Source organism: Leptodactylus fuscus, chromosome 6 (genome assembly GCF_031893055.1).
Source record: "Leptodactylus fuscus isolate aLepFus1 chromosome 6, aLepFus1.hap2, whole genome shotgun sequence".
NCBI classification, from domain to species: domain Eukaryota; kingdom Metazoa; phylum Chordata; class Amphibia; order Anura; family Leptodactylidae; genus Leptodactylus; species Leptodactylus fuscus.
Window position 1 is genome coordinate 143,526,447 of NC_134270.1, and position 144,179 is coordinate 143,670,625.

At 43.1% G+C, this 144,179-nt stretch overlaps 3 protein-coding genes across 3 annotated transcripts; 1 reads left to right on the plus strand and 2 right to left on the minus strand.

Annotated features, from left to right (window-relative positions):
• Window positions 1-3,046: 3,046 nt before the first annotated feature.
• LOC142208754 (protein-glutamine gamma-glutamyltransferase 5-like) lies at window positions 3,047-38,681 on the minus strand. The gene is made up of 13 exons (XM_075277445.1): window positions 38,634-38,681; window positions 31,830-32,009; window positions 26,801-27,040; window positions 23,682-23,800; window positions 15,506-15,634; window positions 15,235-15,412; window positions 14,106-14,244; window positions 11,813-11,916; window positions 11,493-11,732; window positions 11,106-11,396; window positions 8,635-8,795; window positions 3,952-4,088; window positions 3,047-3,411 (listed from the first exon to the last, which is right to left on the minus strand). Exons 1-13 carry the CDS (start codon window positions 38,641-38,643, stop codon window positions 3,261-3,263), a joined length of 2,079 nt encoding a protein of 692 aa, XP_075133546.1. The 5' UTR covers window positions 38,644-38,681; the 3' UTR covers window positions 3,047-3,260.
• Window positions 38,682-58,539: 19,858 nt separating this feature from the next.
• LOC142209144 (bactericidal permeability-increasing protein-like) lies at window positions 58,540-94,224 on the minus strand. Its single transcript, XM_075278081.1, has 16 exons — window positions 94,125-94,224; window positions 93,930-94,038; window positions 93,678-93,806; window positions 92,375-92,530; window positions 92,068-92,131; window positions 89,991-90,051; window positions 80,488-80,579; window positions 78,823-78,999; window positions 76,994-77,047; window positions 75,461-75,628; window positions 73,823-73,893; window positions 70,815-70,857; window positions 66,840-66,903; window positions 66,679-66,755; window positions 58,757-58,826; window positions 58,540-58,634 (listed from the first exon to the last, which is right to left on the minus strand). The coding sequence occupies exons 1-16, from the start codon at window positions 94,222-94,224 to the stop codon at window positions 58,540-58,542; spliced, it is 1,530 nt and encodes a 509-aa protein (XP_075134182.1).
• A 22,541-nt stretch (window positions 94,225-116,765) lies between these two features.
• Window positions 116,766-130,603, plus strand: LOC142209735 (BPI fold-containing family C protein-like). Its single transcript, XM_075278776.1, has 15 exons — window positions 116,766-116,874; window positions 117,397-117,508; window positions 118,082-118,210; window positions 118,292-118,447; window positions 119,492-119,555; window positions 121,330-121,390; window positions 121,898-121,989; window positions 123,946-124,125; window positions 124,210-124,257; window positions 124,873-125,043; window positions 125,119-125,204; window positions 126,417-126,459; window positions 127,921-127,984; window positions 128,073-128,140; window positions 130,528-130,603. Exons 1-15 carry the CDS (start codon window positions 116,766-116,768, stop codon window positions 130,558-130,560), a joined length of 1,416 nt encoding a protein of 471 aa, XP_075134877.1. The 3' UTR covers window positions 130,561-130,603.
• Window positions 130,604-144,179: the final 13,576 nt, after the last annotated feature.

Below are 144,179 nucleotides of genomic sequence, written 5' to 3' on the forward strand. Positions count from 1 at the left end.
CAAGGTGATGCAAGAGAGCCCAGGAGAGGTGAGGGGAGATGAGTATAAGCTTCTGTTGGGCATTCAAATATTATGCTCTGGGGTCTGAATTATTATTGCATGTCCTTTCTGGACCAAAAAACAAAACTTGGTGTTGAACCTTCTGAATATTTGTGAATTACATCTCACAAGGTTTGCTGATCTTGAGTCCTGTGATAGAGTAAAACCCACAACTGCATTGTTACTCCAGGTAGTTTAAAAGGGGACCTGAGTTTTTGATGGGATTTACCAATTGTGCATAGTCTACTTGGAGACATCACTGTGTTGATGTCTGAGCCTTCAAGTGTTGAATTATCATTTTTTGTTCTGGAAATAATCTCCCCATTTTTCTTGCACCTTGATCTGCAGTTCACTCAGAGAATAGGGGCAGCTACATAGTGTGGATCTCTACCAGCACTTCCCATGAGGCTCAGAAGTCTGCACATGTCATCATCTCATAGTCTATATCATGGGTCCTCAAACTTTTTAAACAGTGGGCCGGAGGCAGAGCAGGTCGCACAGACATCGGGAGCGGTGCCCTCCAATAAGTAAAGTGAAGTGCGCTCCATGGCCTGGCCCGAGCTCCCCAGGAGCTTCATTATAAATGCACGCCTGCTGGCGTTGTCGGCGGGGCCAGACCGAAGTGCTTGGCGGGCCGCATGTGGCCCACGGGCCGCAGTTTGAGGACCACTGGTCTATATGTTAAAAATTTTCTTAATAGCTATGGGACTATTTGGGCTTAGATATGCAATATATATTATTAAATAATGCCTGTAGTCATACACAAGCATAATCTTTTCACAAGCACCTTTCTCCTCTCATCCCTATGCCAAGTTAGAAGAGCTATCTAATGTGCATGTCTTTTTCCTGCTTCGTCTCAGTAACAGCTCTCTCCTCTGATATCTCACTCTGTCTAGTAAAGAGTCGCTGTGCTTATGAGTATCTACAGAGGGCAGTGCACGGAGCTGAGAGCAGAGAAGTGCCTTTGCAGAGATTGTGCTTGAGAAGGAGCCGAAGGGCCCCCCCCCCCACTTATTTCTTACATTCCCGTCTTGTTAGCCTCTGCTGCTAAGGACGTAATTTACTTAGTAACAGGTAGTGGACAGCAGATTTAAAACATAAGTGATCCCTAGTGGCAGGACTTTCAAAACAGTTTTTAGGGTTTTAAACATCAGATTTTTTTAACGAAAGTTATTTGCAATTATGTTCAGGATGAAGTATTCTATGTATTGAGCATAGTATGTACCCCAAGAATAGCGATTTATACAAAATTAAATATTAATTGTACCATAGAAAGGTACCGGGCGGGCACTGCATGCAGGTCTGTTGGAGTATATGTGACTAGGAGTTGAACCTCCATTATGAACGTAAATTACTGACATACTTTGTGACTTAATATTACAACAACATATAGTAATGGCAGGTTAGTGGTTGTTGTCAAGAATTTCCTGAAGACAAAAGGGATTAAAGAAGGACTGAGAACATCCTCTGTCTCTACTTCCTATATATGTTATTTACACTACTTACATACTTGCATTAAAGCTACGTCATCAGGTAAACATCAGCAACTTCAATTATACTTGGTGACTATGAGGGGAACAGCAACATATCTTCTGTTCGTCAACTAAAGACTTAGACACAGATAAGTCTGTTATAGCACAATCTTGTCCACCACCTCCCTGTGTTGAGACTTTTGTTCCGGTCAAATTGGAAAACAGGCCAGGCCAGAGGTGGAATAAGATAAAAAAAAAGAATGGGATACTCACTTGCCCCTGCTCCTCCTATGTGACTTCAGGTCCCCCGTTTCATTACCTGCTTGCACTGGCTGTTCAGGAAAAGAGGCAGCTCAGGTGACTGCTGTAGCCAATCACTGGCCATAGGGGTCCCATGTAAGGTACCAGTGATGTATTTGCAATCAAATCCCCAGTACTCTGCATGGGACCCCTAAGACCAGCGACTGGCAGTCACCTGAGTTGCCTCGCTTCCAAATTATCCTGCACATCTAGCACAAGATGGAAACGAGAATGTGGCGCCATAATGGAGGCCTGGCGGTAGGTGATTTTATTCTGGCCCTCTCTGGCTTTTCTAGTTCAAGTGTGTCAAGTTAAACTTTGCTCAATATGTAGTTGAGTAAGAATCTAGTAAATGTAACGCCGCATCATATTTAAAGAAACACTCCCATTAGCTTAGTGATATGCTGTATGATACCCAATATACCCATTATACACTGTCTACCAATAAGTATTTGGACACCTGTGGTCCGAGTGGCACGAGCGGCAATTACAGCCTCAACCCTCCGGGGCTTTCCACAAGTCCTTATATGACATCTAGTGGTATTTTATTCCATTCAGCTTGGAGAAGACACGTAAGTTCTTTCACCGATTTTGGACGACTGCTGCACCCCTTAGTTCAGCGATCCAACACATCCCAGAGGTGCTCGATAGGGTTCAAGTCTGGACTCTGGGTGTGATAAAACAAAAAGTTCAAATGATATTTTATAAATTTTAACCTGATTGTCACTGTACCAAGCCATGATAGACCTCGCTACATGACAGCTGGCGTTGTCATCCTGGAAGTAACATTGGTCTGACCCACAGAACCGCCAAAATGTAGGAAGTACACTGTTATCTAAAATACAGTAGTGCAATAGGCGTCGGCGTTGAGTTTACCATGCACTAGGACCAAGGGTCCCACTCCATACCAGAAGAAGCACCCACAGACCATAACTCCACCTCCGCAGAAAGGGGGCCTGGAAGGTTCATGTTACACCTCTGTGTATAGCCACTCTGATGCTGGTTTCTACTATGGTAAACAGCTGGTAAACAACCCGCACCCCTTCCTCACCTGAAGTACAGTATTTCCAGTGATTTTGTTATAGTCATGGGGAAAGGGAAAGATTGAGCAAAACACAGACATGGCAAGCAAGGCAGGAAAAACACACATGAAGATCATTAATGAGTTGGAAAACCCCTTTAACTGGACATTCCCAACCAAGAGTACCGGTAATGGAAGACACAAAACGTGCCAATACTGCCTAAACATCATTTATTTTTTTGGCATGGCAAATATCGATTCCAGTAATATAATTTACATTCAGTTACATAAAAAAGTGCTTGTATAAATATAAGGAAGAACAATACATATAAGGCAGGAATTCTATAGAGAATGTGCGCTCCATCGCTGAATGGCGTCGCCAGGCTTTCTTGGGAAGCAGATGTAGTTATGTCTTGGACATCGCTTGCTTATATCCATGGGACTTCGATAATTGCACTTCCCTTGATGTATTTTATTTTGTCGCTGGAAAAGTTGACTTCCAGCTGGAGTTTCCCCTTCTTAAACGGTACACAGAAGATCCTTATAAAGCCAACCCGACCAGGAAATATCTGATCCATTCTGAATAGGGAAGACGTAAGAAACAAAGATAAAGTATGGTTCATTGAGCATATGAGGCCTTATTCACATGTCTGTTTTTCATGTACGTGTTCATTGCATATTTTTTCATGGACAGAATATGGACACATTGTAGTGAATCCGGTTCTTCAACTTGGAGCCAGAAGGAATTTTTACCCACGAAAATGGGGCAATTGGCATGAGCCTCATGGGGTATTTTGCCTTCACCTGGATAAACACTGTGGGGATTGTAGGGTTATAGGTTGGACTTGATGGACTGATGTCTTCATCCAACCTCATCTACTGTGTAACTAAGTAACTTTTTTAAAGGATAGAAAAATACAACAATACTATCAAGCTTTGACTGAAAACTGTCAAAAAGTAGCTAATTATTGGAGTTCAATATTATAGGACATACTGCATAATGTCTTGGATCTACTATACAAAAGGCTGAGGACCTCTGTTGTATTTTATAGAAATTTGGAGTCCATTTTTGGGGAACTATATCAAAATTAACCATTCTGCTGAGAGGATAACACTTACTGTGCTCTGACGGGGCCACCAGGGAAGAGACCGGTGCCTTCTGCAGTCATCACACAGTTGCTCAGGACCTCGTTGAGAGGGTTGGAGAAAGATAAAATAACACTAAGAGGTTGATTGAGCCGTGGCATACCATGCACCTAAAGTGATAAAACAAAAAGTTCAAATGATATTTTATAAATTTTAATATTTTTAACTTGCATTTAGTTTTTCAAGACCATATAAGGCTAAGTTCACCTTTCTGTTGGTTAAGGCCAATGCACTTTACCCCTTCCCACCACAGTCATTTTTTGATTTTTGTTTTTGACTCCTCATATTCAAAAAGCCATAAGTTTTATTTTCCTGTTTTCATGTTCACTGTACAGGAAAAATATTTTTATAAGTTTGAAGACCAGGCTGTTTCTGACCCAGGGATACCTAATGTGCATGTATTTCACTTTATTTACTAACTTTTATATGTGTTCTAGGGAAAGGGTGAGTGACTAAGACATTAGGAGTGTTAAAGGGATCCTATCATTCAGGTGGTATTTTTTGTTCCTAACACGTCAGAATAGCCTTAAGAAAGGCTATTCATCTCCTACCTTTCGATGTCTTCGCTGCACCACCGTTCCGTAGAAATACCGTTTTTTGCCGGTATGCAGCACTGGGGGGCGGGCCCTAGTGCTCAAACAGTCCCAAATGCTGCCAGACAACTCTCCAGCACCGCCTCTGTCTTCTTCAGGAACGTCCTCTTCCTGCGTCTTCATCCGGCGCAGGCGGTGAAACTTGTAGGCCTTGGGCAGAGCAGACTGCGCATGCCCCCAAGCCACAAGAAAATGGCCACTTACTGTGGAATGGTGGCACGGAGAAGACATCTAAAGGTAGGAGAAGAATAGCCTTTCTTAAGGCTATTCCAACGTGTTAGGGACAAAAAATTCCTTCTGAATGATAGGATCCCTTTAATGCCTTGAGAGATTGCGGTCTTTGCCGCCAAGCAACATGGGGTGTACTGAGTGTCATGATATCAATGCATTGTCACACCCGGAAGGCCAGAAGAGGCCAGAATTCAAACTGAAATTTTAGAAAATATACAGCCACCACATTTAAATACTCAACATCCATCATACTACGGCGAAAGTTGGGAAAGGGTTAAATGGCAGTGGACTGACAGATGCAGATTAGAGATGAGCGAACCCGTCTGGATCAAAATAGATTTGACCCAAATTTTCCAAAATTTGGGGGTTTTGTCATCCACAAACTGGAATTGGAATTTCCTTACCACTTTTAGGCCTCCTCGCGACATGAACGCTCTCTCTGGGTCCTCTTTTGGACTCTTGCACCCTCTAAGGTGACATCTTGCACCCCTGTGATTGGGCTTCAGCAGTCACATGAGGCATTACATGCCCCATGTGAACACTGAGGTCCAATAAAAGACCTCAGTGGTGACCCTAGGGTGCATGATGTTATCAATGGAGCCTGGAAGAGGCCAGAAGAGGACCCAGAGAAATCCCTAAAGTATGGTATCTAGACATGACCAGTCAAGAGAGAAGGTAAGGAAAGACATCTCTGTATGGACATTTAAAGCAACATCATGTATGAAAAGCAGACCATATGATTTATGTTGCGGTATAATTTTGCTGGCCTGGTAACATTGTTTAATGTCTAATTGAGTTATGTGGCAATGAAATTTAAGAAGATAATCTGATGAACTTCATTATAAGATTCCAGCTTGTCTAGACACTTTTTAGCATGAAGGATTAAGGATCCTCCTTGTATTGCATCAGCAGAGGTTCTGCAGGTTAGTGACTGGCAGGAGGTATAAGCCAGGTCACTATAGAAGTTACGGCAGGTCTTTACGTCATGGGCGAGCGAGACTCTTAATTACTGGTATTATTTACATTTATTAACACGGTTGATTCGCCACATAATGTTCTTATGTGCGTGTCTGAATGAGGACATATTTGTATCAAATTATTCATGGTGTAATGACATTCCTTACTTTGGGTAAAAATAACTACATATGGTATTTGTTATATACGTAGCCAAGACCGAGGAAAATGCAAGGAATGTTCAGCATCTGTGTCCCTACTGTAACACTTCTGGTCCCAGTACTCTGGCAGCTCATTGGTAGAGATGGGTGAACCTATCAAGTTTCATTTGGTGGCAACACAGTGGTTGGCATTGCAGCCTTGCAGTGCTGGAGTCCTGGGTTTGAATCCCGCCAGGGAACAACATCTGCAAGGAGTTTGTATGTCCTCCCCGTGTTTGTGTGGATTTCCTCCCATTCTACAAAGATACTGATAGGAATAAAAAAATGTACATTGTGATCTCTATATAGGGCTCACAATCTACAAAGAAAAAAGATTTGTTTAGTTTCAGGCTCAGATCGAACAAGTTATAGGAACAGAAGTGAAATTATTATACTTTGGGGTCTCTTCAGTTGTCATGATGCTCGGCGTGCCCATGTGGCTACTGTGGTCCACTACAAGCCTCAGCGGTGTTCCTGGTTACATGACATCACCAAGGAGACTGAAAGCCCTGGACACCAAAAGGGGCCAAAAAAGTTAACAAAAGGTGAGTATGAATGTTTTTTTTTATTTTTTTTCACCTCCCCTGGGCCGCCACCTATTATACTATGGGTTATGAATAGAGATGAGCGAACAGTAAAATGTTCGAGATTCGATATTTGTTCCGAGTAGCCCCTCAATGTTCGATGACTCGAATCGAATATCGAACCCTATTATAGTCTATGGGAGGGGAAATGCTCATTTCAGGGGTAGGCAACGTTCGATCAAATTATACTTACCAAGTCCACGAGTGAGGGTCGGGCTGGATCCTCTGAGAAGTCTTCTCCGTGCAGCGTCCCTGCGGCATCTTCCGGCTCTTCATTCACTCTGCCAGGCATCGGGCCTGGGCAGAGCCGACTGCGCATGCCTGCACTACAAGCCCCGATGCCTGGCAGAGTGAATGAAGAGCCGGAAGACGCCGCGGGGAAGCTGCACGGAGAAGACTTCTAAAGGTAGGAGAAGAACCAGCGTTGATTGTCCGACTGTATAGCATTTGGCCAATCAATGCTGGTTCTGCATCGAACTTTTACATTCGAACAGTGAGTGGTACTCGATCGAGTACGAGTATTTCGAATACCCTAGTATTCAATCAAATACCTACTTGATCGAGTACTACTCGCTCATCTCTAGTTTAGAAGAGACCCCAGACCATAATGCGCCAGTCTTTTTTTTGTGCATTTTTTTTTGTTTCCTAAAAAATGAACAAATTGGAATAGTTGGGTCGAACCCAACAGAACGAGTCGGTTAGCCCATCTCTAATCACATCTAGATAGATTGAATGTGGTGACTTTGTGACCCTAGAATATAATAATCTACTACAATACATGTCGCAGCCATTTTAGATCATCCAAGACAAATCCCCAATTCAGGGGTATAACTTGAGGGGGTGTAGAGGGTGCAGTTGCACTGGGGCCCAGAAGCCTTATGGGGCCCATAGGCACTGGCATCAGTATTGAGATTACAGCTTCCATCTGGCCCATAAGCCAAGGAGACCCCCAGATCCCCCTAACCACACTAAGGTGGAGTAAACTCCTTAGCTCCAGTAACCATCACTATCAAGAATTCTCTGTAGATATGAGGTAGGGGGCCCCAGACAAAAGATTGTACTGGGGCCCACAAGACTTTAGTTACGACACTACCTCAAGTGATTGGTTTTGTTAAAAACCAAAGAAGCTGGGGCATTTGGGTCAATCCGGCTCATGACAAAGTAGTTCGCCCATCTGTACTCATTGGTATGAAATATCAGAGGGCATTTTCTCATTTCTGGTCAGAAAATTGAAGCGAATCTACCTCCTCCTCCAAGGATGCTCTGTAACATGGTGCTGACTGTTGAGTATGCTTGGGGGAGGTAATAGACTCCCTTTAAGTTTAGCAAAAAAAGTAGGGGCTCAATGGTTTTGTTCTTTCTGAATGTAGGTTGTGATGGTGTAAACAGACGCCTAAACATGTTATGGGTCAACTTCTTTAACTTCATGGATGGGTGACAATATCTTTTTCTTCTTGCATATAAAAACTGGTGGACCGTTTTGGGTTTTTTTGGCAAGTTTGTTGCAGTAATTTTTGCGACTTCCCCATTCATAAGAATTGTATTTGCAGAAATCCAGACACAGACTGCTCAACCTGCCCTATTAACTTGTATGGAAAGCAGTAGCAAACAAATCTGCCATGTGAATGTGCCCTTAGGGCTAGTTCACACAGCGGAAACCTTCTCCGCCATGTGATTTCTCCGCACAACTAGCCACAACGGGACGCCGATGCCGATGAATGGGCCTAATCAGGAGTGAGTCTCGTGCCACGGACACGACGACTGACTCAGCCTTGGAGTCCGCGGGAAAATAGGGCATGTTGTTTCTTTTTCCCTCTAGCTGGAAAAAAATCGCTAGCGGGGAAAAAAAAGCGAGCGGCTCGTCTGGAAATGAATGGGAGCCTTTTTTGCAAGTGGATTTTGAGGCGGATTCCATGTCAAAATCCACCTGCAAAAAACTCTGTGTGAACAAACCGCGAGTCTGAGTTCACCTTGACTGTAACATATATTTTTTTTTTCAACCACAAAACAAAAAAAATTAATGTTAAAAATGCACCAAAACCAATATGTCATCCATTTTCCATGCATGTAAATGTACCGTATATCAAGACTTACTTGTATATCTATAGCAGGAACCTCAAATATGATGTTTTTAGATGCTAATCTCAGTTTCTTGCTCTTTAGATCTGAGGCCAGTGCGGTGACTCGGATGTTATTACCGGGACGCACAAATCTCTGATAATGGAAAGGATGAAGCTGGAAACTTGTCTCAAGATCTAGAATAGAACATGATACAGGTCATTCTAAATACCACATCTGCATGTAATATCAGTGTTCCTTAATCCTTCTATGTTGCGCTATAATATTGCAGTACAGTATATGCGGCATATGGGCCCATGAAATAATAGTTACAATTGTTATAAATTTGTCCTCAAATTGTCCAGTCACACAGGCCCAGGTTTACTACTAGGGTTACAACTAGAGATTAGCGGAAATGTGGCTCATTTTAGGCATCTCTTGGCACATCAAAAAAAAGGGGCATCGCTTAAATGCGTCACGATGCGCCAAAATTGTGTTGTAAGATTCTGGCTCTATGTATGTTATCTAAAAGGTCCCAATGAAAAATATCTGCCCAGCGGCTCAGTGGTTAGCAGTGTATCCTTGTAGTGCTGGGATCAAATCCTACAGAGGGCAACATCTGCAAGGGGTTTGTATGTTCTCCTCATGTTTACATAGGTTTCCTCTCACATGCCAAAAATATACTGATAGGTGAGCTAGCTTCCTATAAAGCATCCACCCATTGGGGATGAGCGCCAGTGCAGCCGCCATTAACTTCACCATGTCCCTTGAGTGAGAAAAGGACATTATAAAATGTAGGAGCCGTTGGAGTGACCCCTATGCCGGGGGAAGGGGGCAACCTTAAGCCCCAGCTGTTGTAAAAGTGCAATTCCCAGCATGCTCTGCTGCTCTTGTAACTCTCATGGAAGTGAATGGGAGATATAATTTCACACAGTCGCATAACTGGGTAGCCGCTGCCACAGGGCCCGGGACAAAAGGGGGCCCGGAGGGGCCCTAATGTTTTTGTTTGTTTTTTTTTAATAGGCTGTTACCTGCTGTAGTTACCCCAGCAGGTAAGGGGCCCTATTTGCTTACCAATCCCCGCTACTAATCATGACCACCTGCGCTTCCCCTTCTGCAGATGTGGCCGTTAGCAGGAGCGGGGATCAATATGTGAGGCCGTGGGCCTGCAAACCCCACAAACAGTGCTATAATTATATTTAGGGGTCTTTTCAGACCTTCAAGCACAACGATCAGAGGCCTAAGGAGGGGAGGAAACATAAAAAAACAGTTACGTGACCTCACATTATGCGTCGCAACACAGGCCTGGTCCACGTGACATCTGTACCAACATTGAGGATGGCTGAAATCAGCGGGACGTGCACCAAAGCCAAGGAGAGGTAAGTAACAGTGATTTTAATGTTTGCATTCTTCTCAATCTCCGATCATTATACTTTGGGGTCTGAAAACACCCCCAGAGTATAATAATTGTTCATGGGTGGTCCACAAGGGGGTACAATACTGTGTTCAGGGGCCACTATGGGGCATTATACTGTGTGCAGGGGCCACTATGAGGCATAATAGTGTGTGCAGGGGCCACTATGGGGCATAATAGTGTGTGCAGGGGCCACTATGGGGCATAATATTGTGTTCAGGGGCCACTAAGGGGCATAATAGTGTGTGCAGGGGCCACTAAGGGGCATAATACTGTGTGCAGGGTATATAGTGTGTGCAGGAATGCAATTTCTTTGGAAACGGGGGAGGGAAGTCGGTCAGGGTTGGGAGGGGGGTGCTATGTCAATTGTTTGCCTTGGGGCCCAGCCATTCCTAGTTACACCATCAGAGCAGCTGGGGTGCTGAAGGTTGCTGACCCCTGCCCTATAGCTATGCCCCTATATTATGTCCAGATGAATGCTAGCATACAGTAATATACTGTGCAATATTTATGTTTACCGCAAAAGGAAAAAATAAAAGTAGAAATAAATCTAGAAAATACTTAAAACAGCGGCATGAGCCAGCTCACACTTAATTTTAAGGACACAGATAAAACCATCTATTAGCTGAAACTGTAAGGAATAAGTGAGAAGAAGCTTTTATTGCTGCACTGACAGGTTACAGTCCAATCTGCAAAGCTCAGAGTCATACTTACTAATGGTTTGAGCAGCGAGAAGGTTGAAGGTCTGTGAGCGCCCTCTGCTGTCTCAGCCTATGTCTGCTCATGTTAAACCGTATCTAAACTTTCAGACAACTTTTGATTTTCTGGCAGTATTTGAGTCATTAATAAATTTTGTAATAGACTTTATTCATAAATTTCATATGACACCAAAAGCAATTTTTTATGTGTTATAATGCCAAGACCTAACTGTTTGAAGTGACCAATGTTAGGAGCTGCATGCTCTAGGAAACAGCTGATCAGCAGGAGCCCCAGGTGTTGGACCCCCACTGACCTCCTACTGCTGACCTATTTAGAAGGGTTATTCACTGAAAGGTCCGACCTCCCCACTATACAAACTTCAGTATTTTCTTACCTTTGCCTGGACTAACATCAACCTCATAATTTTCAGTCCAGAATTGCTCCAAAGCTTTTCCATTATACATCATCTCTTGAGCACTAACAGATATCGAAAACCTTTTTGGTTCAAAGCCTCTATTATGAATACGATATAGAAGAATGATGGTCTGTCCAATGAGAGGGGATTGCGCCAACTTCAAGGAAGCGTTAAAGTCCAGCGCCACAATGGAATCTCTTCCCATGAATGGCTTCTTAAATTTCATTTTGGATACAGCCTTGTCATACACTGCCCTCTCCTGGGCGGATCCTTCAAGGTATAAAGGGAGAAAGTTCTAAAGTCAAGACCAGCCATCACCGGACTAGAAGAAGTATCATATTTTCTATCCTTAAGAGTTATAGTTACCGTCTGCATACTTGTACTGGTACGTTATATCTTCTCTGGTGTTACTGCCAACACCTTTCGTACTTATACATTTGCCTATGGTTAGGGGATCCACTTGCTCTTTCTCTGCCCCACCTTCTCGTAGAATCCAGTGAACGACATCACCATTCACCTCCGTGAACACAAATGCAACATCATAATTTATGTCGACATCTCCTTCCTTGACTGCTTTCACGGGGGCTGGACCACAGCAAAATGTCCCTAGAAGAAGACACATGTCACGTCTATACATAACACAATGTAAGTTCAGAGTGTTTGAAGTCTTGATGTTCTTCACATACCTCCACTGATCTCTTGTGGGGTTGGATCCAGAACCTGCCAGCCATCATAACCCGAAGGGAGGTCTTTCCTTGCCATCCAACCTTCACTCCAGACATGAAAATTCCTACATGGTTTTAAGACATTGGGCTGTAATAAATATGGCTGATCAAAAAGTACATGGACACATGAGACTGATCAGATCAGATCATCCTATGTAACAATGAAACCAAATTCTCCCCTTCCGACATTGAAGAGAATTCTATTTTGCTTCCATCATTATGAAGATCCATTTCAAATATTGACTATGATATAGTTTGTCTAGAATCTTGTGTAGACATCAAAAGGGTAGAACTAAGGACGTAGTTATAGGGGGCGCAGTAGCCGCCCCCAACCTTGATGACTCCACTATTATAAAAAGCAAATGGCAGGCAGGGGGTTGTGTCACAAGTTATGCATCGAGGCTCAGAAGCTACAGCTGTCCATCAACTTACCCAATTGCTTATTTTCCCTGTCATTCTAGATCACTAATGGACATGTCTTTTAATAAAGTTCTATATTAATTTTAAGGCTCCTTCAACCAGGAACCAAGTTTATATTCTCGATTTCCAAAGACAAGGTTGGCATGGCTTTGGTGTACTCAAAATAGCTGCTATGTCCCAGATAGTCAAAACATGATGGTCTTAAATTCAGGAGTATCTAGAATACATTACATGGATTATTATTCTAGTTACCCACATAGCTGTACATACAGTAGATGCTGGTTGAACATATGCATATATATATATATATATATATATATATATATATATACTGTAATTCTCTGGTATCTGCCATTTTGTAATGCAGAGTAAATTGAAGGTATCATTACTGGTTAATCCATCGTATTTCATGGGTTAGGAATGAGATTTCCATATCTCATTGGTAAAGGTGACTATTTACCTTCCAAGGGTGTAACTAGGATAGACTGGAGCACATAGAAAAATTTGAAATGGACCCTCTCCCCACGAATATCAACACTACAGGCCAAAATGACACCCTTTTGTGCATGAAGCTTAAAGGGATTCTACCATTAAAATCACATTTTTTGTCGCTCACACGTCGGAAAAGCCTTAAGAAAGGCTATTATTCTCCTACCTTTAGATGTCTTCTCTGTGCCGCTGATCACTAGAAATCCTGGTTTTCATCGGTATGCAAATGAGTTCTCTCGCAACTCTCCAATGACGCCTCCATCTTCTTCAGGAATGGCCTCTTCACGCGTCTTCTTCTGGCGATGGGGGTCAAACTTCTAGGCCTCGGGCCTCAGGCAGAGCTGACTGCGTATGCCCACAGGCCATAAGAAAATGGCCGCTTACTTACTGTGTAAGCGGCCATTTTTCTTGTGGCCGTGGGCATGCGCAGTCAGCTCTGCCCGAGGCCTAGAAGTTTGACCCCCAGCGCCGGAAGAAGACACACTGAGATGCCGTTCCTGAAGAAGATGGAGGCAGCACTGGAGAGTTCTCTCGCAGCATTGGGGACACCCCCAGTGCTGTTGGAGTGCTGGGGACCGCCCTCAATGCTGTGAGAGAACTCATTGGAATACCAACGAAAACGGGGATTTCTACCGAACGGAGAAGACATCTAAAGGTAGGAGAAGAATAGCCTTTCTTGAGGCTATTCCGACGTGTGAGTGACAAAAATTAGATTTTAATGGTAGGATCCCTTTAAATCTGATTCTGGGTACATCTTACGTTGCTGGTCTTCTTCTGTCCTCCATAACAGAAGTTCATACCTAACAATGGGAGAGACAGATTGGGCAAAACTGTCCCATAGAGGAGGGGGATAAAGCACACGCACAACTGTAGAGATTATTGCCCTGGTGTGATCTTTGAGCTTGGTGGCCTGGTGTGTGATGAGTTCTCTCCCCAATATCCTCTTCTCTTTGACCAGACAGTTCAAACTGTCTCAGTAAAGAAGTATATAGTGGAGGATGTTATACCTCCTTTCTTTTGTTTGCCATGCTAGGTGGTTGGGCAGAGGTATACCTGACAATGAGGGCAGAGGTATACCTTGAAACTTTTGAGCTCCAATTGCAAAATATGGTCCTATTTAACCTGTGCCATTTACAGAAGTGATGTGTTTTATGTGGCAGAGGAACCTTTGGGGCCCTTTCAAGATTCACTATACTGCACCCCCTCTTCCTAATCCTTCCTTGCCCTAACACCATCTGTATAGGGAATGTATTAATTGGCCAGCCAATGTCTAGTCTATGTATATCGACACCCTTAGTGTATGAATGTACTCAAAGTAGTCAGCATAGTCTTTTGTTATTCTCACCAGACGCTGTCTCCTTTTGGTGGTTCTAACTTCTTCCCGGTTTCGTCATAATACTCATCAACAGTCAGGCTCAGGTTGGTATCATGAGCAGATTCAAAATTTGTGATTACTCGAGAAGGAATTCCCAGAAATCTCAACACTGCAAAGGCAAGAAGAGTGAGATTAGAGAGAAAAACTAAAAAATAGTCAAACTTTAGGGGCCATACACAGTTCTGTAAGTTGACCAAACCTGGCAATTTCTTAAGTCCAACTCACTCATCTAAGGTGTAGGGGAATCTCCCAAATTTCCCATAATATGTGTTGAAGAAAGGAGTATCATGCCTACTCTCCTTCTGGTCTATACGAACAGCTACTGGCTGAAGGAGCATTCGGTTGTCAGCTATTGAAGGTTTATGGGCACACATCAATGTGTATGCGGTTGTCTGGACTATACCACTGATATTAGATTGGAAAAAAAGAATGATTAGGCATGTTGTATTTCAACATGTCCAATCTTTTCTTCCCAAGGGAGATAGATTACTGTATGAGGATCAGGGGATAATCATACACATTAGGGAGAGTGTGTGCCTGGTCTATAGTCTCTCACTCTACCAAATCAGTATCCCTGCACTATGCTGAGGATGTCCAAAAGACCGAAACAGCGCTGTCCATAGCTGGGAATCTGTTCCTTTTGGAATAGAAATACTAATTTGGCAATTAAATCTGCATCATGTTAGTAGGCTTATTAACTGAGTCATGCATGATGTTAAGGAGGCAGCCCTCTAGAGGGCAGCATACAGAGGCACTGTTCTCCTAATCACAGCCTGGAGAATAGACTTGCATATTTTTTTACACTGTATGAGGAGTCAGACAGCTACACACTACCCTCTCCTTATCGGAAACACATGCATTAATGGCCATGCCAAAACAGATGTCGCAGATAAATAAGGTACAGTATCCATTTGGAAGTATATATTCTATATTACAACAAGGTAATAGGTTCCCCTTTTGGTGGGCCAGGTCAAAGTTTCCATAATAGACCTAGGGTACCCTAGACGATAGAAAACAAAGTGGGCCACCTTTTGTGTGGTAAAGTCTTTAGTAATGTAGTATACATTCCCTTATACATCAGAATTTTTAGGCATTTTACCTGTACACATCACTCCAGCTAGAACCCAGCATTGTCCATATCGAACTGGTCTGCAACCACTGTTGTTCCAAAGTCTCAGAATAGTCACACTGCCATTCCATGTACTTGGGTTGGCACCATTGCTGAACCTCTCATCCCAGGAGGACTCTATCACTCCTCGATCATCATTAGAATTGATCTACAAATTACAATGATTAATAATAGAACATTATATGTTGCAATGACTTATAATGACAAACAATCTTTTGTTGGATGTAATGGCCTGGCTTACCATCGCGGAGATGACTCTACTGATGTACACAGGGTCTCCTCTCTTGGAACAGTCTAAGGATGGATTGTTCAGAAAATTTGGGTTCATGTCTAAAATTCTGAGGCAGATTTCACCTACTCCATCTTCAAACTATAACAAAAAAATACATTACTGTGAATATGGTTTTACTATAAAACAGGAAATATTCAGTAAGGTCTCTTGATGCATTACAAGAATGGCCTATCGATTATGAACTATTTTGGTGGAAAGATCCGTTAAATACATGTCTTGCCTCAAACATTCCTTAACATCTTGGATCTAGAGTCTAATGTTTATACTGAACTGTGGCTGCACCTGCTTGATGTCGTGAGCCAACAAGTCATCTGCATGAACAGATATTTTTGAAGAGAACACAGTTCCCTATATATCCATGTGGTGCTGCAAATATAATTTCTGATCTAGCACAAGCACTATGTGTGCAGTGACATAGTAAGTAACCCATGCATGATTAGCTGCAGTTACAGTATAAAACACCCATGACTCCCCCTAACATGTATACTACTATCTGTGAGTGATGTGTGCAGAACTTGCGGTGTATTTCTGAGGTGCAGCTTCACACTGTTCATAATGCACCACATAGGAACACACAGAGACTCCGCAGTGTAAGATAGGGAACATAAGTTCTTTGTTATTGATAGAGATGAGCGAACACTAAAATGTTCGAGGTTCGAAATTCGATTCGAACAGCCGCTCACTGTTCGAGTGTTCGAATGGGTTTCGAACCCCATTATAGTCTATGGGGAACATAAACTCGTTAAGGGGGAAACCCAAATTCGTGTCTGGAGGGTCACCAAGTCCACTATGACACCCCAGGAAATGATACCAACACCCTGGAATGACACTGGGACAGCAGGGGAAGCATGTCTGGGGGCATAAAAGTCACTTTATTTCATGGAAATCCCTGTCAGTTTGCGATTTTCGCAAGCTAACTTTTCCCCATAGAAATGCATTGGCCAGTGCTGATTGGCCAGAGTACGGAACTCGACCAATCAGCGCTGGCTCTGCTGGAGGAGGCGGAGTCTAAGATCGCTCCACACCAGTCTCCATTCAGGTCCGACCTTAGACTCCGCCTCCTCCGGCAGAGCCAGCGCTGATTGGCCGAAGGCTGGCCAATGCATTCCTATGCGAATGCAGAGACTTAGCAGTGCTGAGTCAGTTTTGCTCAACTACACATCTGATGCACACTCGGCACTGCTACATCAGATGTAGCAATCTGATGTAGCAGAGCCGAGGGTGCACTAGAACCCCTGTGCAAACTCAGTTCACGCTAATAGAATGCATTGGCCAGCGCTGATTGGCCAATGCATTCTATTAGCCCGATGAAGTAGAGCTGAATGTGTGTGCTAAGCACACTCATTCAGCACTGCTTCATCACGCCAATACAATGCATTAGCCAGTGCTGATTGGCCAGAGTACGGAATTCGGCCAATCAGCGCTGGCCAATGCATTCTATTAGCCCGATGAAGTAGAGCTGAATGTGTGTGCTAAGCACACACATTCAGCACTGCTTCATCGGGCTAATAGAATGCATTGGCCAGCGCTGATTGGCCGAATTCCGTACTCTGGCCAATCAGCACTGGCTAATGCATTGTATTGGCGTGTATTGGCTAAGCACACACATTCAGCACTGCTTCATCACGCCAATACAATGCATTAGCCAGTGCTGATTGGCCAGAGTACGGAATTCGGCCAATCAGCGCTGGCTCTGCTGGAGGAGGCGGAGTCTAAGATCGCTCCACACCAGTCTCCATTCAGGTCCGACCTTAGACTCCGCCTCCTCCAGCAGAGCCAGCGCTGATTGGTCGAGTTCCGTACTCTGGCCAATCAGCGCTGGCCAATGCATTCTATTAGCCCGATGAAGTAGAGCTGAATGTGTGTGCTTAGCACACACATTCAGCTCTACTTCATCAGGCTAATAGAATACATTGGCCAATCAGCGCTGGCCAATGCATTCTATTAGCTTGATGAAGCAGAGTGTGCACAAGGGTTCAAGCGCACCCTCGGCTCTGATGTAGCAGAGCTGAGGGTGCACAAGGGTTCAAGTGCACCCTCGGCTCTCCTACATCAGAGCCGAGGGTGCGCTTGAACCCTTGTGCAGCCTCGGCTCTGCTACATCAGAGCCGAGGGTGCGCTTGAACCCTTGTGCACACTCTGCTTCATCAAGCTAATAGAATGCATTGGCCAGCACTGATTGGCCAGAGTACGGAATTCGGCCAATCAGCGCTGGCCAATGCATCCCTATGGGAAAAAGTTTATCTCACAAAAATCACAATTACACACCCGATAGAGCCCCAAAAAGTTATTTTTAATAACATTCCCCCCTAAATAAAGGTTATCCCTAGCTATCCCTGCCTGTACAGCTATCCCTGTCTCATAGTCACAAAGTTCACATTCTCATATGACCCGGATTTGAAATCCACTATTCGTCTAAAATGGAGGTCACCTGATTTCGGCAGCCAATGACTTTTTCCAATTTTTTTCAATGCCCCCGGTGTCGTAGTTCCTGTCCCACCTCCCCTGCGCTGTTATTGGTGCAAAAAAGGCGCCAGGGAAGGTGGGAGGGGAATCGAATTTTGGCGCACTTTACCACGCGGTGTTCGATTCGATTCGAACATGGCGAACACCCTGATATCCGATCGAACATGTGTTCGATAGAACACTGTTCGCTCATCTCTAGTTATTGACCTATTACTTGCTTCCCTTCAATAGGACTTAGAACAAAGTCTAGTGATAAGGCTCTGCAACTTCTTTCACTGGAGACTGAGACTCTGTCTTCCTAATTACATCATGGAAGATACACTTGCACATTCTCAGTCAGTGCCCTCTATTGGTGTGCATATTTGAGGCACTGGCATCCTACTTATATCATGGAAGTCAGATTTGCATATTCTTCCCATGTTCCTTTGCAGTGGAGCACTCCATGGCTTAATAAGACTCCACACACCTATATGGTGGTCTCTCCCTATGGCGTGACGATATTCCCTTAACCCTGTCTAAGCCTCTCACCTCTGCCAGATCAGTCCTCTCTGCGCCAATCTGACGAGATGCAAATACATCGAAACAGCTGTCCTTGGCTGAGAAGACTGTATCTGATTAAATTCCAACATCATTACAAACAAAGGCCTCTGAGAAGGTCGACATGATGTTAAAGGGAGTGCCCTCTATTGGTTTGCTTGACTGAGACTCTGTCTTCCTAATTACATCATGGAAGACAGACTTGCACATTCTCAGTCAGCGCCCTCTATTGGTGTGCATACTTGAGGCACTGGCATCCTAATTACATCATGGAACTCAGATTTCCATGGAAATATATTGTGAGCCTATATAATTACACCCATTTGTTATTTTATTAATACAATTCTTTTAAATAAAACAATGTAGTTATAAGAAGGATATGATGGTGAATACTATTTTGTCAAGATAGGCTAAAATGCAATACCAGACCTAACCAGCACTCATAAAGTGGTGCTGTTTCCTGAAGAATGCATCCACATTTCCCCAATCCCATACATCCCAGAAGAAAGGCCAGGGCTACTAATAAAAGGCGTACATTTTTTTTCTACATGTCCCATTTACAAAAGTCTACATGACACCATGCTGTCATCCCAGAGGGAAGTTAGCCAAACGCCATCATTTATTACACTTATTCCTGTGATCTCTCAGACTTTTCCTGCCAAATATATTTGTTTGTGTTAATGACTGGCCCGCGGGGCGATAAATGAACATTATTATGTTAATGTAATCCCTGTGGTTACAGAGAGGTGCAGCGTGATAAAGTGACAGCTCCGCTCATCAGACCGAGGCTGAAAAACATGTTCATTGAAATCTTAAGTATTCTTTTGATAGATTTTGGGCTGCAATCCATGTTACATGGCGTTACTCAGCAGCAGAAATTTACGCAACTACATTTGACAGTTTTCTGGTGTGAGGTTGTGGTTATTTTACTTTTACACATTTACCGTTAGTTGTGCCAAAAATGGCCAAAATAACACCTGAAATTTACACCAGATTCTGCCAAGTTGATGAAAAACTTTGATATTTCTTAGCTACAACTGTGTCTGGCAAAGCTGATTGAGAACCCTATGTCCTCTATTAGGGCTAGTTCACACGTAAAAACCTCCTGGCTTATTTTGGTCCTGAAAAAAAACGCTTCCTAATTAGGAAGCTTTTTTTTGACATTGCCAAGCTTTTTTTGGAGCTTTTTTTTGTAAAAACCGCTTCCAAAAAAAGCCAGGCTGTTTTCCCCTCCCATATGAGTGAATGGGCTGAAAAAACCGCTAGCATTTTTTTTCCGCGCGGTTTTTTGCAAAAAAACGCTTCGCTTATTTTTTCAAAAAAACTGCGCGGAAAAAAAACGCGCGTTTTTTGCCTCCCATTCACTTCTATTGCTTTCTTCAGGCGGAAAACGCCTGAAGAAAGGTCGTGTCGCTTCTTTTTTCTGCTAGCTGAAAAATAACTAGCAGAAAAAAAAAAGCTAGTGGAAAAAAAAAGCTAGCGGAAAAAAAAGCTAGCTGTTCACATAGGGCTCCATTGTAAAGGGGCTGATTTTGAAGCGAAATCCGCTGTCAAAAAACTCCCCTTTGCCCACGTGTGAACTAGCCCTTACAGTTCCCATGGGGTACTTAGTGGCGACCTGAAGATATCTATTGTATGTTATTGGGGTACTAAGGCTATGGGGGTGCTATGGTTGTGGACTTTTTTTTTTTTTTTTTTTTTTTTTTTTAGGCGCCGCCCCCTGAGAGGCTGGCTGCCTTTGATGCAGTGCTCCAAGCTGGGAGCAAACTTTTTCTTTCCTTTTTCACTCTTTTTCTCTGTATCTTCAAGAATCCGGTAACCAAGCAATCTAGCACTATGAATTTAGCAACTATAAATCGAATGGAAGACCCTGTGGAGTTTTTTTGTTCCTTTTGTTTCCATTGTAAAGCATGGACTCAAGACCTGGTTCAGCTGGTTTCCACATGTGCCTGTTACCATCCCCCCAGCTAGGACAGCATGGCTCAACATGCGGCATGGAAGAGAAACCTACATGGAAATGCGGACTTCTTCGTTCAAGGAGATGATTTCTGGCGTCAATTGCTGATGTGTGAAGATGCTACAGCTGACTGGTATTTCTTTCTATTACTGTGGACACGTGGGACACTGTTACAACCTCGGAACCTACCATCACCCACCTACCCCAGGAGTTATGGAAGCTTGGCAAGAGAGCAGCACCATGTATACCTGGATGGTCTCTGACTTCCTTGGGGCAGTAGAACACTGTGGTAAGGAGGACGGCTTGTGATGAAGGACATTTGGGGCATTTTTTTGTGGTTAAAAGGACAATAGTGCTGATGCAAGATACCGAACTATCAGCTGTGAGCAGGAGATCTCACCACCTACCAAAGGAACTGCCACATGTTATCATGATAGCTGCATATGTCCCCCACCTCTGCAAAAATTTCTGCTTGTTATATCCACATGCTGTGACCCCCCTCCTCGTGTCCTACAACCAAGTCGGCTGTATTATTATTATTATTATTATTAACATCACTCCGCACAGAGAACTAAATGATCCTGCAGTGTGTCTGTGTTTCTTTCTTTTTTAGTTGCTATGATTCCTAGGATTTCTCTATCTGCCATGAGCTTCTATGTGTTTCTCTCTTGTTATATACTACTGTACCATCTATGAAACTGTATCACTGAAATTTCCCCATTGTGGGACTATTAAAGGAATATTTTATCTTATCTTATCAAGGATAGGACTATGATAAAATTCCATGTCTGAAACTTATAGAGATCCTGTGGCCGTCACTGTTATGGAACTCTATGGCTGCCAAATTCATAGAGGTCCTGGTACTGTTATTTGGGTCACAAAGCGGGCCCAGTATGGGTGTCCTGAACCTATTGCGATTATAGGGTCCCTTTGTCTGACTGTTACAGGGATCTGACTGACAACAATATAATCACTTTGTAGCTGTCATCTGTATGGGGTCCTGTGTTTGTCATCAGTATTGGCCCTTATGACTATCAATATATACTAGTATATCAATATTACACTGCCATTAGAGTACTTTATTTTCTACAAGTTATTGTTTTGTCTGTTAGAGACATGGGGTCCAGATCGCCAGATCACTTTTATGGGATCCTGGTGTCTGATACTAATATAAGGATCACTAGTCTGTCATTCTTAAGAGGATGTAAAAGTGTCATTTTGTGGCTGTTACCTGTATGGAGTCCTGAGGATGTCACTCTAATGCTAAGAAAATGCACCGTAAACACTTGTCCTTGGCACTCGGCACCAGGTTGGTATATACATAACAGGTTAAACTACTGTACTACAATAATAATGGCATGCCCAGGGAATCCACAAATACATAGACCATGAACAGCTGCAGCTTCTTGCCAATTCAGGATAAACAGTCAAACATTCCAACCAATCAAAGTCATTACCGTCCTTATTATTAACCTTATGGACGCTACAAAATTATAGATTATATAATAATGTATTAGAGCTGCCCAAAATGATAACTCCCCAATATTTGCTTTAACATTAGTCATAGATTTTCTTTTCACTCTTCCTTATGGTAAAGCCTGAATACTATATCTGGGTGTGAACAAGTGATTGAGTCTACAGGTGATGTTTGTAGTATTTGGGCTGAGCGTTCATATTGTCTACTTACAGTTAAACAATGAGAACAAGATGTTTTGGCTTAGCACCCAGTGTACGAGGCAGCATTTAGTCTCTGCGTACCTAGAGGCTTTCAAAAATCCCTTTGTAAAACTTTAAATTTCAAGCAAAATCCTATATATAGCAATATAATCCTTGACCTCTGGCTTTCCTCACTGACTATTCTTTTGGACTCCGATTTGGCACTGCATCGTTCGACTGTTTCTTGACCTTCGGCTAGCTGACCTCCTTTTGTTGTTCGTCTTGTCTGCGTTTTGTGTATCACATATGTAGGAAGGGATCATCTCCAAGTTGCCGCCTATTACGTAGGATAGGGCCAGGCAATAGGAAGGGACAGTGGGGGGGCTTCACCTTAGGGCTCACTGTCTCTTGTGCCCCACCCCAGGGTTTCCAGCAGCTACTGGGGAATTGCTGTCCTAGCAATTCCATAACAGTTTCACATTTATTTTCTCCTCTATACTTTGTGACCTCACATTCACCGTTAGTCCATTCGGACACCTGTGGGGGGCTTTATCTGTATCTTTTCTCTCCTCATAAATGTGAAACGTCAGGGTTTTTTGTTTCACTTGTAGGCTAGTTAATTTTCCGGCCGTGTCCGCGCCCACTCAGGTCGGTTAGTCGGGCTCACGGCTACTTCTAGTGTACAAGGCAGTGGATAGGAGTATCACACACTAGTTATTCCAAACTGTTCATACTTTTGTTTTTGTTTATTCTTTTGTGTTTCTCTTAAACTTGACTGAGAGGTTATTAGTCAGGGGCCAGTCCATGGTCAGAGATCCCCATAACACCCGGCTCCAGCGGTCGTTGTAGAGGGTGTGTGCGCCCACCGGATTTTTCCAGCATTGTGGGATATCCAAATCCCACTAACCACTCAGACATTTTAACAGCCTGTCCTCCAGGGGAGCTGTTTTTATCCAGGTAGTGGCAACCACTGCATCTGGCTATATAGCCTCACAACCCTATTGTCACACCCACAAAAGTGAAGTGTAAGGTACGTGTTCCCCAGAGGAGGAATCACACAACCAACCATACGAACATCAGTGTCACTTCCCAGTAAAGGAGGCGCGGAATCTTCTTTTGTTTCTTCCTCATAACATAATATATTGGAAAGGGTTAATTTAATGGTTCGATTTTTTTTTTTTTCCCAATTCGGTATTCTTAGTTTCCACTTAATTAGACGAGTCCCAGTTTTGCATCAGCATCCCGTCGCAGCTAGCCGCAAGGAACTTTGCATGGTGGAAACTATTTCCCACCGTGTGAACATACCCTTAGTCTTCTGGAGTATCAGGAAGATCATCTACTATCATTACTATCTTTTGATTACTTTGATATTTTGGGCTCAATTATGAGAATGTTTTATTCGATTCTCATTGCTTTTCTTTTGTCGTTTTGGCATAGTATTTCATAAAGTTACATTTACAATATTTATCAAGGCTCTACCCACCATATGTAATAATGTCTACACAATACCTGGCCAAAGTTCCATGGAGTGGTGACAACAAAGTCTTTGCTTCCCTGATACAATAAGCCATATTCATTCATCACATATTCTTGCCTCTGAGCTTCATCTTCCAGAAAGACGTCATCATCTGGGAAAATATATCATGATATGGTACAAATGTCTTTCTTTAAGTATATCAGAAACTAGTCATTGAATCTTACTAGTCATCAAACTAGCCCATGAAGGATTATCAATAGAATGGGGCTGACTTACTAATCCTATTACGTCGTTGCAATTGTCAACCTTGTTGATTCTTCTTATCCCATTTGTCAAAGTTGTCTATGACATTGCCTAGGGGGAATCACATGCTCATGTCTTTGAATCAGAAGAATTGGGAGGATTGTGAGGATTTTTTTCCATTTCACAATCGTGCATTGTCAATGTGCTACTCGTGTTTTTCAAGTAAGTTAGCACGCTGACCCATCTAATGGCCCCTCACATGCCTATTGTGAGAAGGTGACAGGTGAGACTGTGGAAGGTCGCTATATCTCCCCCAGATTCCTCACTTATGTGTAGTAAGCGAGGTTACAATTCAGGTAACACCTTAGCTGTGAGATGGCTCCTTCTGTTAACCTCTTCTTGTCCTACTAGGGAGGAGCCTTCTTGCACAAGTGGGAGCTGGGCCTCATTAAAGGCCTATAATAGGTTGGAAAGTTCTCACTTCTGAGCAGTTCCTGGGGAGAGAGAGGAGGAGCTGGGTTCTGTCTTAACATACTACAAACTGGTGAGAGTCCAGTCTGTTGCCTTTGTGGTCGCACCTTTACTTTGCTCTCTGATAACCATGTAGCTGAAGCAAGCCACATGTACAGTTAGGATATTCTCTGTATAGTTAGTAGCTCAGACAAGCAGGATTTCTTTTGTTTTGTCTGAAGTTAAGGCTTATTTTGTTTTGCTGTTTTTGCAAAATAAACGTATGGGGTAAAACCTGTTTGTACCTGAATTTTTATGCCTGTCTCTGACTGTCTGGGTCCGCTATTGCTACCACTGAGCCTATCCTCCCACACTATGTATTATCACAGGTCTGTGTTTGGGACCATGAGTCCAGGGCAAAACTTAGGACAGTTCCTATTCCTGTATGTTTTTCAACCCGGGCTCACTGAAACAAATGAATGAGTCTGTAGAAGTCATGGGCAGTATAGTGTGCCATCCATGCCATCCGTGCCGTTCAACCATGGACCCATCATATACGTACATGTGCGTGTTGCATGTTGCTTAATAGTATTTGCACTGTTAGCAGTATGTTGGCTGTCTCTTGTGGTGATGTTACCAAATCAAAGGTGAGGTATTAGGTATTAGTCAGCTTTGCTGTATAGACTGAGGCATAATGAGTCATCTCAATATCATTAAAGATAGGACAGGTAGGAAGGAGAGGAATGCTATACTCAGATAAGACTCTATGGCACTGTACTGGGGCAGGGGGGGAGGCCAAACTTCATCAATTTCTTATTGTTTTAATCTAAGGCATTTCATGGTCAATTGACTCCTGTTCTTTGCAGCTATTAAAAAGTGAGAGCCCCCCAATGCCCTATTGCTACAGAAATAGATCAAGGAGTTGTCTCTCTCAGGGATGCTTTAAAAACTAAAAATACCTATAACATGACAACTTTTTGCTTATTTTTTTAGTCTGAGTAATGAAGCTACAATGAAATACAAGAGACATTCCCTTTAAATGTGAGTTTTGTAGTAAATATCTATAAAATGAGGACAAGGTGATAACATAATATAACTCAGCAAACTGGAAAGTGTCCAAATCTTTTTTGCTTCTTTCACCACATGCCCTTTGTATGAGGCTTTAGTTTGGGTCGCAGCCAAGATTTTACATGATTTTGAAACTCTCGGATGCAGATATTGTGCCAAATATCACTGCATGACAGCTTATGAAGAAGAGGGACTTTGTCTGTGTTTGTATGAGACAGAGGAAGATTGATAAGAAAACTACCGTGGGATTCTTTCAATGCTTGTTTTCTATAAAGGAGATGCTGGCATATACATGTTACAGATCAGATTGCAGTTTATTTGCTTTGTTATTGAAATAAGACACATGCTGCAAATGGGCCTAGATGTCGGGGGGGGGGGGGGGGCTACAGATCACCCTCCACACACTAGGGCTGGAAAAACATATTTTTTCTTTCTAAATCCCTTTGATAGTTCGCGGTCTGTACAATGTAAATGTATCACCCCTGCCCTCTGGTGCACTGGAGTGAGAAAATGTATGATACACAGCCTTCCACTGTCAGAAAGGAGAAAAAGTATCCTTTTAATGACAAAAGTAGCATTTGTTCAAGAGCATATAGTCAAAGGGATTTTGTGGGGGAGGAGGTGGCACACAAGGGGGGGGGTGATTACTGGGGATGGGAATGATGGGAAGCTTGTGTGCAAAGGGATGTAGTGGACAAGTCTTCATTGTGGTCTGGTCTCCAATAGAGAAGGAACGGGAAATATAAATGGTGGTGAAATGTATGAAGAGGCTTAGGTGACAGTCATAAGGTGAAGGGGGACTCATAGGGGGACTCAAGCTGAGTTTTGCATAAGAGTCCTGATAATATTTTTAATGTGTAAAGTCTATTTAAGAGAATTGACTTATAATCATAACCAAGTATAGCTGTCTACATAAAGATACTATAAATCCTTGAAAGCATTATGGGAATACGGGCTAACAAGTTCCATGTAATAGTCACCTTAGTCACAATGAACTATGAATGCTGACTTTACTGAATATTACAACATTCCTTTATTTTCTCAATGTTTCTTTGTTGCATCTGTATTAGAGGTTATAGAGAAATAGGAGCTATCTGTGTGTTGTCAGACTGCGTGACACACTGTGAAATAGGTCAGGGGTACAGCAGTCTATTCTAAGGGTCACCTATCTGTATGGTCCTTTGATATATGTGAATCATGCTGATATAACCTATAGATGTGGGGCAACTATGAAGTCACCCATGTTCTTCTAATCTAATAACAAATTTGAGACTGACCATAAAACTATACTAAGAGTCAAAAAGATGGTCTAAAGGAAGGTACGAAGAGCCTGGACCTGGTCCTTGTAATGCTTGACCCTTGAAGTCATTGTTAGTATAAGTGTACATACCTGAGCACCAAGGATTGAAGAGTAGAATGAAGTCGCCCAAATAGTAGGATTTGGCGATCCCCCGGTAGGTGCCTTCTAGGGACAGACTGTATCGGCCAATAACGGCTTTTGCTGAGGTGCAGATAGCCAATGCTAAAGGATTGATAGATTCGCCTTCCACTTCAGCACTCCAGGCGTTGTTACGCAGCTTTGTTACTGGAAATTGTATCAGGGTCCCGGTTTGAGGAGATGGATATGGACCTGGAGGAAACCCAAAGGAAATGGTGGTTAATCAAGTATTGTGACAACATTACGTGTAGTACCAAAAATGCAACTTTGTGTTTCAATTGCGAATCACATTAAGGATCTGTGTTTTCAATGAAGCAATTGTTGCCTCTATCTAGTCCTGCACACACAGATGCGTGGTACGTGTAATAAGCAGCGTACATCAGGTCAACATAGTGAATTAGGCCAGTTTATCATAATAGGTGAAACCTCTAAATATGTTAAAGGGTTAAATAATGTTCAGGAGAAAAGCGTTTTTAATAATAATAATAAAAAAAAGTACAGGAACATGGGGGGGGGGGAATCTGTAATTAGTTAGGGGGGATAAGAAGCAATGTCATGAAATGTTATTTCACTAAGACAGTGGAAGGCAAGAACCAGAGGTTCAAGATGAAGTGGAAAAACTGCGCTCCCTGGTTGTTGATAGGTAGTGACACAAAGACCAATTGTCCACGTATGGATTTATTAAGAAAGAATACACCAAAAGTGTATTTTTGACATAGAGTACCCCGATATCGCCATAACATCCCCCTAATAGCGATATGGTTCCATCTCTAGAGGTCTCGACCCCTCAATATGTTATCTTGGAAGTGTATTTTACATCTATACCAATATGTTTTTATGACTATGCCTGAAGCTTAAGGCTGTATATTAAATGAGCTTCTGCTAAGGTATGTTCACCCAAGGGGGTCACAATACTTATGATGAAGGATTGAGTCTCTCCTATTTTTTAATCGGAAGTATTGCTTTGAGCTTGACTCACTATTTTTTAAACTGTAATTCTTCCTGCTATTGTTTATTTATTTCAATGCTATATGTTTTTTTTATTTTGAACTATATTATATGTTCAGTATTTCATACTTTTTTAGCTAACTAGGCAAGATGCATCCCTCTCCATGAGGTTTTACTTGTGTATATGTATGTATTCTCTTTTAGCTTTGTTCTTGCACTTGAAGAAGGACCCTTGAAGGTCCGAAACGCGTCGTGCTTTTGTTTCTTAATAAATCCATACGTGGACAATTGGTCTTTGTGTCACTACCTATCAACAACCAGGGAGCGCAGTTTTTCCACTTCATCTTGAACCTCTGGTTCTTGCCTTCCACTGTCTTCTCTCCGGAATTCCGGTACATCGTGGATTCTGCTGCCACTCTCACCTGGATTGTTTACCAACTTAAATCCACATTGGGGTTGTGATATCCCACAACCCTTCAGGTGAGAGGCCAAGTGGTCTAAATTAATATTAATGAATATTGTCTACCACCATTTTAACAGATCTGCTACGCTTAGAGCGCTCGGTGTCTTTTTCCTCTCTTCTTATTTCACTAAGAGAGTAGTTGAGGCGCGGAACAAACTTCCAGCAGATGTGGTTGGGAAATCTGGAGTAAGTGAATGTAAGCCTGGCTGGAATATACAGGTCTCTCCTAAGGCCCAGTTCACATCTGCGTTCGGCTTTCCATTTGGGAAGTCCACTTGGGGATCCACCTAACGGAAACCTATATGCAGTAAAAAGCAGTTACCTAAGGAAACCCACCACTTAATGGGGTCCATGTGGTTTCTGCACGAAACATGCAGAGAGAAAAGTCTATAGGGTCCGTGGGTTTCACAGGTAACTACTTTTTAATGCAACAGGTTTCCATTCAGGAAGTCCCCGAACAGAAACCCAAACACAGATGTGAATAGGGCCTAAGATAAAAGGGAAATAATATAAGGGCAGACTAGATGAACCATGAGGTCTTTTATCATCATATAGACAAACACTGTACTCGGCTATGTCCATCCGTTGTATGAATGGAGACTCTCTGCTCAAGTGAACAGGTGGGAATTTAGTGTTAATTATATTAAGCCTCCCCCCAATTGACTCGCCTCTCCCTCATCTCGGGTAAGATATCTGGGGATGAGGGCAATCTCCTGCATCACTTTCTCACGGCCGCAAGGACGGTTATACGGCGTCACTGGCGCAGCACTACAACCGCCTCGTTGATGGAATGGCTCCAGGAGTTCCTTCTCATCAGGAGGATGGAGGTTCTTGTCGCAGAGGATTCTTTTGCCCCCTTTTAGTTCAAGACCCTCTGGCGGCCATGGGTGGTGTTCCAGGAATTCTCAGAGTTTTCTAGGCTCTTTTCATAAGCCCTTCCTCCTGGCTTCCCTCCCACTGCCCTGGTGGTTTTCACCCCCTCCTCCCATCTCTTCCTTTGTTGTCTGTGTTCCCCTGGTGTCTTTTTGTTTCCCCCTTCTCTCTCCCCTCTCTTCCTTGTTTTCCCCTTGACATGCCCGTTTTTGGACCTGTACGTCCATCATTGCACTTGTTAATGACCTTGTTTACACTTTTCCTTGTGCTCGGTTTTGCATTTGTTTTGCTCCATTTAAAATTTTAATAAAACTTGATTACACCTAATTATATTAAGCCTCATTAGGAGATCAAAAGGGAAGTGCGGGGAACTAACGTCACTCTGCAAAAAAAACAAACCTTCAAGACGGATCTGTACATAGAAAAATAAAAATGTGTTGGGAGTTTAACCCTTTTCTTAACATCCGCCACATGTCTACAGTACAGATATCCACAGGTAATGTCCAAGTTCATAGAAAAATCTGAACAAGGTCATGTAACCTCTCAGATCTTCAACTGTAGAGGTTGAAAAGTTATTTTGAGGGAATGGGTTCCCTATAACAACCAAATGGTCCCCACGGATGAGAGTTCAGGAATCATTGCTATGGCAGCTCAGAGCAGGGGTGGACATAGACTGATGAGGGTCCTGTGCAAGAACAGTTATGGGCCCCTTGTTTTCCAATATCTCAGCAAAGAGAACCCACTTACGTCTCTCTAACAATCCAACAGTAATTGTTATCCATGTAGTCAGTGGCGTAACTACCGGGGTAGCGGCTGGCACAGGGCCCAGGACATTAGGGGTCCGGCGACACTCACTACTGCTGCGTTTTTTTCCTTTTCTTAATAGGCCATTATCGGCTGGAGTAACTCCAACCGGTAACAGGTCCTATTTACTTACCTACCTTGGCAGTGGCCGGGATCAGTAAGTGACGCTGCGGGCCCCACAAACATCATTAGTATACTCAGGGGGCTTTTCAGACCCCTGAGTATAATGATCAGAGGTCCAGGGGTTGTAAGGTAACATAAAAAAAACTTACCGCTTCAAGCCTATTTCTGAGACTCTCCCTGACGTCACATGACCGGGGGCCTGCGTCCGGGGTCATGTGACATCCTGGACGTCATTGAAGATGGCAGACACCACCGAGGACTGCTGCAAAGCCGAGGATAGGTAAGTAACATTGTTTTTTATGTTTGTATCCCACCCTTCGGTCTCCAGTTATTATACTTTGGGGTCTGAAAAGACAGCAGAATCTAATAATTGTTCATGGGTGTCCACAGTGGGGCATAATACTGTGTGTGCAGGGGCCACTATGGGGCATAATAGTGTGTGTAGGGGTCACTATGTGGCATAATAGTGTGTACAGGGGCCATTATGGGGCATAATAGAGAGCGCAGGAATGGGGGGGGGGAGTCGGTCAGGGTCTTTGGCAGGCGTTAGTCGGAGGGGAAGGGGCCCCATGTCAAAAGTTCACCACGGGGCCACACCGTTCCTAGTTATGCCACTGCATGTAGTTCAATAGCTTAGGCATTTACCCACAATCAAATGGATGATGATAGGGCCCCCTGACCTATTGGGCCCCTGTGCAGCTACATAGATTGCACCAATGCTATAGCTTGGAGCATTCTAAAATCTCCCTGTAATGTCAAGGCAACGTTCCTATTTAGCCCTGGCTTCTATGGGCAGCTTCACAGTAAGTTGAAAGACTGTCCTACTACAGTCATTCTTACAATGTCACACAACTTATGAACTTAGAGTAGGGGAGTAAATCCTACCCAAAAAGGGACAATAAAATATAACCTTTATTGGTAAAATTAAAACACCAAAAGGAACAAAAAAACAAACAATTCCCCATTTAAAAAGAAAGGGGATTAGGCTAGGGAATATAGGTACTATGTCTGTTTAAACACCTAGAAACCCCTGCTAATACAGGAAATCTAGACAAATAACTTCTTACATCGATTTCCTGTTAGTCTTTTCCAAATGCTGCACTGCTCCACTAAAGGCTCCGTTTATAGCCTATCTATTCATTGCACACAGCACTAAACATTCGTCTGTGTACACACTTGGCTAGAGCAGAGATCGCTGTTATCTTTCATTGTTTGCTCTACTCCTTTTTGTAGCCTTTGTTAATTAGTAGCCTACCAATTCGTGCTAATGCACACAGCACTAGTCATTGGTCTGTGTACACACTTGGCTAGAGCAAAAATCGCTGTTATCTTTCATTATTTGCTCTCCTCCTCTTTGCAGCCTTTGTTAATTAGTAGCCTATCTATTCGTGCACACAGCACTAGTCATTCGTCTGTGTACATACTTGGCTAAAGCAGAGATAGCTGTAATCTTTCATTAACAGCCACAGGATTTGTTAGCAGATAAACGAGTGAACCAGGTATTGTACCCTACCTAATCCCAATTGTAACACCTAGTCTGTCACCTGACGCGTTTCAATGTCCCCATTGCATGGGACACATCATCAGAGGTATATTTTCTAACATTTCTTTATAAAACTGGAGTGTCAATTGTCTGATAAATGTTAGCCCCCAGTCCCCGTCGGCATTGATGTCAGTGGGTAGGATTTACTCCCCTACTCTAAGTTCATATGTTCAAGCTGGGTACATAACAGATAAATCGACACATTTAGTGAATGTCACACAACTTACCTGTTTGGACTGTAAGCCGTAAGTTATCTAACTTCTCCTCATCTCCTCTGTTGTAAAAAAGCAATGCGATGCTAAAGGGTTGACCTCTACGAAGAAAGAGCTCCTTGCCCCGTATACTCTGAGTCCTGTGCTCTTGACCATTTTTGAGTGCATTGGCATCAATCCTTGAAATTTCTGGCGCTGTAATAAATAAGATGTATTAGCTGAACCTTAGGATGGAGACAATTGTAGAAATGAAGGTGTGCGACAAAGGAATTTGGTAAGTATATACATACAATAAGTATTTGGTAAGTATATACATACAATATGAAGAGCAGGTAAGAATGTTAATAGTCTAGAAAAAATGCTGCATGATACTATTATTACTTGACTACTGTTCACACTTAAAGTATATGTCTAGTTACATACAGCACAAGAATGCATGCGATGAAGGGCTCAACCGATGTGTCATCTTTATAATCTGCTTCTTTCCATACTTAGATACACATGTGTCCTTTCTTACCTTTGTTCTTAGCTCAAGATATTCAGAGTATCTTGGCATGACAAGCTAAGGGCCGCGTCATATCTGTGTTCGGCAAATCCATTTGAAATCCGTATTTGAAATCTTCAAAAATTGATTTTGAACTGTCTGGATTAAAACCCATTGATTTGAATAGGTTTTAAAAGTAATTTGCATGTATCAGTTTGTGCCATTTCCGTCTGGTTTCCACTTTTTTTGTGTGCACAGAAAACTAGAACTCGCAGGACTTTGTACGAAAAATTAGGATTCGAGATGGACAGCGACTGATCCGTTTTTTTTTTTAACATTGGAGTCTATGGAAAACGGATTACAAATGAATAGCAATCCGTTTGTTTCCGTTTCGTAATCTGTTTTTCCCTCTGTGTATGCTCAGAATGGAGAAAGGGGAAGAAAAACGGATACAAAGACACAAACGGTCAGTTTTTTTGAACTGATATCCATTGACTAAGGGCAGGTTCACATCTGTGCCCGGTCTCCACTTTGTGGGTTTCCGTCTTCTGCCTGAGAAACTGGACATGAGACAGAACCTGGCAGTCAGTGTCCGCCCGTCAGCGTCTTCTGGTCTCCGCGGTGAAAACGTTTTTTTGTTTTTTTTTAACCGGACACAAAGTCCTGCATGACCGACTTTGTGTCCGGTTAAAAAAAATGGTTTTGCCGCAGACAGGCACAAAGGAATGACTTTGAAAACTGATTGCCGGTTTCTGTCTCCTGTCCAGTTTCTCGGGCAGAAGACGGAAACCTGCAAAACGGAGATCGGGCGCTGGTGTGAACTCTCCCTCATCCATCTAAAAAAACAGATTTGGGTATCCGCTGTGTATCCATTTGGAATTGTTTTTTTACCAAACCGTTTTTCTCTTAAAATTGTTTGCAAGTGGACAGATACCAGACGCAGATGTGTACCCAGCCTAAGAGGGGGTTCATACTTGCACCTGTGCCCGCCCACCGGGTCTCAGTCCTAGTTCCCAGGAAAACTGCATAGGGACGGCTTCCCGACGGTCAGTTTTAAACCCATTAATTTGAATGGGTTTTTAAAGAAAACCGCCGGTGTCCATGTGAGGCCTCTCCGCGGGGAAACCGTTTTTGTTTTGTTTTTTTGCCCGGACACAAAGTTGGACAAGCAGGATGTTTTTAGTTCTCCAAGATGGCGGCAACAACCTCCCTGCTGGGTTCTGCCAAAAACTGTCTACAGGTACTGAGAAGAACTGATGGAAGGCAAAGGGCAAAGGTCACGCCAAATATGGATGAGATTTCCATTTCTCTTTTCTTCATTCGCTTCATTTTGTTCATCGACAGCAATAAACTATTAACCCTTCTATTTCTGAAAGCTTTCTTACTTTGCAGAAGCGTTTCCACTCTTCCATACCTGCCTAAAATTTAGCACAGCGCTGTATATGTAATGGCGGTTACACCTTAACGAACTTTATTAGTCTATTTATTGCTCTGTAAACATATTTGACCTTGTGAACCAGATCTCTAATGTTTTTTCAGGCAGCCCTGTTAAGCTATAACAACTTGACACGCTTTGTCCGTTGCGGGATCGATGTGTCTATTGTGCGCTATCCACACCTGACTTTGCCTTACTCATCTCCTGTCAATTACATTGAATATTTTATTTTTCTGGCCACACCTTAGAAATGCGGCTCAATGGCTGCAAAGTCAATCAGTACTTCAACGTAAATATGTTGTCAGTCATCACCCTGATATTTTGGTTTTCATTGGGTTTGTGATTCTTAAGTGTGAAATACTTGATGAATTCATTTGATATTTTTACTTTTTTATAAAGTTATGACATATATATTCATCCATGAGCGGAAAGGCTATTGCCACAATATACAGGATATCTTGTACGCTGAATATAGAACATTTAGGAGAAACACATCTCAGTGGACAACCGTTATCAAAAATGGGACCGCAATGGGTTTCATCTGACTCCCTACTACATTAGAGCTTTGGACAGTCTACTACTATACTGTTGCTCTACACATGGAGTCCATTTCTTTGCTTGGTGTAGAGGGCTGGAGATTAACTAAAATCCCAACGTACTATTTGTTGAATGGACTTTTAGAACAAGCACATCCCCAAGTGAGTGTTGATTTTAATTATATATCATATTTAATATCATATAACATAGTATTTATGTTATGCAGTTGGTTTACTCCACCTATTGATATTGCTCAGACATGGTAGAGTCCAAGTACAATAATAATAACCTGGGCCATCAATTTCTGACCTTGCAATTATCAAATATTCCTTCAGTTAGACTTGGCAGCTTAGGAATGACACATTAAGTACTGTATGTTTATCTATCAGTATACACCATATAGCATGCATACTGACCACCTCCCTAGAAGAACAAAATCTAATGCAATACAATTTTCACGTTAAGGTTACCATGCCCACCAGACAAACTCCTATAGTCCTTGTATCTTCTCCGCCTGTTAGAACTTTGAGATGCCGAGTTCTGCTTCACCATCCTATCCTGGCTTGAGGCGGGGTATTAATACTAGTTATTGTGGGGAGCTGGGCTCCATGTGTTTACTCCCCGAACTTGTCTCTGACTTTGCTGTTCTCCCGCTTATCGACATTAGGTTTGCTCTCCAGCTTTCTCTTTCTGATCTGGTTGTATTTTTACCTTCTGGATTTGGACTCATTGACGCATTCTTCTGATTTGGCCTCAGCTTGTTTATAACCCCCTTGGCCCACTATAGGGTTACTGGTCTAGTGCTCGCTCTCTCTCTCTCTCTCTCTCTCTCTCTCTCTCTACAGGTACACCTATTTTCTAGTACTAAGTTTTAACTTTGCAACTCAAGCAGCAAAGTCTAGCTTGGCTTGCAGTGGACTCTGGTGAATACAGTGGAGGAAACTCATGCTCTGTGAGCCAAAACCATATTTTATTATAGGTAACTGCTTACTTGCCAGAGCAGGTATTAATACCAGCCACAGCAGTGTTTTACTGGACAGGTGACAACTTCAATTTCTTTCATTTTCCATGTAAGGCAGCATTCACACTGAGTAACGCTGGCGTTTTTTGTGCTTATTTTGGCACGTAGCGCCGCGTAAACGCCGCATAAACGCCGCATTTGCGCCGCGCTATTTTGCGGTCGTGTTGTACGGTGCAAACGCGGCGTTTACGCGGCGCTACATGCCAAAATAAGCACAAAAAACGCCAGCGTTACTCAGTGTGAATGCTGCCTAAGTGGAACTTGGGTCCCTGAGTGGTTGTATTCATGGTTATGATCTCTTCACAAAATTTTTAGCTTCACAAAATAAACCTCCAAAGTAAAAAAGTATGGTTGCCCTTATATTTTTAGATCTGTGAATCAGCCATGTTATGCCATGAGAGTGATCAGATGCATAAACCACAAGGAATCATCTGGAGTATGCAGAAGAACCATCACCACTAGATCTATAGGAGCACCACTGACCACCAGAGGAATGACACTGACTATTCTCCTTACCCAGTGTCCAGATACTTAATATTCGACAGGCTACTGGGGAATGGGTGCAGAATGTGCTGCTGACCACTACCAGAATATTTCATACATTCCTCCAGTTCCACTGGTTACCAATGTCCAAAACTTAAAGAAGACCTTTTATGCCTTTCCCCAACTTCAGTTATCTGCATCCCCTAACAGGCCCCGCTCCACTGATTTCACGGACAGTCAGAATTTTTTTAGCCCCTATGGTGGGGAACTAAGAAAGTGGAGTGGCACCTATGGATGGATGGAAAGAGTTGGAGTTGGTTGAGGTAGTGAAATGTCCTCATTAAATCTTCTTGGTAGCAGATGTTTATTGACATTCCCATCATTGGAGTATGACTACTGTCACCTGTTTATACCTGTATTACCCATTAGGTATACAGTATCTTTCCCCCACCAGTTGTAATTATTTGCACCTCTTATTCCCAGGTATCACCAGAAGAACACAGATTTATGTCACCTAATATGGGCTTCCTATATACTCCACCTAGCGGGGTGGCGTCATCCAGTGCCTGAGCGCCATCATAAGAGTTAGACTTTCCCTGATCCTAAATGATGTATTTTTGACCTTTTATATGATTCATATTGCAAACATGATCAAAAGAAACGAAAGACATTGTTCATGGCCACGAGAACTATATATATCGCCAATGACTGGAGAACTTTATGACGGTGTTGTACCATAATAGTCATTGTCTACAGAGTTTGGTCCTCCCGATGTTCCTCTGTGGTCACATTAATTCAGATGATACATGCGCTGACTACATTGTAGACTATTGTGATGCTGTCACTGTCGCTGTAATTGATCATCTTTCTGCTGATGTTTACTATAATTTCCCTAGATACTATATTAGTAATACAGTAACTGCTGAGAAATACTTTATGCCGCTCCACCCTATAGCTCGGCTATTAGATTATAAGAACTAATCCTTTCTCTGCCAACGTGTTTTTTGTATGAAAATTGAATATGCATTTGCTAGACATGACTTTACTCTCTTAATACTCTTCGCTGCTGACGCTCTATTGTGTTATTCATTGTTACATATATATCTATTATATATTATATTTCTGCTTGCTATAAAACAAGCACTAAACCTTTTTGTCAAAGTTACAAGAGAACACTACCGTGGGATTCTTCCATTGCTTGTGTCCTATAAAGGAAATGCTGGCACATGTAGAGGTTTCAGAGTGTAGTTTATGGAAAACCTCTGATATTTGCTTTATCGAAGTAAGACACGCACTGACATTACTATAGGGGTCGCACCTGCAACCAAGCCTAGAAGCCAAGGGGGTCTACAGGTCACCCTCCATACACTAGGCTGGATAATCATCTCTCATCTCCTTTCTGATTCCTTTTGTTGGCTGGGAGTCTGTATAAAGTAAATTTATCACCCCTGCCCTCTGGTGCACTGGAGTGAAAAGATTTATGATACACGGCCTTCTACTTTCAGAAAGGAGAAAATTAACCCTTTCAAGGCAAAAAAAAAAATATAGTTGATCAGCAGCACACAGTCAAGGAGGGATTCTATCGAGGGAGGCTGTGCCCAAAAAAGGGTATGCTTACAATGTGGGGGGCACAGACGGGGATGGGAATTATAGGAAACTTGTGTGCCCGGACATGTTGCGAACAAGTCTTCATGGTGGTCTAGGCTTAGATAGACAAGGAAAGGGTAATGTAAGTGCTAAAAAATGTAAAGATCAGACATGACTGGGGAGGAAGTTGAGTGGAGGGGTCCAAGTTTAACTTTTACCCCATGGACCATGAGTCTTTTATTATGCTTACTTGTATAGCGCCATCATATTCCGCAGCGCTTTACAGATATATTGTCAGTCACTGTCCCATATAGGGCTCACAATCTACATTCCCTATCAGTATGTCTTTGGTGTGTGGGAGGAAACCCATGCAAACACGGGGAGAACATACAAACTCCTTGCAGATGTTGCCCTTGGCAGGGTTTTAACCTAGGACTCCAGCTTTGCAAGGCTGCAGTGCTAACCACTGAGCCACCGTGCTGCCCTAATTTAATCATGCACCGTGCTATAAGTAGTTTATAAAAGGAGTGTTGCATGGAAGCCAAATATGGCACTCCCACCTTTCCGGAGAACCAGGACGCCCTGATCGCAATGTGCAACTGCAGAAGGTCAGTCACAGTACAGCCTACAGTACATTGCCTCACATATGGTCCTTGAGTACAGCACTTAGGCACCAAGCCTAGAAAGAATCTAGTTAATCATTATATACAATAAGTGAATTTCCCCTATAGGCTGTAGAGGCAATTTACTACAATAATGTACAAACCTAGCAGAGTTTATCTTGACATGTAACATGTTAAATACACATTGCTGCAAATTTAAATTGACACCTAACACAATAAAAGCGATAGAAAAACTCAAGTTATGTTACACGTACATGGTGCAGTAATGGCATGTACCAATTTAATGCTGTATCGGCACCAATAAAGTCTGCTGCAACTGTGTATTTAACATGCTATGGGTCAAGTTAAATTGTTATATATATATATATATATATATATATATATATATATATATACTCATCTTAGAGTCCATATATGCGAAGTCTGAAATCATATAGGACTATACATATGAATGCAAGAAATACATCTATTCAAAGCAAATAGGAAACAATGCATAATACATGTCCAATTCACACACATATGGAATATATAAATAATAATACAAATTGCCCTAAGTAACTCTTACACTTTTATGAAGTTCTTCCATTCTAGGGTGAAATATTTATCCAGAACTATTTTCTACGAGACCAGATAATCTTAGAATACTTACGGTAAGCCATAGCGAGCAGCTCCTGCTGCCAGGTCTTTGCTTCTTGAGTTCTGTTCAGACTGAGATGGATTACCCAGAGATGAATCAGTCTTTTAACACTGCTGAACTTCTAACCCTGCCTCCTCCTGCCGTACTTGTCTCTGCCCAGATCCTCCTTAGTCTGAGTATCTAAATTATGGGAAGCTAACATCTAAACATGAATGGCATGGCACGTAGAAATGAGGGTATGGTTGGCAAAGCTGCCGAATGGAATAGAATATTCTGCACATTGGGTTCAGATAGGTGAGGGGTTCTCTTAGAAGGTTGGGAAAAATTCTGTTGTCAGACACCTCTGCCCGGTGCCGACTACTTTTTCTCCCAAACACTGTCCATTGTAGAAGAGTCAGAACACCCCCATATGGGCATGAATATAAGATAGTCAAAGATGCCCTGTTAAGGTCTGGTTCACATCTGCATTCGGTAATCCATTCAGGGAGTCCACATGGGGACCCCGAAAGGAATACTGAACGCATTGGCAAGCGGTGAGCTTATGAAAGCACATGGACCCCATAGACTATAATAAAGTAGATCATGAAGTATTTTTCTCTCTGCATATTCCATGCGGACACTGTGTGGAAAGCACATGGACCCCATTATAGTCTATGGGGTCCTTGTGCTTTCATAAACTCACCGCTTGCCAATGCGTTCAGTATTCCGTTTGAGGGGGTTTCCCCGAATGGATTACTGAACACAGATGTGAAACAGGCCTTAGATTGGTCGGCTTCAGCCAACATTTACCTAATTTGTATATCCATCTTAAGATGGTAAGAGGTTAACTTGTCTTTTCTCTTGCCTGTCTGTCCCTTATCTAAATGATTCCTTTTTCTATAAGAAAATTCTGGTTTTCCCATGAACATGACATATTTCAATTTGGAGACAATTATAAGTTAAACATTGTTACATGGCTGGAATTACGACAAGCCCCAGACCATAGAAAGTTCCTGCATTCATGGCCATATCCATCAGCAACCAAACTGGACTGTCACCCACCCCAAAAATATCCTTAAAACTGTGCAAATGTTTTAATTATTTCTATTTACAAAAACCTTTAACTTTTAATTGTCTACAAATTTTAATATGATTATGTTCATGGAAAAAAGAAACTTGAGCTAAATCCCACATTGCGGAAACGCAGCTTATTTAATTGCAGATTTTGCTGTGGTTTTTTGAGCCAAAGCCAGGAGTGGATTGAGCAGAAGGGAGAAGTATAAGAACTTCCCATATATTTCCCATTCCTTTTGTAGTGTTTCTTAGCTTTGGCTCTAAAAAACGCAGCAAAGTCTGCAACAAAAAAGCTGCGTTTCTGCAACGTGGAGCCTTGGTCTTAAGGAGTTCCCTATTCAGGACTAGAGTGGAGAATGGCTACAAAGAGGACATCAGAAGGATCAGGCAAATGTATGTATTACCCAGAAACCTAAAGCAATTGATTTGAATGGACACTGTGTAATGTGTAACTTTTCCTGTGGTGGCGCTGCAGAGCACTGAAAAGTCGGATATCTTTACAAGCGGACAGTGAAGGACGGGCACGGAGTGCAAAAGAACGCACCCAATCACCATTTAAATGAATGACAAGTGTCACGGACACAGCTAGTGTCCGCTCCTAATGTCCGTGCGAGATTTTGAACGGACACTAGGAGCGGACACTACCTGTTGGACACTGACGGTAGTGTGAACGCCCCCTAATCCTAAAAAAAAAAGCACAATTTTAGGGTGCAAATGTTTTTACAAAAAAACAACATGGCTGTTGCACATTACAATCTAATAGCACATTGGCATATGGGTCGCAGTGGATGCAGTGGTCACCGGGCCCCTAAGCCGGGGGGGCCCACAGATCATGCTCACCATTAAATCTGATTAAAATTATTTGATCTCCTATTTCATTCGATGGCTGACATCCTGTGCATTGTAAATGTATTACCCAGCCACCTCCGAATCACATCCATCCTCACCTGACCGTGCCATTCATTTACAGGGCCATTCCTTACTGGCAAGCTTCCAGCACCCCAAATGTATAGTACAGGGATCCCAGAGCTGGCGGTTTCCCTATAGGTATAATAGAAGCAGAAAGTCAGCGGATCAAACCTCTGCAAGTTTTCCGTGAAAAGCCGTGATGCATTAATGAATATTTTATATGCATTACATATAAAATACGTCTACAGTTTCCATATTGTCTTCTATAACGTATAAAGTCTGGGCTATGTGTGTAATGGTAGATTATGACTGATATGGGATTACATGAAGAGATTAACCTTGGTTGTTAAGGATTTCATTTGACGTGTTTTTATTGTAATTGCTTTGCATGTAATTATATTTCCTTCTTCTTACATAAGAACATCTTTCTTTTACGTGACGTCAAAAACCTTTCATTTTTGTTCAAAGTAAATTCAAATATGTTACACATCATTGTCCTGAGCTGAATTTACAATTTCAAAGGGCTTCAGAGCTGAAATCTCACAGCATTCCCTGCTGACTCCACTCAACTTTTCTTTGTAATAAGCCTTTATATCTAGCACTGTACTATAATCAGATGGAAAACTAATCGTCCATCTGCATTAGCTAAGGCCTGGTTCACATCTGCGTTTGTGGACCCCCGGAACAGAATACCAAATGCATTAAAAAGCGCTGAGCAATGAAAGCACATGGACGCCATACACTATAATGGGGTCTGTGTTTTTTCCACGTGGTGTCCGCACGAATTATGCAAAGAGAAAAGTAGTTCATGAAGTATTTTTCTCTCCGCATGATTCGTGTGGACACCGAGCGGAAAACACACGGACCCCATTATAGTCTATGGGCTCCATGTGCTTTCATTGATCACTGCTTTTTATTGCCTTCGGTATTACATTCTGGGAGACCCCAAATGGACTCCCTGAATGGAATACCGAACGCAGATGTGAACCAGGCCTAAAATGAAAGGGGGGAGGGGGAATATAACACAGGTTCGTAGAACTATGGATGGTGGATTTGGGGTCTTTTATAGGGATAACCAGATTCAACCCTAATTTTCCAAAGGTTTCAAGTTCAACCTGAACTTGAAACTTTTGGGGTTCATCATCCACGAAACACTATTATACTGTGAGTAGAGATGAGCGAGTAGTATTCGATCGAGTAGGTATTCGATCGAATACTACAGTGTTCGAAATACTCGTACTCGATCGAGTACCACTCGCTATTCGAATGTAAAAGTTCGATGCAGAACCAGCATTGATTGGCCGAATGCTATACAGTCGGCCAACCAACGCTGGTTCTTCTCCTACCTTTAGAAGTCTTCTCCGTGCAGCTTCCCCGCGGCGTCTTCCGGCTCTTCATTCACTCTGCCAGGTATCGGGCCTGGGCAGAGCAGACTGCGCATGTCCACTTGTAGTGCGGATATGCGCAGTCGGCTCTGCCCAGGCCCGATGCCTGACAGAGTGAATGAAGAGCCGAGAAGACGCCGCAGGGACGCTGCAAGGAGAAGACTGCTCAGAGGATCCAGCCCGACCCTCACTCGTGGACTTGGTAAGTATAATTTGATCGAACGTTACCTACCCCTGAAACAAGCATTTTCCCCCCATAGACTATAATAGGGTTCGATATTCAATTTGAGTAGTCGAATATTGAGGGGCTACTCGAAACGAATATCTAACCTCGAACATTTTACTGTTCACTCATTTCTAACTGTGAGGTTTCCTTAGACCTGGAGAATAATAAGTAGAGGTCCAGGGGAGGTGAAGAAAAATTATAGATACTTATACTCCCCTTTACTCACCTCTCCTTGGCATCTGATGATCCCCCAGCGTCCTCTTCTGGCCTCTAGCTGATGTCATTCAGATAAAAGTATCATGATGTTGTGTTGCCCCACGTGTCCACTGAGACCTAATCACAGGCCTTAGCGGTGACCCTAGGGCATGTGACATCAACTAGAGGCTGGAAGTGGATGACATGGGACTGTCGAATGCCACAAAGATGCCCAGGAACGGTGAGGTAAGATGAGTATAACTGTAGGTGCCTTTTGGGTCAGAATTTTTGTGCCTTTTTTGGTTATAAATTGGGCTTTATTTTTGTTTACTTTTTTTTGTGTTTTGTTTTGGGGGTTTTTATATCCAGGAAAAGAGAATGGTTGGCTGGGTGGTAACGTATGCTCCCTCTGACAGTATAGCTCTATGGACAGTACTGTCAGGAGGGGCTTTCCCAGCTAGACTGTCAGGAACACCCTTATGATGGTGAAGAGCTGTCGGTAATTGCACCAATGGCTCTTCCCCTTGGGGAACATAACAGGAAAGCCAACAGTGCGCTGAATTCAGCACAATGTCGGCTTTCTAGCAGTATACAAAACCGCATGTGCCCGAGGCCATGAAAGGTCCTCTTTAAATATTTTATTTTGTTAACAAAATTGCATGAGGGCTTATTTTTTGCGAGAGGAGCCGTAGCACGAGTCTGTTATAGATCAGTTATAGATCAGTTAAGGATGACTTTCCTCCTCCCTTTTCACTTGCACGTATCTCTTCCATTAATAATAACATTTTATATAGAGTATGATATAACAGTTCTGTCATTTTTACATTACAGTTTCCTGGTATATAACAATTTATAATTTTGAATATTAATAGGACAGGGGACATGTTAATACGGGGAATTATATGTACTGCTGACTGTTCCCGTCATGTATTTGCATGTGCTGTACCTACAATGAAGAAGACATCGCCACCTTCCTCCGCACATCACCGCCTTCCTGCTGCCAGTCTTAATAAGCGGGTAATTAGTACATTTATTGCTTTAATTATTTTTGTAATCCTTTTGTATGGAGAATACAATAACACATAAAGATAGAGATGATCATATCATAAGACGTGTTCATATTGCGAAACAACCACAATCATAACATTATAAAACGGTTTAAAACTATTAATAGTGCAATCCAGCCATATTATTATCTGAACAAAATATTATTTCCTCAGAGTAGAGCTCAAAAAGTTCTTACAACACCTAAATAGCTGCAAAACGATCGTACACTAGCTAGGGCAAAGAGTTTGCTGTCCAATCCCTGTATCTATAGAGCCTGGTCCTGGCTTATGGGCACCGCCACATTACTATGCAGACCTTAGGTGGCCTTTGGTAACTCTGGAGGATCTTATGCCCTTCTATGAGGCTATAGAAACCTGTGTAGGATGCAGGACAAGCTTCTCCAGATTAAGACAGGGATTATATAAAAGGGTATGGAAGATTAAAGAGAGTCTATCACCTTACATACATGTACATGTTCAACTCACACCGATGCATTACAGAGCTCATTGTAGTGATACAGTAATTTTTTATGTATGTCCTTTTTGTAAATTTTGAAATGAGGTAGTGGGTGCACCGGGGGCGGACCTTCAGCCCTGGGAGCACTGCCTTTTCTTCTTAGGGTCCATTCACATGGAGTAACGTGCCGCGTGATGTGGCACGTATACGGCGTGTGAGACTTTGCGCGCCGTAAAAGCTCCCATTGATTTCAATGGGAGCCTGGATTGTATATGCCACAAAATAACATGGTGTATACAATCCAAGCTCCCACTGAAATCATTGCGGCACGCGGCACGTTACTCCGTGTGAATGGACCCTTAAGGAGGATGGTTGATGGATGATGTCATATCAGTGGGAGTATTAGTTCAGACTGCACAGGGCGGTGTAGATAAGAGATGGTAGGGGTCTGAGAGGTAAGAGCATGGCTCCAGGAGCTGAAGGTCCACCGTTAGTGCACCAACTTCCATATATGCATAAGACGTCAAAATTGTTTTTTTCCAAAATAACAGAGGTATGATTTTTATCACTGTAATGTGCTCTGGTGAGACTTGAATATACTTGGGGGAGTGGAAAAAAAAATGTCATTCAACAGCTCAAAATTGGAAGAGAGGACTTCACTTACTTCTTATTCCTATCTTCTTCCTCAAGGGATTGGATGTGGGTGGTGGAAGGGATTTTGGGGGGATTTGATTTGATAAGATATGTTATTAGAGAGATTGATAATTTATATATTTTTTATAGGAAACTGTGTTTATGAATTATGTATTTACTATTTGTATAAATAAATCATTAAAGGGATCCTATCATACAAACCCTTTTTTTCGTGAGTAACACGTCGGAATAGCCTTAAGAAAGGCTATTTGTCTCCTAAATTTCGTTGTCTTCTTCACGCTGCCGTTCCGTAGGAATCCCGATTCTTGTTGGTATGCAAATGAGTTCTCTTGCAGCACTGGGGGCGGGCCCCAGCACTCAAACAGCACTGGGGGCCTCACCAACACTCCATCTTCGTCAGCAGCGTCCTTTTCATCCTCTTCTTCCGGTGGTGGCTTGTAACTTCTAGGCCTCGGGCAGACTATGCATGCCCACAGGCCATGAGAAAATGGCTGCTTGCACAGTATTGTAAGCAGTCATTTTCTCGTGGCCTGTGGGAATGCGCAGTCTGCTCTGCCTGAGGCCTAAAAGTCTGAAACCTGCCTGGAAGAAGAGGTTAAAGCGAAAGTTCCTGACGAAGATGGAGACGGCACTGGAGAGAGTTCTCTCGCAGCATTGGGGATGCCCTTAATGCTGTTGGGCGCTGGGGCCCGCCCCCAAGTGCTGCGAGACAACTCATTTGCATACTGACAAGCACCAGGATTCCTACGGAACGGCGGTGTGGTGAAGACAACAAAAGGTAGGAGAAGAATAGCCTGATGAAGATGGAGGCGGCACTGGAGAGAGTTCTCTCGCAGCATTGGGGATGCCCTTAATGCTGTTGAGCGCTGGGGCCCGCCCCCAAGTGCTGCGAGAGAACTCATTTGCATACCGACAAGCACCAGGATTCCTACGGAACGGCGGTGTGGAGAAGACAACAAAAGATAGGAGAAGAATAGCCTGATGAAGATGGAGGCGGCACTGGAGAGAGTTCTCTCACAGCATTGGGGATGCCCTTAGTGCTCTTGAGCTCTGGGGCCCGCCCCCAGTGCTGAGAGAGAGCTCATTTGCATACCGACAAGAACCGGGATTCCTACGGAATGGTGGCGTGGAGAAGACAACAAAAGGTAAGAGAAGAATAGCCTTTCTAAAAGCTGTTCCGACGTGTTACTCACAAAAAAAAGGGTTTGTATGATAGTGTCCCTTAAAAAAAAAAATTGGGGGGGTAACATGGTGGGTCAGTGGTTCGCACTGCAGTCTTGCAGCGCTGGAGTCCTGGGTTTGAATCCTGCCAGGAACAACATCTGTAAGGAGTTGATATGTTCTCCCTGTGTTTGTATGGATTTCCTCCGATAATACAAAGACATAATGATATCAAAACAAAAATGTACATTGTGATCTCTATATGGATATTTTTGCTTAAGAAGTTCTGTCACCATTGATTGTCCATCTGCTTTCACTCTCATGTAAAATACATAACAGAATTTTTCTTCCATCGTGTTTGTTTACTTTTGTAATGTAAAAAAGTCCTACATGAACAACTTTTCTTCCATCAGAAGAGAAAAACATTTTACAAGGAAAGCTTCAGTCATGTTTTTTTACATGAGAGCGAAATTAAATGAACACCAGATGGAGAGGGCTGTGGATGAGAGCAATGGACATTAATAACAGTAGTGTGAACCTACCCTTACACAGCAGACATTAATTGGTAGTGTCCATGATCAGAGTCTCCAATCATATTTAATGTCTCAGATGCTATGGCCATGACCACCAAATTTGAGAGCCTTCCTCCAGAGACCAATCACTCCCCTCGTAATGAGATTTCAGGAGCCCTTTGGTTTCTATAGCAGTTGGGAACCTTGTGAAGGGCCCTAGACTTGCCAGTGTAAAGTTCCTATTATACCAAAGGTTGTATATAGTAACACATTTTATCCAGGTAACACTTTGTGTGAGTTGTTGGGTCACCCAGACTGAGGCAGAGTCTGCTGAAGCACCAGGTTTTGCCTGTGGTTGCCTCCCAGCTTCACCTCCTAACAAAGAAAATAGACAAGTGCTGATATGTGGTGACCACAGGTGAAAACAGGTGCAGTGGCACATGCCACAACACCTGGGCACACCATCCAACTTGTCCGCATACATATTTAAAGGTTGCGGCAAGATTGTACCATGACATGAAAAAGGTATGTTCAATATGAGAGTAACGGCTCCTACAACTGGATAGAAATGGTTTAGAAGAGGTTTTGGTGTTGTAGACTCCTTCTAAGTTAGTTCTATAATTCTGCAAGACGGTGCAGAGGGTTGGGCAGCATTCCATGGATCTTAGAGAAGAGCCTAAAGCAAAATATTGCTTGACGGGTTGTCATAGAAATGACTGGGGCGTGAACCAAAGGCAAATTCCAGTGCCAAGGCTCACTAGTGAATTTGGCCGTAGTTTGAGAAGACACCCTACACCTACTATGACAATAGGTAGAAAAGATGTAGACTTCATGTCCTGCCAATAAGGAAGCAATTATCGCTCCAGTATTCTCACATTGAGTATGATGGCGCAATGACTGTTAGTTATAAGCCGAAATATCAATTATTCCATTACTAATACTACAGTCAGTGCATGTGATGCCTTATACCAGTAATCCCCAAACGTATTATCCCAGGGAAGCCCTAACGCCATTGCTTCCTCTAAGTACCTTAGCGTAGGGATGGTTGAAGCTCCTGGAATTCCTCCCCTTGACTCAAGAGGGAAATGTTTACGGATTTTCCAAGCAGGTGGCAATGAGTTTACCTTCCCTATTGTAAAAGGTCTTGTTGGTGTTTTGAGGAACCTCTGAAAGGGCTCAATGACTTCAGCGCTTCTGGGAACCTTGGTTGGATAATATTGCTTTATACTATAATCCTGTGTTTGGTTGTGGTAGCATTGGCTCCTTAGAAGAAATAATGGGCACCGGTGGGATAGGGGTCGCCCACAGTGGATTTCCCTATTCGGACATTGTATGCTATGTAGCATTCTATAACTGCATTCTGTAGCTGCATTGACAGGTTGACCCTCACAGATACCCACACACTCATTAATGCAACCAATTGTTGTATTTGGGTAAGTTTATAAATGAAAACATTATGGCTCTTGGAATCAGGGGAGAGAAAAATGGAAATCCAAAAATGAAAATTGGCTGTGGCATGAAGGGGTTAATACTGTACTCTGGGGCATAATGGCCTCTCTGTGGCATAATGGCTTTCTAATCCATAAGACAAGCTCCTATATTACATACTAGTGTAATTTGCTGTCACAGTAGCACAGTATATGAGGGCCGTCTACTACCAAGGACTCTCTGCCCACATGCCAGACTTCATATCTGCAGATGAGAAGAGGAAACTCTACATCCTACTGGGAGAAGAAGAGGCCACTGTGGAGATCGCTGCCCAATACGTGTCCAGCTGTCACCAAATAAGAGGAAGATGAGACTCCACGGACTGTTATATTTATCCCAATACACCCGCCCCACCCCACCCCACCCACACCTCCCCATATAGCAGTCACCAATGAAGAGGAAGATGAGACTCCACGGACTGTTATACCCCAAACCATCCGCCCCGCCCCACCTCCCCATATAGCGGTCACCAACTAAGAGGAAGACGAGACTCCATGGACTGTTATACCCCAATACAACCCCCCCACCCCCCCATACCCACCACTCACCCACCCGAATCCAACTCCCCCACACACACACACTTTACTAGCTTTGGCAATGCCAAATATCTATTCGGACGTGCCAATAAAGCTTTTTTGATTCGATCAGACTTGTATATAGGTCATACGTGGTATAATACTTGCAACACCTGCCACTTGCTACCCTCCTCCAGGGAAAGTTCCCTTGGTCCAGGGGTATACTATATATGCTGTATTTACTGCAGCTACATATGAGGCAGAATTTACAGGAGAGACACATGAGTTATCAGCAGCTACATGCCAGAGCCCCCATCTTGGAAAGGCTTACACAGTTTAGAGTGACAGCTAAAAATACAGACATGTATACTGACAATAGTGGGCAACCATTAACGGTGACAAATCATCAACAGTCAATTTTTCATGATCTAGTAGAAGTTAGTGGTGGCTGACTCGGCCAAGTGATTTTCAGCCATATCCGGGCATATCATGTCTACGTCTGACCATGTAAAAAAAAAAAAAAATGGAATTGGGTAGCATTGCCAAATGATCTTCTCTGTTCTGGTCTGATCCTGTAAGCCTCACATTGACTGTATTGTGGTCCAGCAGGGAAAGTCTAGTTGGCACGGTGGAAGTTGGCATTTGGGATGCCATAAGGAGGAAAGAAGCCCAAGCTTAACTCTTGCACCATTGCCTATGAGCTTTTAGTAATGTCTGTGTTTGGCATCATTCTGCATAGGAATAGGAACGGGATGGGATTAAGCCATTCCAGGGGCATATTTCTGACCCACCTATATTCGCCTCTCTGGACAAAGGAAAACATATAGTTTCATTAGTAAAAGGGCCTATGAGCAGGAGTCTAGCCCAAGCTGCTGTATTGCTATTGATGAAGTAGTCCTACAATGGATGGCATGGGCTTTGCAGGCAGTATTGGTCACTTCTGTCCTAGGACAATTGGGACAATAGCCTTATGAGCCAACACCAGTAAGACTGCCCCATTTGTATTGTGTTCTGGGTTGCTTTCTGTTCAACGCGTGCCCATGATTAGTGGACGTGCCAGGTATTGGATATTTACTACCTATTCTAAGAATAGATCATCAATATCCTATTTCTTCCCCTAAAAATCCCTTTAAGAAGTGATAGCAGATGCCTGGACTCATCTCCACCTCTGCAACAATATGAAACTTGTAGAGATAGAGAAGACGTGCAACTGTAGATAATGTTCCTTTGAGGATACCCCTGACAAGTCGCCAGTACCACGCCATGTTCCTTATGGAGCCTATTAAACAATGACTTAGGTAATTTACCTTCTAATATACCAGTAATTACTATCAATTTGTCATTCCAGTAATAAAAATGAAAGTTATTGGAGATCTCAGACAAAGAGTAAAACACCCATCTGATTCAGCCTAAGTGTTCCAGTCTGGGAGCCGAACCCGCTAGTAATGCCATTGTTCATACAGTCCGGTCTGGGCGTGACGTATTGAGACATTCCTCTTCGGCTCCTGCTCCGATCACACTGCTTGTTAATAAATGCATAGTCAGGATTCCATGCGTGTAAAAGCGTCTGACTGATGACACTGGAAACAGGAGTGCTAATTTTATTAATACGTGTTTGTCGTAACGAGGGAGGAAATGCTACGCTACCACGCTTGACACACCTTTAACAAGCCAATGCCAATGTCATAGAGGTTCGGGGACCCAGCCTTCTAAAGTGTCTCTGGGGTGGGGGTGTGAATCAGATATAAGTCACAAGTTTAAGGAATGGTTAGTCCAGGTAGCATATGTACTAAAGGGGAGACTTACTGTCATATTCTGTAATCCGACTGTATGCCTAGTAAGTCATTTCTATATACTGTGCAATTGTTTTAGGCAGGATGGAAAAAATGCTGGACAATAAGAATACTTTCAGAAATAGAAGTAACAGAATGAATGACAGCAAGCAGAGATCTAGAAAACCGTGAGGAATTGATACAGAAAGTATATTGGAAAATTGTATATCTTTCTATTGTACATTTGTTTGTCAATATTGGTCTGAAAGTGGCCAACCCCTTTAAGTTTTTTACTTTTGCAGGACTTTTTCCTCCGTTACAAAAGTAAGCAACATGACGTAATAAAGCTTTCATCATGTTGCTTACATTAGAATGAATGGGAACAGATACAGATGGAGTGGGTTTCATCTGTGCCCATCACGTCATGTATGTTACAGTCCATTACTCTAATCCTATGTCGGTCATAAATGGTAGTGTAGTCGTCCCCTACATAGTTTATTTTTGTTAAGAAAATAAAGTAAAGGAACAAAAAAGAAATCTAAATTACATCATTTTTGGTGTGACCGCACTTTGCCATCCATTTATTATACCGTGTACATTAAGGCTGAGGCCCCACTTTGCGGAAATGCAACTTATTTTGTTGCGTTTTTTTGAGGCAAAGTCAAGAATGGCTACAAAAGGAATGGGAAATATATAGGAAGTTCTTATAGTTCTCTCTTCTGCTTCATCCACTCTTGGCTTTGGCTCAAAAAACTGCAACAGAAAAAGCTGTGTTTCCGGAACGTGGGGCCCCAGTTTTTAAAGAGCCACCAGCTACAGAACTATGGATGGCAATGTCCAAAACCAAACCTCCAAACTTGTATCAGTTATAACAAATCCAATTCATTTTATTAAGTTTATATAGAAGGGTCAAAATTAGAATCACAAAGAAATCATAAGACATTGACAAAGTTACAAACAAGAAATACAAGGAGCGATTTGCCATGACACATGGTCACAAATTAAATTAAAATCCCAATCTGCCATTTGTCATCTATGCCAGTCACTTTTGATGTCGCCTTCCGTTGAGCCAATGGCAACAATTGAGTGTAATATGAATTGTCTGGATTCAGCTTAGGCTCAGTTCACATCTGTGTTCAGGCCACTCCATTCCCCTATCCACACGAAATATGTAGAGAGATAAGTCCTGCAAGCAGAATTTTTCTCTGTGTATTTTACGTGCGGAAACCGAGCTAAAACCACCCGGACCCCATTACAGTCTATGGGATCTGTGGATTTCCTTAGGTAACCGCTTTTTTATGCGGATAGGTTTTCATTTGGGTTGTTTCCAAGTGGACTCCGTGAACAGAAACCCAAACGGAGATGTGAACCAGGCCTTAGCTCAAGGGGTTTCAACATGAAAAGGCGACAGGCACAGATTGAATATATATAAGTGGATCGCTATTTTAAAAGCATTGATAGTTTGTACAGTAGATGTAATGACAGATTGGTATTTTCTCGTTATTTATAACATCTGTTGGCCATCCAGGTTTGATTGTAATATAAAATGTACATAGTTTGGGGTGGGGGGTCAGTTGCGGGTGCTCTTGGTATAATATATTTTTTTGTCTCTCTTAGTGATGTGCCAATGCTTTTTTTTAAGGCGAACTGAATAAACAACATCTATTGCCACCATAGTCATAGTGATGGATTTTGGAAGAGGTTGAAGGATTGGGATGGAGAAGTTGATTCCCGCGGTTTATTTTGATGCCCATGAATATTGGATTGGATTCCTGATTTTATACCTCTTATTCCTCTTCCAAGATGGCTGCTATGGCATAGTGTGCTTCACATGTATAAGTTGCCCTGATTTCGAATCATCCGGAGGCTCATCATAAATGGTGCCGATTGGTGCACTTTCATGTATATTTAACACAATTAATTGGATTTGGTAGAAATGATATGAGTCCGGTGGTTTGATTTTGGACATTGCCCTCCATACTTTTGTAGGTGTTGTTTATTATTATTTGTCTTCTCTGTTGTAGGTGTTTATTTTTTATGTTCGTACTCGGCAGGGAGGTTGTTGCCGCCATCTTGGAGAGCGAAGCACAGTTCTTCTGTGGATGTAGGCTTGCTCCAATCCTTCTGTCTCTTCATGTATCCCCAGACAGACTAGATGAAGTTGAGCCAACAAGAAAGAAATGGAACAACCCGATCCAGAATCAGGCCAAAGGACAGCGCTCACCCAAACAATTTCAGAAAGCCTTCTTTATTGAGATTCGGAAAGTATATATGGCACAACGCCTCTTTTTTATTTGAAAGCATTTTTACTTTGCAGCCTAAAACTTTGCCGAGTACCATAGGTCTTGGCTAAGATTTGCCGAGGACTGATCTATCCCATGGTACAGGATAGTAATCGCACATATGGCTAGAAGAATAAGGAATGCCAAAGGTGTCTACTGTACACAATTTGTCATCAGTCATAAATGTCTTATAAATGACTACATCATCCAAGATGGAACAGGAAAGCAGATAAATCAGGTCTATGATGAAACCTATAATAATTAGTAGAGCGTAATTACATTTCCGAGAATCCAATTTACATTTAGGTAATAGGCTTTTTATTTAAATGATGTTTACCCTTTAATTTCCATCAAGGCCAATTATACATTGTTTGGATATATCTCTTCTCCACCATATGGTGAACCAATCAATCAAGGAATCAATCAGTTTTTGCCAACGCCTAATAATCCGCAATGTTGGCATTCCTCAGATATGGTAGATTAACCATAACCGTACATAGCCATCATACCATGCCTCTATAGATCTATATTGTTTGTATAGAAAGTATGCAGCTATGACAAAGCAAACCCAAGAGGCCCACATCACTCTTATAGCGAAGGAAGGGAAGGACCCACTCCTCTGTAATAGCTACATACCCATCACCCTTTTGAACCTAGACCTGAAAATATGGGTGAAGTTATTGGCGCAGCGTCTACAACCCATAGTTCCCAAACTGGTAGATGGAGAAGTAAATGGGTTTTGTCAAAGGCAGAGAAGGGTCAGATGATACAGCACGCCTCTTACACAATATCGTGCTAGCGAAAGTCACAATTCCCCGTTACTCCTAGGTGCCGATGTTGAAAAATAATTTGACAGGGTTGATTGGATATTCCTGAGCCGTATTATCCATTTATTCCTATCCTCACACCCGATTAAAAGTAAACGCCACTCTCTCCCAGCCGTTGGACATTACAAATGGCACTAGGCAGAGATGTCCCTGGTCCACGACCCTTTTTGTCCTCACCCTGGAGACTTTACTGCAGGCTGTCCATCTAAACTCACAGCTCATAGGGTTCTAAGTGGGTAAACAATCTTTGTAATTGGTCATTTCTGCAGACGACATACTTTTCTTAGTTACAAATCCCTTCCTGCTGTAATGTCCCTTCTGTTACAGTACGGGGAGCTTTCCAATTACAAAGCTAATACATCCAAATTGGAAATCCTAAATGTTTAAATCTCACCTGAGAAGGCAGCTATTTTCCAAAAAGACTCCCCTTCATCTGGAAAATGGATTATGTTAAATATTTAGGGGTTTAACCTACCAGCAATCCAGACAATGTTTTCTCCCTGAACGACCAGCCTCTTCTACATGACCTCAGAGAACTCCTGAACTTGTAAGAACTATCCTACCTGTCCTGTCCGGGAAAAACTTCATCTAAACCTATATTGTCCCAAGATTACTTATATTATGCAAATGTAACCCATTCACCTCCCCGCTAACTTTTTCAAATCTGTCAGGAGTTTGTTTTTTACATACACATGGAAAACTAAACCCCCCAGACTTCTGTATAGCTTATTTATTAAAAGAGAGTCAATGGAGGAATAGCACAACCTGATCTATTGTCTTACTACAGAGCCATACACCTGAGAAATTGGCTTTCACTCACTAGGACCATCAGATGCCATATTATTAGCAGAGCAGCGTATTGACCCGACAACTAGACGGCTTATGTGACTCCCATCTCTACCAAGTATTCGTTCTTCAAGTTTTGATCCTCTCCTCAGGGGCTCCTGTGAAATCTGGAGCAAAAGTAGGAACATACTGTCACCGACACCCTCACCTGTATTACCAGCTGACCTCATACCTTTTGTTGCCAACCCAAAAACCAACATTTACTCAGACCTATGGAACAAAGTAAGGAACTTAGCACTGAGGGACGTCCTATGGAAAAGATATCCACTATCTAAAGATCAACCAGAGGAATTACTACTTGACACGACCTTCATTTTTTAACACTATGCACAATTTCATAAATGCGTCTTAGATCCAGGTGCCCTCAGACCCGTGCAAAGTCCCCTCACTGACTTTGAAAAAACCTTATCAATCTAATCTCTCAGAAAGTAAAATATTGTAAACAGCATCTCTGCCAGTCGCCTGAGCATCATATTCCAATATTTTTGCGGGCATGGGAGAGAGAGTTAGATCTTACACTGTCTGGAGATGATAGCAGATTTATATTAAAAAACTCCCATGTTTTTTCTTCTTGTTTCCGGCTTCAGGAGAATCATTATAAGACTAACTTGGTGGCCCAAGTCACCAGAATGGTGACACTCATAATTTAGCAAACTCTAATAGATGTTGGAGATGCCAGAAAGCCAAGGGTTCTTTGTCTCATATATGGTGGTTCTGTGAGAAATCCAGCCTTACTGGAGTTGGATCCAAGACAATATTCAGAAAGTGACTGACTGCCACATAGTTGTGATTCTCTTATTCTCTACGCTAGACTTCCGTCCATCGAGATCTGATTTGGCCACTAATCATTCCAAGGTCTTCAACAAGACGCCCCACCTATCCAAGAACAGATGGCCACAGTAAATCAGGTTATGAGATTTGAGGAGGTAATTACTTGGTCAAATAGAAACTATCACTCATTTCTGCAAACCTGGTCTCCCTGGCTCAAGTTAGATCAGGCCATCTCCTTATGGAATAGTGGTGGAGATAAGACGTCTCAGGTTCAGGTATATACACTCACCGGCCACTTTATTAGGTACACCATGCTAGTAACGGGTTGGACCTCCTTTTGCCTTCAGAACTGCCTCAATTCTTCGTGGCATAGATTTAACAAGGTGCTGGAAGCATTCCTCAGAGATTTTGGTCCATATTGACATGATGGCATCACACAGTTGCCGCAGATTTGTCGGCTGCACATCCATGATGCGAATCTCCCGTTCCACCACATCCCAAAGATGCTCTATTGGATTGAGATCTGGTGACTGTGGAGGCCATTGGAGTACAGTGAACTCATTGTCATGTTCAAGAAACCAGTCTGAGATGATTCCAGCTTTATGACATGGCGCATTATCCTGCTGAAAGTAGCCATCAGATGTTGGGTACATTGTGGTCATAAAGGGATGGACATGGTCAGCAACAATACTCAGGTAGGCTTTGGCGTTCCAACGATGCTCAATTGGTACCAAGGGGCCCAAAGAGTGCCAAGAAAATATTCCCCACACCATGACACCACCACCACCAGCCTGAACCGTTGATACAAGGCAGGATGGATCCATGCTTTCATGTTGTTGACGCCAAATTCTGACCCTACCATCCGAATGTCGCAGCAGAAATCGAGACTCATCAGACCAGGCAACGTTTTTCCAATCTTCAATTGTCCAATTTCGATGAGCTTGTGCAAATTGTAGCCTCAGTTTCCTGTTCTTAGCTGAAAGGAGTGGCACCCGGCGTGGTCTTCTGCTGCTGTAGCCCATCTGCCTCAAAGTTCGACGTACTGTGCGTTCAGAGATGCTCTTCTGGCTACCTTGGTTGTAACGGGTGGCTATTTGAGTCACTGTTGCCTTTCTATCAGCTCGAACCAGTCTGGCCATTCTCCTCTGACCTCTGGCATCAACAACGCATTTCCGCCCACAGAACTGCCGCTCACTGGATGTTTTTTCTTTTACGGACCATTCTCTGTAAACCCTAGAGATGGTTGTGCGTGAAAATCCCAGTAGATCAGCAGTTTCTGAAATACTCAGACCAGCCCTTCTGGCACCAACAACCATGCCACGTTCAAAGGCACTCAAATCACCTTTCTTCCCCATACTGATGCTCGGTTTGAACTGCAGGAGATTGTCTTGATCATGTCTACATGCCTAAATGCACTGAGTTGCCGCCATGTGATTGGCTGATTAGAAATTAAGTGTTAACGAGCAGTTGGACAGGTGTACCTAATAAAGTGGCCGGTGAATGTATTCTTGTGTGCATTAATCTGAATTCCTTTGATCACTCTTCATAGTCACATCACTTGTCAGAATTAAATGTTACTGGAAGGCGTCCTTCTGCTCCTTGTTGTTTACCAGACTTCCTTTACCTCCCCGCTCTCAATTCCCTAGTTACTATTGTAACTTTGTATTAATACTTCATGAATACTACTTTACTTATGATTGGTTTTTGTTACTCTATTCAAATGTAAGACCGTTTTCTGGTGTTCTTTCTGTATTGTGCATTGTGGAAAAAAAACCTCAAAAACTGAGAATTAAAAAAAAAGTAGGCAGCTGAGGTATTACACAAATGACTATGCAGTATGTGCATACTTTGTATAAATGACATATGTACTTCTGGTAAGATGTTATGTCATTATATTATAGGAAATTATATGCATTACGACTGGAGATGGTAAGAGACATTAGAAAAAAAACACGGTTTATATGATTTGGTGTTAAGATTTTGGTGACTTTCAGCCAATCCCATCTGAACCAATGATTTATGAAAAGAAAAAAAAAATTACTTATGCTTTAAAAAAAAAAAAAAAACTTTTATCTCTTCAAATGAATAGTACTGGTGACTACAAAAAACTTTGTAATCTATCTCATTAAAGAAATCTGTTTCCTTCTCCCCTTATCAGGACGTTCTCCTCCTCCTTATTTTCGCTAAGAATCTGTTTCAGTATCCATTTGTTTTATAAGACATTTAAGTGATTCACATCTTCCACCTTCTTGCACAGAAATTTTGAGTTTGTATCTTTGTATTTTATATGCTTTCTACAAATCTTTACATGTGTAATAGTGTAACACTTTGTAAACCTTTCATTACTCATTAAGGATAAGCGGCAATGTTAAACCTGGTGTATAGTCTGCAGTCTTATAGAGCAGGAGAAGATGAGTAGATGGATATATACCATAGTTTTGTGGGAAAAGATTCAGTATCAGTTGTACCTTTTGACTGACTCCCCTGCTCTTTCTATGCGAAGGAGTCAAGTGAGTGACAGTCTTTCCTGTATGAGCATGCATGCCGATATAGCTGTCAGTCACTGAGTAGTACGCTGACTCTTGAGTAGGGGTTTCAGACCAGACTTACAATTTATACTGAATATTTTCCACAAAACTATGGGATATAGCAATCTAGTAAGCTTCTCTTTCTCTATAACATGATGCTACTAGACTTGATAGCATGTACATGGCAACAGACTCCCTTTAACTCCATATTTCATACTATATCTTAACTGCAGTATTAGATCTACACAGAGGTGTAATTTGAGGGAGTGTAGAAGCCCCAGGGCCTAGGAGCCTTAGGGGGTCCATAAGCACTGGCATTAGTATTGAGATTGCAGCTTCTATCTGGCCATAAACCAAGGAGACCCACAGATCCCCCTAACCATACTAAGGGGGATTAAACTCTTTAGTACCCGTAAGCATCACTATCCAGAATTCTGTGTAGGAATGAGGTAGGGGCCCCAGACAAAAGATTGCACCAGGGCCCACAATACTTTAGTTATGCCAGTGGATCTACCATTACTTATTTACTATACTTATTTACTATGAAAATATCTTCCATTTAGCCACTTCCGGACCACCCATTGGGTTCTCACATCTGGAGAGTGGTTATCTAGTTCTAAATGTAGCAGCTCCAGGGCAAAAATCAGCCTCCCCATAAAAAAAGCAAAAATAATAAAAAAAATAAATAAAGCCTTATATATCACCAAAAAAGATGCAGAAATTAATTGAGTAACCCAAATGATAAAGATGTTATAGCCCTCAAAATCGTAGATACAAAAATCCAAAAAGGTGTCTAGTCCTGAACCTCAAATTGTCCTGGTATGGAAGTGGTTAAATAGGTTTTCTGGCCCCCAGATTTTTTTTTATTAAATAATACTGATGACTTATCCATAGAATAGCTCATAAGTATCTGATCAGCGGGGGTGTGACATCTTACACTGATCAGCTGATCTCGTGGTTGAGGCTAGAGCATAGGATGTGGCTGGAAACAGCTCTGTTCCTATTTAAGTAATAGGATCGGCAGTGCAGTCCCATCCACTTTATAGCAGTAGTGTTGGGGTACGGTATCTGTACACCTATTATTTTAATAGGAGCAGAGCTACTTCTGACCCCCTTCTTGTGCTGGGGGTGGTGTAGGACCCTCACTTATGGGCTATTGAGTCCTACCCTATGGACAGGTCCTCAGTGTTAAACAAAAACAGCAGCGGCCAGAAAAGTGAAAGTTATTGGGTGAAATAAAGTAAAACCACCAATTTGGTAGATATTTAGCAGATTCACTAAATATCACGCGCTACTTCAAAGCTTCTAGAAACATTTCCAGATATCCAAGGTTGAAAGCTTTTCCATTCTGTTGAAAAATCTCCTTCAATGTATTGAAAGTTGTGTCTACAAACAAACAATGCTTCACGAAATAAATTCATTCACATTGATTGAAATATGTTTATTGGAATTATACAGGCAGGTTACTATCCAGAAAGAATGTTGAAGAGGAACTCATCATGACCTACGTCCAGGAGGAATGGCCGTCAGTTCTCTCCATGGTATGTAGTACATGTCCATTGCCAACACTAGACAGCCCTGGAAAGAAACAGTGATTTGTGCGTTTGTAGTAGTTGAAAACCTGAACTATGGCCCAATTCACATCTGTGTTCAGATTTCCATTCAGGGAGTCCGCTTGGGGACACCATGAACAGAAATCTATACGCATAAAAAAAGGTTACCTAAGGAAACCTGTGTACCCCATAGACTATAATAGGGTCCATGTGGTTTCCGCACGAAACATGCGAAGAGAAAAGTCTTACAAGCAGCACTTATCTCTCTGCATGTTTTGTGCAGAAACCAAGTGGAAATCACATGGACCCCATTATTCAGCGGATTTCTCGAACGCAGATGTGAACCGGGCCTAAGGCACAGACAGATTTACTAATCCTGACTAATATTTACAAAAGCAAGAACGACTAGACATACACTACAATAGATTTATCACAGTGACTGATAGTGGATGATAACTCTGGTGCACCATTAGATTCTTGTCTAAGATTATACAAATACTTGTTTTACCTTGTCTCGGAATTTTTTGGCAATATTTTGGCGCTACTTTAGCCTCACCCCACTTTGCTGCTACACTTGACCCCTTGTCAGACAAGCCACAAAAACGTCTAAACCCCATAATAAATATGGTTTATGTTTGATGGGGCAGTTTAAGCCAGAATTATGAGTCCTCCTATGTCTGTCTTCCCAAGGTTTCAGCTGACCTCCCTTAATATAGAACTGTAAATGGTCAACCAAACCTAGTCATTGTATTAATGGGGACACTGTTGTGATCAGGGATGAATATCTAGGACCATAGGAATAGAATGGAAAGTCAGGAATGATCCCCCCCCCCCCACCTTGTAGGTAGCCTTAGTATTTGTATATTAGTATAGTATATACAGTCTACATCTACTACAAGGCAGAATTTTATATACATTCCTCAATATTGAAATTGCAACACCGAGAAGGACAAGTATTAAGGTTATACAAATGGAAGAAGAAGCTGAGTTCAGCAAGATCTGCAAATGATCTGCAAAACTGAGAGGGACACAATGCTTTAACTAAGAAACTTCGGTTCATCACTCCAGGAGATCGCTACATGCATAGATGTCAGCACTGCTATACTTTGGGCCTCCTGGTGGTTGACAGAACAAAGGCCAATTAGAATGACAGAAAATGGTGGCCAATGATGCATTCTGTAGGGTAAGTGAAATTGGACGTCACAACCCAAGCCTAGGGCAGCAATCTGTGTCTATAGAGACCATCAGAAGACTTTTGCATGACATTGGGTTAAGACATCCAACTACAGATGTTCTATTGACCTAATGCCACCGCTCTCCAAGGCTATCATGGTGCACAGAAAGGAGGCAATGAAGGTATATCCTCTTCAGCAAGGAGTCCTGCTTTTGTCACGAGTGCAGTGATATTTGGACATTGGTCTGGAGACCATGTGGGTAACACCATGAAAAGGCCTTCACAAGGGATCGTCACACTGGTCCAACACCCAGGATTATGGGGTGGGGTGACATAATATACAGTAACTGCCCCTTCTAGTCTTCCTTTCAGGTACACTTAAAGCTCAGCTTTATATGGATTTGGTCATGGAACCAGCAGTATAGCCATTTCTCCAAAGGAGGAGCCTTTTATCAACAGGACCAGGCCAGATCTCATGTTACTTGTGCTACAGTGAGCAACCTGAGTGGCCTAAATATGTTACGATGGCCTGAAGCATTTCCAGACAAGAAAAGGACAAACCTCTCAGGATTTAATTTCAGTTTCCAGTGACTTGGGTCCAAGATTAAACCATATTTGAAGAACACTCTCAGGGCTACTAGAAACCCATCCCTTTAAGTTCACCCAAGATGAATCTCCATTTGTTTGGTTAAAAAAAACCAAAAACAAACAACAGTTTGGAATATTTGGCTCTAACCCGGCCCAGTACTAGTTTTTTCACCGAGCTTTATCCCACACATCTGGGATGTCATTGATCAACAATTGCATAGGAGGCTTCCAGCAGATGATTTGCATGCCCAAGTGTATTCAGCATTGCATAACATTCTCAGACAACCATTAACCTCATTGATAGCATGCCAAGGCATGTAAGTGTGTGTATTTCGAGATGGTTTGAATATTTTGTCTCCATTTCTTTAGCATGCACTTTTGCATATCATTAACATGTCTAATGATCTTGGGATTTACAGAATTCCAGGAATTTTCCTTCTTTGTGTCGTTATTTCAGTGCTGAGCAGTTTAGTACATTAGTGATAATATTCTTAATAATATTCTCACTTGTCTAAAGTGATTTGAGGGTTAATACTTTATACCCATGGTGGTCCATAGTGGTAAAGGAATTTACCATGATAATAAGTGGTTCTCTAGGGCGGATATACTATAGATTAATACCAAATATCCCTGAAGGGCTGGGCTGGGTTAGAAATTAAAACCTAAAATTTCCAGTGGTCACAGATTCTGTAAGGGTAGGTTCACATAGGTCAGTTGCATCAGTATCAGTTTTTTTGTCCTTTAATCATTACAGCTAATGCCAAAACGGATGCGAAAATGCAAATTTCTACTAAAAATTAATCAGCTGGCATCAGTGTTTATCAACAGTTTTTACTATCACTTTTACCATAAGAGTTGTGTATGCCTTGTACATGGTGTAGAAGAGGGGTACATGGGGGTGCAGGATATGTCTGAGCAAAAGGGGAGAACTGAGAGGGTGCAGGTCGTGTGTGAGCAAGAGGGGTAATGTGGGCGTGCAGGCTATATGTGAACAAGAGGGTGCTGTGGGGATGCAAGCTGTGTTCAAGAGGGGGGAATGAGGGTGCAGGCTATGTGTAAGCAAGATGATAATGGGGGGAACCCCCATTCCACCACACATTTGCTCAATCACAGCCTGCACCACCCATTCCCCACTTTTGCTCATATGCAGCCTACACCCCCATTCCCTCCTCTCACTAATTCATGTTCTTCTCTCTGCTCTTTATCTTCCATGAGTCTCCATTCCAAGCAGCTTCCTCTTCCTGTGTAACACCACACTGTCCTGTACAATCCTAATAGCTCTGCACACTCAAGAGTCTCATCATATCCTAGTGGGATAAAGGACCTTTGATGATGTCATCAAAGGTTCTTGAGCCCACTAGGATTTAGCATGTACCAGCTCAACACAAGGTATCAGGGTTTGGGGACAGCGAGCAGTTTCTCCTTCCCACTGTCATCATGCAAGGACCAGGAGGCAGGGGTCCAGACAGCAGGCAGACCCAGCTTGGGTACAGTAGTGAAGCCAGCAATTGCAGTTGCAGTGAGCCCTAAGCTGAAGCCCCCAACTGACCCTTCCTATTGCCAGGCCCTATCCTACGAAATAGGCGGCAACCACGAAGACGAGTGCCTTCCTGGGTATGTGAGACACAAAATGCAGACAAGACGGACAACAACAAAGAGAGGTCAGCTAGCCAAGGGTCAGTAACAGTCGAGCGATGAAGTGCCAAATCGGAGTCCAAAGAATAGTCAGTGAGGAAAGCCAAAGGTCAAGGATAAGAATGCAAGCAAAAACAGGGACAGTAAGGAGAAAGTATGCAAGGCAATAGCAAGCACTGGTGTGAATGAGAGCCAAGGTTAAATGGGGAGGAAGAACCCGCCCCTGGAGTTGACAGGAAGGCAGGCTGTCAATCACACAAATTAACACTTCATGAACAGAGGCAACCAAGGGCAGAAGACGGGTGTGGTGCAAATACAATCACAGAACTAGAGCCGTGTTCACACAGTGCGACCAAGAACTTTAAGCCAAGAACCAAACTGCACACGCCTCCTGCACCACCGCATGCCAGCAGAGGGTGGCGCAGAGGCCCGAACAGGCAGTGATGTTACAGCAGGACTGTATTCTTTGTAGTGCAGAGAAGTGTGAGAGAGATCACCTCCTCATCTGACATGTATGATACAACAGCTCTTCAGTTTTACCATTGAAGAACTGAATGTAACACAGATGAGTAATAACTGAATACATAACTTCATCTGATTCTAGGATTTGGGTGGAGGCATCTGAAAACATGTGAAAGCATGACATTCCAATATATATATATATATATATATATATATATATATATATATATATATATATATATATATATATACAGTCCTATGAAAAAGTTTGGGCACCCCTATTAATCTTAATCATTTTTAGTTCTAAATATTTTGGTGTTTGCAACAGCCATTTCAGTTTGATATATCTAATAACTGATGGACACAGTAATATTTCAGGATTGAAATGAGGTTTATTGTACTAACAGAAAATGTGCAATATGCATTAAACCAAAATTTGACTGGTGCAAAAGTATGGGCACCTCAACAGAAAAGTGACATTAATATTTAGTAGATCCTCCTTTTGCAAAGATAACAGCCTCTAGTCGCCTCCTGTAGCTTTTAATCAGTTCCTGGATCCTGGATGAAGGTATTTTGGACCATTCCTCTTTACAAAACAATTCAAGTTCAGTTAAGTTAGATGGTGGCCGACCATGGACAGCCCGCTTCAAATCATCCCACAGATGTTCAATGATATTCAGGTCTGGGGACTGGGATGGCCATTCCAGAACATTGTAATTGTTCCTCTGCATGAATGCCTGAGGATTTGGAGCGGTGTTTTGGATCATTGTCTTGCTGAAATATCCATCCCCGGCGTAACTTCAACTTCGTCACTGATTCTTGAACATTATTCTGAAGAATCTGCTGATACTGAGTGGAATCCATGCGACCCTCAACTTTAACAAGATTCCCGGTGCCGGCATTGGCCACACAGCCCCAAAGCATGATGGAACCTCCACCAAATTTTACAGTGGGTAGCATGTGTTTTTCTTGTAATGCTGTTTTTTTTGGACGCCATGCATAACGCCTTTTTGTATGACCAAACAACTCAATCTTTGTTTCATCAGTCCACAGGAACTTCTTCCAAAATGAAGCTGGCTTGTCCAAATGTGCTTCTGCATACCTCAGGCGACTCTGTTTGTGGTGTGCTTGCAGAAACGGCTTCTTTCTCATCACTCTCCCATACAGCTTCTCCTTGTGCAAAGTGCGCTGTATTTTTGACCGATGCACAGTGACACCATCTGCAGCAAGATGATGCTGCAGCTCTTTGGAGGTGGTCTGTGGATTGTCCTTGACTGTTCTCACCATTCTTCTTCTCTGCCTTTCTGATATTTTTCTTGGCCTGCCACTTCTGGGCTTAACAAGAACTGTCCCTGTGGTCTTCCATTTCCTTACTATGTTCCTCACAGTGGAAACTGACGGGTTAAATCTCTGAGACAACTTTTTGTATCCTTACCCTGAACAACTATGTTGAACAATCTTTGTTTTCAGATCATTTGAGAGTTGTTTTGAGTAGCCCATGATGCCACTCTTCAGAGGAGATTCAAATAGGAGAACAACTTGCAATTGGCCACCTTAAATACCTTTTCTCATGATTGGATACACCTGGCTATGAAATTCAAAGCTCAGTGAGGTTACAAAACCAATTTTGTGCTTCAGTAACTCAGTAAAAAGTAGTTAGGAGTATTCAAATCAATAAAATGATAAGGGTGCCCATACTTTTGCACCAGTCAAATTTTGGTTTAATGCATATTGCACATTTTCTGTTAGTACAATAAACCTCATTTCAATCCTGAAATATTACTGTGTCCATCAGTTATTAGATATATCAAACTGAAATGGCTGCTGCAAACACCAAAATATTTAGAACTAAAAATGATTAAGATTAATAGGGGTGCCCAAACTTTTTCATAGGACTGTATATATATATATATATATATATATATATATATATATACAGTCCTATGAAAAAGTTTGGGCACCCCTATTAATCTTAATCATTTTTAGTTCTAAATATTTTGGTGTTTATAACAGCCATTTCAGTTTGATATATCTAATAACTGATGGACACAGTAATATTTCAGGATTGAAATGAGGTTTATTGTACTAACAGAAAATGCGCAATATGCATTAAACCAAAATTTGACCGGTGCAAAAGTATGGGCACCTCAACAGAAAAGTGACATTAATATTTAGTACATCCTCCTTTTGCAAAGATAACAGCCTCTAGTCGCTTCCTGTAGCTTTTAATCAGTTCCTGGATCCTGGATAAAGGTATTTTGGACAAACAATTCAAGTTCAGTTAAGTTAGATGGTCGCCGAGCATGGACAGCCTGCTTCAAATCATCCCACAGATGTTCAATGATATTCAGGTCTGGGGACTGGGATGGCCATTCCAGAACATTGTAATTGTTCCTCTGCATGAATGCCTGAGGATTTGGAGCGGTGTTTTGGATCATTGTCTTGCTGAAATATCCATCCCCGGCGTAACTTCAACTTCGTCACTGATTCTTGAACATTATTCTCAAGAATCTGCTGATACTGAGTGGAATCCATGCGACCCTCAACTTTAACAAGATTCCCGATGCCGGCATTGGCCACACAGCCCCAAAGCATGATGGAACCTCCACCAAATTTTACAGTGGGTAGCATATGTGTTTTTCTTGGAATGCTGTTTCTTTTTGGACGCCATGCATAACGCCTTTTTTTATAACCAAACAACTCAATTTTTGTTTCCAAAATGAAGCTGCCTTGTCCAAATGTGCTTTTTCATACCTCAGGCAACTCTATTTGTGGCGTACGTGCAGAAACGGCTTCTTTCTCATCACTCTCCCATACAGCTTCTATTTGTGCAAAGTGCGCTGTATAGTTGACCGATGCACAGTGACACCATCTGCAGCAAGATGATGCTGCAGCTCTTTGGAGGTGGTCTGTGGATTGTCCTTGACTGTTCTCACTATTCTTCTTCTCTGCCTTTCTGATATTTTTCTTGGCCTGCCACTTCTGGGCTTAACAAGAACTGTCCCTGTGGTCTTCCATTTCCTTACTATGTTCCTCACAGTGGAAACTGACAGGTTAAATCTCTGAGACAACTTTTTGTATCCTTCCCCTGAACAACTATGTTGAACAATCTTTGTTTTCAGATCATTTGAGAGTTGTTTTGAGTAGCCCATGATGCCACTCTTCAGAGGAGATTCAAATAGGAGATCAACTTGCAATTGGCCACCTTAAATACCTTTTCTTATGATTGGATACATCTGGCTATGAAGTTCAAAGCTCACTGAGGTTACAAAACCAATTTTCTGCTTCAGTAAGTCAGTAAAAAGTAGTTAGGGGAATTCAAATCAATAAAATGATAAGGGTGCCCATACTTTTGCACCGGTCAAATTTTGGTTTAATGCATATTGCACATTTTCTGTTAGTACAATAAACCTCATTTCAATCCTGAAATATTACTGTGTCCATCAGTTATTAGATATATCAAACTGAAATGGCTGTTGCAAACACCAAAATATTTAGAACAAAAAATGATTAAGATTAATAGGGGTGCCCAAACTTTTTCATAGGACTGTATATATGTAACAATCCGGTCTGTCAGCAACTTGTATGGATGGAAAATGTCCTTTTATTGGAAAAAGCAGTACACAGCAGTAGTACATGTACACATTGGCAACTTTGTACATGTACTAGATCACACATTTTTGCATAGATCAGATTAGGATTTTATTAGTTTTTTTTTATTAATTTCCTAGAGTGGCCTACAAGGACAACATATGCAGTGTTCAGGATGTAGATTCTTATGGCCTACAGCAGCCCCCACACTGATCAGCTATATGGGCCACTTCCACCCCGATGTTATAAACTACATGGGTCCAGAAGCAGATAATGCCGGTCCCTGTTTAGAGCTATTGGTACTGCAGCTCAGCTCCCATTGAATTAATAGACCATTGAAAGTTAAATATTTTTGCAAATATAAATAATTAAACATTTTTGAGAGTTATAAAGATTTTCTCTAACATCTTAACAGTGACAATCTTACCGGAGTAACTGATATGAATGATTCCTGTAGAGTTATATTGGCTGCTGAAGGTACTGGGATACCGCTGCTCAATCCACCTGGGTAGGGAAAACCAGGACATCATGTTAGGGGCACCTCGATACAAGTGAATGAAAAAACTGAGACAGGTTAGTATGACCTACTGTTAATTGCACGAACTACAGATTCTTGTAGCATGCGTCCCAGGGAACGTTCTAATTCTGAGACCTAATACATAGAGTAATAATGTAATATGTTAATGCATTGGTCATGCTAAATTTAATCTGTAGAACCCAGTAACGGGAAATAATCCTAATACAGTAAATCCTAACAATCCTAATACAGTATAACAGCAATGCAGTAGCTTTCCTATGCTTTCATCTTTTCCCCTCCATTTTCTAAAAGTCATAACTTTATTAGTTTTCTATTCACATAGGAGAGGTTATTTTTTGTAGGGCAAATTGTACTTTGTAATGGCACCATTTAATATTCTCTCTCTTGTACTAGTAACGCTAGGTTCACACCTGTGTTCGGGTCTCCGTTCTGTGGTTTCTGTCTTCTGCATGCAAGAAGACGGAAAGCACAGACCGGATCCGGCCGTAAGCGGCGGTGAGCGTTTTATTCTCTCCGCCGCTAAACCGTTTTTTTTAAATCCAGACACAGAGTACTGCATGTCCGACTCTATGTCCGGATTAAAAAACCCGGTTTCACAGCGGAGAGCATAAAACGCTCACCGCCGCTCACGGCCGGACAGCTTTCTCACCCATTCAAATGAAAGAGTCCTGCAGGTTTCCATCTCCTGCCTCCGTTTTGTGCAGGAAACGGAAACCTGCAGAACGGAGACCGGGCGCAGATGTGAACGAGCCCTAACCCAGAGAAAACTTCAGAATAATATGAAACTGGACAAGAGAAAAAAAAGGGCAATTGTTTTGTTTTTCTGGCAGGTTTAATGTTCAAGGCGTTCACCACCACACGTCAATATCACAATTATGGCAATATCAAATTCATAATTTTTTTATCTTAATACTTTAACCCCTTCCCGACATCCGCCTTAATAGTACAGTGGATACCGGGTGTGTAACTATGGCGACCGCCCGGGAGCCGGGCGGCCGCCATAGCTGCTGGGTGTCTACTTCTTTAAGCAGTAGACAACCGGCTCTAATGTCTCTGATTAGTCCCCGGACCGATCGGAGGCATTAACCCCTCCGGCGCCACAGTCAAAGGCGCCAGAGGTGCCATTTTCCCAGCAGCGAATGGGCGCCGCCATTTTGCCGGTGATCACTGGCGTCTGGAGCATGCTCCAGGGCCAACATCACATTGCCATGACAGCCGGGAGCCTTGTTAAAGGCTCCCCGCCGGTCTGCAATCTCTTTCTTTTGTAGGCTGGTCTATGCAGCCTGCAAAAGAAATGATTTTTTGCAATGCATTAGCATTGTAATGCATTGCATTAGTGATCAGACCCCCTGGGGTTCAGCACCCCTAGGGGGTCTAATAAATGCAAAAATAATTAAAAAAAAAAGCCAAAAAATATATAAAAATTTTAAAAGTATTAAAAATTCAAATCACCCCCCTTTCCCTAGAACACATATAAAAGTAGTTAAATACTGTGAAACACATACATGTTAGGTATCCCCGTGTCCGAAATCGCCTGCTCTACAAATCTATAAAAATATTTTTCCTGTTTGGTAAACGCAGTAGCGGTAAAAATAGTCAAAAGTGCCAAACCGCCATTTTTTCACTGTTTTGATTCTGATAAAAATTTGAATAAAAAGTGATCAAAGCAATAACATTTCCCAAAAATGGTAGAACTAAAAAGTACACCCGGCCACGCAAAAAAAGACGCCCTATGCATCCCCGTACACGCACGTATAAAAAAGTTACGGCCGTCGGAATATGACAACTTTTAGAAAAAAATTTTTTAACACAGTTTGGATTTTTTTTAAGGGGTCAAAATGTAAATAAAACCATATAAATTTGGTTCCAATAGAAAAATAGAAAAAAATGGGCTGTAGCTTACCACTTAGATGTTCAATATTCAGAGGTGCCAAACCAAGCCTCCGGACCCAGGAGGCAGATCATGCAGAATGTAATAGATGAAGGGAGCGGCTTGCAACACTCTTAGGTTAAATAATCCAAACTTTAATTTAGTCCATTAAAACATAGTACACACACAGGAAAAAGTGCCAAAGAAAAAAATGAAAAGGTGCAATAAAAAGAAGAAAACGCTAATGCGTTTCGGGGTAAACCGACCCCTTAATCATAGCGCTATGATTATTGCACCTTTTCATTTTTTTCTTCGGCACTTTTTCACTTTTTTTTTGTGTGTACTATGTTTTAATGGACTAAATTAAAGTTTGGATTATTTAACCTAAGAGTGTTGCAAGCCGCTCCCTTCATCTATTACATTCTATATAAATTTGGTATCCCTGGAATCGTACCGAAACACAGAATACAGGGAACATGTCATTTTGACTGCATAGTGAGCACTGTAAAACTGAAGCCCGTAAGAATGTTGCAGAAATGCATTTTTTCTTCAAATCCACCCCATTCTGAATTTTTTTCCTGCTTCCCAGTACATTATACAGAATAATTAATGGTTGCATCATGAAGAAAAATTTGTCCCGCAAAGATTAAGACCTCATATGACTCTGGAAGCGGAGAAATAAAAAAGTTATGGGGTTTAGAAGGAGGGGAGTCAAAAATGAAAATCAAAAAATGCCATCGGCGGGAAAGGGTTAAAGAAAAAAAAATTAAATTATTCTTCTAGTTGTCCTTGGGGTAATTATGGCTCCCGCCACACCAAACACCTGCTCTGATGACGCACTGCTGGCCGGGCAGGACAGCTTTTCCAGGGCAAACTCGGCCAGTTATGGTCTCAAATCCAGTTTTGGCTGCCCAGAAGTACAGTTGAGCTTCCACAAAGGATGTCAGGGTGTACTCTAAGTATGCCACCACCTGCTGGTTGAGCAGCTTCTTTACTATGCGGGAGAAGAAAGCTGCTCATCAGTGACTCAGGCAGCTGCTGATGGAGCCAATACTGCTCCTTCCACCCCCTCCCACAGCTGCCATGCCAGTGCTAATAATAATATTATAAATAATGACAGAAACATTGTATTGCTTCAAAATAGACCATATTATTAAAACTCAAGCAAGTGATCAATTTCCTGAAGGGAGCGCTGTACTCTGTTACAATATGATACATTTGTTATACAAAAAAAAAACAAAAAACAAGAAAAAGTCATTTTAAAGAATTACCTTTTAAACATATGTATAAATGAGCCCTTCTGTGCACTGTGGGCGTTCCCGTGCACCCCTCACGTCATACTCTGTTCACGCCCTCCTCTCTTGGTTCTTGTGTGTAAGTCCCTCCTCCTGCTTTCGATTCACAGCCTCACAACTGTCTCTTCCCTGCCAGTGACACAGGATCTGTGATGACGTCACTACTGTTCTGTGATTGGCTTGTCCCTGTGATGACGTCACTACAAGGTCCTTCGTCGTCTAAGTAGTAATCTCTACAGAGCAGGGGCTGCAGCTCCCTGTGTCTATCATATCATACATCTACTGTATACATGGAGATCTATGGTAGACACAGGGAGCTGCAGCCCCTGCTCTGTAGAGATTACTACTTAGACGACGAAGGACCTTGTAGTGACGTCATCACAGGGACAAGCCAATCACAGAACAGTAGTGACGTCATCACAGATCCTGTGTCACTGGCAGGGAAGAGACAGTTGTGAGGCTGTGAATCGAAAGCAGGAGGAGGGACTTACACACAAGAACCAAGAGAGGAGGGCGTGAACAGAGTATGACGTGAGGGGTGCACGGGAACGCCCACGGTGCACGGAAGGGTTCATTTACATATATGTTTAAAAGGTAATTCATTAAAACGGGGGGGGGGTCTTTTAACAAAAAATTAGCAGGAGTTGAATAGCCTTTTTAAAGGCTATTCACGCATATGTTTATTTAAAATAGCGAAAATCCAGTGATAGCGCCCCTTTTTCTTCACTTCACAGAAGAGGAAATGTTAAATTGGTGAGATGGTGAAACACCAGCTATGGCAGAACTTTGTAGGAATGAAGCTTTGTATACATGGATAAGTATTACAGTAGGTATTCCTCATAGCTGTCTTGTAGACTTACCTCAACACGGCCAACAGAACTTCTTACATTTCCAAAATGAAAACTAAATTAGAAATAAAGAGACATGATCCAAAGCTTTAGATTAAATGGGAACGTATAATGGGTGATTATGTAGATAACCTGTTTTCCCTTAGTCCCAACAGCGGCACAATACGAGCCTTGTGCCGCTGGTGGAACGACAGGGAATATACAACTTGGGCTACACTCAAACTTTTTGTAGTTTAGCTGATACTTTTTCATGAAATTTTTGAAAGACCATAATCTGATGTGTAATGACATAATGAAGAAACGCTGAAACGTCTTATTCCTTGTGGAAAGTGCTGATCCCTATAGGTCAGAAATGCGCTCACCTTACGCCTGGTTCACATCTGTGTTTGACCGTTCCGTTCATAATCAGTATTTGACATCTTCAAAAACTGATTTCAATTGGTCCGGATGAAAACCCATTTGTTCTAAAAGTAATCAGCATGTATCATTTTGTGCCGTTCCGCCTGCTTTCAGTTTTTTTGTGCAGAGAGAAAAGTAGAACTTGCAGAACTTTGTCTCCGTACTGAAAATAAGGGTTGGTTCACATCTGTGTTGGTAATCCGTTCGGGGAAGTCTGCAATACTCCCCCCCCCCCACTACCAAACGCAATTGCAAGTGGTGTGCAGTAGAGATGAGTGAGTAGTATTCGTTCGAATATCGCATACCATTATAGTCTATGGGAAAAATTGGTAATGTTGTTCCGGTTTCCATGGAAACCAAAGTTCGACACATTGGATCCTCCAAGTTCCGGAAGTAGCAGGACGAGGAGCACGAGGAGGTTTTTGAATTGAATTCAATGGAATTTTCCTGCGTGGTATTTGACCGATATGAGTATTCGATCAAATAGTATACTATTCGCTCATCTCTAGCATGCAGTAAAAGCACACGGACCTCATAGACTATAATGGGGTCTGTGTGCTTGCCGCCAGATCTCCGCACAGAACCCACTGGCTAACACGGTACAAGAACAAACATTTTTCCTTATACTTAAAATACAAGTGATACTCGGGTACCATCTAGTGGCAGACTTTGGACTTGCTCTTTTGAAGTCAGTAGCTTTGTATCAGTGGAAAATACAATATAATATTATAAGTGGAGCAAGCGATCAAGCGATCTACTCCCTGAAGAGAACATATGGATATAGATTGATTGATTGATTTATATTTTAAAAGGGTATGCCAACTCTTTTTAGTTTTTGTTTATTTGTGCTGCTGAGTCATAAAACCCCCCAAAAAAACTACACCACACACCCTCCGTATACAAGTTCCTGAGCAGTTTGTACCAGGTGACCACTAGTCAATCACAGGCCTCCGTGGTCACCTCTTCACATACAGAACATCATAGTAGCATACCTCCCAACTTTTGAAGAACCGAAAGAGGGACAAAATGTGCAGCACATTTAGCCCCTCCCACTTTTGTGTTGACTCCGCCCACTCGTTAATTTTTTCCTGTGCCCGCACACAGTATAATCCTCCTACAGTCACCCGTAAATTATATGTCCCCCCTCTATCTCTCCCCCAGTTTCATATACACCCTTCATCTGCCCCCAGTTTCATGTCCCCCTTCCATCTCTGCCCCAGATTCATGTCCCCTCCATCTCTGCCCCCAGATTCATGTCCCCCCATCTCTTCCCCCAGATTCATGTCCCCTCCATCTCTGCCCCCAGATTCATGTCCCTCCATCTCTGCCCCCAGATTCATGTCCCCCATCTCTGCCCCCAGATTCATGTCCCTCCATCTCTGCCCCCAGATTCATGTCTCCACATCTCTGCCCCCAGTGTCATGCCGTCCTCTCCTTCATCTGCCCCCAGTTTCACGTTCCACCTCCACATTACACTTACCTTCTCCTCCGCTCCCTCGCCGCTCTCTGCGCGCCTCTCTCGCTGACACATATGCGGCTGAAGCAAGGAGCTGACACAGGTCAGCTCCTCGCTTCGCCGGCTAATGGCTTGTAGACGCGATGTGATGACGTCACATCGTGTCTACAAGCCAGTAGCCGGCGGCAGCGGCGAAGCGAGGAGTTGATCTGTGTCAGCTCCTCGCTTCAGCCGCATATGTGTCAGCGAGAGAGGCACGCAGCGGCGAAGCGAGGAGCTGACCTGTGTCAGCTCCTTGCTTCAGCCGCATATGTGTTCAACTCAGATCTGCGTCCTCTGGAAATTGGGACATACCTCCCTCCAACCGGGACCGCGGGACATGTCACCCAAATCGTGAATGTCCCGCGGAAATCGGGACGGTTGGAAGGTATGTAGCAGTCATGTGACATTTGTGAAAAACGTGCCGGTGAGGCCTGAGATTAGCTGCAATAGTCACGTGGTACAAACAAGATGTCAAGTATGACGGATCAGGGGCAAGTAAGTAAGTTCGGGTTTTTTTTTAATATTCATGGCCCCTTCAGCACCACTATTAAACAAAAAGATAGAAGTCGGAGCAACTCTTTAAGATGTACCTAAGGTGCTTTTTTTTTTATATATATATTCTGGTCCCAACATGTATATAACAGGACTATATTGAATACTGTCTACACCATAGGGTAATACCGTCCATTGAATTAGTAATGCTACGTTTTTTTCATGCTTATAAACTTAGGAGCTGTGTAAACCATGTCTGAACCTGAGGATGTGTTATACTCTGACAGAAATCAGGCATTTCTATAATAAAATATTTCCTAAACCTCATAGTAGCTCAGTACTCCACACCCAAAGGTGTCGGCTCATACCCAGCTTTCTGAGGAGAGGAGAACCTCTGAAATCACAGAGAGCTATGCACTATACACATATACATTCACATTATACACATACATACACACACGCACATTACAAACATATACGGCTGCCTTAGAACATACCCAGGAGCGCTGCATGTAACTTCCTGGCATTAGATTACACAATTTACATTTACGGTGTTTTCTAACATTTTTAATAACATTTTCAAGTCCGTTTGCGAGATTTTGAGTTTGAGATAAAACAACATTTTTATTACCTTTGAATTGAAAAGGAGATCTTCAAGTTTTGGTTAGACAGGTGCAAGGTGTCAGCAATGAATGTCGCTTGCTGGAAGGAACACATTACTTGTTAGGATATAAAAATTGTCTAAATGAATAAAGGACAATGTATGGTTTACAGCTTTATAGATCTGAGCGCTCTAGTTACTAACCAATAATAATACTCTATAACCAGTATACCTCCCGTTACCCATCATGCAGGCCTGTGTCTTAAGACCTTTGAACGCCACGTTAACCCTTTTGACCAGTCCTTGTCTGATTGTTACATTATGAGGTACATTTACTACTTAGATAGGGGTAGAGGGCAAACGTTAATAGTTGAAATCGTGGCCATACTTTGTCACCAAGCTATTTGAACCCCACTTTCCCAAGTCCCACAAGCACAATGTCTTGGGGTTACCCTGGACTTCGACTTATCCTTCAAGTCACACGTTCAAACCCTCAACACCTCCTGCCGCCTCCAGCTCAAGAACATCCATCGAATCCGCTCCTTCCTCACCCCTGAAACTACTAAGATGCTCGTCCAGGCCCTCATAATCTCCCGCCTAGACTACTGCAACACCCTTCTCCATGGACCTCCTACTCCGCTCTGCTCTCATCCGCTCCTCACACAACCGTCTCCAAGATGTCTCCCGTGCATCCCCCATACTCTGGAACTCCTTACCACGACACATAAGACTGACCCCCACAATCACAAGATTCAAGAAGGCCCTGAAGACTCACCTATTCAGGAAGGCCTACAACCTCCAATAACACTATCACCGCACCGCCATCTGTACAGTCTCCCCCTCTCCTTCTGTCTCTACCCCCCTTCCCTCATAGACTGTAAGCCCCCGCGGGCAGGGCCCTCTACCCCACTGTGCCAGCCGATCACTGTTAGTATGATATCTACCTGTATATTTTGTGTATTGTATGTAACCCCCAAATGTAAAGCACCATGGAATTAATGGTGCTATAGAAATAAACAATAATAATAATTTGAAGATCCATTTTTCAGATTTAAGGAGTCCTCATTAATATAAGGGGCATTGGACACCAATAACAATATAAAGGGTTATCCTTTATACAAGAGGTCTGGGAAAACCATAACAACTGGTCAGTAGGTTGCATTATTAATATAAAGAGGGCAAAATTTACGTAAAACAGCATCAGGTGCGTACTACATTCAAGGGGGCACTAGGGGATATTAATAATTGATCTCTGGAAAATTTTGTTTGTACAAAGCATATGGTTGCATCATTGATCGCATCTATGGAAGCGCAGCAGAAGAGAATTCTGCATTTTACAGCACCAGCAAAGTGAAAGAGATTTCATTAAACTCATCCACACATTGTGGAAAAAGAGAGCTCTGAGAAAGCTGCATTTTCAAAAACACACCTGCTTTCCCTATATATTGAATAAGGGCTGAAAAAAATGAATCAAAAACTCAATGAAAAACGATGCGGGAAAAAATCTGCTCCATTTTTTTCTGCAATGTTTTTTAGCAGTTACTAGCTTTGTGGTTCCTTAGCCTTAGGGTGCATTCACATGGAGTTTTGTGTGTAAAGAATCAGCGCAGAAAAAAAAAAGACTCCCATTAACTTCAATGGGATCCATTTTACACAGACATTACTTACTACACTGGTTGCAAAGATTTGCTCTGTGAATATGTGCGGCAGGACAGCAAGAGCTTCCAGATTTCCTTCTAACTGCATGGTGAGCTGAGATGTCAGGAGAATGACCGGAGGCTTGGTGGCTTTTACTGTCAGCATTACGGCCTCAGACTGAGGATAATATTTCCTCATCTGTAACAGAAAAATTGCAAATAAATGCAGTACATTTATACTATACATATTGCAGCATATAAAATATATTATGCAATACAAGATGCAGAATTATTACAGATACAAACCAGGGTAAAAAAATATGCAAATCTATTCTCCAGGATGTAATTAGGAGAACAGTGCCTCTGTTTGCTGCCCTCTAGGGGGCAGCAAACAGAGGCACTGTTCTCCTAATTACATCCTGGAGAATAGATTTGCATATTTTTTACCCAGAATCCCTAGCGGAGCAGGAATGACTTATACGTCTCCATGGGAAGAATATGCAAATCTGTCTTCCATGATGTAATTAGGAAGTCAGAAGCTGCCTTGTTGTTGCAAACCAATAGAGGGCGCTCACTGGAATGTGCAAGCCTGTCTTATGACAGGATTCCAGTGAAATAACCCAATAATGGCTGCTCCCTTTAGCATCATGCCCGACCTTCCAAGAGGCCTTTATTTTGTCTCTCCCTAGGGAGTGACGATGTCCTCTTAACCTTGTAAGTCTCTGTACGCCTATGTAGGCAACCACTCTCCCTAATGTGTATGATTATCCCCAGATACAAACCAGACATCCTGCAGATCATCAGAACCAGAGTCATAGCGCTCGCACTGCAGTTTGTGATAGTGGTGTAACCAATAATTCTGATTAATTTTTTTTTTTTTTTAAATAAAAAAAAATTATACTTTCACATTTTATAAAGGTTCTTGTGGATGTCAATAGCTGAATGCCATTTTGTCAGCTGATCATAGGGGTTCCAGCCACAAGACCAAACCCTCATGCTTAGATTTACTCTGGAGGACCCATTAAGAAGACAAGCTTTTTACAGTCTAAGGCCGGGGCCCCATGGGACGTAAAGGCGGAGACGCTGCGGGAAAAATCGCTGCGTTTTACAGTGCAAGCAAAGGGGATGGGATTCATGCGAATCCCATGCCCACTTTGCGGAAGAAATTGCAGTGCGGACACGCTGTGATTTGCAAAGCCGTTGCGGCTTTGCAAATCACAGCATGTCAATTATATCTACGGAAATGCCGGCGGCTATCCCGTAGATATATTGTGAACAAAAAATCTGCACTCTTCACTCTGTGAACTTTCTCTTCAAAGCACTGCAGAAAGAACTACAATGCGATCACGCAGCGGTTCTTTCCACAGCGCTTTAGCACTGCGATGACGGTCCGTGGTGCCTTAGCCTAAGTGCAGTATATAAAACGCCAAAGCAAATCTGAATTTACTCAACAAGAAATGAGACTTCACTTTAATGTGCTTTCATGGTATGTATTGTTAAAAATGTAATAAAAATCTGAATGAAAAAAAAAAAAGAAATGAGACACAGCTATGAAATAACTTACCTCTGGGATGATGGAGTTATAGTCACCTGTTCTCAGCCAGAAAGCATGTGGACACTGCAAAAGTTAAATCAATTATTAGATTATTAATCTTATAATTAACTTTAATTGCAGTTACATTCTGGTAGCGTTGGACTAGAAATCAATATGGAACCAATTCATATTACCCATGTATTTCCAAATTTATTATCACACTGGTGAATCCTCACCCCAGTGCAATAAAGTGCTTTAAACTGTATCTGCTTTGCTACTCTACTTAAGATACCATTGGACCGAGAAACATGTCTGAGAAATCTCTGACTGGCTACAAAACATGCTACACAGGCCAATGTAGACGACATGAAGGAGGAACAATGGCTAAAGCAATGATTCCTCTGCATATAACTCTCTTTGTCCATCAGCAGAGTCCTTATTATGCCTTCTGCCATGCTCCTGTGAGCGTTGTCTAACTGGTTCCCTTTGTATGGAAATCTGGGCTTCACTGCAGGGAGCTACCTTGCACAGTGGCCTTCATTCAGTGACAGCTGACCCAGGCTGGAGCATGGCAGCAAAGAGACATGAAGAGACATGGTCAAGAGCCAGGCCAATCAGAGTTTGTAGGTAAAAGTAAACCAGACAGAAGTCAGGGTAGGTGGCACACAGTCAGTGCGGCATTGAGGCAGAGGTCAGGACTGGCGGAATAAGTTTGCAGTCAAGAATACAAGCAGAGGTCAAACAGGGGCAATACGAACAAAACGATGGTGGGAACTTACTGTTAGGACTGTGCGGCAACTGCGGCCGAGGGGTCGGGTCGCAGCCCGTCTCTCTGCGGTAGCGTATTGCCGCCTGTCACTTCCCCCTTGTGCCGGCAGTCAGGTTTAGCAAGGGTTAAACCCTCTTGCAGCCGGAGGGTGTGGTCAGGCTGTGACTGACAGTCGTGTCGACCAATCACCTCCGCCTTGGGCAGCTGGCTTGGCCGAAAGTGGACCGCCCTTTCCCTTTATAAAGAGGTTCCTCAGCCTGCTGCCCTAATGTCATTTCACAAATGCACTGCGTGTGCTAAGGATAGCTAGCTAGCTAGCTAGAACATTTGTTAGGCAGAAATTGTAGTTCAGGTAGAACTCTATTTCTAAAAACTTTAAGTTGGTAGCTGCTAGGTGTGCCTCAGGAAGCCACTGTGTGCACACTAGCTTATTGTGGACAGTCTAGCACCGAAGTGCTGTCTAGACTGAGTCCTTGTGCGGCTGCTCTGACCTGCACAGGCCGCTGTGATTGAACAGAGCGAACTAGGGTGTGTAGAGGGCTGGCAGTGGCGTCTAACTGTCAGACCTTGTTCACATCAGTGCGTTCTGTGGTCCAGAGCCCAGCGGGCTCCTTTGGGTTTCTTTTGTTAGTTTTTTTTTAATAAACCCAGCAAACCATAACACTTACACAGAACAAAGGGTACCTTATTGCTGAAGAACCCTCCAATGGGTGACGGTGCCTTATATAACAAGGGGTGTGTGATGATAGGGGCACCCTGAACACAGAATATATGGGCAGCCCTTTATACAGATGAAAGATCACAGCTGTGCGCCCTGGAAACACTACTAGCACTAGCTCCAAGAAGCCAGTTGTCATTGAGACAGATAAGGTGCATTACAGAGACTGAACTACAAAATCAGACACAGCCTATACACTACATATAGAAAAAAATGACCCTCAGGGCTGATCTCATACAAATCCTTTGAGTGGAATAAGAAAATATTTCAGATCAATATTGAGTAGAAGCATTTTTCGATCTTTTCGCCCAGATTCATGAACTATAATGAGCGAACAGTGCCATGTATGATAAGTATACATTGTATTCTTACCTGTTCTTGTGTAAGTGTCAGTTTTAGAATTTCTGACCTAAAATAAGTTGATCCTATAGAGTTGAAAAAATATTCAGATAATCCCACCAACATCATTGACTGCCTTGTCTCTGGGAGAAAGATGGGGGCTCCATAAGGCTCTTGCTGCTCCTGAAATCCAGAATGTTTTATAGTACCCTGTGTATAACAAAATGCTTAATGGTTATTAATACTGCAACGGATCAGACACATACACTGCATATTGACCACAAACATTTTGCAATAGTCATTAACCATTCAGGGTACTGGCTGTCTGAGAGGTCATAGATATGGGTCAGAAGGGGTATTGTGTGTCAATAAAAAGATGTTGCCTCAAAAGAGACTGCTTTGAACTTTTTAGATCAAGCATACCCTGCTAAGAATTCAGGGACTATGCAAAGATATACTTCTTGTTGTAAAATGGGAAATTGCTCTAGTGTCCTCTTCTGGAAGGTATATTCCTATAGATCAATGCCTGTTTTTCTTAAAACCTCTTTTGAGGTAACGTCTCCTTAATAAGACATTGTAACCCTCTGATCCACATCTATGACCTCTCACCCAACCAAACCACTACTCTACTTTGCACTGATGCGGGGCAATAACCTTAGAGCAGTCGTCTGTGAATGAATCCCTCTTACTTTTGAAGGAGGTAGTCTGATTTAGTGATATAATCTGGGATTAAAACTAGGTTTCAAAGGAAACCAAGCATTGATCTATAGGGAGCTACCTTTTGAAAGGTGACCTTTTCCACCAAAGTTGAGTTATTTGCATATTCTATTCCCAGAATTCTCAGCAGGGCTTAAATGGTCTAACAAGACTCTGTACACAGTAAGGCCGGGGCCCCAGGGGATGGAAACGCTGCGATTTGCCTGCAGCAGAAACGCCACGAGAAAAATTGCAGCATTTACAGTACAGGCAAAGTGGATGGAATTCTAGCGACTCTCATGTCCACTTTGTAAAAACCACCATGCAGACACACCGCGATTTCTAATCGCAGCATGTCAATTATACCTACGGAAATGCCGGCGGTTTCCCCAGAGGTATAATTGTAACAGAAAATTTGCGGAGGAAAACTCTGTGAACTTTCTATTTAAAGTGCTGCGGAAATAACCGGGATGCGTCGCTGCCATGGCTTTTCCCGCAGCGCTTTTTGGCTGCAGAACATCCCATGGGGCCTTAGCCCAAAGCTGCGTTTTTTCAGGCACCGTTGATATAGATCTGTAAAAATGGGAAGCATAATTTGAACGGCCATATTTTTCAAGGATCCGTGCGGAGGCCTCATAAACCTTGCAGGTCTTATCCCTGTCCATTCTGGCGGCTCAGTCCATGTGCTGTCTGTTCCATTTTCACATACCCTACATTGTGTGCACAAAGCCTTAGTGAGAAAGACTTAGATAAGCAGATTCTCCTCTACTTTCTGTGTGCAATCTTTGAGAGACATGGCAGCAGCTAGTTCCCACCTCAAGGATGGAAATTAGAGATAGAGTCTGCAGGGGTGACAAACTGCTTTGACACTTTACAGGGAGAGAAACAGTGAATTATCCGTTTGTTCTTAGGATAGAAACATCTATTAATATTGATATTGCTTATTTTGGTTTTATAAGTCAACATTTACATTGACTTGATTGTCTTTAAAAGATAACTTACTTTTAGATCGAGATCAATAACCGTTTTCTGCACTCGAGGATGATTTATCAGAGAATAGTCAATTTTATTGTAAGCATCAAGATCTGCAGTAACTGTAAAAAAAAATTCAGAATATTTTAAGTCCTGCAAAACTGGAACTGTAAGGGCGGGTTCACACCAGCACCCAATCTTCATTTTGCAGGTTTCCGTTTCCTGTCCAAGAAACTGGACAGGAGACGGAAACCGGCAAGCAGTTTTCAAACCTATTCATTTGAATGGGTTTGCAAAGTGTCCGTTTGAGAGCGTCTTCTGCTCCCCGTGGCAAAACCGTTTTTTTTTTTTTTTAACCGGACACAAAGTCGGACATGCAAGACTTTGAGTCCAGTTAAAAAAGAACTGTTTCGCCAGAGCAGAAGACGCTCACGGGTGCTCACCAACAGACACTGAATGCCAGATTTCTGTCTTCTGCTGACAGAAAACGGAAACCTACAAAATGGAGACCGGGCGCTGGTGTGAACCCACCGTTACATGTAACTCAAATCATGATTTATTTTTTTTTATTGCAATTTATTGCAAGTTTTTTTTATATAAATTGGTATCAAATGAATGTCCGTACCTTGTACGCGGCTTCTACTCTTTCCAAAGACGCCTTTCTTATTCTGCATTGCAGCTCCATTTTCATGAGAAACAGCATTTTATCATGATGCAAATTCTGCAAATCAGAAAGCCTATGTCCAGCCTAAACAATATCCCTGCTTCTTTCAGTATTTTACTGAGCATGCATGACAAATAGATTCATGATAATCACATGTGTGCACATTTACATTTTGACCACCAGGGGGTGCCATTACAAACAGATTGAGACACCTCTGCAGGGAAACATTTTAATAAAAATACTTTCAAAAGTTACTCTACAATGCATATTGAGTTTACTTGTCTCCATCTGTATTGTGGTACAGCCATTTTGACATTTCTCTAACAATTAATTCCTGCTCATCTGTAAATGAAGTGCATACTGTCTATACAGCTAAAACGAGAACATGTGTCTCAATATCAGGGCCGCATCTTTCATTAGGTGACCCGAGGCAATGACCTGAGGCGGAACCTCATGGAATAAACAGGGAGGCGGCATTATTTTATTAGTCATCTGCTATTTATTGTATTATTGCAATAGTTATTGGCCAATATTTTTTACTCACCCATCCATTCTCCTGCAGGGTCCGCAGCCACCTCTAGGCAGTGCTGCACTTATGTCAAGATGCTGAAGGATGCCAGGACATCCAGCGTCCTGGTTTTCTTCAATATCAGCTACAGCTCACCCTGGAGACAGCAGCAGAGCCGGCCTGGACAGGAGCACGGATGGGTGAGTAAAAAGAATTGGCCACTACCTATTGCAATAATAAGAATTGCTAATAAAATAAAAAATAAATTGATAAAATATGAATGCCACCCCCAGGTCATAAAAAAGGGCTCATATACTATTGGGTGGGCCAAGAAAAGGGGTGCCATATAATTTGGGGGGCCAAAAAAAGGAGACTGTATACCGAGTGGGTGCAAAAAAAGGTGGATGTGCACCATGTAGGGCTACTACAACTTTAATTTAGGCAAGCCCCATCACAAAATGAAAGATAGCTGGTTTGGGCATTTTTTTCTATGTTTCGCCCCAGGCAGCAGAGGTTTTAAAGGTTTTAAAAAATAAAAATTAAATAGCTAAAAGAATAAACACATTGGAGGGAATTTAAACTACAAATGCTCTAGAATTCTGACGTAATTTGTATCAAAAGACTGTCCAACATGCTTTGCGCCACATTAAGTGTTTTAGGCAATTTTTGGATGAGACCTCATGTTACAGAAAAGCTGCTTTTTTATGCAGATTTGCTCTTAACGTACAAATTACCCAGCGTCCTTAAAGGGTTAAACAAAGGGAAGATGAGTAACTAAGGTGCACCTTATCTGAAAATTGCTTACGCTATGTGAATATATAGAATCAGCAGCTGATTTCGATCTCAACATTTTTCTGTGTATCACTAGGTTAAACCTTTGAATATTCAGCTACTGATCTCTGGTATCAACCATTGATAAACCGGACATGCGTCTGTATAAAACACCTCTGCTTTATCTCTCAATCATTCATTACTCATTCCAGCATCGTGTGAAACTGAAACATTCCGTCTCGCAACTTAGATTTTAGTTGCTAGAGCGTGTTTCAGCTCCTCGCAGATGTGGTGACTGCATATTATGGCGGTGACCACCTCTGCAAGGACATACTGGTACGTCCATGCAGTTTTCAGCAGCTGAAACAGGGAGTCGGCTGTAACTACAGTCAGATCTCCCATGCAGAAGGCAGGGACAGTTTATTACCGTCCCTGACTTCTCGATCGCTGTGTACACAGCGCTCAATGTATACACACATCATCACAGTAGTCTCTCTATATTATAATAATGAATTTCTGTCTGTCCGTCTGCTCTCTAATGCAAACCAAACGACTGGACCGATCTTTGCCAAATTTGGTACAGAGATACTTCAGGTATCTGGGAAGGTTTAAGACGAGACTCCAACTTGCTCGGACCTACAGTTGCTGAGATACAGCATTCCAAACACAATGCCCCCCCCCCCCCTTCCTTAGCCAATACCAACCTGCTCTCCATCTACACCCTTGGCCTGGGCCAACTCATAGGATCTAATGGTTTTCAATACCATTGCTATGCCGATGACACCCAAATATACATCTCTGGACCAGACGTTACCTCTCTGCTGGCCACAGTTCCAGACTGTTTAGCAGCTGTAGCCTCCTCCCTCTCCTTCCTCTCCTCCCAATTTTTCAAACTCAACATGGAGAAAACAGAGTTCATCATCTTCACCCCACCCCGTATGGCCCCTCCACCTGACCCATCTATCAAAGTTAACGGAACCACAATTACCCCTGTCCCACAGGCCCGATGCCTTGGGGTAACCCTGGACTCTGACCTATGCTACAAGTCACACATTCAAACCCTTAACACCTCCTGCCGCCTCCAACTCAAAAACATCCACCGAATCCGCTCCTTCCTCACCCCTGAAACCACTAAGATGCTCGTCCAGGCCCTCATAATCTTCCTCTTAGACTACTGCAACACCCTTCTCCATGGACTCCCAGCTAACACCCTCGCCCCCCTCCAGTCCACCCTAAACTGCGCTGCTCGCTTAATCCACCTCACCCCCCGATCTTCATCGGCTGCTCCCCTCTGCCAGTCCCTCCACTGGCTACCCATAGCCCAGCGAATTGAGTTCAAGCTACTAACGTTAACATACAAAGCCATCCACAACCTGTCCCCTCCATATATCTCTGAACTAATCTCCCACTACCTGCCCACACGTAACCTCAGATCCTACAATGACCTCCTACTCCGCTCTGCTCTCATCCGCTCCTCACACAACCGTCTCCAAGATTTCTCCCGTGCATCCCCCATACTCTGGAACTCCTTACCACGACACATAAGAGTGACCCCCACAATCACAGGATTCAAGAAGGCCCTGAAAACTCACCTATTCAGGAAGGCCTACAACCTCCAATAACACTATCACCGCACCGCCATCTGAGCAGTCTCCCCCTCTCCTTCTGTCTCTACCCCCTTCCCCCATAGATTGTAAGCCCTCGCGGGCAGGGCCCTCTACCCCACTGTGCCAGCCGATCACTGTTAGTATCATATCTACCTGTATATTTTGTGTATTGTATGTAACCCCCAAATGTAAAGCACCATGGAATTAATCTAATAATGTACAGCACCATGGAATTAATGGTGCTATATGAATAAACAATAATAATAATAATTAACATACCATAATATGACACCACAAAAAGATATAGCCTACGAACACACCTATACACATGTTACTGCCACAGCAACACAATAAAGTACACCCTATAAATGCTGCGCACTTACAGTATACATACCATAAAGTGGAGGCTGGAAATACACATACCAAGATTACTATGAAATTAATATACACATTATTGTGAAATTTACATAATGGAGAGCAAATGGTATTCTAAGATATTCAGCAGCAGCAACAACTTATAACTACAAACACTACTAATACTAATAGGTGTGGTGGTAGGTACGTTGGGTTATAGGTAGTGGGATAGGGTCCCAATCCGTGATAAACATGTATGTACACTGGGGAAACATGTATATATACCTATTTTCTTACTATATGTATGTGACTGGATTGTACATTTCTGTTAATTTTTGTTTAAAATATTTGTTCACACAATTTGTCATACTCACGTTTAATTTGCTGTTTATTTATACAACTTTGTAGAGTGTGATGAAGGCTGGGTGACAGCGAAAACGTTCACACTTATATTGTGTGTATCTATCATCGAATAAAAACCTTCATGCATTTAGAAAATTCATACTTCTTGTGGGATCAATATTTCACCGTACAAACACTACTGTGACATCATCAACAAAAAAATATATATAGCAAGGAACGTAGATTACGACATCATGACAATAGAGTACAACCTACAACTTAATTGCAAAAGTGCTCAGCCTCAGGCTTGGACTGGCCCACATGGGAGAAGATGAATTCCCCACTGGACACCTGATCAAAGGGGGCTAGTGGATCCCGAACTCCCAACCCATGTGAAAGGCATTGTAAACACACCTCTCCTGGGCTCCAGCATGACTCCCTGTTCTCTTTGGGCCTTCCATAAGACTGCTGAGACCTGAAAAAAACAGGGAGATGCACCAGAGCCCAAGAGAGGTGAGTAATTTTTTTTTTTTTTTTTTATCAACTGCCCTGGGTCTCAGCAGGTTATACTCTGGGGTCTTAAGATTGTGTTTGGTCCAATCAAAACTGGCGATCAAACAGAATAGAACATAGACTAAATATACTGTACAGTATATGCAAACTACTGTGGGTTCATCACAATAAAGCACACAGAATATAGATACACACATCATCACTAGAGATGAGCGAGTACTGTTCGGATCAGCCGATCCAAACAGCACGCTCCATAGAAATGAATGGAAGCACCTGGTACTTCCGCTTTGACGGCGGCCGGCCGCTTAACCCCCCGCGTGCCGGCTACGTCCATTCATTTCTATGCGAGCGTGCTGTTCGGATTGGCTGATCCGAACAGTACTCGCTCATCTCTAATCATCACATCACAATATAGTACAGCATTAAAACAAACACATACACCAATGTGACATCATTACAATATAATAAGGCCTTTATGTAAACATTATTGTGACCTCATCAAGTCCTGTCTATAGATACAAATACATATCATCATAACTGGAAGCAGCTTCCTGACTCATAATCTGCTTTCAGCTCTTACCATGTCACAATAGCATAAGTAAAAACAAAAAGTATTGGAATATAAAGACAATAGAGAGAAGCAAATGAGTAGACACACTATTGTGCATTATGTAATGGGTGACTAGTTCATGCGGCTTTATTTATAGTGCTCTTGCCAACACATAGGGCTGATCCTGTGGACACAAATAGCTTCTTGAGCTGACTATCACCATTCTATAGAGACTGTAAGCTCTTATGACCAGGGATGTCCCTACCTTTACCACTTGTGCTCCCACATGCCCACACAGTGTAATGACCCATTAGTGCCCCACATATAATTACCCCTTAGTGACATGGAGCAGGACACATTGTGCCTGCCTATGCAAAGTCACAGAAAGGGGTATTATACAGATTAGAGCTGAGCAAATCGATTCATTCCTAGCCAGATTCATTAAGAATTTTTGAAAATATTCGGATTTGAGCAAGTGAAATAATGCATGGAGAATACGATCATATGACTTTAAAGACCAGGTTGTCTCAATCATAATGCTTTGCAGCCAGTCCTCATGAGGGACTATAGTTCTAAGGGCACTGATGATTCATAGGCAGCGTAAAAAGCCCAGGCTGATGATAAGTGTCTATTTTGTGGGGAGAGATTGGACAGATAGGATCTCAGAGTTAGAATGATAGAAAATATTATACAGATAAAGTGTGGGGCTGTGGGGTTTTTTTGCATTAGAGAGTTAAAAATGGGTTAGATTAAACCCTAGGAGCCCTCAGAATGTCATACACGATATTTTAAGGTAACTCACACTTTTGGTTTATAAAAATAAATCTTTTGGTCTGTATCCACGAACATAAAAACTAGAGATGAATGAAGCTTTGAAAGGTTCATCCATCTTTAGTCCCAATCTGATAAGCTTTTCACGATGGGTGATGAGCTATACGTGTCTATATGTAGCCACCCAGTGACTTGAATTGCAGCTTGTGATGGGTTTTACTAGAACATTGCAATGTTGTATTGAATTGGTTTTCTGAAAACTTGGGACTTTAACTAAATTCTAGTTCAGTCATAGGTGATGTACAGGGATCTTTGGCTGTGGAGAATGGCTGACTATAGGTAATTTAGTATAAGGACAATGTATAAGGAAACCTCCAACTAACACAGGATAGATACCAAACTCTAACAGGGAATATAAAATCCGAGGTACGGTCACCTGTAACACACCTAATGTAGTGTATTTAATAATGTGCACCAAATGTCCCACTGAAAATCTGTATGTTGGAGAGACCGGACAGCAGCTTAGAATGCGGATGAACTCACATCGCCACACAATTAGAGAACGAAGAATGGACCTTCCCGTATCAAAACATTTCTGCAATGAAGATCATAATATCACCGATCACATGAAAATTTTGGTTTTAAAAGGGAATTTCAAATCAAAGAAAGAACGACGGATTTAGGAGTGTAAATTTATGACTCTGCTTCAAACACTGAAGAAGGGGCTTAATCTGTCACATGGTTTTATGGCATCTTACAGAAATCACTAACCTGAGACCCTGAAAACTGTTAAGAACCTGGAATTTGTTTACATTGATTGTACCAATTACTAACAACCCTCTACCCCCCCCCCCTTTCCTCCTGGAATTCTATCCGTGTGCCCTTTTGTGTATAAATATGCATCCTTCAGAAATGGTTTTAAATTTACTTGAGAAAGGAGCCTAGACGTTAAAAAGGTATCAACTACTGAAGACTATCATGTTTTTAGTTTTTTTATATTTATAGGTAACTTATTAATGGTGAGATCAGGGAACGAGGGGACAGATTGACTTGGGTGGGGGTTAAGAGCAACTCCGTGATATGGGGGTTTATCATCATCCTCCAGGTAAGATCAGGTAAGTCAGATTAAACTCCCCAGACCACCCCTTTAAGCAAATTTATCTCATGTAAAATTGGAAACTGAAGTTGCAAAAATAAACCTCACCTGTTCTATGGGTGGGAAAAAAAATTCCACCTACAGTCAGCCAAAAGTAACACATTATTATTTTCTGCTACATGAGTCACCAAATACATTCACAATAGAAGGCAGCAGGTTTTGTGCTAAAGGTTGTCGCCCCTTGCTTACAGCACGATTTCTGTCATACGACTCGACATGTTTCTGCTTGTATCAGAAATGAGATGGTTATGTATTAGATACACATTGTGACATGTCACCCAACCCTCTCCAACAGCTCTGACCCACCTCAAAACTGAAGCAATGTCTAAAGTGAGAATACTTGTGGGAAAAATTAACAAGAATAAATAGTATATTTGTAGGCCGCTATCTATTGCGATGATGTCACAATACAGACGCACGACAATATACAGTATATTAGCTTACAGAAGACATTATGATACTCAGACCTGGTTCACATCTAGTGTAATCCTGGCACACACCATTATTATTATCTGCTTTTAAAACAGATTTGGTTTCCATTTTTTGGTTCCCCAAGCGGACCTGAAGAATGGAAACCCAAGTGCAGGTGGGGACCTAGAGTAAGCAGTGATCTCTATATTTTCAACCCTTGAGATCTCTGGTAATAATACAGTACAGTGCAGCTACATATAAATATCCCAATCGCAACTGTGTTTTCAACCAGTGATATCTCAAGATCATACAGTTAGAACTACAAGCGACGACCATGTGTGAATGGCATGGACAGCACATGGATGACATCGGTATACCACCTGTGCCTCCACGTCCCCATTCATTGAGGCCAAAGAGCACGCGCCACAAAAAGGACAGGAAAGAGACCTTGTGGGTATGGGTCGTGGGTATAGGGCCATAGAAATGAATGGGTCAGTGTGTTAGGCATGAAAAACATGGTTAGCACACTGACTGTGCACATGGTTGTGTGCATGAGGCCTTCAAGTCATATGAAAGATGAGAATCTCCTCTCAGCAAGTTTCTACCTATATTGTCCAAAATATACACTATGTGATCAAAAGTATCCAAACACCACCAAAAACATACGTGTTTCATATTATGTGCATTGTGCTGCCACCTACTGGCAGGTACTCCATATCAGCGACCTCAGTAGACATTAGACATCGGAGAGAGCAGAATGGGGCGCTTCGCGGAACTTACGGACTTCAAATGTGGTCAGGTGATTGGGTGCAACACATCACGCAGGTCAAAGCCAAATGACGCTTCGCTTGGTGTAAAAAGCGTAAACATTGCACGACTGAACAGTGGAAAAACGTTGTGTGGAGTGACGAATCATGGTACACAATGTGGCGATCCGATGGCAGGGTGTGGGTATGGCGAATGCCTGGTGAACGTCATCTGCCAGCGTGTGTAGTGCCAACAGAAAAATTCGGAGGCGGTGGTGTTATGGTGTGGTCGTGTTTTTCATGGAGGGGGCTTGCACCCCTTGTTGTTTTGCGTGGCACTATCACAGCACAGGTCTACATTGATGTATTAATCACCTTCTTGCTTCCCACTGTTGAAGAGCAATTCGGGGATGGTGATTGCATCTTTCAACACGATCGAGCACCTGTTCATACTGCACGGCCTGTGGCGGAGTGGTTACATGACAATAACATCTCTGTAATGGACTGGCCTGCACAGAGTCCTGACTTGAATCCTGTAGAGCACCTTTGGGATTTTTTGGAACGCCGACTTGGTGCCAGGCCTCACTGACCTACATCAATACCTCTCTTCAGTGCAGCACTCTGAAGAATGGGCTGCCATTCCCCAAGAAACCTTCTAGTACCTGATTGGCCGTATGCCTGCGAGAGTGGAAGCTGTCATCAAGGCTAAGGGTGGGCCAACACCATATTGAATTCCAGCATTACCGATGGAGGGCGCCACAAACTTGTAAGTCATTTTCAGCCAGGTGTCCGGATACTTTTGATCACATACTGTAGTGTAGCTATTTGAAATAACCCTCCCCACCCTCATGTTCTCTTCTTTTCATACTTCGTACACAACAAGAAACAGAAGAGCTCTCAATAGAGAAGTAAGAGAGCATAAAATAATGCAGGATTTCACCAAAAGGAGCCAAAATGTATTAATAAAGTATATTTCAATATGTATTAATGACACAAATACTGACAGAAAATCCAAAGTTTTCTGAACATTTAGTTTTTTCATGACAAGTACATTGTATTGTACAGCATATTGATATTCTAAGTACAGATAATACATATTTTATTAGTATCACATGATATAAACATTCTTTAAAACCTTACCGTGAAACGTGTCCAGCTCATTCTTAAGAATTTTAACAACTTCTTTTACACTTGGGCAGAGCTGAGAAATGTATGAATAATAGTTAAAATGTAGCACAAAATATCTGACAATGTCAGCTGTGTCAAGTTTTCAACCCCAACTCCTTATTACTTAAAGAGGACCTTTCACCAACTGGGGCACATCAGTTTTATATACCACTAAAAAGCTGACAGTGTGCTGAATTCAGTGCAATATCGGCTTTCCCATTCTCTGCCCCCAGTGAAGAGCTATCGATACCAGTACCGTAGCTCTTTACCATCAGAAGGGCGTTTCTGACAATCAGGAATGCCCATCCTCACAGCAACGTCTATTGCGCTGTACTGTGAGAGTGATGAGGAACGCCTCCTCCCCTCCTGATAGTACTCGTCCATAGACGAGTACTGGGGGGGCGTTCCTCAGCATCATTGCTGGGCGGTAAGAAACGCCTCCTCTCACATTACAGTGCTATAGGCGCTGCTGTGAAGAAGGGCGTTCCTGACTGACTGTCAGAAATGCCCTTCTGACACTGAAGAGCTACAGTACCGACACCAATAGCTCTTCATCGGGGGCACAGGACGGGAAAGCCGATCGGGCGTTGAATTCAGCGCACTGTCGGCTTTCTAGCGGTGTATTACACCACATGTGCCCTAGGAGGTAAAAAGTCCTCTTTAAGACATGAGGGCTGAGAGTTTGGTTTGCCCCATCTCCTTTCTAGAATTCACAAGTTATTTATCTATCCCTTGGTTACTGATATTGTAGGCCATCTGGGGAGGATAGAACTAAGGCCCGGTTCACATCTGCATTCGGAGGTATTCCGTTCCCTCGCCGCATGAAAAATGCGGAGAGAAAAGTGCTGCAATCAGCACTTCTCTCTCCAAATTTTTCGTGCAGAAACCACATGGACTCCATTATAGTCTATAGGATCCGCAGGTTTCCCAAGTTAATCACTTTTATATGCGGATTAAGCTTCCGCTCAGGAAGGGGGGAAACCCATGCGCAGATGTGAACCAGGCCTCACTTGGACTGGACTCTTCTCCATAGAAACCCATAAGCTGTCCCTCTCCTCACAGCCTCATAAGTCCCCTTTATGGCTTATATATCCGCTGTATGTGCAAGATGGTTGGCAACCACTATGGCAGTCAATACGATTCCAATGGATCACCTACATTATATGGCAGATTTATGGCATTTGAAGGGATTAACAATAGTCTTCTATGTAATGCTTTCTTTTTCCTGTGTGAAAGATACAATATGACCCCAAGTGGTTCACCTTACTAAAAACACTTCAAGATAGCAACCCTGAGAGGACCTGGTTAGTTATAAGTCATCGTCCACACTAAGCATTCATTCATTTCTTAATTTAACTTGGTTCGCCTTTCTTTGCCAGAACAAGCAATCCTCAATATTGTAGTTTACAGAAAAGCAGTTTCAGTCAAGGTTAAAACGCTCCAAGTCTATAGAGACATGGAAAAAGCTTCTTCCAGACAGATCTGGTGGCAGCTCATTTTCACTAAGAACAAATGATCAGACATTGAAATTCCACATGGTTCATCTTTTGTTCCCTTGCCTTTATTGTCAAGGGAGGCGGGAGGCCTTCACATATATGGCAGCTTTGGACAATTTCTCGCTTGTGTGTATTGGGGCTTAAAGGGGTAATCCTGGGAGTAATAAAGCCTGGGAGTAATAAAGCCTACTCTTTTTCTCGTCGGCCTCTCTGACTCGAGGTTACATGGCCATTGACATCACAGAGTTAGAGAGGCTGTAGGGGAGACTGAGGAACCAGCCCTCCACAAAAGTAATGAACACTGCGCTAGTAATAAAGCTTAATCTGCGCAGGGAACCTGGTTTCCCTATAGGTATAACAAAATCAGAAAGTTGTGTAGAAAGCGATGCGGAAAAAAAACATGATGAATTCCAACTTTTTTTTTTCTGCAGCCCTTTATTTTGTATGCGTCCTGCTATGGGGCCTTAGCCTTTAAAACAGAAAACTGTCAATGTTTATTAATATACCTGAAACTTCCATAAGCCATGAGTTGTCATTTATTGTTTTCATATTACCTTTGCGTTCAGGTTCTCTCTGATGGGCCTTTCCAGAAAACCAGTGAAGAGATTGTACAACCAGCTGTAAGACATAAGAGCAGGTTACGTAACATCAAGATTAAATCAGATACTCAGATAAAACAGATTTGGGAGGGAGACACCTTATTCTTGTTAAACGGGTTTTTTGTGAACAGGTTTACATCCGGTGAAGATTGTGTTTTTAGAAACTTGTCTATCTACAGCACATGGTATGACATGCGGAATATGAGACTCATAGGGGAGATTAAGATAAAACCACAGAATATCTAATAATCTGTTTATCTACCTGGCTCCTCCAGACAGGTGCACTTTAGCATTTTTCACCTCTGAATAGCACGAAGAAAGAGATACCGATGGACGAGCAGCTGAATCTCTCAAGGTGATAAACACAGCTTTTAGGTCTACACCCGAGATCTGGAGATAAAAGTCGCCATTGTCCTTTCTGTGATAACAGAATATAATGGTTCAGATCATTAAACCTCAGCAAAAACAAAAATTATACAAATACGTAAAAGGAGAATCTGTGACTAATCTGTATGAAGCCCTATTAAACCTGAAGTAGTGAGCATACAGATGTAGCGAGCAATGAAGGAACCATCAGTTCTCTGAGGTTGAGGCCCCTCGTTGCGGAAACATAGCTTTTTTTGTTGCAGATTTTGCTGCTTTTTTTGAGCCAAAGCGAAGAATGGCTACAAATGGAATGGGAAATATATCAGAAGTTCTTAGACTTCCACCTTATGCTCAATCCACTCCTGGCTTTGGCTCAAAAAACTACAACAAAAAAGTTGCATTTCTGCAATGTGGGGCCTTAGCCTAATACAAAGTGAATGAGCAGCACACTATACAAATAACAGCCAGGTTAGGTGAACAGCATAGCGAGCAACAGTGGTACCCTTAATACTTGCTACAGTACATTGGTTACTGCACACTTTAAATGCCCCTTTGAGTACTGGGGCCCAGAAGTTATCTCCCGCCCCTGTGCCATAGGGTGCACTTTATTATAAGTTAGGCTAGGTTCACCTCTACGCTGGAGACACCACTGCAGATTATGCATAAAACTGGCAGAGAGAAGTCCTACAAACCCAGCGGACCCCCTTATAGTCTATGGGACCCACAGGTAACACCTTTTTATGCAGACAGGCATTATCTTTCGGGGCCCTATGCTGATCAACAGAGAGATGAACGTTAGTGTGAACCTAGGGAAGTGTATGCAATTACTTGTTACTTGTTCCCTGCTACCTCTTGTGTCACCCCCTCTACCTCATAGACTGTAAGCTCTTGCGAGCAGGGCCCTCAGTCCCATTGTGTGAAATGACTATTTCTTTGTAATTTATCTTTTTGTCTGTATTTGAACCCTACAAATTGTACAGCGCTGCAGAATATGTTGGCGCTATATACATTTTTATTATTATTATTATTATTATGGGACATTTCTTCTGGGTGTTAACAAACTATGTGACAAGTGGTTGTCTATGGATAGGTCAGCAGTATCCAATATACCCTTCAGTCTTGAACAGCCCCTCTAATTCTAAATATGAAGTTAAAATGTACAACACACTGTGGTATAACCAATATCACTGAACACTCACATTAGCCAATGTTTTACCCTCCACTGGCCGGTCACCTTGGCCATTGCGCCTTCAACATGTAACTGAACATCCGATGGCGGTGTTGGGACAGCAACCGTTTGAGAAGTTTCAAATTCCTCAACAGATATTCTAGGAGGTATTAAAAAATGCAAAAAAAATAAAATAAATATATATATATATATATATATATATATATTTATTGTAAATCATTGCAAATTGTGGGAGGGTGGAAATGACCGCACTATGTCTTACCCTGTAATAGCATATTCAACCATACCAAATACACGTGTAGCCCCAATAATATCAGGGAGATGGTCATATTGAATCATATGGCGAAAAACTTCAGTTCCTTCTGATACAACTAGGTGCACAAAATGTCAGTATTAAACCATGGTCATGGATCATTAGTATATACAAGGTAACTGTGTGAGATATAAGGTCACTTACTATAGTCCATCCATTTCTCAGTGACCCTCATAACAACACCAGGACCACAGTGTCCACACAATGCGAGACAACCCCACCAGAGCAGCCAGACCAGCTTCATTCTCACTGAAACCAAAGAAAGTTACTGATGTAGATACGCTGTACGATGTAGGAGGTTTTTTTTTTTTTACCATACTAAGTCTATGGTTCCTTTTTGGTCATCTGATGAAACTTAGAGGGATCCCATCTGAACACATTTAGAAACAGTTTTACGTGTGAGTTACATTTTAGAATACACAATACTGTTGACCCCAATGTCTACTGTATTCCTGAATTTCTTGATAGTCCAAGGATTTATTATTACTTATTTATTATGCTGACTTGTATAGCGCCATCACATTCTGCAGCGCTTTACAGACATTGACAGTCACTGTCCCATATAGGCCCCCCAATCTACACTCCCTATCAGTATGTCTTTGGCGTGTGGGAGGAAACCGGAGTACCCGGAGGAAATCCACGCAAACACGGGGAGAATATATAAACGCCTTGCAGATGTTGTCCTTGGCAGGATTGAAACCCAGAACTCGAGGGCTGCAAGGCTAGCCACTGAGCCACTGTACTGCCTATGATAGGATTGCCAGCAAACTCACTGCAATATACAATAGCAGGCTAGTGGTTGGGATGTAAACAAGTCAGCGCAACGTGTCAGTTTCTTGATGCTGGTTTGGCATGGTCTTCAACCTATACAAAGCAGCTGAAGGTAACCCATGGTGGTCGGTTCCCCTGCAGGAGACATCTTACTGCAAAGCTATTATGCATAGCCTTAGTCTAATGCTGTATGTATACGGGCTTTGTCTGTGTGCTAGCTATGTTTTTCACAGCTAGCACACTGACCCATTTGTCTTTATGGCCCCATAGACTTATCACAGGCCCATGTATGCAACATCAAGCCTGGGAAAAAACTCAGCACTAGTCATATACATTTTTGTTTTGCTTTCTGGGCTCACTAGATGAAGTGAATGGGTCTGTGAAAGCACCGGCAGGAGGACAATACTGAAACATCCTGTCACCCCAAAAATAGCCCCCCCCCCTAACAAGGGCAGTCCCAAAACTGACCCTAACAGCCCTATTTATGTCTCCGTTCTGACGCGTTTCACATAAGTGCTTCTCAGAGGATATTTAGAAGAAGGACTTTGTGATCCAAGCTGCAGAGCTTCAGGCCCTGAATGCAGGAGAGCTCATAGTAACCCTACCACTGTGAGGTTACTCTTTAGTTTTTGTGATTTTTGATTTAACAGATATAGTTGTAAGGATTGGAGTCAGGGTCAGGCAGTGCAAAGTGACACAGCTGGAAAGCAACACTGTGCAGCTAAGGACAAAAGGGGTCGTAGGCCCTGCGGCTATGACTATGCTGTAGTATCTGAGATGAGGCAGACCAATGCACTTCCTAATTGAAGTGCACCTACCACGACTCCTACACTTCTATCCCGGCGGCTAGGATAAGGGAAGAGGAGGCCCTGAAAGTCCTAGGGACTGGAGTCACGGGGTCACACCTAAACAGAAAGCACAGTGTAAATGCAATGCATAACAAAAGACTAAACAGCATGGAACCAGGGAGGACCACAAGTCCCAGCAAGACACAGAAGAGAAGGCGAGGTCAGACGAGCAAGAGGTCAAGCCAGGAGATATAATAAAGGTACCAAATCAAAAGACAAGGGATAGCCAAAAATACAAGCCGGGTATAAAAACCAAGAAACATATGGAATACAAACAGACAGGGAATAAGACTGAGCAGGGGAACCAGGAAACCCAAAGTGAATGGCTGGCAAGGATCCATGCCTGGGTGGGGTTTAAATAGCAGCAGAGAACACACCTGATGGCTAATGGCATGGAGACTGAAGGCAAGGAAAAGATTAACCCTTAATGATCTAAGCACACCCAATAGAACTCCTAACACGTCTCCCAGGGAGACGCCGCGCAGCAAGGAGACCGCGGCGACTCCGTATCCTGACAATAGTATAGTTTAACGTCATATGTTAACACCACCATGGCACTGTGTCGGGTTTGCCAAATTTCTCAGAATTTTGTAATGTTATCTTTATTGTATTTGATGACTCTGGATACCCACAATACAAATCTATATTGTCCATCGTAATAGGTTGTCAATCACTTTTCAATGGCTTCATTTTTAAGACAGAGTATCAAGGTTATCTTTGCTACTTGTGTACATTCTGGAGTATGGATTCAAGCTTTGTCTTTCCACCTTGTAATGCATTTTTAGCGCTAATTGATCCCTTTTATCAAACTTTTTTTTTTGTTAATAACACCATTGAACACAACTTTTTGACCATTATTAACAGAGGCAAAACTTGAAGCTCCATGCTCACAATGAAAGATCTTTAATGGAGCTTGTACTTACCATATGTTATATGTAGTACTGGAATCTTCATATATGGTAGAGAGGCCTTTGGACCCCTCAGCCCAGTAGCGATTACTACCTATGCACCCCAATAGCTACACCCCTGTTTACCATATAGATCAAAATAAACACACAATGGAAGTTGTCACCCATCAGACCTAGCACATACTCTACAGACAATACACTACATGTACAATCGTCTACTTGTATGCTGGCCATGCAAGGTAGTTCATGGATTCCTGTAACTCACCTCCGCTCAGCCACTCGATGCTGGTCAATGGCAGGTGTAAGATTCAAGCCTCTCTTTTATACCAAACTTAATTCGGGTTTCTCGGAAATAAGGTTTGTGTTATGCGATATGATATGCGACTAAGATGTGTACACAGGGGAAAACCTGCTACGCTTGACCTAAACCTGATACACAGGGATTATTAACCATTTGGTAAAGGTGGTTTTAAAGTGACGCTAAACGCATAAAACATGAATCCGTATATAAAAGACATTTCAACCATTTTAGATTATTACTGATATAACCAGTGGCGTAACTAGGAATGGCGGGCCCCGTGACAAACTTTTGACATGGCCCCCCCACCCCCAACCGACGCCGACGACCTCGACCGACCCCCTCCTCCGCATTCCTGCGCGCTCTATTATGTCCCTCAGTGGCCCCTGCACACAGTATTATGCCCCTTAGTGGCCCCTGCACACAATATTATGCCCCTTAGTGGCCCCTGCACACAGTACTATGTCCCTTAGTGGCCCCTGCACACAGTACTATGTCCCTTAGTGGCCCCTGCACACAGTATTATGTCCCTTAGTGGCCCCTGCACACACCATTATGTCCCTTCCTTAGTGGCCCCTGCACACAGTATTATATCCCTTCCTTAGTGGCCCCTGCACACAGTATTATGTCCCATAGTGGCCCCTGCACACAGTATTATGTCCCTTATTGGCTCCTGCACACAGTATTATGTCCCTTATTGGCCCCTGCACACAGTATTATTGTTAGGAGTATTTAGGTTCTTTACTTTCTATTTTTCTTACCTGGGGAGTTTTTGGCTGCGCAGTGTCTGGGGTGGCATCCTGGCGCTGCGGGGTTGTCCTGTCGTGAGTATTGGTGCACACCTTCTGACTTGCACGTGCACACTGCTGGTAGGCAGCTTTATTTCCTGGTTGATTAGTCTGTCCTCCCATTTGCACCTGGGAGGAGTGGTCTCTACTCTGTATTTAAACCCATGCCTCCCATGGTTCTGTGCTGAGTGTCGCTTTTGCAGAGCTAGGCCTTAGCAGGAGGAGTAGGTGGTTATCTTGGATAGAGGAAGTTCCGTGGTTGGTTTTTGGGAGGTTTGGGTGAACGAGTTGGTTTGTGTGTTTTCCCTTCTGTGTTCACCAATCCTCCCTCTGTGTATAATTGACTGTGTGAGTGAATTGCCTTATCCTTTGATTTCTACTCAGTTTCCCTGTGTTTGTTTCCTAGTGTAAGGTTCCTTCCCATATTGGTTTGGGGGAATCCTTTCCCACATTTTTCCTGTGTGCTGCTTGTGTTGTTAGTCAGCGCACACCCTTGTCAGTCCCTGTCAGTAGCAGCTTCACTTGTTCGTTAGGGGTGACCCCCTTTAGTCTCCAGTCCCTAGAGGTCTTATAGGGCATTCCTTCTCCCACTTCCCTCTAGGTCTACGGTATCAGTGAGAGAGGAGCTGTCGGGGTCAGGCTTAGCCTGAGTACAGCCGACCCACACCCGTGAGGCAGGGACCGGGATAGCTAGTGGGAGTAGTGCAGGGCGAGATTCCCTACTGCTATTCCTTAGCCCCGTTGCAGCTACCTGGACTGACATAACAATTATGCCCCTTAGTGGCCCCTGCACACAGTATTATGTCCCTTAGTGGCCCCTGCACACACTATTATGTCCCTTCCTTAGTGGCCCCTGCACACAGTATTATGTTCCTATTGGCTCCTGCACACAGTATTATGCCCCTTAGTGGCCCCTGCACACAGTATTATGCCCCTTAGTGGCCCCTGCACACAGTATTATGTCCCTTAGTGGCCCCTGCACACACTATTATGTCCCTTCCTTAGTGGCCCCTGCACACAGTATTATGTCCCTTATTGGCCCCTGCACACAGTATTATGTCCCTTATTGGCCCCTGCACACAGTATTATGTCCCTTATTGGCCCCTGCACACAGTATTATGTCCCTTAGTGGCCCGTGCACACAGTATTATGTCCCTTATTGGCCCCTGCACACAGTATTATGTCCCTTATTGGCCGCTGCACACAGTATTATGTCCCTTAGTGGCCCGTGCACACAGTATTATGTCCCTTAGTGGCCCCTGCACACAGTATTATGTCCCTTAGTGGCCCCTGCACACACCATTATGTCCCTTCCTTAGTGGCCCCTGCACACAGTATTATGTCCCTTAGTGGCCCCTGCACACAGTACTATGTCCCTTAGTGGCCCCTGCACACAGTATTATGTCCCTTCCTTAGTGGCCCCTGCACACAGTATTATGCCCCTTAGTGGCCCCTGCACACAGTATTATGTCCCTTAGTGGCCCCTGCACACACCATTATGTCCCTTCCTTAGTGGCCCCTGCACACAGTATTATATCCCTTCCTTAGTGGCCCCTGCACACAGTATTATGTCCCATAGTGGCCCCTGCACACAGTATTATGTCCCTTATTGGCTCCTGCACACAGTATTATGTCCCTTATTGGCCCCTGCACACAGTATTATTGTTAGGAGTATTTAGGTTCTTTACTTTCTATTTTTCTTACCTGGGGAGTTTTTGGCTGCGCAGTGTCTGGGGTGGCATCCTGGCGCTGCGGGGTTGTCCTGTCGTGAGTATTGGTGCACACCTTCTGACTTGCACGTGCGCACTGATGGTAGGCAGCTTTATTTCCTGGTTGATTAGTCTGTCCTCCCATTTGCACCTGGGAGGAGTGGTCTCTACTCTGTATTTAAACCCATGCCTCCCATGGTTCTGTGCTGAGTGTCGCTTTTACAGAGCTAGGCCTTAGCAGGAGGAGTAGGTGGTTATCTTGGATAGAGGAAGTTCCGTGGTTGGTTTTTGGGAGGTTTGGGTGAACGAGTTGGTTTGTGTGTTTTCCCTTCTGTGTTCACCAATCCTACCTCTGTGTATAATTGACTGTGTGAGTGAATTGCCTTATCCTTTGATTTCTACTCAGTTTCCCTGTGTTTGTTTCCTAGTGTAAGGTTCCTTCCCATATTGGTTTGGGGGAATCCTTTCCCACATTTTTCCTGTGTGCTGCTTGTGTTGTTAGTCAGCGCACACCTTTGTCAGTCCCTGTCAGTAGCAGCTTCACTTGTTCGTTAGGGGTGACCCCCTTTAGTCTCCAGTCCCTAGAGGTCTTATAGGGCATTCCTTCTCCCACTTCCCTCTAGGTCTACGGTATCAGTGAGAGAGGAGCTGTCGGGGTCAGGCTTAGCCTGAGTACAGCCGACCCACACCCGTGAGGCAGGGACCGGGATAGCTAGTGGGAGTAGTGCAGGGCGAGATTCCCTACTGCTATTCCTTAGCCCCGTTGCAGCTACCTGGACTGACATAACAATTATGCCCCTTAGTGGCCCCTGCACACAGTATTATGTCCCTTAGTGGCCCCTGCACACACTATTATGTCCCTTCCTTAGTGGCCCCTGCACACAGTATTATGTCCCTTAGTGGCCCCTGCACACACTATTATGTCCCTTCCTTAGTGGCCCCTGCACACAGTATTATGTTCCTATTGGCTCCTGCACACAGTATTATGCCCCTTAGTGGCCCCTGCACACAGTATTATGCCCCTTAGTGGCCCCTGCACACAGTATTATGTCCCTTAGTGGCCCCTGCACACACTATTATGTCCCTTCCTTAGTGGCCCCTGCACACAGTATTATGTCCCTTATTGGCCCCTGCACACAGTATTATGTCCCTTATTGGCCCCTGCACACAGTATTATGTCCCTTAGTGGCCCGTGCACACAGTATTATGTCCCTTATTGGCCCCTGCACACAGTATTATGTCCCTTATTGGCCCCTGCACACAGTATTATGTCCCTTATTGGCCCCTGCACACAGTATTATGTCCCTTATTGGCCCCTGCACACAGTATTATGTCCCTTATTGGCCCCTGCACACAGTATTATGTCCCTTATTGGCCCCTGCACACAGTATTATGTCCCTTATTGGCCCCTGCACACAGTATTATGTCCCTTATTGGCCCCTGCACACAGTATTATGTCCCTTAGTGGCCCGTGCACACAGTATTATGTCCCACAGTGGATACCCATAAATAATTAGAGTATAATAATCGGTGACCCAGGGGAATAAAAACATAAAAAACTACTGTTTCTTACCTGTCCCTGGCTCCTACGCTGTCGGCCTTCTTCAATTACGTCAGAAGTCACATGACCCCGGGACGCAGGCCGGGTTCATGTGACGTCAGAGACGGCAGACAACTAGGAAGGAGGCCTGGCAGGATCGTGGAGAAGTAAGTAACAGTGTTTTTTATGTGTCTTACCTCTCCCGGGCCTCCGAGTATAATGATAGTGTTTGTGGGGCCCGCGGTGTCACTTAGCGATCCCGGCCCAGCCAGGATCGGTAAGTAAATAGGGCTCGTAATGGCCTATTTAAAAAAAAACAAAAAACACAGCGGTAGCGGCTGTCACCGGGCCCCTTAATGTCCCGAGCCATGTGGCAGCTGCCTCTGCTGCTATGGCGGTAGTTACGCCACTGAATATAACACTTGAGTAGACCAGAATCATCTTTTCCAAAAATTGCAATTTAATTACTCCACAAACATCAATAACAAATTCATGGAGCCCACTGGGCTACTCACCTGTTGGCCATTCCGAGCCTGTAAGAGGGGGCAAGGATTAGAAAAACTGTACTAGAAAAATTAAAAGAAGGGCGCCAAGTATTTTAATTGTACATTCTGTATTTATTGTGACATTTTACTGTGAACCAAAGGGTTGCTTCAGCTTTTTTGCTTAGAATTGTTGGTAGTATTTGTTTTCTATTGGACATTGTGTATCCGCATATATGATACAGTCATGTTAAATGCAGCCTTGGAATTCTTTCTACATTCCCGTTGACTCATAGGAAAAGCAGGATACCTTGAAAGGGCGGTGTCTTCTGTCAGAATACACAAAAATAAAGGCATGGTTCCATAAAACTCGACTGATGATGCCCTCAAGTAGTGTGCCTTCTATATACACGTGCCAGCATGACTTGCCTTAGTAATGTTGGATTCTATACGGTATTATTTTTAGTACCGATTTAATTGTTGACTTTTGGTTGGTTTATTGACCTTGACTAACAAACAATATGGAGCACAGGATATCAACATGTGGCCCATGTGACTGACAGGTGCGATGCAAATTGTTACTTCTCATTTGTAGCTTTTTTATATCTCAATCACTAACTGTCATATAGCACTGGAGTTGTGGGTCTGAGCAGTGGCGTAACTAGGAATGGCGGGGCCCTATGATGAACTTTTGACATGGCCCTCCCCCGACCACCGCTGAAGACCCGACCACCCTTTACATTCCTGTGCGCACTATTATGCTCCATAGTGGCCCCTGCACACAGTGTTACACCCCATAGTAGCCCCAGCACACAGCATTATACCCCATAGTGGCTCCTTCACCCAGTATTGTGGCCCCTTCACCCAGTATTATGCCCCATTGTGGACACCCATGAACAATTATTATACTCTGGGGTCTTTTTAGACCCAGAGTATAATAATTGGAGACCCAGGAGGGATACAAACAAAAAAAACTCTGTTGCTTACCTATCCCTGTGCTCCCCGCTGATGGTGGCCATCTTCAATGTCGTTCTAGATGTCACATGACCCGGAGGACCTGCGTTGCAACACATAAGGACGCAGGCCCCGGTTATGTGATTTCACGGAAATCACACAAGTAGGCCCGAAGCCTGCTCGGAGAGGTAAGTAACACAGTTTTTATGTTCCCTTACCTCTCCTGATCCTCCGATCATTATACTCGGGGGGTCTGAAAAGACCCCCGAGTATAATGGGGTATTCCCATAACTCTTGTTCTGCAGCCTGAAGGCTCTGTACTCTCTTCACTTCCTGGATTTCTCACACATTGGTGGGCGGGGTTTCACTTGCTCTATCTACACAGTATGACGCTGATGTGGAAACTGATGCAGCAGAGCTGAATTTGAGTCAGCTTGCATTACATACAGAGGTAACGGACTCCTTATCTCAGCCCTTATCAGCCAAATTCAATTAAACTGGCTGATAAGTGGAAAAGCTGAAGATAAACAGCACAGTAATCCTGGAGCTCTCACCTTCCCCCTCCCCTATATGAGGATCTCCGTTGCTTGTCAGCCCCCCCCCCCCCCCCCCCCCTTAGAGCAGGCAGCTACGTCACTTGACAAATGAGCAGATAATCCCAAGGGCCAGTGTCAACAATGAAGTGAATAAATTAAGACAGCGGCCAAACAAAGCAGTTTTGATAAACCAATGTATTTAGGAAAAGTCTTATATTCAAATAAACTAGCAGTATAGATAGGATCCTTGTTATGGGACAACCCCTTTAAGCTCCTTGAATACAGTGGTGGAACAGCTTGCTGTCAGCCGCCTGCTCCAACGTTCAGCCTAAAGATGCGTCCTCCCTAACCTGGCATCTTAGCTGGTATCTCCAGATATGTATATAACAACTTAAGTAGTTTTTCTAAACACATGTTCTTTTTTGTGATCATGCAGTGGAGGAGGCCAAATTGCAACCTTTCATGACTATTGTTAGCATGTCGTCATAATGTGTTGAATTCCCACGGATCACTTCATTCACTGGAAGAAGATGCATTTTTAGGTGCCAAACGGCCAAAAAAAAATGTAGTGATCAGTTTGATAAAATCCTTCAAGTTTTTTGGAACTAAATAGTGATCAAAAGGTCATAGTTTAAAGGCAAAGAGAACATTTTAGTAGCCATGTTGACTCCCATTTCTATCATTTTGGAGGAGAGTAAAGCCAATGTGTATAGGGGGGTTGGTTGGGAGGGATAGCCATCAGCTGAACCAGCTGCCTAACACATGAATGCAAGAACAGACCTTTACTTTATTTTTTCTGGAAATAGTCCAAAATTCTATTATACTTTTTGATAGTGTTAATAATTCTGTATATCTCAGAGGAATCTAAGAACCCAGGTTATTGTCTGAGCTAGTGTCTGACTCTAGGATGAGGAGTCCTGGTTGCCCGGTGACCTTTGCTTTTAATAGTGAGCGTGTCATCAGCAGATTACATACAGGACTCACATATTACAGCAATGACTGCACCACATGTAGTCAGATGGTTTGTCAATGCTACCGTGAAACAAACCAGTCAGACTGGAAATCACATGTATTGGCTGTAGTTATACTGAGGCAATGAAATGGACTGTATCTACAGTACACTAAGCACAAAGCTCAATGTCTGGCTAAGCCAAAGCCATAAAGACTTTTGTGAAAGAATAAGGCTAGATGCACAACGGTCATGAAAAACATCCATTTTTCACGGCCATCTTGTAGCTAAAGGGCACCTGTTTTGACAGATCCCCCATATAGTATAGTGTTTGGAGACATCTGTAAAAATGGCAGAAAATAAGACATGACCTATATCTTGATGGTCTGTGACCACGGACTGTTATGAGAATAGCCCCCATTGACTGACATTGATGAAATTGCAACCCCCTGACAGGAGTTACTAATGGTTATTTCGCCATATAAGTGCCTTACATGTTATGATAGTTTGTATATGTTGCCAAGTTCATTCTGTATTCATTTGTGTAATGTTGTTAAAGGGGTTGTCCCGTCACAAGGATCCGATCTATACTGCTTGTTAATGTGAATGTAAGACTTTTCCTAAATACACTGCTTCAGCAAAATTGCTTTGTTTGTCTATTATATTACTTTATTCATTTTTTTGTGGCTACAGCCCTGACCTAGCTGCTCCTGAGTCAAGTGATGTATCTGCTGCTCTCAGGGAGGAGGGGCTGCGTGCACGGGAGCGAGCCTGGTGGGAGGGGGGGGTAGTTTACCCTTTGGGGGAAGGGGCCGCCAATACAGGGTTAGACGCCGGCACAGGTGAAGTCAGCAACATCTCTATGCTTCTGCCCTGCATGAAGCCAGCGGCGGCAGAAGCGATGCTGTTATTCCGCTCCGCGGTCACATATGCAAAGCCAAGCGGCGAGATGCCGCCGGCCCTGCGTCCACGCTCATAGACCAGTCTAGCCTTCACAATGCCGACACCCTGTCGGGTCTGTATTTGCACTGTGAAGGCTAGACTGGTCTATGAGCACGCACGCAAGGCCGGCGGCATCTCGCCGCTTGGCTTTGCATATGTGACCCCGCCCACCAATGATGAGACAAAGCCGGAAGACAGAAGAATTCACAGAAATGAAGACTGGTAAGTATGCGACGTGGGACAACCCCTTTAAGCTGTTGTTCTCTGGTTTCACTTGTCCTAGTGAGCTGTGGTCTCCATAGCAACACACACTATAGTGAGTGGATCTGTAGCTGGAACAGGAAATAGTCATAGCAGGGAGAGGAAGTAGTATTCTGTAAGAGCCAGGGAAGGAGAAGGAAGGAGACGTGTGGCAGTGGCCATCTTGTGATTAAGACGCTGAGTGCTGTGAGGATTGCCACAGCAGCAGCGGGGTAGAGAAGCTGTGACAGCGCCCCCATCACTATCAGTAAGAGGACAGGATTACATCAGGCTAAGCAGAGCTATAACCCTGGCAGCCTGCACCTACCTCTACAAGGTAACTGAGCCCCTGCAGTAAGCCAGAAGCTGGATCTGCAGACATCCTAGACTCTCTGCTAATACATGTGAAGGTGTCAGCCAGCTACAAGCCACTGTGCCACAGCTCACTGCTACAGGACAAGTGACCCAGCAGATGCCTATTATAATAAAGCAGTGAGCACTTCTACTGATCCTGGCCTGGACATTGCCTTCCTTGCAGCTAAGCCCTGGGCAAATGCTCTTTGTTGGAGTAGAGCCCTGGCACCCACATCACCATCTCCAGCCCAGGGACCAGCGGGTGTCTCAATACTCCAACTGGCGTCACATCTAACTGACTCTGCCTATTACCCTGTGTACCTCTCCTGGGAGTTCTGGTGCCTATAAGGTCACCGTGACAGTCCAGCCTCCTGCACGGTTCTCCCGGGGTGGTCGCAGTTGGTGTCACGAACAGGATTGCTGTGCCATTGAAAAAGAAGGGAGGCACTTGAGCTTCTGGCAGGAAAAAGGATCTGTGACTGCGACACTGTGCAATATCGCCATCTTGGCCCTGTGTCGCACGCTATACCTGAATCTACAGCACAGGCAATAGCAGGTGAGCCACGTACTACCAGTATGCTTAGGAACAAAGAAAAAAGGGATTTTGTCAGTTTTAAACACCAAGGGTCCAGTAGTGAGGATGAGGAAGAGGGGTGTAGTGTTTCAACCCCCACAGCTGCAGTAATGCCAATCACAATGCCTTATTACCCAGGCATCCCATGGCTGCCGCTCTATGTAGGCAAGCCAAATACCCTAAAAGACTTTGAAGAAAAGATGCAAGCAACTTTCAAAGTTTATCCCCTCACTGCTGAGCAGAAGGTTGCTATGTTAATGCGTCAGATGGGAGGAGCAGCCCTCCGTGAAGTTAAGTCCTGGGATGTTAAGGAGAAACGAACTGTTAAGCAAATATTTGATAAACTGCGCACCATATTTGAAACTAAGACTCTGTCAGAACTAATAGCTCAGTTTTTTAGCCGCAAGCAGAACGTGGGTGAAAGTCTTAGAGACTATGCTCTGAGCTTGGATGAAGCTCTCTGCCAGGTTGCGCAACTAGATCCTCATTAGCTTCACAATTATGATCGCACGCTGAAGGAGCAATTCATTGAGGGTGCTACACCTGATGCAGTTAAAATGCAACTACGTATGCTTAACTCTCAAGACCCTGACCGACCCTTCAACCTATTTAAAGAGACAGCCATCCAAATCCTTAAAGTGGACACAATGCCAGTGGACCAGCATAATGTGCCCTCAGCTTCTATAGCACCTCTGCCCTGTGTAATCCAACAACCCCTTGCTCAGTGCGCACAGATCCAACCTTCTGACTCCAACACTGAACTCCAAGGACAAATCGCTGAACTTTCAAAGAATCTAATTAAGCTTTGCAAAAAAGTGGATGACCTTCAGCTGACACCACCGAGATCTCCCTCATCCCGGCACTGGCAGGAACCTTCACCACGTCAGTATTCACGCAGACCGTTATTCCGACCCGGTCGCAGGGTCACAGACCAGTTTGATTCATCTGGTCCATCATGATCCATCTGCCGAAGCTGTCACCTACCTGGACATGTTGAACGAGAATGCCAGCCTTTAAACTAGGCCATCCTGGGGCAGAGGACCTACCCCCAGGAGACAATCACCACCATGGTCCACTAGCACCTGAATGGGGCCGACGTTTAATTGGAGACCGTCCTATCCTTTCCATCAATATGAACAACATCCCACTGACTGCTGTCTTGGATACGGGATCACAGATGACCACCATGCCCCTTGCCCAGTTTGAAAAATATTGGTCTCAAGATCAGCTACAACCATGCAATCCTCATGAGCATGTGACTCTAATTGCTAGCAACGGACAAGAACTTAAACAGGTGGGATACTTCCTTAGCCACCCTTAAGATTGGCAAAACCGAACTGAAGGATCAAGGGATTGTCATTGTGGACGTTGCCAAAGACAGAGACAGTCCCTCCATCATTATTGGGACCAATGTCCTAGTTAATTGTTTTGATGAAGCCATTGCTGCCTTGTCTGACACTCTTCAAATAGCCGCTCCAAAAGAGAGACACATCTACCATAAAGCCATTAAGGTTTTGGTCCAACAACAACAGGTCCAACTTTCCCAAGGTGAGATCGGAAAAGCTAGGGTGACTGACGCTAGACCCATCATCTTATCACCTGGTCATGTGATGATGGTCTGGTGCCGGGCCAGGTTTGGTGTCAAAGGCAGGGATTACTCCGTGCTCATCGAGTCAATGCCTACGGATCGTGCAGTTATTGCTGCCCGTAGTTTGGCTAAGGTGACCCATGGACGAGTCCCTGTACAATTGTTGAATTTTGGGGATTCTGAAGTTACACTACCTCGGTATACAGTGGTTGCCAAATTATCCAGAGTTCAGGATGCCGATTGCCTCCAGAGAGTCCATTGTGAAGCTCAGACCACCAATTCACAACCCACAGATAACCCCACTGGGGAGCAAAAAGAATGGTGGCAAGAGATTCACCTTGGAACCCCTGAGATGACTTCATCTCAGTTGGAAGGGGTATTGCGGGTAGTTCACGAATTTGAACACATTTTCAGCAAGTCCTCTATGGACTTTGGGCATGTCACTGCAGTGGAACACACAATTCAAACTGGTGATCATCCTCCCATCAAGGAAAGACATAGGCCCATTCCCCCAGCACAATACCAACAATTAAAAGGCTTACTCCAAAACATGAAGGATTCCGGTGTCATAAGGGACAGCCGAAGCCCTTGGGCTGCTCCCTTAGTGCTCGTCAAAAAGAAAGACGGTACCATTCGCCTTTGCGTGGATTACCGCAAATTTAATTATATCACCCACAAGGATGCATATCCGCTGCCCCGGATAGAGGAGTCCCTTGCAGCTCTTCAGTCTCCAGCCTACTTCTCTGTCCTGAACCTTACCAGTGGATACTGGCAGGTCCCTATGTCCGCAGCTGATGCTGAAAAAACTGCCTTCACAACACCAATGGGTCTGTTTGAATTTGACCGGATGCCATTTGGGTTGTGCAATGCGCCTGCCACATTCCATCGGCTCATGGAGTTCAGTTTAGGTCATCTAAACTTTGAGTCTGTCCTGTTATATCTGGATGATATAATTGTTTACTCCAGAACATATGCAGAGCATTTGGATCACCTTGCGAGAGTGTTTGAGTCTTTGGATCACTATGGTCTGAAACTCAAGCCTTCCAAATGCCATCTCCTAAAATCTGAAATCCAATACCTGGGACACATTGTGAGCGCTGATGGGGTGTCGCCAGATCCTCAGTACACTGAACGGATACACGACTGGCCAACCCCTAAAACGGTAAAAGACATCCGTAGATTCCTTGGGTTTGCCGGTTATTACCACTGATTTGTAAAAAACTTTGCCCGGATTGCTGCACCCTTACAGGCTGTACTGGTAGGTCAGTCTACCACCCGATCTGGTAAGAGTCCAAGTATCCAATGGACCCCTGAAATGCAAAAAGCATTTGATGAGTTAAAAGCGGCCTTAGTCGGTCCAAATGTCCTTGCTTACCCTGATTACAGTAAACCGTTCATTCTGCAAACAGACGCAAGTAAAACTGGACTTGGTGCTGTCCTTTCCCAGAAACAAGAAGGTTTGATTAGACCCATTGCATTTGCCAGTCATTTGCTTCGGGCGACTGAACGTAATGACTCTAACTATAGCTCCTTTAAGTTGGAGTTTCTGGCCTTGGTTTGGGCGGTTACCGAAAAATTCCTTCATTATCTCACCGCCACTCCTTTTGTTGCATACACAGATAATAATCCTCTGACCCATCTTAGCATTGCCAAATTTGGAGCAATTGAGCAGTGTTGGGCTTCACGTCTTGCCAATTATCAGTTTACCTTAAAATTCCGTGCAGGGAGGGAGAATGTTAATGCTGACATTTTATCTCGGTTACCCCAAGAGTCAATTAATGACCTAGATGACCCTGACATATGGGAAGAAATTGAACTCCCTGACTTCTATGACAAAGTCACTCAACGTGTTAACCAAAATGTCCGGACCAAATATTGTAACCTTCAGACCGTGCGAGTTGAGTCCCTCCATCATATGGATTGGGAACAAGTCCAAAAACAAGATCCAACATTGCAAAGATTAAAAGACCTTTTAATAGATTCTAATTCAATAGGTCCAGATAACAATGCAAGCCCTGAACTTCAAAATCTTTGGCGAGAGCGCGGTTGTTTAACCTATCTGCAGGGAAAACTGGTCCGCCGTTATGTAAATCCTCGTACCCATGAGCGAGTGTTTCAGATTGTGATACCAAGACAAGACGCTTCTTTGATCTTGGATGCGTATCATAATCAGTCAGGACATTTCAATGCCCAAAAGACAGAACGAACCATTAAGGATCGTTTCTACTGGGTGGGAATGCGCCCTCAAATTGAACAGTGGTGCCGGGATTGTGCACAATGTGCTTTGCGGAGAGGATCTTACCAACGGGCCCCTCTACAGGGCATTGTCACAGTCAGACCACTAGAGTTGGTAGCGCTTGACCACGTCAAGTTGACACCAAGTCGGTCAGGTTACACTTATGCACTAACAATGATTGACCATTTTTTTCAAAATTCATGGTTGTAGTCCCAGTAAAAGATCTCACTGGTAACACAGCAGCTCGGGAATTCCAAAAACACTTTGGGCGACCCTACGGTTATCCTGAAAAGATCCTTACTGATCAAGGTCCTGCATTTGAGTCAGAGCTTTTTCAAGAGTTCTGCAACCTCTATGGGTGTCAAAAGATCCGCACTACAGCCTACCATCCCCAGGGTAATGGGCTTTGTGAAAAAACCAATCAAATCATTATCAACATGCTGAGAACAGTTGCCCGTGAAAAACGATCTGAGTGGCCAGAGCTATTGCCAGAGATCACTGAGATCTATAATAACACCAGACAGGATTCCACAGGGTACACTCCTGCATACCTCCTTAGAGGACAGATAGGGCAGCTCCCCGTTGATCACCAAATGGGAGTGATTACAGAGGTTAGGTCCCCACCTTTACCAAATGACACTTGGGTAGCAGAAAGACTAAGGGTTAGTAGAGAACTTCAGGAACTTGTGTGTAAGTCTCTGGACCAGGCTAGACACAAACAGGCTCTCCAGTATGACAAAGGAGCAAATGCTCAACCCTTGCAACCTGGAGATAAGGTCCTAAAAAGGCGACATGTTAGGCATCATAAGTTAGAGGATCGTTGGGAAGACAAAGCCTATGTTGTCCAAGAGGCACCACATGATAACCCTAAAGTGTGTAAAATTGTTCCGGAGGATGGAGAAGGTCCATCGCAGTTAGTGTCTCGAGATGATCTCAAAGTCTGTCCCTCCTCTTATACAAGTCCTAGAGTGACCCGTCGGTTACCGGCTACTCCACACGCTCTGTCACAACCAAGACGGACCTTACCCTGTGTACCCATTCCTGGCCAACATGGTAAAGAATTAGGACTTGCCCTGGCTTCCCCTAACTTATACTTCTTTGTGAGACCTACGGTTACACTGTTGCAAAGAGAGATTCCTTCTGTGTTAAGGGAAACAAGTGACTCCATTTCCTTAGAGGACTTTGTATCAGAGACTCCAGACACTCAGGTACTCCCTGTTGACAGAGAGGAGGCCTCAGAGCCTGAAACAATTTCTCAAAGGAGATCCCAAAGGGTAAACAAGGGTAAACCCTTAAAGGAACTTGCCAAGATTAGCCATAGTAGACTGTGCATTTCAGCTGATCATCTGCCTTGGAAACTTTTGTTCATTTTCAGTTCAACAAATAGGAGACCGCTATCTTCCTTTTTTCCATGAGCGATATGTTCCCGCTCATGGAAAAAAAAAAAAGCGAGCTGCCCTTTCTTCAGGCGGATTCTGTGGCTGATTCAGCCGCGGCGTCCGCCTCGCAGCAGCACCCTCCGGACTGGACCCATTCATTTGAGCCTACTGTGGAGCGGGAAGCTGCGACTGTCAAAAGCCACGACAGTTGCGGCAGGTGCATTTTGGTCCTATTCTGACGCAGTTTCCCGTGTCAAAATCAGGACCAAAATGCGCGGCGCTTATCCCTGTGTGAACTAGCCCTAAAAGGCACAGATGACATGGATCGGTATGCGTAATCCATGGTTTTCACTGACCAATACATTGAAATGAATACACCAAGCCACAAGTATAGAAAGGTAGAAGACATGCACCATATTTTTCGACTCTTTACTACTGTTTGGATACACAACCACAAAAACGATGGCTGTGTGTATGGGCTCATAGAAATGAATGACCCACAATTGCAGATAAAAACTACAGTCATGTGAATGGAGCCTTTGAATCGGTGCAATGGGAGACCAGGGCGTATATTACTATGTTTGTTTACCCCCAAAAAAATTGGCTATGGCCAAACGTTGCATTTTGTTTTGTTACTGGCATTGGTTCAAAAACCTGCAGCAGAATTAGCAACATAAAATGCTTTTTTGCAACATGTGGTCTCAGCCTCAAAGGGGCTGACCTACAGGATAAAAAGTTTAGGATTTTTTGTAAACGGAAAGTAATAAGACTTACTAATATACTTTAGGTATGTAATCAGCATTAGCTGCCTAAGACCAGACGCCTTCTCACGGTGACTGTTCTTAGTCGTCATGACCCAGCAGAGAGTTTCTTCCCCCCCATTTCTCTACATCTTTGATGGAATAAGATGTGTAGCTGTCCGGTTCAATTCAATAGCCAAGTCTGTAGAGGTGAATCTGGCCGCACAATTCCCATAAGGCTATAAAAATGAAACAGGACAATATACTTATGATTAATCACACGTTCACTCGGATTTTGTAGTAAAGACAGAGCTACTAAGAGTTCATGGAGCTCACGTGCATTACAGAGGAATTTCCTCTTACGGGCAGTGGTTCTAATACAGAATCTTTTCCTAATAAGGTGGCACATAGACTAAAAATAAAAAGTGTCTGAGGACAAAAACTAATACTAGATTTTAAAATTAGAATTTATTGATTCACATTGATAGGGGCAAATAATAAAAAGAGGATATTAGGAATCTCAATATACAGTATGTGCTCTTGGCTCTCCTACTTGTATCCATCAATGGTGCCCTATTCTCATCTGTCGCTTTAATGTTGCCATATCTACCAGTATAACTCTAGCTGGGTCTGCAGCCAGAGCTTCGTGATGCAGAGATAATCAGAGTACTGCCCAATCCTGAGCTGAGGCGGGGGCTTTAAACCTAGCATTGAGAATTGTCCACAGCCTGTGCTTACATTATTATTCTGGTTGTGTTCTTAGAACCTCCAGTTTTCTTCTGTATCTCTGGTTACTGATTTTTGCCATCTTTCCTGATTATTGAATCACTTGCTGATTTGGCTTTATGCAAGAACTCTTAGACATGACCCTGGCCTAGACTCTGGTGTTCTTTAGCTGTTGTATTGCTCTCCTGGTTTTGACCTGTCTTGTGTATTACATTAGGTTCCTACTAGTGCTGCCTTCGACAGACTAGAACAATGGAGAGACAGGTCACTAAAATAGCGGTAACATGCAGAATCTGACAGACCCCAATGATTATAAAAAGGGGACCATTGATGGGTCCCTTCTTTAAAAACTGAAACTGGCAGAGGAAAAAGACCTCTATACAGGACTTTTTCCTGAACCAATTTTAAGGCAGACATTGCAATGGAGTCTACATTGGTGACTCTGGTGCAAATGTGAATATAGCCTTACACTCAAAAGGGGTTCAAACCAACATTGAAAGATAAATGTTATTGTTTGTATAATTAAAAGATGTACAATTTTACAATATTTTATGTACCTATTCCTCATTTTTTTTAAGATTTCTGCTAGCTGTCACTCACTTTGCTTATTCCCAGTGGATAGAATCAGTCCATGGTCATGTGATAGTTCATGATTAGAGATGAGCGAGTACTGTTTGGATCAGCCGATCCGAACAACACGCACGCATTGAAATGAATGGACGTAGCCGGCACGCGGGGGGTTAAGCGGCCGGCCGGCGTCAAAGCGGAAGTACCAGGTGCTTCCATTCATTTCAATGCGTGCGTGCTGTTCGGATTGGCTGATCCGAACAGTACTCGCTCATCTCTATTCATGATATGTCATATATAGTTCATGTCCTATTTTTTCGAGATGGCCATGAAAAGTTGTGTGCACTGAACATTTCAAGCGTGATCGCGGGCCAATCCTTAGTTGTCATAGTTGAGGTTTCTTGCAGCACTTGCATGTATTATCTTCTATCTATTAAAGCCATATCCATGCTTGTTTGAACCAAGTGTGCAGGTGCATGTGGAGAAATCAAGTCTAAAATATTTGGATGTATTCTGTCTCGGTGGTACCAGTGTCCTGACTTTCTCCACAGAATTTATCCTGCTGTGACTGACCGGTGTTGGCGCTGTGGCACTGAGAAAGGTATCCTATACCATATCTGGTGGGAGTCTGATGTCCTTAGGCCCTTCTGGGACACAGTGTCCGCCCTGTATCCTAAGGTGTGTGGCCACTCCGTCGCAGCAACACCCCAACTGGCCCTTCTTTCAGTTATCCGGGATCTCTCTGGAAAAAAAGGATCTCCTGCGACACTTTCTCACAGCTGCCAGAACAGTCATTCCCAAGCACTGGAGGAGCACTACTGCACCCTCCCTGGTTGAATTTCTACAGGAGCTTCTCCTAATAAGGAGAATGGAGACCCTGGTGGCAGAGAATTCCCCTGATCCCTCCAAATTTGACAATCTCTGGTGGCCTTGGGTGGCGTTTCAGGTATTGTCTGAGTTCTCTTTTTTCTTCTCCTGATCTGGAGTTACTTTCCTATTCTCTTTGGAGGTTTCTGGTCATCTTACCCTCTCTCCGATGACTCTCTTTTTCCTGCTCCCCAACATGCGTCTCCTGGTTGCTGTTCCCATTATGTGTTTCTCTTGTTTGTTTGTCATATACGTATCTGAAGATGTTAGTTTTATGATTCCATATACCTAGGCCCTGGTCCCCCTGCTAGTATATTGTGCCTCAGAACATTGGGCAGGTTCTCCTCTAGCCTTTTGTATATTGGCCTGCGCGCCTTCTGTTTGTTTATATTGTGTCATTTTTTTCCTTTTATGTTGTATTTGAAAACTCTTTAAAGCTGGGCCCCCACGTGACAGAAACGTCGCGGGAAAAATCACAGCGTTTCAGACAAGGCAAAGTAGATGGGATTCTAGAGAATCCCATGCCCACCCTAGTGATAAAAACCGCGGTGCGGACACACTGTGATTTCCAAAGTCGTGGTGTTTTTGGAAATCGCAGCATGTCAATTATACCTACAGAAGCGCTGACGGATTCCCCATAGATATAATTGTAACAGAAAGTCCGCAGAGGAAACATTAGCTGGTAGGCCTTGCCATTAAGGGATAAAACACCCCAGTCATGAAGGGGTTTATATGCAATCTATTAAATGATCACCTGCAAAAACTATGTCTATATGTGAATGCCAACTATATGCCACTCATAATGAGCAAGAGCTCGTGCCCATGATCAACTCTACAAGCAGTTGACATCCTCCTGAAGTAACTAATTATAGATGTCATGATCTAATTATGAACAATAAAGTGCGCCCTAAAATGTAGATCATCAGTCTGCGAGCAGTCGTCTGACATGTATCACCTTCTATTGTTTTTATTACTCTAAATAGGAAAGTAATGTCACATGCAGCTAACTCCTCCCTTCTCACACGCCCGAAATAAAAAGAAGAAGAACCAGATCCATCATTGCATTCATCTTTTAAGATCCTACTATCCGAGATCAAATGAGAAGCAGGTGACACTGAAGTCAGCAACATCTGAAGTTTGCTTGTGGTTCATATACAGGTACGTACCCAGCCTCAGACATTTGTATTTGCTAGAAAGTAGTGGAGATTTTATTTTAAGGTTAATTCTTAGGCTGAGGCCCCATGTTGCAGATTTTACTGCGTTTTTTTGAGCCAAAGGCCTTACGTGGGGCCGTAGCCTTACAGTCAATTTTGCTGGAGTCTGAATTGGTGTACTTTGTGCCAAATTTATCAAGATATCAAATTGATCGTTTTATCTAATTCCAAATCTAATGTTTCTGTCCTAAAATATTTGTCACTTTCAAATCCATCTACAGCGAGTCAGACAATTTTCAACTTTTTAAAAAGTTGCAGTTGGTAAATCCCGAGCTCAGTCAGCTAGACAGGCTAATCCTGGGTTCACACAGGGTTTTTTGGTCTGGATTTTGATGCGGAATCTGCGTCAAAATCCGGCTCAAAAAACCGCCTCCCGTTGATTTCAATTAGTTCCTTTTTCCGCAAGCGGTTTGTTCCCGCTCACAGTAAAAAAGAAGCGACGTGCCCTTTCTTCAGGCGGATTATTCAGGTAGATTTTGCAGCGGCCTCCGACTCAAAATCTGATGCAAAAAACACCTATGTGAATCCGGCATAAGTACGCAACTTTCCCACCTAACTTTTAAAAGTATAGTGATTGGTAAAAATTTTTGTAGAAATGATCTCAAAATCTCTAAGAATTTGCTCAAAAATTCCCACTCCCTTCCCCAATGTCTACTAGAAAAACAAAGGAAAAGTCAATAGAGGTGAAGTCGTAGGAAGGGTATGAATGGGCACAAAGAGACATTCAATTAGTGTAGGATTTGTCAGATCTCACATGGAATATTGGGCCCAGCCATAAAGCGTTCAGGGGCTGGAAACCATACAGTTAGAGAAATTCATATTCTTTTACAAAAAATTTTCAAGACCTAGTATTGTAACGATAGAGATCTGTAGAGTTAATTTATAGTAACCTGATTCCTAATCTGTTATTTCAATGTCCATGTCCCACAGACCCCATAGACTATAACCAGTTTGTGCCCAAAAAAATAAAGTAAAAACATAGTACATTAGATGGACAGCAGTCAGGCGTTTCTTGTAGTTGATGATGAGGTTTGCGCACATGTCAGGAGGATTTTTGGTCCGTTCCTCTCAGCAGATCATCTCTAAATCATTAAGATTTTGAGGCTGTCGCTTGGCAAGTCGTAGCTTCAGCTCCCTCCATAGTTTTTCTATGGGATTAAGGATGTCAAGGGCAAGACCTGCACAAAGCTGTAATGGGCTACAAAACCATAAGTAAGACGCTGGGTGAGAAGGAGACAACTGTTGGTGAGATAGTAAGAAAATGGAAGAAATACAAAATGACTGTCAATCCCCATCGATCTGGGGCTCTATGCAAAATCTCACCTTGTGGGGTATCCTTGCCTTGATTATAGGAAGGTGAGAGATCAGCCTAAAACTACACGGTGGGGCTACTTGTTAATGAACTCAAGGCAGCTGAGACCAAAGTCACCAAGAAAACCATTGGTAACACATTATGCCGTAAAGGATTAAAATCCTGCAAATAGTCATTTCCTTCACTGTATGTATTGTATGCGCTCGCGCTCTATTTGGAAGTACCAAAATTTTTTTTTTTTGTTTGCCAGACTGTGAAGAACCATGATGTGGTTTCCTAATATCGCCTTCCTTCTCTTAACCCTTTCCACCATTGTTTATGGAGACAAACCTGGGGCCAAGATTCAAATCACAAACCATGGCTTGAAAATGGGTAAGTAGTAACTTGATATATTTCGCCATCAAAAGGTTAACAAACAAGTATTACAGATTTTTATGTATTTTGGCACCTATGCATACTGTATAAGGCTCACATTGAATTTTCCCCAGTACCTTATCGTACTATATGTTTTTGAAGAGAGGAGGGTAATGGGGGACTAAGGAGACCCACACGAACACAGCATGCATGCCTAAACTCAAACCCAAGACCCCAAGGCTGCAAGACGACATTGCTAAACATGCAGCCACCATGTTGCCTGTATTACTAAATATGGTGAAAATTAACTAGAAAAATATAGGAGAGTGCCTTTGCAGGCATATGGAGACTTACAAGCCATTTTTGCTCCACTGGGGGATTCTGGGGAATATGCAAATCTGGAAAACAGATTTACAAAAATATATCTAGATATGCCATTAGTATTTCGCTTACGTTGTACAACTGTACTTGGTGCCTAGAAGATTCTTCGTAAGAACTTGTTTAGCCTATAGCTAATGTTTTACTGTTTTTATATTGTAGCAGTGGAAATGCTTCTGAATAAAATGTTGTCAAATGACACTGAACAGCAGATACCAGATGTGACCGGAAGTGGAAACATAGCATCTGAGGACATGTCGTATGAGTTCACACAGTGAGTAAATACGGCTGTGAAGTACAGTGCACTATACTATTGGAGCAATGGTATTCAAGTGGTTGATAAAGATACAATGTTTCTTGCACCATTGCTCCCAAGAACCTATACTGGAGAGGGAGTATGTAATAGATAGGCCATACGGCATAGACCACCATATGGCACGACTTGAGACCGGCAGCATACACAGTAGATACATCTCTGTCAGACATAAGAAAAATGGTTGCTCTGTGGTTAGACATTTCCTTCTAAAGCTGTCCATACTCCTAGAATAAATGGTGGCACAAAAACTCTTCACAATTTCCTGTACATATACGTGCTTGGCCAACCATGTATGCATTTGTAATGGTGAGGGAGGAATAAGACTCTCCACCAGTGGCTAAGCTTCCATGGGAACAAAGGATCAGGCAAAATGTCCAATTCGTCTATCCATGACCCTTCCTCAATGGCAAGGGTTAGATATCTAGTGTGTATGGGCACCCTAACACGATCAAATCATGAAGAAGAGGATATTCTGTTGTAGACAGTATCCCCAACCCCTATAGTTAACATTCTTGGTGTCCATTTATTAAGGATTCATCTGGACCAGTTCCATCATGGAACAATCGTTTCACAATGGATACAGGAGACGGGAATGTATTTAAAGATGGAAAATGGCGACGCCAAAATCAGCTGTAACTGGAAAATAGACAGCTGGCTCATGTAAGTATCTGAATAACTGGTAAGTCATCCCCACATTACAAAATACAAGGAAAATTAATCCTTTGCTTTGTTTCATTTCAGCAAAGACAGTGGAAGAAGTCTGCTGACCTTAACTGGGTTATCTGTCTCCATTATGGTGGGTGTTCGTCGAAACGATCCAGGTGTCCCATCTATATACCTTCTCGACTGCCAATCTAGTGTTCAAGGTGTCGATATACAGATGTCTGGTGGCGTGAGGTAATTGAAAAACTATGGAAATTTTTAGCCTAATACCTTTTCGGTACTGTATGTTTTTGAAGTGTGGAGGGTAATGGAGGACTCCGAGGAGACCCACACGAATATTGGATGCATGGTTAAACTCAAACCCAAGACCCAAGGGCTGCTAGGTTACAGTGCTTATATGTTAGTAGTGTATAGATAAATGAGAAATACTACATAATACTCATTGCATGACCAAGGAAGATACAGAAGGGGGATGGATAACGTAAATTATCAGCCTTATGCCCTACCTATTTATATAGGAAGCATCCCCAATCTATCTCTAAACAAATACAGGCCTTAGACCAGAAGCCCCAACGAATTACAGACCTCAGACCCCTGACCATAATTCTCCTAAATACAGACCTCAAACCAGGATATTCACAAAACACAGAGATAAAACTTCCAGAATACAGACTCCGGACCCAACTTTCACCCAGCTATAGACTCCTGACAAGAATACATTTTATCTTTAAAGAAATAGACTCCCAACCAAATCCCAAAAATATAGACAAACTAACTAGACTCTCCCTTAATGTGGTTGTCCAAAGATATAGGTTTTTATGGCCTATCTGGTGGACTAACAGGCGGCACCTGAACAGATCAGCTTAATGGGACAGTCATATTATACACAACATGGGAATGTACGCAGATTGCTCTGACCCCATTGAAGTCAAAAGGAGCAAAAATACCAACAGGACGAGACGATGAGAAACCAAAGGAGATACTAAGCTTAGGGATGGACAGTTTAATATTTTATTTAGTATTTTCATATAAAATACTATTCAAAGCCTGAGAGTCCTATACAGCAATAGACAGCTCTTCCGGCACAAGACTGCGTACCTCGAGTTCTCAATTGCTATGGGTGGGAAAGGAGGACTCTCAGGTTGTCCCTTTGTATTCATATTCTTTCTTATGTTCAGATACTTTAGCATAGACCTGACAGAGACCCTTTAAAATGACCAAAACCTTCCACAATATTCCACCATGTAACTCTAGGAATATTTATTCTCTCTTTTCTAGCTATTTCTTCGACACCATAAAAGAACCGATTCAGAATGTGGTAAAGCAAGCTGTCAACCAGCAGGTGAGAACAATATGGCTCTATAGTAACAAGAACATGAATAAATATTGGAGATAGAATTGACAAAACATAATTACGACCTTATTGTTATAGGGGACATGCGGAGAGAAAAGTACTTCATGAACTACTTTCTTCTCCGCTTGGGCTGTGCGGACAGCGCACGGAAAACACATGGACCCCATTATAGTCTATGAGGTCTGTGTGCTTTCATGGCTCACTGCATGTCAATGTGTTCGGTATTCCATTCGGGGGTCACCATGCGGACTCCCTGAACGGAATACCGAACGCAGATGTGAACCGTGTGTGTAATTCTTTTTGTACAGCTACCTATGAGGAGAATACATACTCCATGCAGATGTTGATCTTGATTGGATTTGAACTCAGGACTGCTGTAAAGCAACAGTGCTAACCACTGAGCAAGGGACCCCATGCACCCAGCATATGTCAAAAAGAGTATCGCTCTTAGGGGGAGTTCACACGGAGTTACGTGCCGCGTGATGTGGCACGTAGACGCCGCGGGACCCTTTGCGGGCCGTACACGCTCCCATTGATTTCAATGGGAGCGGGGATCGTATGCGCCGCGCTAGTTTGTGGCTGTGAATAAATGCACGGCTGCAAACTAGCACGGCGCATACGATCCCCGCTCCCATTGAAATCAATGGAAGCGTGTACAGCCCGCAAAGGGTCCCGCGGCGTCTACGTGCCACATCACGCGGCACGTAACTCCGTGTGAACTCCCCCTAATGCTGCTCTAGTATGCATTGGCATAGGTTTTTTTGGTTTTATTTTTTACTGCTTATCTGCTGCACTGTACTGTGCAGAATAACAAAGTCCAAAAAAATAAATAAATAAAAGTATAATACAAGATATACTCTCTTTTACAATGGAAGTCGATGAGGCTTCTGACAAAGGTAAACTGTTAAACGCACGCTCATTTTGGCAAAATACATGTGTAAAAAATACACGTGTAAAAATAAGACTCCCATTGACTTCAATGACATTTTACACGTGTATTTTGACGTGTATTTTGATGTGTTTCTTACATGTGTAAAAAAATGTCATTGAAGTCAATGGGAGTCTTAGAGTCCATTCACACGGTGTAACGCGGCGCTCATTTTGTGCTTATTTTGACACGGAGCGCCGCATTACGGGAGCGTATACGCCGCGCTATTTACGGTGCGTGTTTATGCGGCGTTAATGCGACCATAAACGCGCACCGTAACTAGCGCAGCGCAAACACGGCGTATATGCTCCCGTAACACGGCGCTCCATGTCAAAATAAGCACAAAAAAGTGGGCCACACGGTGGCTCAGTGGTTAGCACTGCAGCCTTGCAGCGCTGGAGTGCTGGTGTTCAAATCCCGCCAAGGGCAAAAAACCATCTGCAAAGAGTTTGTATGTTCTCCCCGTGTTTGCATGGATTTCCATCCCATATTCCAAAAAGACATACTGATAGGGAAAAATGTGCATTGTGAGCTCTATGTGGGGCTCACAATCTACATAAAAAAAGCACAAAATGAGCGCCACGTTACACCGTGTGAATGGACCCTTATTTTTACACGTGTATTTTTTGCACATGTATTTTGCCAAAATACACGCGCGTTTACTCCGTGTGAACAGGCCTTAAGGTATATTTCCTAATTCTAGTTCCAATGGAATCAAGAGACAAGATGTGAAGAGAGCCCTATCTATATACTGTAGATTACTATTACTACGTAGATTAGAAGAAATAAAATAATGTAATAATCACTATTCTCTCTATTACATCTCTATTATAGTTGTGCTCATCCATAAGAAATCAAGCTAAGAAATGGGACGAGAAATTGAGAAATTTTAATTGTGAGTACAAGAAATTCTCTCCAAATGTGAACAAAATGATTTATTATCTCAAAAAGTTTTATTAGTTAGGTCTATGCACAATGGCAGTACACATAGGACATAGTGGGCCACAGCAAAAAATCACAGCGGGAAATAGTGCGGCGGACACAATGCCATTTTTCCCGCAGCACTTTTCCCAGGAAGTCCGCAGTCCACAAGTTCTGCTCCAACTTTAAGGAAACCACCAGTGTTTCCGTAGGTATAATTGACATTTTGAAATTTCCAAAAACGCAATGGTTTTTGAAGTCACAGCATTGCCGCTACAATGTGTGTATGGGATTCGCTAGAATAATGCTATTATAATAACCTATCTTCTCTAGTCACTCCTGCCCCCTACACTATGAGGCATGTTACTACAACCTCTATGGTTACTGTATCCTGGCATTTTGCGTCTACTGACCACTGTCGATTCCTGAACCTTGCATTACTTTTATTTATTTTTATTCTATTTTATTACATTTATTTCAGTGAATTTGACACTAACTGAAGAAATTAAGCTTGACCTATATCTTGTGGGCAATCCAGAAATTTCAGATCAAAGTGGTTCCTTCGGAATAAAGGTAAGAGTCCCCCCACCACCACCACCACCCCTTTGATAACATGATTCTAAGTGTCATGTATACAGAAAAGTGCATTCAACAAATATAGCCATAGTTATAGCTTAACCCCCTCCCGCCGATGGCATTTTTTGATTTTCGTTTTTCGTTTTTGACTCCCCTCCTTCTAAACCCCATAACTTTTTTATTTCTCCGCTCCCAGAGCCATATGAGGTCTTAATTTTTGCGGGACAAATTTTTCTTCATGATGCCACCATTAATTATTCTATATAATGTACTGGGAAGCAGGAAAAAAATTCAGAATGGGGTGGATTTGAAGAAAAAATGCATTTCTGCGACTTTCTTACGGGCTTTGGTTTTACGGCGTTCACTGTGCAGCCAAAATGACATGTCCCCTATATTCTGTGTTTCGGTACGGTTCCAGGGATACCAAATTTATATGGTTTTATTTACATTTTGACCCCTAAAAAAAATTCCAAAACTGTGTTAAAAAATTTTTTTTCTAAAAGTCGCCATATTCCGACGGCCGTAACTTTTTTATACGTAAGTGTAAGGGGATGCATAGGGCGTCTTTTTTTGCGTGGCCGGGTGTACTTTTTAGTTCTACCATTTTTGGGAAATGTTATTGCTTTGATCACTTTTTATTCAAATTTTTATCAGAATCAAAACAGTGAAAAAACGGCGGTTTGGCACTTTCGACTATTTTTCCCGCTACGGCGTTTACCGAACAGGAAAAATATTTTTATAGATTTGTAGAGCGGGCGATTTCGGACGCGGGGATACCTAACATGTATATGTTTCACAGTTTTTAACTACTTTTATATGTGTTCTAGGGAAAGGGGGGTGATTTGAACTTTTAATACTTTTTATATTTTTTTATATTTTTTTTACTTTTTTTAAAAAAAAAAAAAAAAATTTTTTTTTGCATTTATTAGACCCCCTAGGGGTGTTGAACCCCAGGGGGTCTGATCACTAATGCAATGCATTACAATGCTAATGCATTGCAATGCATTGCAAAAAATCATCCTTTCTTTTGCAGGCTGCATAGACCAGCCTGCAAAAGAGAGGATTTGCAGATAAGCCTGGGAGCCTAATACAGGCTCCCGGCTGTCATGGCAACGGGACGTCAGCCCTGGAGCATGCTCCAGGAGCCGGCGATCCTGGGCAAAATGGCGGCGCCCATGCGCCGCCGGGAAAATGGCGCCTCCGGCGCCTTTGACCGCGGCGCCGGATGGGTTAATGCCTCCGATCGGTCCGGGGACCGATCGGAGGCATTAGAGCTGGATGTCTACTGCTTAAAGCAGTAGACACCCGGCGGCTATGGTGGCCGCCCGGCTCCCGGACACTCGCCATAGTTACAGACCCGACACGCGCCGTACTATTACCTGCATGTCGGGAAGGGGTTAAAGTAGTATTCCCATATACATAACCATATCTATATTTGTAGATAATTAAAAGTTAAACAATTTTGCAAATATAAGTAATTAAAAATTCTACAGCGTTTTAAAGGTTTCCTCTAACCATCTTAGTAGTGACAGTCTGTTGTCTTGATTGGTTGCCAATTGGAAGCTTTCTATGGTCTGGGACTTGTCAAAAACCCAGCCATGATTTTCTTATTGTAGCTGGGGTATCATGCAAGGACACTACATGTATAGGAAGATATCCCGGCCATAAAAAGGAAATCACAGCTGATTTTCTGAATTTAGAAAGGAACCCATTGAAGTCAATGGGAGGCTTTTTTTTAGCGCTGAAATTCCACAGCAAATTCCTCTCCATTTTCCTCCACGTGAATGGACCCTAAGAGATAAGCTTAGCATTGTATATAGGGTTGTATATTAAATATTACATGGACTGCTAATTTAGGTAGAATCTCTGCCGCTTGTAAATCTATGTGCATTTCTGCTAAAATAGGAAATGTAATAAAAATTCCCCTAAAATGAAGCTCTCTCCTCCACACAGGGTCGTTTCTATTCATATAATGAATCTCTTAGCAAGACCGATTTCTCTCCAGTCCCCATGACAATCCCAATCCAGGACACCGCCATGCTTTATACTGGAGTATCCCAGTCTTCACTGGATACTTTCTGTTCTGCTTTCTACTCTGCTGGATTTTTGACTTATCAGGTCTCCCATATGGTGGTAAGTATGACGGACCAGGATAACAGTCCACACATGGTATACTGTCTTTTTGCCTGGAAGTAAAGCCACAATTCTCTTTTATAGGGCTCCAAAGAGTTGACAACCGCAAATTTGACAGCCTACGTTCCAGAGGTGAGTATTACATTAGTGGACTGATCAGTAACTTGTCTTTTAGGACTTAGTGGAGCAATTACTGGAGAGAAAACCTGTGATCCAGTCACTCTTGGGTAACAGAGTCTGAGCTTTATAGGACAGTTTTGAGGTTAGGGATTTTATGTTCCAGGAATTCCCATTAGGTTTGGGGCACCAATGCAACTTTAGGCAGTGCAGGCTACTACCATGTCACCACGGCACATTGAAAAGCACTGATAGCAGATCTATTTGGCTGTACACATGGTCAGAGTTGCACTTGACAAACTTCACTTCTACGCCCCCACTGAACCCCCCTACATCAGCACCGTGTCACCAATCTCAATGTCGCAATGTTGCCCCTACATAAGCATAGTGTTCTGCTTGGGGCTACAAAAGAGTAAACCTAGCCCTATAAAACAGGACCGATGTTGTTAATATTAATTAATGCTTATTAATGATATGACTATTGGATATACCAGCTACATTTTTACGGCATCATACCGTACGGCTGCATATCATTTAATTTATCCGTCAACCAATGACCTAATAAAAAATAATGAATACTGATGTTATGGCAGTCCCATAGACATGAACTACTGTGCTGCTTTTATCTAGATCTCTCAACATTTCCCAAGCCCTGTTCCAGTGAAAATCCACATGTATGCTACAAGGTCTCCACGAGTCTACCTGCTACCAAACAATCTGACTGTCCAGTTTGGTGGGGCTTTACAAGCCTATGCCTATCCTACAGAGGCCAAAGCTGAGCAGATCTTCAGTGTTAACCTTGTAAGTATCCTGCATTTCTACTAGATATCACAGCAATGTAAACATGTCAGTCTATAACGTGTGTTTCTTGTATAGGTGGCCAGCTTCCAAGTCAATATTTCCATATCAGAAGCCAGGGGAGCAGAGGGTCTGAATTTCACAGGTTCTATGATCTTGGACAGGTATTTGTATTGCTCAGTTCTTTTCCTTTACTGTAACCATCACAGGACCCTTAAAGGATATCCTCTATGATAGGGCATGTCATATACCACTGCAAACCTGAATTCAGTTCACTCAGTTCTGCAGGCACTTGCCCTGGCTGCAGCTGCCAATATCACTATACAGTAGTGTCAGGAGGGCCAGCCTTACAGCTCAGTGTCATCACTTGTCAGTGAGGAGTGCCCCCTGTTGGTACATTTCTATAATTTTGTACTGTAAGCGGGTCTTCCTCACCACCCAGCAATAACGCTAAGTTAAGGTTACCCCCCTGACAGTACTTGGATATTGGTAGCCAAAACTTATGGTACCAATACCTTTGCAAATACGTGAATTCAGCACAGTATCAGATTTTTAACGTTATATAACATGCCCCATCTTAAAGGATATGAAAGGACCTCTCTAAGTTCAGTTTATTACCTATACAGCGGGCAGATATGGGCACACAAGGTGCAGGAAATGCACTGGCAAGCTTTATTACTCCCTGGATAACCCCGTTATCTTCAGACACCTCTACACAGTAGTAAGTTTGCGCTGCTTTTCAGAATTTGGTACAATTAATGAAATCATTTTAGGCTTATTTACTACTTAGTCCGTCCATGAAGATGTATAAGTCTCGCAACCAACCTATCTACCACACTTTTATCCGTTTTTCACTGACCCTCCTATCCTCATTGTGGCAAAACATATCAGCGTTAAAAACAAATTCCCCTGTCAGGTTTGGGGTGCTTTTGAAGAAAGCCAGGTGTCCTAGAAGAATTCTAAGGCAAAAATCCCCACGCGTTTGTCCCATTATATCTATAGGGAAACCGCTGGCTTTTCTGCAGGTATAATTGACATCCTGCGGTTTCCAAAACCGTGGCGGTTTTGGAAATCACGGCATATGTGCTGCACATATTATTATGCAAGGTGTGGATGGGATTCGCTGCAATTCCATCCACCTTGCTTGACTGTAGAACACCATGTTTCTTTCCGTGGCATTTATACCACGCGGGGGCCCCCAGCCTTATAGACATTTGTACGTCTCTCTATGATCCAGAAAATGAGTGTACCATAGCAGGTCTGTGATCTGAATGGCTATATCAACACTGCTGATAGACTCTTATTCCAGGCTACTATTTCTATGTATGTGACCTACTAGACTTTATATACTAAAGTTATAATTTACCTTCCTACAGATTACAAATAGAAGGAAGTCAACCAGTCAGTAAAGATCAAAAGGTAAATAACCATTAATATTGTATTGCTAGTTGACTAAAGTGCCATTGCACAACAGTGTTTTTCCTTGGAAACCATAGAGGTTTTTTTTATTTTTATTTTTGGAAGGCATTTTCATTGGTGTAAAAAATAGCACAAGCGATAATGCATGTAAAGACAGCTCATGTTATAGCACCCTTAGGGCCCGTTCACACGGGCACAGAGGGGGAGGATTATGATGCGGAATCCACGTCATAATCTGCTCCCTCACAATGGTGGTCTATGGAGACCACTCGCGATCTTTTATGTTGCCGCTCATGGAAAAAAGAAGTGAGCTGCCCTTTCTTCAGGCGGATTCCGTGACTCAATGAGCCGCGGCGTCCGCCTCGCGGCAGCACCCTACGGACTAGGTCCATTCATTTTAGGCCTACTCCTGAGCGGGAAGCCGCAACTGTCAGTCGGCTTACCGCGTCAAAATCAGGACCAAAACACGCAATTCCGTGCACGTATGAACTAAGCCTAAGGCTGCTCTGACACGATCGGTTTTCAGATACAGTTTTGAAGCCAATACCAGGAGTGGATTTATATAAGAGGAAGCGTCTCACCTGCCCTTAGCACTTTCACCCTCTTTATGATCCACACCTGGTTTTGGCTTCAGACCCGGATCATCACTACAGGATTTCAGCGGAGTCATGCTTAATAATTGAATTAATTGCTGACTAAATTCCTGATGACGCCATGTTGATGACCAATGTATTTATCTATGAGTTCTATTAGATGTGCATTAACGCACGTGCTGCTCTTTCTACACCAATGAACATGACTAAGCTTTGGGTTCACACCGGTGCTTGCACTCCGTTCGGGGTTTTAGAAAGGCAGAAACCCGTCAGACTGTGTTAGGCTATGTTCACTTAGCGGAAACCAAATTCCACCGTGTGAACTCCACGCGGCTAGTGGCGACGGGATGCCGATGCAGTGCACAGACATTCAGTCACGGCATTCCGCTCCTGATTAGGCCCATTCACTCCGGCCTAATCAGTAGGGAGTCTTGCTCTGCGGACGCCGTGGCTGCACAACCGCGGAATCTGCAGGGAAAAAAATCAGCATCTTGCTTCTTTTTGCCGCTAGTGTAAAAAAAACACTAGCAGGTAAAAAAAAAAACAAGTGGATTTTGAGGCGGATTCTGTGTCAAAATCCACCTGCAAAAATCTCCATGTGAACATACCCTTATAGTCTACGGAGTCCGCAGGGTTCCGTAGATTACTGCTTTAAGTGGATTAGGTTTCTGTTCGGGGGGTCCCCAATTGGACCCCCCGAACGGAAACCCGAACGCAGGTGTTAACCTAGCATAACACTGATCAAGCAGAAAAAAAAAATCTGCTTCAAATTCCTGAAGCAGAAATTTCCTGCTTGACAAATTCCTACGTGTGAACATACTCTTAGGCTCTAGATGATGTAATAGTCACCACATTCTCATTGTTATAGGCGGTTGTGACAGAAAACGGAGTCCGGCAGCTCTTTCATGACGTGGTGATGCCAGTTGTAAATGGTAAGAAATACAACAACAACTCTAAGTAGATCATTCTTGATCACCATTTACCAAGCCTGTTAATATATTATTATATTTTACTTTGCAGATGAGTTAGCACAAGGAATTTATACACCTAGCACTTTGCTGAAAAATGGCACAGTCAGTACTGAGAAGGTGAGAAGATTTGTCCTGTGTAATGCAATGTTAATGTGATGTAAAGGTGGGGTCTTTTCAGACCCCCGAGTATAATAATCGGAGCCCATGGGGAGGTGAGGGAACATAATAAACACTGTTACTCACTTCTCCGGGATCCGATGTTACTCCGAGCAGGCTTCGGGCCTATATGGTAATGTGTCAGACGTCACGTGGTCTGGGATATTACCATAGCCATAGCCTATGCTAGCAGTACCATACAGGCCCAAAGCCTGTGGTAGCAGTAACAGGCTATTACTACTAGCACAGGCTTCAGGCCTATACGGTAATATCCCAGACCACGTGATACCTTGTTAAAAGTAGCACGTCTCGGGCTACCCTTCCGATGAACTAAGAAGAGGTTTAGTAGACAGTAACATGAACATCATAGTGCTTGAAGGACATTACATACAAGTGTAAACTTCATATGTAAGCAGGGGCCGGGATCGGTAAGTGACACCGCGGGCCCCACAAACATCATTATTATACTCAGGGGTCTTTTCAGACCCCCAAATATAATGATCAGAGGCCCGGGAGAGGTAAGCGAACATAACAAACAGTGTTACTGCGAAGGCTTCAGGGCCTACTTGTGTGACGTCTCAGACGTCACATGACCGGGGCCTGCGTCCTTATGCGTCGCGACACAGGCCCCCGGTCACATGACGTTCCTGACGTCATTGAAGATAGCCAACAGTAGGGAGCGCAGGGATAGGTGTCCACAATGGAGCATAATACTGGGTGATGGGGCCACTATGGGGCATAATACTGAGTGATGGGGCATAATACTGGGTGATGGGGCCACTATCAGGCATAATACTGGGTGAAGGGGCCACTATGGGGTATAATGCCGTGTGCAGGGACAACTATGGGGCATAATAGTGCGTGCAGGGATGTGGGGGGGGGGCTTGGTCAGGGTCTTTGGCATCGGTCGGGCGGGGGCGCCGCCATTCCTAATTACGCCACTGTGGTTTATTATATTGCCACACTTCCCCATGACTCCATTAATTATATACTCTGTGTCTCAACAGACCCCAGAGTATAAAGCTGAAGCCACACGTTTTGGAAACGCAGCTTTTTTTTGTTGCAGATTTTGCTGCGTTTTTTTTTTTAGCCAAAGCCAGGAGTGGATTGAACAGAAATTAGAAATATAACAACTTCCCATATATTTCTCATACTGTTTGTAGTATGTTTTGGCTCAAAAAAAAGAACAAAAACAAAAACCCACAGTAAAATCGAAAATGCTGTGGGAAAAAAATCGCAGCATTTTACAGTCAAGGCAAAGTGGGTTGGATTCTAGTAAATCCCACGCCCACTTTGCAGTAAAAACCACGCCACGATTTCCAAAACTGGAGCAGTTTTGGAAATTGCAGCATGTCAATTATATCTATGGAAACGCCGGCGGTTTCCTCATAGATATAATTGTAACAAAGTCCGTGGAGGAAAACTCAGCGAACTTTCTGTTTAAAGCGCCGTGGGTAGAGCCACAGTGCGTAGCACTTTTTGGCTGCGGGACGATTAGGGCCTTAGCCTAATAGTGCTTTATGGGTGGGCCTGAAACCAGTTCACTCATCTCTAGTCTTAGGCTGCATTCACACTGAGTAACGCTGGCGTTTTTTGTGCTTATTTTTGCACATAGCGCCGCGTTAACACCGCGTTACCGCCGCGTATACGCCACGTTTGCGCCACACTATTTTGCGGTGGCGTTGAATGGCGCAAACGCGACGTTAACGCGGCGCTATGTGCAAAAATAAGCACAAAAAAACGCCAGCGTTACTCAGTGTGAATGCAGCCTTACAGAAGTTGTGACTTGCCTAATATCAATGGCGTTTGCTGTATGATATTAGGCTGCAGTTTCTTAGCAGAATCAAGTTTTGAACTGCCATACCTGTGTCTGGACACATCTAGGAAAGACGAAAAGGTCAAGGAAGGACACACCTGTATATAACATATGTCCCTATTGGGGAAGGGAGGTGAACAGAGTACTGTGGGCATTACAATTCGAGAGTCATGACTAGGTCTGGAACACCATATTGAGGTTACAGTAAGCGTTGGCTTTGGAGGGATGAGGCTTTACATCTGAAAAATCTGCTACGGCACATACAGTCCTCCATGCTTTTGAGGCAACTAGTAGGTATTAGAGATGAGCGAACAGTATTGGAAACTCTAGTTTTGAATACCTCGCTCCCATAGGATTGAATGGAAGTGGCTGAACACCAAGGGGTTAAGTGCCGGCCGCTTCCATTCATTCCTATGGGAGTGAGGTATAAACTAGAGTTTTGAATGCTATTCGTTCATCTGTAGTAGGCATTGAATAGGTGGGAGGTTTTGGGATATTTAATATAAATCTGATTATAATATCTGTATTTCAGGAATTTGCTATACTGGCACTTGATCTGAAGTAGAAGTCAACAAGCTTCAGGCCTAAGATGACGCCTAACTGGATGTGCTCTACCTTGTACCAGCCAGAATGATGTTTTTTACAGCTACAAACAGGAATTCTAATATGCATTGTAGCTCAGTTGTAAATATATATTTCACATTTATATACCTCAAAATCATTTCTCAGGGTTATTTCATTGTATATTACATGAATATGTAATTATGGCTGAATAGATAATACTCATTGGGGAAGGGGGCAGCATGAAAACACCAAAACGTCAAGTCGCACATGAGATTCGCAGCTTTGGTGTCAGGGTCTAATAAATCTGCCCCAATGATTTTTATCTATTTTTCAAAAATTAGTGATATCTGATTGCTGCTAATAACCCTGACCTTCATAGAATGAGTAGGTTTGTATGGCCAGCCTGAATGGGTTTATAAATGGAGAGTTTGATTTAAAAGAGGGTCTTCCTATACCAGATTGCCCATTTTCAGGGATCCTTTAATAGACTCAGTTTTTCATGGTTTGATGTTTTTTCTTCCGGTGTTCGTGTGAGCACAGTCTGTTTGGTGTATGTTTTTAACCCCAGAAATGAGGTGATTAGTCAATAATACATGAAAAGTTATTTTAGGAAGTGATAACTTTATATTGAGCTTCTTTGCTGAGTTTTCCTGTACATATTTCATATAATAAGTGCATGTTTCTACACAAATAAATTGGTTTCACTTGTGTGATGTATACGTCCTGAGTTTCTGTAACTATTGAACCTACAATAGTCATAGAGGGTGTGGGGAAGTTAGCTCGGTAGGGGCAGTGGTGCGGACCCAAACAGTCAAGACGGACGCAAAATATGTAGCAAACTGGTTTATTTAGAGAAAAACAGGAGAATAAATAAACCTTGACTTCAGGCATAAAATAAAACAAAATACAGCCTTAACTTCAGGCAAAAACAAAATAAAAAAAACCTGCTCGTCTGAGCCACTAGCTAAACAGAACTGATAACCTATCTATACACGTGGCTTACTTCAAGCCACACGAACAAAACAGGAGCAATATATACTCACCGGACTCAGGGTTACAGGACAGAACCATACACCTCCTTTCACCTGCAATGCAAGAGCTATAGCCTTTTCTGGCCCAGTAATGAGCCCAGGATCTACACCTGGGCTGAGGCCTACTCCAGATCCGCCCTGGACCACACATATGTCAGAAACCTGGGGCTGATATATCTGGACTCCAGCGCTCTACCTGTCACCCTCTCACAAGGGTCTCTGTCAATTCAACAAACTTATGTTTATATGATGACTTATATGATGAGAATACAGGGTAGAGTAACCATTTTTACCATGTGGATACATACAATCCATGAATGAGTGGGGCAATGCCATGCACTAAGATCTTTTAAAAGCTTCGAGATCAATGTGACCTAGTTACATTTAGAACGGACTTCCATTGAGTTATGATCTGTCCTCCCTATGTGTGTGGGGTATAGGTTGACAGGCAGCTAAACTCCTTCCCAGTAACTCGTGCACTCTGGAGAGGTGTCCGAACTTTGCTTTTATTACAAGGGATAGGGTGAAACTGGGGAACAGAAAACAGTACATTGCAGTTACAATGGGCATGTGGTAATCTTCCATGACACAAACTGTGTATGTATTACTATGGCAGACATACATGTGACAATCTTCTATGACATGGCTATGCAGGCATTACTATTACATAACAGCACACTATGACACAAACTATACATGTATCTTGCTGGAAGGTACATCAGATACGTAACATTGTGGTAGTGGGGAGGTAATAGACATCTATGAGGCGTATGGTTACATGTGGTCTGAAATGGGAGCGGGGTATGGCTCAATGAGCATGGTCTACTAGCTAGAACAACTACATATAGAAATTATGCTAGGGAGTGTGGAAACATAACAATATATGTAATACATGAAGGTATAGTGCTGGGTATAGCTATTACATACCAACGATGCTACTTAAGGCCCAAGTCTTGGAGAAGGTATAAGATGGTGTGGCAGGGTCCATGCCTGAAGTGAAAAAGACTAACTACAGTGTAAATCAAAAGGTAAAAAAGTATCCAGCACAGCCGTGTACGTTGTAAAAAACTTTTCTTGATTATTTATTCCATACAAAATTCCAGATAAAATAAATACATCAAACACACGTGTCGTTTAAAATGTGCATCCAGACTGACGCGTTTCGGAAATCTTGTTCCTTTCTCCAAAGGCTTTAAGAAAGGAACAAGATTTCCGAAACGCGTCAGTCTGGACGCACATTTTAAACGACACGTGTGTTTGATGTATTTATTTTATCTGGAATTTTGTATGGAATAAAGAATCAAGAAAAGTTTTTTACAACGTACACGGCTGTGCTGGATACTTTTTTACCTTTGGATTTACTGGTTTCTCCTCCGGGCCGTGGGAGTGCATATCCGAGCAAGGCTGTGGAAAGGAAATTCAAATTGGAGTATAACCAGAAGATATATGACTGCAGTTGGGCTGGGTATCTTTTCCTTCTTCCCTTTTCCCATTGACTAACTACAGTGTAGCCTGGTGACAACACCAAGTTGTGGGCGGGAACTACGGTGACTCTAGTGGGACACATAAAAAAGGTATGGTAGTTTGTAATTTGCACAATGGCCACTAGATGGAGCTATGACAGGTAATATGAGATACCTGCTGGAGGCATAACACTCCCCGCCTGGTACCCGAGGGTACCACACTATGATGTCTCTGGGGAGAACCGTGAGATTGAATCAGTCACTGATCTGAAGAGAGGTCTAGGTTCACTTTGCCTGTAATCCTCGGGTTCCATTTTCTGGGCTTTCCCGCCTTCACTTGGGAACATTCTGGTCGCCAGTCCCAGAGGCTCTTCATTTCTCTTGAACTGAGAGTTTTTTGGAAGATCCATGTTGTCAACTCTCGTGTTGGGTTGGCTGGCTTGCGACTTGTTCCTTGCCTGTAAAGTACGGGTATATTGTAGCCCCCACTTTTTCCAGAAGGTAACTGCCAAGTTCTGCACTCGCCGCCATAGGTTTTTCCATAACAACTTCCAGACAGGGAGCTTGGTAGGGCGTTTGGGCCCAAGCGGCACATTAGAAACTGTCGTGGTGACTATGGAAACTTGAGGCCGAATCTTTGAGTCGGATTCTGGCTCTAGTTGTCCGCGTGGGTCTTCATAAGGGGGGCTATTCGTTGGGTCATGAAAGACTGTTGACTCTCTACCTCTTTGGGGTCTATCGTTCGCGTAGACGTAAGGTCTCATAGTCTCGTTGTGGCTGTAGCCTGATGTCATTTCTGTTGGGGGTGAAGTCAACTCTGTGCGGCCGTGCTCTAGTCGCTGGTTCATGAATGAGGGGAGACGTCCCTTCCTTTCTGGTCTCTTTTGAGAGTTGGATCCGGGTGAAAGAGAACACTTTGGTGCCTGATCTCTATTGTTGGGGAGATGGCCTCCCCATGGCCTGAGAGGTGGCGGTGCGGCTCTACTATTTGTTTCACGTTTGAAGGAAACTTCCTCCATTATCTTTAAGAAGGTTTTGTCTCTATTGGAGGGCATTACCTTATCATCTTCTTTAGTCTCTTGGGGGATCATACACCCCAAGTGGCCCGTACCTTTGTTGCGGGAACAGTTCGTGACTTCTGTTGGTTCAGAGTGAGTTATGCTAGCGGGCTCCTCTTTTATGAGGCACCTATTGGGGCATGGTTGGGAAGGAGGTGGGGGTCCGACCTCCAATAAGTTTGTGTAGCGAGCGTTCACTGTAGTTGATGCGTGCGCAGCTTCTAGGCAAACGTTGCCCGTAATGACCCACCCTAGGTCAAGCTTCTGAGCATATGGGGAATCGTGAGGGCCGTTTATTTGTTCTCTCGCCTTGTGGATCCTTATGATGTCTCTTCCGAGCAGGAGCACTATCTGAGCCTCTGGGTCCAAGGCAGGGATTAGGGGTGCTATGGGTTTGAGATGCTCATGGCGTAGCACTGCCTCCGGTGTAGGGATTTCTTCCCTGTTGTTGGGAAGATGGTTGCACTCGATCAGAGTAGGTAGAGGTAAGGATGTCTCGCCATCAATAGATTCGATTTGGTAGCCGGTGACTCTTCTTCCTGTTTCTTTACTCACACCTGAACATGTCTTGAGTGAATATGAGAAGCTGTGTCCCTCAATTTTGAACATGTTGAAGAAGGATGAGCTCGCAAGCGACCTGTTGCTTTGTTCGTCGAGGACTGCATATAGCTTTGCCGCCTTCTCCTTGTAGCCAATGGGATAAACTGTAACGAGACAGATGTTGGAGCAAGCTCTATTGTTAAACCCTCTCCCACAGACTTGGGTGCACTGGGTTGTCACTTCAGGAGGTGTTGTCTCTACCTCCTCCCTGCCATGCTCTGTACCCAGGTCTGAGGGTGTGAGAGTCCATGGCGCTGGCCCTGGGTGAAAGGCTGTATTGTGCTCTCTGCTGTCGCATTCTGCACATTTGATGTTGGCTGTACAGTCTTTTGCAAGATGGGAAGCTGATGCACAGCATTTGTAGCAAATGTGATTCTCCTTGAGGAAGGTATTGCTATCTTCAATGGACTTCTCTGTGAACCCTCTGCATTTTAGCAGTGCATGAGGCTTCTTGTGCAGAGGGCATTCTCTGCACGGGTCTTCCGTTGAGGTCTCTACAGTGCGGTAAGTTTCACTTGAGGAGTTTGCGGGGAACACGTTGGTTTTGAATGCAGCAACCGGTATGGCTTTCGAGTCGCCGATCGCTACAGGTTTACCAGTTCTGAAATAGGTGGTGTCGAGGGCTGCGAGGTCGAAGCTGGGGTCATTTCTAGCCTTCGTTTGTTGACGCACAAAGTCTACAAAGAAGGAGAAAGGAGGGAACGGAACTTTATGTTGTTGTTTGTACTTAGAACCTTGGTTGATCCACCTCTCTTGTAGATTATAAGGCAGCTTCTGGACAAGGGGGTTGATGCCACGTGCTGTGTCTAAGAGCGCAAGGCCTGGCAGGTCCCCACTAACTTTGGCAGATTGGAGCTCTAACAGTAGGTCCGTCAATTCCCTCAGCTTATGGAGGCCTTTGTTGGTAATTTTGGGGAAGGCGTCAATCCTCCTGAAGAGTGCATTCTCTATTGCTTCTGGTGCGCCGTAACACTCTTCGAGTCTCTCCCATATCATGCTCAACCCGGTGCTTGGGTACCTGACGTTGATGTTTCTGAGGCGTTTAGCGTGCTCTGCTGATTCATCCCCTAGCCATTTGACCAGGAGGCCCACCTCTTCTCTTGCCGACAGACCTAGACCTTTAATGGTGTCTTCAAATGAGGCTCGCCAGGCTCTGAAGTTCTCGGGACGGTCATCGAACTTTGTGAGTCCTTTGGTTACCAGTTCACGTCGCGTGAAGAACTGGTAAAAGCTAGGCGCCGTAGGATCTAGAGGTGCCACTTCTGGAGTGGAGCCGTTGAGTAGGGGATGTGGTGGGCCGTAGCCAATTGAGAATGTGTTGTTTCTGTAGTAGCCGGCATCTTCCCGTTCTCTCTTAAGAGATACGACCGCGCTGTGGGCATTTTTCACTCTGGGTACAGGCTGCGTTGGGAGCCGGTGGTAAGCTGAAGGTGTTTGTTGTGTGATGGGATCTGGCAGGGACACATCAACCGGGGTGGTCTTAGTCTCTGGACCAGTGTGTAGAATGCTTTCTGGTTTGACGTGTCCTAGCACGTAGTTTGAGGTACGCTGCATGCTGTCATGGCGGCTAGATTCAGGTCCAAGTATGCTGCCAGGTCTGTCACTTGTGAAGTTTACTGCTTCCTCTAGGACTTCTGCTTCTGCCATAGCGGCTGATGCTTCCCTATCTAGTGCTAGCTTCTTCAGTGAAGCTTCTAGGCGTGCTTTCTCTAGTTGCAGTTGTTGCTCTGCAGTGGCTGCTTCCAGGCGTGCTATCTCTATGTGCAGTTGTTGCTCTGCAGTGGCTGCTTCCAGGCGTGCTCTCTCTATTTGCAGTTGTTGCTCTGCAGTGGCTGCTTCCAGGCGTGCTCTCTCTATGTGCAGTTGTTGCTCTGCAGTGGCTGCTTCCAGGCGTGCTCTCTCTATTTGCAGTTGTTGCTCTGCAGTGGCTGCTTCCAGGCGTGCTCTCTCTATTTGCAGTTGTTGCTCTGCAGTGGCTGCTTCCAGGCGTGCTCTCTCTATTTGCAGTTGTTGCTCTGCAGTGGCTGCTTCCAGGCGTGCTCTCTCTATCTCCATTTGCATCTCCTTCTCTGCAAATGCTGCGCGTATTTTGGCTGCTTCAGCCTTTGCGCGGGTCCTGGCGGCCGTGGAGCTACTCACTGACGTATCTGAGTTCCTGGAGCTTGCTGAGATGTGAGATCTCGTCTCAAAGGGTCTGCTGTCGCTTGCTGACATGGTGGCGCTGTGTAGGGTTCAGAATCTTGCTGCTTGGCCTGTAAGAAGCCGTTGTTTCACTGATCTGTCCTCCCTATGTGTGTGGGGTATAGGTTGACAGGCAGCTAAACTCCTTCCCAGTAACTCGTGCACTCTGGAGAGGTGTCCGAACTTTGCTTTTATTACAAGGGATAGGGTGAAACTGGGGAACAGAAAACAGTACATTGCAGTTACAATGGGCATGTGGTAATCTTCCATGACACAAACTGTGTATGTATTACTATGGCAGACATACATGTGACAATCTTCTATGACATGGCTATGCAGGCATTACTATTACATAACAGCACACTATGACACAAACTATACATGTATCTTGCTGGAAGGTACATCAGATACGTAACATTGTGGTAGTGGGGAGGTAATAGACATCTATGAGGCGTATGGTTACATGTGGTCTGAAATGGGAGCGGGGTCTGGCTCAATGAGCATGGTCTACTAGCTAGAACAACTACATATAGAAATTATGCTAGGGAGTGTGGAAACATAACAATATATGTAATACATGAAGGTATAGTGCTGGGTATAGCTATTACATACCAACGATGCTACTTAAGGCCCAAGTCTTGGAGAAGGTATAAGATGGTGTGGCAGGGTCCATGCCTGAAGTGAAAAGGACTAACTACAGTGTAGCCTGGTGACAACACCAAGTTGTGGGCGGGAACTACGGTGACTCTAGTGGGACACATAAAAAAGGTATGGTAGTTTGTAATTTGCACAATGGCCACTAGATGGAGCTATGACAGGTAATATGAGATACCTGCTGGAGGCATAACAAGTTAGGGCTCGTTCACATCTGTGTCGCCCTCTCCGTAATGCAGGTTTCCGTTTCCTGCCTAAAACAGAGGCAGGAGACAGAAACATGCAGGAGTCTCTCTCACCCATTCATTTGAATGGGTGAGAGAGATGTCCGGCCGTGAGCGGCGGTGAGCGTTTTGTGCTCTCCGCCGCGAAACCGGGTTTTATAATCCGGACTCAGAGTTGGACATGCAGTACTCTGTGTCCGGATAAAAAAATCCGGTTTCGCGGCGGAGAGCATAAAACACTCACCGCCGCGCACGGCTGGACCCGGTCTATGGTTTCCGTCTTCTGGCATGCAGAAGACGGAAACCATAGACCGGAAAGAAGAACGCAGGTGTGAACCCAGCGTTATCAAGATTAAATCCTAAGTATGGCAAATATTTGTCTTTAGAATGGAAGCTGAAGTTTAGGGCACTCAATTTGGCAATGGCTAGGGAATATTACAATGAAGAATCTGTGATTTAGATGTTTTGAGCTTAAAGAGAGTCTCTCACTGGTAAAACTCATTTTTAATTAAACGCATTTCTGAAAGGCCTTTAAAAAGGTTATTCTATTGCTGCCTTTATATTTTTAAGACACCCCACTGTTTCACTATAAATCCCTATAATCGTTTATGCTATTGCAGCCCACGGAGCACCCTGTGCATTCCCCAGGGCCTCTGAGCACCCCCCACATCATACCTTTCTTCATGCCCCTCCACTGCTTGTGCTCAGACAGTCACACCACCATTTTCAGGACACATCAGGGGAGATTTATGTAGACTGGTGTATGGCAATAAAAAGTTATGATTGCTCCAGCCCCAGCACACTTTTGCCATGCACCCTTTTTGGGAAAATGCTGTGGCTGGCGAAAAAAAATGCCAATTTTTGACAATTTGTGCTACAACTGGCGTTCAAAGGTTGCAATGTTTATGATTTTTATACGCCAGAAATATGGCAATGAATAACAATGAATCTCTCACCATTTGGTCAGATTCATTGAAATGGTCTAAAAGCAAAACTGTCTTATGCAGCTTTCAATTTATATTCGGATCCTGAAAAATAAAAGCTCCATTGTGATTTGTTTGTTAGGGTTAACTAAGACAGTTTTACTTTTAGACCGTACCTATTGACATGTCTGTCTTTTTAACAAATCTATTTTGTCTATTTTCACGGATCCCACAATAGACTTCAAGGGATCTGCAAAAATGGATGCCCCACAGATGCAAAATGGCTATGAAAAAAAACATCAATTTTCCTTGTTGTTTTTCCAGTATTTGTGTGCATGAGGCTTTAGGCCCCATGCACATGACCACGTGTGCCGTCTGAGGGGGCTTCCAATGTTCAGTTCCTTTCCAGTGAATTTAGTGCAGGACCTAGCATTATGCCTCCCATGTGGGATGGAAGCCCCTTCCCTTAGCCCCTTAGATGACAGTCTGATATCATCCAAGTGCATTCCTATATAAGATCGTCCACCCCCCCCCACCCCTTACACTTTATATATCAGTCTGCTCAGCTTTTCCTAGCTTTATATACACTGACAGCAGATTTAAAACATTTTCAATAAGAGATCCTTAAAGCCTGTAACCTTCTTATAAAAAGCAGCATAAAACTATAGACTATGTAATAACAGCAGAGTCGTAGGGGTTGAGCTCATGGGGGTATATCGATCACTATACGGTGACCATATTGAGGTATATTGAATATAAAGAAGAAGAAAAAAAAAACTGGGCACTCACCAACAGGAGTGTATGGTAAAACCTTACAACTTTATTTTCAAAAATCCATTAAAAGTATACACGGGAGGAGGCACGCCTGAGAAGAGGGAGCTTGAAAAAGTGCTAAAACAGCACAAAACGGCTGTCGCTCCCTCTTCTCAGACGTGCCTCCTCCCGTGTATACTTTTAATGGATTTTTGAAAACAAAGTTGTAAGGTTTTACCATATACTCCTGTTGGTGAGTGCCCAGTTTTTTACTTCTTCTTTATATTCAATATGGACTATGTTTTTTACTGAGAGCACCACCAAAGGATTACTCAATAGTATATTTCCCCTATCCTAATTTGCTACTTCAAATCTGCATTAAGTAGTGACACCTCACTCTTTTTTTATACTAATATTGAGGTATATATCGGCTATACACAGGGCTCTGCAGACAATTAAGGTGTATACAGTGCAGTTACATTTAGTGACTTACCAGTGACGTCTCTGACAGTTTTTATTCCATTTCTTTTCCATCTGGACGGCCATGACCACTTCTTCCAGTATCTGTAAATTTTGTATCACAGACATCTTTGGCTTCTTACTCTTCCAGGCACCTGACCTACATTGTCCTCACCTGCACACCCATCCTGCCCCTGCTACCCCAATTACAAAATATATAATATAACCCCCCATAATGAATAATTCCCCCAAGTGCATCTTTGAATTAATAACTTCCCTGTACAACCCCTTTAATATTGCCCCTTATTAATAATACCCCAGGCGATTCCTAATTAAAAGGAAAAAAAAGGTAAAAAAAATAAATTAGTGGGTTCCAGGATCAGCTGTCTGAATGAACTGTAGGACCTGTGTAAGCGCCGTGACCGCTTCTCTGTTTCTATAGTATCATACATCTCATAGTGGCCATGTAATGTAACTACAGCCTCACCCTATGCACGTCTATGTGACAAGGCTGCAATTACATGACACGGTCACTATAACCAGGCGCCATAGCCCCTACAGCTGGTCAGCGGATATTCACTGATCTCTCAATCAATCATCAATCATGACAACAATTTCCAAAACTGTTGTGATTTTGGAAAGTGCAGCATGTCATTTATATGTATGGAAACATTGGCGATTCCCTATAGGTATAATGGAAGCAAAAAGTCAGAGGAAACTTCTGTGGACATTCTGTGAAAAGCGCTGCGGGAAAAACCGTGATGCGTTACTGGCACTTTTTTGCTGCAGTCTGCTACGTGGGGCCTCAGCCTTAATAAAACCCAAGTACCACCTTAATTAAATGAATTGTTCCCTTACATTATGCCCCTAAATCCCCTGACATAAATACAGAACCCCTAATGGGACTGATCTAGTTAAAAGAAAAACATATATTAATGGCCGCCCCAGAGTGGGCCCCATGGAGTAAGTGGGCCTGGGGCAGCCGCCTCCTTTCCATCCCCCCTTCCAGTTACACCAGGTTTCCTAGCTCAGTTTATCATTACCACCAGCTGTTTTGCAGAATTTTCACCTCTCTTTCTCACAACTTAGTTATAAGGGCCCAATAATCTATAAGACAAGTAGATGGTCTGTCTATAAATGACTCCATCTTCAGACTGGAATACTCAGAAGTCACTCTCAATGTACCTCGGGCTTATTGTAGTTCTTAGTAAAGCAAACTAAAGAAGAGAAAAGCAAACAAAAAGACTGGGTAGTAAACAATGCTAGGAGAACAAAGTTAGATGAAAAGGAAATCCCATAATGCCTACAGCAGAAAATATCTCAAGATCGGTTGGGGACATAGAATTAGCATACTGCCGTTCTGTTAGCTAAAGATATCTATAAAATATTCTCCTATTATGTGACCATTAAGGGGCCACAGATAGCCCAGGTGTCCTCGAGACTCTACATGGACATTAAGATGCTGTTTGACTACAGTTATGGGACTGCAAGATGGTATAAATAAGTGAAGCCCATTAAAGCGGTATTCCGGCTAGAACAAGTTATCTATCCAAAGGATACAGGGTAGCTGATGATCAGTGTTTGTCCCACGGCTAGGTGTTTTGGATCCCAGTTCCAATCGGAGCACCTGGTCGTACAGCATGTGCCACTCCATTCATTTGAATAGGAACCACTAGAGATAGCCTAAAGTTTACTACAAAATTTCTACTTGGCTATGCTTACTCCATTATTCCCAGTGGTCCCTAGAGCGGCAAATGCTGTACAACTTAGGGAGCGTTCACACTACCGTCGGTGTCTGACAGGTAGTGTCCGCTCCTAGTGTCCGCTCAAAATCTGGCACGGACATTAGGAGCGGACACTAGATGTGTCCGTGACACCTGTCATTTATTTAAATGGGCATCGGGTGCGTTCTTTTGCACTCCGTGCCCTTCCTTCCCTGAGAACGCACCCGATTCCCATTTAAATAAATGACAGGTGTCACGGACACAGCTAGTGTCCGCTCCTAATGTCCGTGTGAGATTTTGAGCGGACACTACCTGTCGGACACCAACGGTAGTGTGAACGCCCCCTTAGCACTCCCATCAGAAGTGGGGTGCAAAACACCCTGGTTATTGAGATTGGTGGGTGATCCTTTGGGCAGAGGATAACTTGTTCTAACTGGAATTCCCCTTTAACAATGTATAGCTAATAAAGCTGCACAAAAATGAGGAAGGCTCTAAGTTTATGGATAAGGGGGATCGGCAAAAGCTTTATTAAAGAAGTTGTTCTATCAGGTCTGTCTTCATGCCATATTAAGACACGACAAAGTGTGGGCACCATATACCATGGGTGTCCGAATTATTTTCAAGGAGGGCCAGATTTGGTGAGGTGAAATTGTGTGGGGGCATTTTATAGTACCTGCTAAGTAGGTGGGTCCTTAGCTATAAATACCGAACATCTACGAGGACCTTCAGTTAAACCGCAGACAGACAGCTTTAAACATCCCTCTTTCCCAGATTCTGAAATGGGGCAAGGAGGGGTGAGGACCACCTGTAAGGAAGGGGTGGATAGATACCAGCTTTTTACTTCAAGAGAGACCTAGATTATGGGTCACTCAACAAAGAGGCAGCAAAGACGCAGCTTTGACATGCTTTTTGGATTGATTTATGGAAGCGCCCTGAAGCCTCGGAGTGAGGCCCCAGCGAACCAAACCATCATTTGTTTGGTATTATATCTTTTTTACATTTTATTCTCCATTTTCTTTTATGTATTGTATTATACTGTAAGTGTATTTGCTTATCCACTGATATATTTCTGTATATGTTTGTGGTTAGTACCGACCCACTCAGGTTAATAAATATATAAAATTTACAGAATTCATTTCGTATTACATGCACAGGACGTGAGTAGAAGTTAAGAAAGGTGACTGCAGGTGTGCCAAAGTGGCTTTGGCAAGGCGAGATCCTTCACACCCCTTATTAGTTCTAGTTCCCCCTTATTATAGTGCCGCCTTATTAGTTATTAGTTCTAGTACCTTTTTGTTATAGTGCCTCCTTATTAGTTCTAGTTCCCCCTTATTATAGTGCCTTCTTATTAGTTCCCCTTTATTATAATGCTCTCATATTATTTCCCCTTAGTATAGTACCAGCTTATTAGTTCCCCATTATTATAGTACCCCCTTATTAGTACCCCCTTATTATAGTGCCATCTTATTAGTTCTAGCCCCCCTTTTTCCTTTATTATAGTTTCCCCTTTAGTTCTAGTGCCCCCTTATAATAGTGCCCACTTATTAGTTCTCACTCCCCCTTATAGTGCCCCATTATTACTTCTTGTCCCCCTTATTAGTTCTAGAACTCCCTTATTATAGTGCCTCCTTACTAGTTTTATTTCCTCCTTATTATAGTGCCCCTTATTAGTTCTAGTTTTACCTTATTATAGTGCCACCTTATCAGTCCCCCTTATTATAGTGCCCCCTTACTAGTTCCCCCTTATTATAGTGTCTTCTTATTCATTCTCTCTTATTATAGTGCCCCCTTATTATAGTGCCTTCTTATTAGTCCCCCTGTATTATAATGCCCCCATATTAGTTTCCCTTAATATAGTACCAGCTTATTAGTTCCCCCTTATTATAGTACCCCCTTTTTAGTACCCCCTTATTGTAGTACCCCAAATTATGGTGCCACCTTATTAGCTCTAGTCCCCCCTTTTTCCTTTATTATAGTTTCCCCTTTAGTTCTAGTGCCTCCTTGTTATAGTGCCTCCTATTAGTTACAGCACCCTTTTCAGCTTTAATTCCCTTCTGCCCTCCAGAAAAAAAAAAAAAAACTACTCACCTTACCTGATCTCGTGACAAATGAAGCTGGTGAAGTTTCCCCTGCTGCAGAAGAGGCCCGACATAGGCTGCACGATACAGTGATGTCATCATGAGGTCTGAGCCAAGAAGTAAGGTGCGCACTATACTGTGGCTTCTAACAGTATGACAGAGTATGGAGAATAGATCTCCATGTTCTGTCATAGGTGACAGTTTCAACTTTATCAGAGTTCTGAGGACTCTGCTTCAGTCGAAAGTGGTGCTCTTATGATCAGAGGCACCAGTGGTAGTGTTGTGTGCCCCGGATCCACTGGCGGCCCCTGTGGGCTGTGGAGCTCTGGGCAGCTGCCAAGTTTGCCACCCTCCTAATGCCAGCCCTGATCCTGTTGCAATGTGAGTGGTGGGTAACAACAGTAGTTATTTTCCTATTTTTTGTAGGCCTCTTGATGGGAATACTGCCAGCACTGCCCTGATGGTGTCCACG

Excerpts from the sequence above, each read along its gene's own strand:
- LOC142208754 (XM_075277445.1), bottom strand. Across the intron at positions 15,635-23,681 it reads CTCCATGGAACTTTGGCCAG|TTTGAAGATGGAGTAGGTGA; the intron begins GTATTGTGTAGA and ends TTTTTGTTATAG. Across the intron at positions 11,917-14,105 it reads CCAAAAGGAGACAGCGTCTG|GAATTTTCATGTCTGGAGTG; the intron begins GTGAGAATAACA and ends AAAACCATGTAG.
- LOC142209144 (XM_075278081.1), bottom strand. The coding sequence starts at position 94,224 with ATGAAGCTGGTCTGGCTGCTCTGGTGGGGTTGTCTCGCATTGTGTGGA. Across the intron at positions 93,807-93,929 it reads GTTGAATATGCTATTACAGG|AATATCTGTTGAGGAATTTG; the intron begins GTAAGACATAGT and ends AATACCTCCTAG. Across the intron at positions 90,052-92,067 it reads GAGAGAACCTGAACGCAAAG|CTCTGCCCAAGTGTAAAAGA; the intron begins GTAATATGAAAA and ends TACATTTCTCAG.
- LOC142209735 (XM_075278776.1), top strand. The coding sequence starts at position 116,766 with ATGATGTGGTTTCCTAATATCGCCTTCCTTCTCTTAACCCTTTCCACC. Across the intron at positions 118,448-119,491 it reads CAGATGTCTGGTGGCGTGAG|CTATTTCTTCGACACCATAA; the intron begins GTAATTGAAAAA and ends TCTCTTTTCTAG. Across the intron at positions 119,556-121,329 it reads AGCAAGCTGTCAACCAGCAG|TTGTGCTCATCCATAAGAAA; the intron begins GTGAGAACAATA and ends TCTCTATTATAG.